Raw genomic sequence first — 142,929 nt, 5'->3', positions numbered from 1 at the left:
AAGTAGCACCTAAGCATGGTTTGCCTATTCATATTGATCAAAGGAAATCACTTCACGCCCACTAGGCATAGCAAGCCTCTAGAGGCAATTCTCCAATTACCATGAAAATCAGTGAGGAATAAAGTCCTCTAGTAGAATGATTCAATTTTTTACCCCACCCATATACTAATCATAATTAAGCATGCTCTATTCTGCCCAATACAAACAAACAATCACATATCATAAATTTTATCATGACATGACATCATAATTAAGCATGCTCCTTTATGTTCCATACAAACAATTAATCCACCCCTTTTTTCTAAAAAGAAAAATAGTTAGAACTATCAAGAACTTTTGATTACCTGTAAGAAACGTCTGAGAGGTCTTGGTGGGCCTCGAGAGGCATGAGAATGATGCCAAGGGGTTTGCCTCCATGCCACTTTACCATCACTCCCGGCAGTGATCTTGTAGCCAGAAACCACAAGCTCTAAACACCACAACTCTGGCCTCTTCTGCCACACCACAAAACCCCCCACCTCCCCCTTCATCTGCAAGTTCTTCACCTTCACCATCTTCTTACTATTCACACTCCCTTCCCCTGCTGAAAACTCTGATGCTGCCATCTTCACCTGCCCCATAGCATACATGCTGTCCACACTATTCAAAGCACGCTCTCCTCCCACCGCTGCCACGTACTGCTTCACTATGTATTTAGCCATTGAAACCTCCTGCACAAGCATACACAACACATAAAACAATCAGTAAACATAACAACATTAGTAACCAAATTTAGCGACGAAATATTATTTTTCCATCGCCAATTCTGGCTCAACAAATTTTAGTGATGAATTTGTAAAAAAATTGCATGTTCCGTTTCTGTCACTAGTTTTAATTTTTCTAATAAAACCAAAGGGTCTCTATTTTTTTATCATTGAATTGAATCATGCACGAAACTTGGGTACAGTTCTAGTTCTACAGGTGTTGTTTGTACTATTCTCTAATCAGAATTGAAGTTTCATTTGATTAATTTACACAATAAATGTTTGCATAAAGTATCATGCAGATTATCAAAATAAAACTCTAATTCTGATTGAAGAACCGTACAAACAACATGCTTAAAGAACTGTAGATAAGTTTTGTCCTTGAATCATTGTCTATTGAAAAAACAAAGTAAAAGAAAAGATCACTGACAATGTGTTGGTCTTTAATGCTGCGAGTGATGGGTTGGTTGTCAGGGGCGATAGGTGAAGGAATTAACGGCGCTCCAACAACGCCTAACAAAAGCTGAATCTCAGTGTTTTTCCCTCCGAAAACTGCTGCCATGGAAGCTGAATTTGATCTCGATTCAGCGTGTGGTTTCATCCAATTCTTCATGTTGTGCCAAGCTTTGGTGGTTCCACTCTTGTGGGTGAGAATCTCCTCCGGGATAGGGACCTCAAGCACGGTTTCGAGCCCATCCTCACGATCAAGATTGGGACACAGCTTCTTCATAGCTGAGAAGAATTTATTAAGTACTTCTGATTCCGGACCCAAGTGAGATACTTTGGAGATAACAGGGTAGATTATAAAGACTAATTAGATAGCTAAGGATATATGAGAAATTAAAGTAACGAGAGAGGCAAGGAAAGCAAGTCTTGGATACAAAGATAGAAGAATGAATGAATGCAAGTTGTAGTATGAAGAGTAGTATTGAGTATGAAACTTTGGAAAATATTGCCAACCATACCAATGGAGGGTCCACCCTTAATATGTAACGTGGTCCGCTATGTCTATGTCGTGTTTGCACGCCTCTATTATTCACTACACTTCATACTAACTTAAATAGGGGACTCATTAATTAAGCTCATTGTTAACTTTTAATTTAATATTGTTGTTGATGGTGACATGTATGTATGGTTTCATTAATTTCATGTTAGTCTTTTTTTTAATAAAGGGAGCATGTTAAGTTAGGTTGTCGATTTTGAACTCTTAAGTAACTGTTTTGTGTTACATTTTAGATATACTGTCACTGTCTTTGTACTGATGATCTTCATTTTCTAGCTGGAGAAAAAATGAAACTCCTCTAATCCATACACTTAGTTTGGTATGTTGGTAGTCTTTCACATCAATGTTTCTACTTAATTACCGTGATTGTTCATGTTAATTTTCGGTTCAAAATTTGTATCTCCGGAAAGGGAGAGTCAATTGGTCAAATCCGTTATCATTTTATTGACTATTGATTGAGTAACAAAATAGGATCAAATATCTGATTCTGGGTAGAATAGGATGGTAATCATGCCACTTTCAAGTTGATAACTTGAGTAACGAGGACTTCATAAAGTTTGAGTGATTCTTGCGAGCCTTCTTAATTACTCAATCAGATGGGCTCGATTTCAACCTGTTATTCCAAATAATTGCTGAGTATTAAATCATACGACAATTTGAGAAGTACTAGAACCATAAAAAAAAATCTACTTTTCTTTTTGTAGTCGTGCTAATTATTGTGCTTATGCTAGATAATAGTTTAATAGTAACAAGGTGGTATCCAGTCTTTTTCACATAACTATATAAGATAGTAACTATATACAAATTGACAATATTAATTTCCAGTATTGTGAGAGAGTAAAATATACACTAAATTGGTTCACCACTAAATGAGATACTTTCTCTTTAGACAAATTTATGCACAAATAATTTATTTTTGAAAGGCTCAGGACTTGTGAAGGTGACCGAAGAAAGCCCATAAATTGTCTTGATGAAATCAAAGGAGGAAATAGGGTAACAAAAGAAAAATTGAGATGAAACTTTTTTTATGGCTTTGAATTCTTTTATTCTGCATCAAAAATCACATGTGTTCTCAAATCATTGGATTAGAAATTAATCTGGTTGAAATATTTGATTTTTAATGTAACATGTAAACAACCTACATCCCAAGTGTGGGGGAAAATAAAACAAACTAAAAAAAGAAGAGGACCTACAAAGAGACTAGATATATTGGAATGTATCTTCCACAAGCATGCATCCCCCAAGTTATATAGAATTATAAACTAGATAAGATGATGGTTATCCACGTACACTACTACAAGCAAAAGAAAATGATACATACACACACGCACACCAATGAGACGCATGTCCGAGAACCACACAAGATTGGTAAAATAAATGGCAGCAACATTCAAAAGTGTAATTGATGAATAGGATGAGATACTGGTAAGGAACAAGTGAATCTAGTTATCCCTGTCGACTCCAATGGGTAGGGGGCACAACCATGTGAGGTGTGCCCTGATCAAATTGATCGAATAAAGTGGTCCAATCCATTTGAGAAGCAACGGTTTAGCTGACGAGGATGTATTAACCGACAAATTAAGTTGTTGTCGTTTCCAATCATGCCATGCACGTTCTGTTACTAATCTTTATTGTCTGTTGGGGCTGGCGACCACGTAACAATCTTCCCGTCACAACTACTAGAATTTTATTTATTTCTTATATATAAACAATGTATTCTTTAATACTAATACATTATTTTCTTAAGGTTATCATGTTCCCTCTCAAATCTCTGTAGATTGCACAACAGCTCACACACGAACCAAATATTATATTATATATAAAATATATATTCCTTAAACTTTTTTTTTCTATACTACATATATCATCTACTAAAGTCAATCTCATTTGAATTAGATAAGATTATTATAATTCTCAAAACTTTTTTTACAAATATTTAATGCATCTACATTCCTAGAACTTGAATTGAAAATCTCTAAATAAATTAAAATAATCTCACATAAATTGATCCACACATGTGTAATGGTATGTATTTGTTAAATTATCATTAAAGTAAATACTCCTTGGATTAGTTAATTATAATTTTGTTTTCCTTGAATTATCATTATTATTTAATTAAACTCAAACAAAAGTAAAACAATGACAATAAATATTGTAACTACATTTGGTTAAGCCGAAACAATCTCACATAAGTTAATCTTGATGGTATATATTTCTTAAATTATTATTAAAGCAAATATTCCTTGGATTAGTTAATTATAATTTTTTTTCTTTAATTATCAATATTATTTAATTAAACTCAAACAAAAGTAAAACAATGACATTAAATATCGTAACTACATTTTGTAAGCTGCAATTGATTTTAAACATTCCCAATAAGGTGTAAATGCCTCAATGGATTGAGTATTTGCAGATTATAATTAACTTGTGAAAAATATCGAGACTGTTCAAATTGGGATAATTTACTTAAACAAATTTATTTTAATTGTTTCAAATATGAAGATTGAACCTATTTTTTTTTTATAATTCATTAAGAAATGATTATTTTTATTTATTGAAATTACCATGGAATTATTTTACTTCTTTATTAATTTATTACTTAATAAATAATTTACAAGAGACCTTTATGAAAAAAAAACGTTAGAGTTACATATTTGCCAGGTAACTAATGATGAATAAAATTATAATTATCTACTTAAAATAAATTCATTAAGTAATACAATAGACAAATTATTATTCTCTATATCATTTCTTGCATAAAATTATAATTTTGTGTATGCTTTTATACATGCATGCGCAAGATATTTATGTGTTTTTAATATTAAGTTGACAAAGTTTGGGTTCAATTTGACTTTTATGTGTTTCGTTAGAAGTTAAGTTAATTAAATATTTATAAAGAACTTAAAATTTATTTACATATTTACTTCACGTAATAATTATTATATTCTTTTTGAAATTTTCTATAATAGACTTTTTTTCGAAGAATTATATAATGGACTTTTATCAATACTTTTTAATCACAATTAAAAAAAGTTATAAATTGAGAGGCACATAGTGCTCATAAAAACACTAAAACTATTAATAAAGTCACGCATAGTTTGGGTATGACTGATCAGAAGAATAGAGTCGTTTGCTCTAATATATTTAGAGAGGCCAATCAAGTAATAGATAGACTTGCTAAACATAGTTTGAGTATACAAGAAGGAGTGTCTATCTTTCATACTCCTCCTCCTTGGATTTAAATCCTTGATTGCAGATCTGTCTATTGTTTCTTTATTTCATAGGGTTCTAGTTTGGGCTTATAACTCACTATTGTACATAAAAGAAAAAAGTTAGACACGGTTGATAAATAGTCAAATTCTTTTAAGTGAGGTTGTGTTGTTGATTATTTCAAACATATTATTCCAAGTTTTTTTTTTATAAAAAAATTAGCCTCAAAACTTTATTTTATCAATCTAGAAATACTAACGGCACTCTAATCAAATTTAAGCATGTTCTACCTGAATGCCATCCATTAATTAATGAAGATTCTCTCATTAATTTGCTTTCCCCAAAATTTTCACAGAATCATACATACTAGCTAGTAAACATTAACGATACATCTTAAATACTCATTAACCTATACTTGACCTTAGCCAAAAGGCCAAGAAAGATATAAATTATGATTGGAAGAAAGCATTATTAATTTTCCATATACATCAAACATTGCACTAAGCCACTAAGTGATTCAGAATATCTTAAGAGATAACTTCAAAAAGAAAAAAGATGTGCTACTTCATATTGTTAAGCAACCGACCAAGCATGATTAAAAATTGATAATTACTTAATTAAGGATAAATAAGTTTATACCCAGCCTCATCCCCCCAACAAAACGAAGTATACATATATAATACTCAAAACAAAAACAAAGTATCAACAGCGAAGGCGCCTCCAATCTTGCTGTGGAAGAATAAATGAATTGAATCTCACTTATGAACATGTCAACAAATTTTTAAATAATGCTTCGTACATATCTCTTATAATCGCGTCGTCTTATATTTACGTATATAGGGACAAAATCAGAGACTAGCTAAATGTTCAAAATAACTAGATGGGATCATAAAGTGATTCGCGTGAAAATGTATACGTTTGACATTACTCAAAAGTATAAACAAAGCCAGCTCAGAAGAAATCATTAAAGATAATTAAAACATTCCATAAATATTTTAAGAATAATATTAAAATTAAAAGGTTTTATGCAAACATTTAATGATGCAATTGTTAACATAATCATGTTAATACAAAATTTAAGTTTATGTAGAGATAAACTGCATCAATGTGGGAACCTTGGTAACATATAGAGTGCATGCAGTGCCATGTGTTTAACTTGATGAATTTGTCCACATGAGACTCAAGCGCTAATTTCGCCGATTAGCGGCAGCAACCGTGCACTATCTAAATTCATTCCGACTAATTATTAATCATATGATTCTTTATCGGTGCTGTTAATCATAGGATTCTAATTGCTCACTTCATACTTATACCCTTTTGTCCTATTACACACTCTTCATATTTAATTTCATTTTTCTGACCCTATTTCCCTTCACCAATAAAAAAAATAGTTGGGGGTGCAAAAATGCTACTATACTAACACTTTATCCATCTTTGTTAGTAGTATTTTTTTTTCCATTGAAATTAAACTTTAGATTTATGACTTGACGTACGCAGCATGGTGAGTGGTGACCGACTTACAGTATCACATGGGAATCATCCACATAATGATGTTTTTACGTTTCCTCGTCGTTTCTTCCTTTTTTGGCACTTTTAGTATTCTCTATTTTTTCTGTTACAGAACTTCCACAAATGACACCATTGCAATAAACTTTCTGCCCATGACGTCTGTCTGGATGAGACTGAATAACACGCAGGAGAAAAAAATGGGAGAAAAGTTATGAAAAAATATGAACATTTTTTTAATGCGACATCTATAATTGTCATTACTAAGAATTATTAAGAGATAGTATATGTAAAAAAGAATGATTAAGAGACATAAACGAGAAGAAAAAAGCCCTACTAAAAGTTAAACTAAACAAACTCATACTTAATGTTTTGTCTAATTGTAAACACGTTTAGTTGGTTTGAGGCTAGTTCTGTTAGTTGTCCCCTCAATAATTTCACATTTTCGTTAATCTCTAAAACCTGCGTGAACTTTAGATTATGTACATTACATACATGTAAGTATTCTTCAACCATAACAAGTATATACTTATAATGTTTCATTTTTTAAAAACTTAAGAGTATGCCTGAATAGCATGAAATAAAATTAATTGCTATTATTTGAACTGTTTAGTATATAATAAAATTAAACTAAATTTAATAGAATATATTTTATTTCATTTAAGAATCTTATTTCTCTCTCTTAAACACACACACACACACACACACACACACACACACACACACACACACACACACACACACACACACACACACACACACACACACACACACACACACACACACACACACACACACACACACACACACACACACACACACACACACACACACACACACACACACACACACACACACACACACACACACACACACACACACACACACACACACACACAAATAAAACAACAACTAATATATTGTCCCGAACACGGCTCCAAGAGGGCCCAATCCAATGGGCTGGAGCTAAAGATAGATCTTACTGAAATTCACATCATAATCGATCCATGATTGTAACGATCCTGAACTGCTAGTGCCACACACACACAAATAAAACAACAACTAATATATTGTCCCGAACACGGCTCCAAGAGGGCCCAATCCAATGGGCTGGAGCTAAAGATAGATCTTACTGAAATTCACATCATAATCGATCCATGATTGTAACGATCCTGAACTGCTAGTGCCACACCACACATCAAGTTCGATTCATGATCGTATGTCCTTTATTATTGTCCAGCTATGTAAATTTAAACTCTATTTGTCAAGTTGATTAATGGGTGTCGAAAAATTCATTTTTTTTGTTGGCAAGATTTATGTTGTATTGATGATGATAATTCATCTTATTTCCACAAGTTATCTAAAAGGGTGAGGAACGAGTCAAACATTTCCTTTGGCATGATTGTTGGATGGGTGAATAAAGCTTTAAAGAGCTTTTTCCAAGGCTGTCCTTATTGTCCGATAATAAGCACGTCTCTATGGGTGAGATGGTTATATAGCTCCTATTTAGCTCTCTTGAGTTTTTTTTTTTTTTTTTTGGAGATGTTGTTCTCCTTACAAGGACCTTGCATTTTCTTAGCATCTAGAGTTGGCTAAACATCCTGCTAGGTTGAACCTTTTCCATAGGAAGGTCATCACTGACTTAAATTCGGCATCTTGTATTTCTCACAAGGTTTGGAGTTTTCATTGTGAACACAGCTCAGTTAATTTATCAATAGTCCTTCCCTCTTATTGTTGGCCATTATTATTGTCTCTAGGCAAATGTTGTGACATTTAATGGTTTAGAGCTTGTTCATGATGTGTAATAATCAGCATGTTTGGTTGTGCAAAGAGCTTCCCAAAATCACGTTAAAAAAATGGAAACACTTATGTAATATCAAATAGTTTTACATTCAAAGTTTAAATGGACACGATTTTCTTTCACCCCACCACTGCATCATCGAACATGCGCAGTTAATAATTTCAATTTTAATAGAACTTATGGATGATGTGTAATGAACATGTTTGGTTGCGTGATAAACCTGCCAATATTATTGCATACAAATAACTTTACATTCCAAGTCAAAATGGATACAATTTTCTTTCATCGCACCGCTACACCGAACATACACAATTATTATAATTTTTAATAGAGGTTGTTGATGATGTGTAATAATGAACATGTTTGGTTGCACAATAAACCCCCAAAAACTGCATAAAAAATTAAGGAAACATTGATGTGATATCAAATAACTTTACATTCAAAGTCAAAATGGACACAATTTGTCATGGATGTGTAAGTTAATTGAGTTAAATACTTGAGTTATTATAAATCTTTTAGTACTATCTTTAATTCTCATCAATAAAAAAAATGTACATAATTTTCTTTCACCGCACCGTTATAGACTGAACATGCGCTATGAATATCATTTTTAGTAGAGTTTGAGATGATGCCTAAAAATCAACACGTTTGGTTGCACAATGAACCTCCCAAAATTGTGTAAAAAACATGAAAACACTAATGTGATACCAAATAATTTTACATTCATAATCAAAATGATCATGATTTTCTTCACACCACTACACAGTAGATATGCAATTAAGATAATTTTTACATTACTAAAAAAATATTTTTTATGATGTGCCAACAACGACGGGTCCTAATAATTTTTTTTCTTATCATACTTGAGTATGTGAAGCTTAAAGAGACTTGTAAAAAAATAATTATGTTATTAGTGCATAGAGAGGTAAGAGTATATGTTGAATTGGAGGATTACATGTAGCAAATTATATTATTAATAATATATTTTAAGAAAATATCTACTTATAATTTGTTAAGATACTAGCATTATAAAACAAATGTGTGTATATTAATAAATTCTATAAATATTTGTTAACATACATATATTTATTTGTTTAAGTATGAGTTTATTGAGTTTGTTAACCAGTTACATCATCAATGTATTTTAAAATAATCTCAGACTTTAAGTTATTTAAATACTCATACTAAAAATTAAAATAATTATGAACAAATTGCATTACTTGTGAATCCAATTTCCTCATTCCTTTGTATGTTTCTTTGTATATTCTTTCAATTAAAAAACAATATATCAGAAAGAAAAACCTAATATATAGTTAAGTGATATTCAAAAGGAGATATATTTAAATGATGCGTTATTTTTCAAGTGAAAGATCCTAAAGTATGATATACAGAGATATTTTTCTTATCCTTTTGGGTACTTTACATATACTTTTATGTTTCAATAATTGAAGTAAACTTGTTCCACTAATTAAGTTATTTTTTATTTTTGTGGAAAAATCTTAAAAAAATACTTATATATTTTGAAATGAAGGAAATAACTTGAAAAAATAAGCCAAATATATATAGCAAAATGGAATTGCTCTAAGGCTTTTCTCGTCTCAGAAATTATTAATAAATTGGAATCATTTGATATGATCATGCTGCTTAGTTTGCTTTCACTGTTGTAAAATATCAATTCAAATTTTACACGTTTAGGACAAAGTAACATAAAGTTGTTTCTAATTTTTCATGATTTCACATTGGTTAATATATATATATATATATATATATATATATATATATATATATATATATATATATATATATATATATATATATATAGTGCTACATGCTCAGAATTAAGCCGAAAATTAAGAGCAATAATTACATAGACTCAGAATCCTGTAATGTATATTCGTTTTCTGCACTACTTTTTCTTTTGTTTTAAAAAAGACCACAAGGTTTGAATCTTAAAAATTGTTAGAAGTTGTAGAATTTGAGATAATTTAGATTGGTATATCACGTAGTTTTTTAATATATTTTTTTATTTGTAAAAAAAGGGGGGGGGGGGGGGGGGGGGGGGTTCGCAACTTATGTGTTGTTCCAGACAGACACTGGGACACAGAATACGAAAATATGCATTGAGTAATCAGGTATATGAGGCTTTAGATCGCTAGTTATTTGTATTACAATATTCGAATTCAATACCCTTCTTTAACCCATCTTATGGTAGATGTTGTCTTTTTTCTAGTGGTCTTCACTTTCTCTCTACACTCTTTCCTCATAGTACCCCTCCCCCAATCCCACATGACATAACCATATCATAGTTATTTGAGTAGGTCAATAAATTTATAAGTTTTCTTCTTATTTATATGATGTTTAATTTTATTTTTTTTACTCGATATGAAACTCCATCTTATATTTATACTCAAACAAAAGGTAATTAAATAAAGATAGTTAATTAAAAGGAAAATAAAGAAAGTTATTTTGGATCATTATCGTCAATGAAGGAGTAAGATGACATGTTTTCAAAAACATATGAGTTTGCTGATAACTGTTAAATATAAGCTATTTTGATGATAAAAATATATTAAAAATATTTATTTAACAGTTATCTTTGGCTTAAATATTAAGATTTGATATTTTTCTTATTTATGGTTTACAGATATGAAAATGAGAGATTGAAAGAGAAAAAGATCAAGAAAATATCCAAAATATGAGAAAGTTTCAGGAAGATATGATTAAAAGCAAAACAAATTCAAAAAAAAAATATCACTAAAAAAGATTTTTAGCATTAGACTCAAGTCCACTCCAACAACTATAAGAAGAGAGTCAAGTCAAGTATGAAACACACCAAAGAACCCCTCTAATAGGAGTTTCATTTACTTTCTTTCACTCCTATTATCCTAGTAGGAGTTTCATTTACTTTCTTTCACCCCTATTATTTTATCAGTTCTTATACCCCATCCATTATAAAGCTCTCAATGGTCATGGGTGGCTAAACTCCTAACTAGGGTTTCACAGACCTACAAGTCAAGCGATATATGATATACTCACTATTTGTCAATGCAAATGTGTTTTATTCTATTATCTTTTCTGTTTTTATCTTGTATTATTCATCTTTATATTCTGTTAGGGATTAGACGTTGGAGAGAGTAACTTCTAGATAAGATTTAAAGAAGGTATGCATGCATTGGTTTTAGGGGTTAGACTCTCGAAATAAGATAATTTATAATAAAACAAAAAGAAAGGATTTCATAAGAAAGTTATTGCTAGACGTAAAATGATTATTTTATGCCCATGCATTCTTGCAAACATCTAGAATTCATCTTTCATGCATTTTGTTTGTTGAGTCTTTGTAAAGAAATTTGAAAGATAGATAAATAAAATAGGCTTGTCATCTTGAGGAATCAGGGGCAAGTAATTGAACAAATGTGGGTAGAATAGAATCATCTAATCTAAATTGATAAGAAAAATCATAAACTCATACATCCTAGGTAAACAAAGCAAGCCAGGTCTCAACATTATCACGTTCTGATTTTATTTCTTTTATCTTCTATTTTTCTTATCTTATTTTTCTTATCTTTATCTTAATCTTTTATTTTTCTTATCTTTTACTTTTATTTTCTTACTTTCTTTATTTTCTATCTTTATCATCTTTTAATTTAAATCTTTTATTTTCATCTTTAAGTCTTTATCTTATTTATTTTATTTTCTTATCTTTATTTTAAATTCTTTATATATTATTTTTAAATTGGGATTGCATTAATCTAACTATAAACAAAGTGTCTCAGGATTCAATACTCGCACTTCCGAATATTTTACTATTTGTAACAATTTGATACCCTTACCAAACCAGTTAACACTTGCTTTACCAATTAAAACAAATTGTAGTGCATGGACCCTATCCAGTGAATTTGCACATTGCAATATCAAGACTGTAGGTGGGTGCACCAGCAGAGTGAGTCTTTCTTTCTTCCCTTTTCAACGCAAAAACAAGTGCTACCACCTGATCTCATTTTTATATATGGTGAATATATATATTAATTTAGGGATTGAAATTCGGTTGTACAAAACAATATCTCATTGACGTGACTAGGACACTGCACAAATGGAGGCTCAGTGAAACACTTTTGAATTACTAGTGCTCCAGCCAGTGCCAAAACGTAATCGATTTTTTTGTACACACCCCATTAAGTTTTATATATTAAGTCAAGATTTAAGATATGCATTAAAAAAAAAAACATGTCCTTAAAACTTATGAACAATCACTTGCTTGAGTCGGTTTCTTAATGGTAACTGATTGTTCGCACACTGTGGGATCGTCTGCACAAACTCATCTCAAAGACAATTTATTACAAAGTATGAAACTTGTTAAAATCGAAGAATTACAGTTTCAGTTAATTAATTGTAAGAAGCATAACTGTTCTAGTTAATTAGTAGAAAAGAAAATGGCTGAATTTCATACTACATTTCAAAGCGCACACGCATAATAACTGTGGTCCATGCATGACTTCAAACATTTTATAAAGATGTGTAAGGGGGATGGGGTTAGCCATCGATGGACCCCATGTGTTAAAGACGATAGCTGGGAAAATGCAAAAGAATGATCAGTAAACGTGAGATAAACGCGATTGTGCTGAACATTGCGGAAGAAATGAAGGTATACACTAAAATAATTAATTATGAGCTATAATATATATATATATATATATATATATATATATATATATATATATATGTGAGAAAATGAGCTATAATATATTTGGAATTTTGATTATTTGATAAACCTTGAGGTTTATATTTTTGTTGTTGAATTGATCTTCGAAGGTTTAGCAATGTCTCAACACGTTATAACTTATTAGAATTCCTTATGTCCAGTTTGGGGTTGGTTATAATTTTTTATTATTTATTTTCAAACTTAAATTTAAAAACAAAACTTGTTAAAATAAAATGGGTGGAAATAGTCTTTAAGTCAATTTTAAGTTCATTTTAACTCATTTTTTAAAAAATAAAGTTTTCTATAGTTTTGGTTTTAAATTTTTTGGAAGTTATATTGTACTTTTTAATACTTTTCTCCACCCATCTTTCTCTTTCTCTGCCTTCTCTCTCTTTCTCTCTGCCTCTTGTTCAGTCTTTTTTTTTTTTGCATCTTATTCAGTTTTATCTGTCCCAATTCAGTCTTCGCCTAATTTATCTCTAAATCTCCACTGCTGGCTGCCACCCACAATGAACCCCCTCCCATATCTTCACTACTTGCATACCCTCTTCCGACGGTGGCAACACCTAGCTTTATAAATAGTTCCTCTACTTGCAAAGAAATTATTAAGTGGTTCATGGTGTTCAACCATCACTTGGTACACGATTCCAACTAATCTTTACAGACTTCTTTAATACAAACACAAATTAATTATCGCCAACAATACCAAAATTATTATACATATAGAAAGAATAGATGATGGTGATATGATTGTTAGTATTTTTTATCATTATTATTCTAGGTAGTAGGAACTAAAAAAATACATGATTTGTGAAATTATTATTAGTAGTAGTAGTATTAATAATTACTATTGTCAACAACATATATTTTTAAAATTTATAAAATTAACAACAACTTTTTAGAACAAAACTAAAACTATACACTAGAATCTGGTTATAATTTTTAAAAATTAATTACAATTAAGACCAAACCCAAACGGGACTTATATATGGTCACGTTTTGTAATACAGAGGCACTAAAATTTTTAAACCTGTCATGTCAAATTGGTACTATTATTTCATGATACACAATTAATTATCATTTTCTTTTTACCATCTGAGACAGATGGGAAGACAAATGCATTACAGCAACTATTTATTGAGGTCTTGTTAAATCGCAATAATGTAAGCCATATAAAGAATTGATGAAGCCAGATTAATTTTAAATTGCTTTCATCTATTGATGTATTTTTATTTACAAGGGAGGTTCACTATCAGAAGCTGGTACAGAAAAAGAGGAAGGTGGAAACTGAAATTCAAATCAGTGATAATTGAAAGCCAATTCCCAATTCTAGATGTCATTTGTGCTATTTGTTGATGTCCTCTTTTTAAATATAATGGAAAAAACATCGTCTGTTACCTCACTCGGAAGTGATAGGTACGTACCATAAAACTTTGTCATACCCCCAATCCTAATTGAACCCTCAAAGTGGAACACATACAAAGAAAAAGATTGAAATGTGAATGGAAGTTGGCACTGAGCGAAAATTGTATGTTAGTGGGAGATGGACACACGAGGAGAACAAAAGAAAATTAAGAGGCAGCAATGAAATAGGGGTGCATGTTTGAAAGCGAAATGTGTACCACTCGATTGCTCACTATTCACAAAGGCATGGTGGAACAAACATTTGTGTCCTTCAAATAACAGACACATATACATAATGTATTCTCCCTCAGAGGTCACGCAGATGAACTAAAACTCTTCCACTTTCAAATCACATGAGACAGTATCGTCCTAAATTTGTGTGTGTGCGTGTGTGTACGTGAGATCGCATAGAGCATTATAAAATGTTCATATAGTGGTAGGGTCTATCAAAACATCATAATGTTTTTTCTGACCCAATTCAATGTGGTCATTGGTCAGTAGTCATTTCTTGCTCATTAGTGTGGACAAGATCTAGCACCATCTATCATAATCTGGAGCCGTCAACTGAAGATTAATGGAAGCATAAGATCACTTATGACGACTATGAGAAGTCTTTGCGCATGGAAAATCTAGCTTTTGGAGACTACTGTTTTCTTCTCGTATGCCAGCACTATACACCTTCTCTCATTCTTGGTACATGATTCTTATTTCCTTCGATGGAAATTGATTACATGTGTAGTACTCACATGCAATGCACATATCCTATTGGTTTGAGGGAGGTTGGATATAGCTCCTTTAATTTATAGCTTTTTTCTATGTGGAAATTTTTGTGTTGTGAATGATCATGTAAGCATGAGATATGGAAGCAGATGGTAAAGGAAAAAAAGGTAAAATTTTATAAATCTTTGATGTATTTAACCTTTTTAAAATACTACTAAGAAATTCGCTTTTTAAGAATAAAATAAAATCAATGCTTAATTCAATCACATACTCACTAATATAATTAAGATCGGACTAGCTAAAGTAGCTAGAAAGAGAGGTTTGATAGTTTATATAAAGTTTTTGATTTAAACCCTACTACTACCATTGTAAGTAAAAAGAAGATATATATCAAACACATAATGAGTTTCATTAATTAATTGGCATTTGTCTCAACTTGATTAGATAATGACAATTAAGGTTACCTTTAGAAAAAAAGGTTAACATTAATTTATAATTAAATTTAATTCATTTTATTTTATGTTTCTAGAACCATCAAAATTGGCTTGGCTCGACTGGTCAGTCTATTGATGCATTGGACCTGGCAAAACTATCAAATTAGAAGCTAAAAAACAAATGAGCTTATTAGGCTTGGTATTATATTTTTAAAAAATTACTTTAATTAAGATTAAAAAATGAGTCAATTTAACTTAGCCATTGGCCAGGTTGAGCCAAGAAAAAGCAGTATGTAAGAAATTCAAGTTGACATACTTGCTTTTCACATTTTGGCTCGTTGGGCCAGACTAGACCTACCCATTTGTTTCATTATTATTGAATAGTGTTGACCTAAGCTATGCACATGTTTTTAATGTTTGACAAAGGATAATTATAGTATTTTCTAAATACTATTTAGATTTAAATATGTATTTAATCTCTTAAATTTTGGTTAAATTTTATTTTGGTCATCTAAATTTTTAAAATTAATTTTTTTAGTCACTGAAATTTGAAAGAAAAAAAAAGTTTATTTAAGTATTTTATTCAAACACAATTAGAGACTTAACTTAGGTGACTAACATGACAACCCACTTTAATTTTACTTTTTTATTATTAAACACCCGGACGCTTGTGTGTTTTTTTTAAAAGTATTTATTCTAACAATGCTTGAGTTTTGGGGCAGAGGGAGTAAATTAATTATTTTAGTTTTGATTATTTAGTACACATATCAAGTCAAATTATTTTCTTTTATTCACTACTTATTTGAAGAAATTTTGAAATTTGAAATTACATTGTACTTAATTATTTGAATCCCAATAGTTAAAAATTTAAAAGAGAATACATAAAAAATATTATTGATCTTGAAACAAATTGAAGTTTTAGTGACCATTGATCTAATTTAATAGTGGTCTTGACTTTCTTTCTTTTTTTCCTAAATCAAAAGTACACGAAGAAATAGTAACAAAAGAAATTAATGTTCTATTAAAAATACTAAAGTGAAGTAAAAATAATAATTCTTTTTTAATATGTTTATATGATATTATTAATAATACTTAATTATAATTATTTTCATTGTCAATAATTTCTTTTTCAAAATTAAAATTTTTCATATTAAATTTGACATAAATGTATAGTAAGATAGAATAAATTAGTATAGAGTGTCATATTGAAATTACTTTATTATTAAGTCTAATTAACAAAATTGCAATTAATTTTTTTTGAAAAATTAATAAAGTATATTAAAATATGATTCAAGTGTGAAATTTGCTTAAGTTTAAACCAACATGTGAACAATATATTGGACATGTAATTAGTTTAGATCAAGTTCCATATATAAAATTCTTCTTCTAAAACACAATTGTATTCATGAAAATTCGAACTTAAAACTTAAAGACAAGCTACAGCATTTCTCTTTAAAAAAAACTTAAATCTTCCTATAATATCAACTTATTAATTCTCCTATTTACTTGTATAATAAGTACTAATATTAAATAATAATAGTATATATGTTTGCAAGACATATTATATATATATATATATATATATATATATAATTTAATGAGAAAAAAATTATACAATAATATAAAAAGTTGTATATTATTATTGAATAACAATAAATTATGATTAAATGATAATGTAGAAGTGTTCCGTACTAACATTCCATAACCATTAAACTCTTATTTAATATTTTATAAAATATAAAGTTCCTCCTGGGCGAGATTCATCTCCACGTTTAATGATAAACAATGCGAAGAATATAATTACAACAGTACATAATTGCAAGGCAACTAGTTGGGAATTTCCAATAATGGATATAGCTGGCCCACTGCCGGGTAAAATTTATTTCCGTGTGTTTGAATTGATAGGGAATGGGGTCTACATTCAACAAAATATCTTAATTTTCTCGGATGATTTGGCAAATCTACATTGACAAGTATAAATAAATTAATTTATGAAAACAAATAAAAAAAATGATAATGGAAACAGTGGTCTTTATTAATATAAGCACTACTAAGCTAGTTTGTTTCTCCTTACGCTAAAAGCCTCAATCTCAAACCTACCCACTTCCCCTCACAAGAGAGAAAGGGGGGTTATAGTGTTATAATACCCTCAACTTCGAACCAATATTCATCAGAAGTAGAGGTGTGGGTTATTCTTCCACTGCAACTGGAGGAGGCATCCAAAGGGATCGCATTGATCCCAAATCCAAGCTTTAATATTTTTCTCTCTTCTCACTCAATAATATTAATTTATTTGGGATCATGCTATCCCTTTGGATTTCTCCTTTAATGGCTTCTATAATGATGGCTCTCTCATGGATTCTGCTTGCTGCACCACAACACAAACACTTCCATATACGCCTCTAATGCTACTACTCACTCATGCATTCTGTGGTTGTGGCTCAAAGAAAATCACATAACTCGATCATTTATGTAAGTCCATATTCTTTTCCTTTTCAAACCCTTTTAGCTGCTCTTAACACTTGCCTTGGCTATTTCCTTAGCGCGCTCTCTCTCTCTCTCTCTCTCTCTCGATATATATATATATATATATATCTTCTTTCTCAATCTAAGAAATTAATAATTTCACAGATGCAAATAGTTTTTCTATGATCAGAATCCAGTAATATATAGTATACTATTCGTAAAAACAGGTCTTTGATTGCGTTATTTCACGTTTCTATATAAGCATTTTTGAAATTCCCATAGACCCACTTCGCACTGCAGCCAGCCAGGGAGGGACTGGATCCGACCCTTGAGGTAGAAAGTAATTATTTTTGGAAGAACTTTTTTCACCTTCTCAGTTCGTTTGCCTTTTTATTTTCTTCATCCAATACTTACTTTATATTAATTTTACCAAATGGACATTAGTCATCAACGAATCCAATTGATATATACTTGATACCAATAACAAGATAACCAAAAAATATATATTAATTTTACGGATGTATAGTTTTCCAAGAATGTTAGTTATGTGTCAGTGACTCAGTGTGTTTGTGAGTGTTATATATATCTTTAAGAAGAATAAATAACCTAGCTTCACCCATTGCAAGTAAATTAATTACTTTCCTGATCTTAATCAATCAGCACCGTATCTTTTACGGGTTTATATTGTTAATTAGAATGGAAGAAAGAAAATTCTAATATCCTGCCGCAAGTGCTACAGATGCGCATATTCTGGCTTTTACAGTTAGAGGGTGCCACTGTTGGCAAAATAGAAATCATGATTAAGTACAATAACAAAGTGGGAGCAAGCTAGTTAGCAATTAGTACTACGAATAAAACAGTACCAAATGATTGATGAGAAGGAAATGATTCTATGCATTTTTGCTTGGTAAAAATCATATCTACCCCATTTTGGAAGCTTTTGATCATTGCCTATGTCCAACAAATTGATTTCACCTTTTGATAAAGTGTCTTTTCTTTAGGTTTTCATTGAAATCAAATCTTTTGGGTATATATAACAGTTAACTTATGGTTTTCTGGTCACATGCACACTTGAGTTGTTTTGTGTTGAGGTGATTATATATATATATATATTCTTCTCATGGCTATATGTAAATGTTGGAATTAATATATAGTATTCATGGTCACGCAGGGCACAGCGTAGTGGTGGCCCTGAGTCAATTATACTCTAAAATCTCTTGCTTTTATGGACTTTAATTTGAATCCAAGGCATTAGAAGTCAATTACACTTTGTAACTTTGGGCCTCACATCGTGTGTTCAAAGGCCAAACCGTGACTGATACATGTGCTAAGAGCTTAAGAATTGAAAATTAAAAAGTCTTACCAATATTATATTATTTGTTTTTTAAATATATAAAAGGGTGTATTTTTCTTTTTCCTTATTGTATGTTGGCACATGAACCCAACATTCTAGCATAAACCCAATTATATATTCTTCATTATCCCTTTAATCACATGGCTCCAACCTTCCTGACTCTCTATATCTCTTCTTCGTCCTTTTTTATATACTTTTTTCCATTTCTGTCAAAAAAATGAATCGTTAAATCTCTATCAGCTTTCCTAAAATGGCAAAAGATTTTTAGACTAATATATTAATGTAGGGAAAGGCAACAATGAAGGGCTTTCCCACTCCCCCTTGCTTCATCATGAACCATCATCTCATATATTCCATGCATTTAGAGTTTAATTTTTATATATTATGGGTATGTAAGACGGATCTTTGGAAAATTGTTTTAGAAAATATACATTTTAAGATGATTATTTAAAAAATTGTTTTAGAATCCTCAAATTTTTTTGATTTTTTTTAAAAAAAATGAGAATTCTAACATGATTTTTGAGAAAACTGTTTTAGAAAATCTATTTTTTTAAGACAATTTTTGAAAAATTATTTTAGAAAGATATTATTTTAAGATGATTATTTGCCTCAAAACCTTCTCAGAATGATAGTTTTTCTAATACGGTTTTTTAGGAATCGTCATGAAAAGTCTTGACTTTTCAGGACTTTTCACGATGTTGACCTCAAAGATCGTTCAAAATCGTCTTTAAATGTCTCAAAAATAGTCTTCCACCAACTGGTATAAGTTCAAACAATGAGATTTTTTATGGGAAAACAAAATTTTCTGTATTTGGCTATTACAATTATTGTAACAATTTATTTTTGTTTCCACAAAATTCGTAAGCATGTAAAGCATAAATTGCATTCAATTACCATACGTAATTAAAGAAATTGACAATGACATTATACTATAAGCCCATTTTTTCTTCAATTGTTACAATAATTTAACGAAGAAAAAACATTTGTTATAAAACCTGTAATCAATGACAAATGTTTAATAAGTACCAAAAAAATGATTAAATCTTCAATAATACCTCACAAATAAGACAGGCACCCTAGTATGTTATAGCAACAGGCCATTTGATATAGAGAAATTCTTGCTAATAATATACTCTCTAGCACACTTTTTCACAAATAAGACATGCACCCTAGTAGGTACTAGCAACAAGCCATTTGATATTGAGAAATGCTTGTTAATAATATACTCTCTAGCACACTTTTTTTAACACATTCACTCTTAATCATTAATTAAAATTTATTAAAAATGACAAAATTTTATAAGTCTCATATTTATTTAATAAATTCCTCCCATGACTTTGTAGTTTTGAAAGAATTTTAACTAATAAGAAACTAGGCTAGGAATGCTTTAAAGAATATGTTGCTAGCATTTATCATACATATGTGAACCATGATTCTATGCATTTATAAAGTAACCACAAGAATCATACACTTATAGTTCTAGGGTCAAATTTTTTTTAGTTATATTATATTTTTTATCGATAAATATTAATTGTTAATTTATTAATTTTTTTGGAAGGATGGAGTCCACAATCTTTTTCTCCTTTCCTTCTTTCTTAATCATTTACTCAATTTTATATCTCTTATTTATAATATATTATATTATTTACTATATATAATTTAATTATTTTGAATGGTTAAGATTTCGTACGATCACTTTTTGATCACTTTTTGTGATAACAAAGAATCCCATGTCCAACTTGATACTTCTAAAAAAACAACAAAATAGTAGAAAAAGTTAAACATGACCTTCATTAATAAACCTGTACAGCAATAAAAAAAATTAGAGGAAAAATTTTGTCACCCACCTAAATAATTGAATATTCAAGGTGATATTTAAATATCAGTATTGTTAGAAAAAAAAAATCAATAAAAACTGAGACGTCTTGGAACAAGACCTGTTCTAAGAAGCTAGAGCATGTGTCATTTTACGGTTAGCCTTTCCTTAAATCATAGAGGTGCATGTAATTCAAATTTCTAATAAAATGACATTTGAATTGAAATTGTATGCAAGGATGGGTCCAAGGTTGACGATTAAGAATTTTTTGAAATAAAGAGTGTACAGATTGTCTTCAAATATGAAATTTGTAGTTCAAATGTCTCCCTCTTGGACTACACAAACTTTATATAGAAGACATAAGCTGACAAAAGAAAAATAGACTAAATGTTTCTTTCAAGAAATAAGGGGAAAAATCATAAGAGAAAGTTAAATAAATTATTTTTTTAGAAGAAAAAAATCGTACACCATCCTTCCTATAATAATTACTTCGTAGGATGAAGTTCTGTGCATGATATGTCTTGTGCAAAAATTAATTAGAGTAATCTCAAAATCTCCTGTGGAGCAGTTAGACTATAATCTCAGTTTAAAATGATATCATTTTTACATCAAAAGTTGTATGCTTTGGAGGAGAGATTGACTGTGGGTAGGCCATGCATTTGGGCCCCAAAAGCCCTTGACCTGTCTCCAAATTCAAACTCCTTTCCCCAATTTCTTCTCATTCTTAGTATTTTTGCACTTTGTGAAGTTGCTGCCACAAATTGAGGATCTAAGGATTTGATTTCTTTTCCTTATGGATGGGATCAGTTGATTGAGATCTGTGTATAAAGTTTAGAGATATGCATTACTTAATTATAATTCTCCTCTCCTTTATTTTTCACCCTCGAGTAAATTAAAAGTAATTGTAACTCTAGAGTAAGACATCACTACTGTTTGTTTTTGTTTTTTTTTTTTTTTGACAAGAAATAACATTCGCGCGGTGGACCAAAATAATTGCATGGAGAACAAAAAGTTGTTTTGCCATTATCATACAGTAACATATGAATTGCCAATTACTGTACGAAATGTATAGAGAATTCTTAACCTTTAATCGTGCATGGATTCTCATATTAATAATGAAGGCACAATAGCTTTATTTTTAAACGATGATATTGGTTGGGCCCGTTTGTTAGAACTTTATTTTTCAATATATATATATATATATATATATATATATATATATATATATATATATATATATATATATATATATATATATATATATATAATGGGGTTTAGTCACTGAAAACAATTGATTTTGTCCACAATTTTAAAACATTGATTTTAATTCGTATATTTTTTGAAATTTCTAGATTTTAATTATTCTATAAGAAAAAAATTAGCTTTAGGGACTAAAGTTTAAGCATTTTGAAAAACAGTGACGAAAATTATTGATTTTAAAAGTTGGGGACAAAAAACAAAATTTAGAAAATTATCAAGAACTAAAAATAATTTTTTTATCATCATAACATTAATACATTAATGTGGAGTATCTAACCATTTTGTTAATGACTAATTTTAATCGATAAACTTAGTTAGTTATCTTTAGTATGTTCCTTTTTTTTAATTATATTTTTTCATCCATAAAATTTAAATATAGAACTTTATTTAAGGAGATCAATTTTAATACCACTTACTCTAATTTGTTGATAGAAGTAGATTTGTTTGTGTTTGAAAAAAAAAATTCATAATAAAAGAAACATTACAGTAATACTTCTTAAATGTTATTTTGTCACCTCTTGTCAGGATGGTGTGCAAACATTAAAAAAGGAAGAATATTGTATGTAATTCAAAGGATGGTGTGCAAACATTAAAAAAGGAAGAATATTGTATGTAATTCAAATAAAATATTAAGAAGTGTTAATGTAATTTGTTCAATTAAAAATAAGTATAAACCCTTTAATTATGATAAAAAAAAAAAATATTTCCCTTATTGATCGGTGCAAGGTTGAAGGAACTTCTGCCATGTTTATATAGTCTACTTTTGAGCTATTTTTATAATAAAAAATAGACGTCAATTTTGGTTTAAGTGTTTGAATTATGAGTTGTTAATCTTTTTCTTTGCTTTCCAACAATATTAAGATCATCTCATTTCAATAAATACAGTTCCAGATATAAGACATTTATATTGTCTCTTCATGTTGTCGTAGCATAAAACGAAAATGAGCTTGTTAACTTCATTTCTTTTTAAAAGTTCTCCATTTCAATTATCTCCATTCTATAATTCAAATATTTTTACATACTCAAACAAAACTGAGTATTTACACTTATTCCTCGAATGATATAAGAAACATTCGCCTATTTAAAGTTCTTGAAATTATAAGATGTTTATTTGTTATACTTTTTATTATTGGAACGAGATATTTTTTATACTAGTCAAATGTCATTTAATAGTTTTTATTTATTTTTTTCTCGCACGTTAACAAAATAATAAAAAAAAAAACAGCTTAGCTAATTAGTTTTTCGATCAACTACACCTAGCTATATTAACAATGGGCAATCCGTATTGGTGGTGATCAGTAGGAGATTTTGTAACTTTGTATGACCAAACTAAAATCCCCGATTTTAGGGGTTTCAACACCCTGGTTGCACAAAGCTTTAGGTAATACTGCATGTATTAGAGAAGCCAAAGCACAAATTTAGATGAAACTGTTACGAATTTTATAATTTTTAATTAATTAATTAATTAATGTGGATGACAATTATATTATAATATTATTAATATAATGAATTTAATTTAGTGAGTCTATTAAACTATTAAAAAAAATTGATATGAGTTTAATGAGTAGAAACCAGTTTAGTTCATTAGGAGATCATGAGAATCCTAATAGATTTAAATCTTGAGACACACTTATAATCCCAATATAATAAATTAAGAAATAATTTTTTCTATCTTCACCTAACGAAAAAATAAAAGTCTCATAAAAAATAAGGATATTTAGTTGAAGAATGTCATTAAAACAATTATTTATAATTATTCTCTAAATTTCATTGTGTTTGTTTGATCAATCAATATGGACTTAGGTATTCTTAAAATTCCTCCATGATTAAGGAATGACATATATGTTGATGTTGTGTGGAAGCATGGAACAAATTCAATATATATATATATATGGGGAGTCCCACATAGGTGTAGCATCATATTGAGCAACTAATGCACCCTAGTTTTTGGTGCAGAAAAAAACAATGAATGCCACTACGCATTCACTATTTGGAGTTATAATGAATTAATTAAAATGATACTAGTATGTATGGTGTAGTGTGATGAGACATAGTCAGCTAGCGACATTGGCTCTTATAGCTAGCGTTATAGGGTTGTGTGCCAAAGTTTGCATTGCATATAGGTAACGACATGGTAATGGTAGCTAGCGTGGTCCTGATCCAGTGCCCTTCTGCACTGCACGTGCGAGTGAGCATTTGCAACCATGGCAGTGCTATCAATAATATTGGCACTATTTGATAGCTAAGCAAGGTGGGAGGACCATATAATATAGTGGAGAAACGTGCGTCATAATTGAACGCCAAATATTTAAGTTATCGAAAATAGTCTAACTTATTGTGCTCTCTCCCTCCCTTGTTCTTGGGGGGATAATGCTATAGATAGATAGATAGGCAGCCTTAACAAAGAGTTGAAATCCAACCTTAGTGTAACTAGAATGTTTTGAATATTAAACACCCCGAGAGGGTTTTGGTGTAAGTGTAACAATAGTTTCAGAATATTAAAACGCACGGCAAGAAAATAAATGGAACAAGGAAGATGATCAACTGACACGTATGCACATAAAATAGGAAAGACACACGAAGATGTAGAAAAGAAAAATACTTATAAATCTGCTTGACAGCATCTTTAATTTTAAAGACTAAAATGACAACAAGAATTAAATTTTATTGTTAGTTTTAAAAAAATTTATAAAAAAATTATTTCACATGTAAATCGTCAATACAACAGAATTTTATATCATTATATCAATCTTTTAAATTTAAAAACGTATTATGAATATATAAATAATTAGTTTTTTTATAGTACTTTTTCATTAAACTATTATAGAGAAAGTTGAGTCTCAAAATAGATTAATCGCAACATATATATCATTTTAAAAAAGGATTTTGAAAAAAAATATGTTTAAAAATAAACCTAATACTAATAAAAAACGGATTACAATTTCATTTTCTACTCTCTAAGTACCGGCTCTGGTAGACTTTCCCATAATTACAAAAGGAAAAATATATACACTAACAATATACTCTTTCTAATACATTTATTAATTACTAATAATGAAAATTTATTAGCAATACATTTATAAACTACAAAATCATAAATGAAATTTATTAGACAAAGAGTTAGATTCAGATAATTTTCTAACTTATAATAAATGAAATTAATAAAACAATAAAAAATATTTAAAAAGTATATTGACGTACGAATGTGTTCTATACTTGTATTTCTCTCCAAAAAAAACATGTGCATGCCCAAATCATTTCAGCTATGGAACTTTGTTTTTGCAGTTAAGCTAGAAATATGAGTCATTGAGTAGTGTGACTGGGCTTGGAGTTCGTCTAACAAGGGTGTTGCTAGGTGCACCCTGCACTATTGCTGGTGCACCCAACACTTTTTCAAAATTCCAATTCTGCTCCTTCATGTTCTTTCTTTAAATTGGCACCGATTATGTGTTTTCTTTTGTGTTTAAAGCTTTGTTTTTTTCATTGCGGTTCGGTTTTCTATCGTTGGTGGTAGTTTTTACAAGTGTTGAGAGAGGTAGTAGTTCTGTGAAGGTGAACAGTAGTGTTTTTATTTCGACGGAGATACACATTTTTTGGCTTTTCTGGGTAACTGGTATTCTAATAGATCTGTTAAATTCGTAAGTTGTAAATGGATGAAGTTCATCCGTAAGTAAGAATTATAACATATGGATTTAGTTAATTCATAAGAATCATACAAAAGTAGTTCATTCGTATGATTTTTACGGATGAACTTCATCCGTATGTAGTAATTTAAAGCTTACGGAAGAACTTCTTCCGTATGACTCATACAGAAGAACTTCTTCCGTAAACTCATACGGAAGAAGTTCTTCCGTAAATGTAACTTCATTCGTATGACACATACGAAAGAAGTTACATTTACGGAAGAACTTCTTCCATATTAACAACACAAATGCAAAAACACATACGGATGAAGTTCATCCGTATGTGTGAACCCTAACGTCATTCCATGGATGCAGTCCTAAGCTCTAAGTCATCTACCCTACAAAAATAATCAACGATAAAAGCCATTAAAGGGTAAGAAAAGGAAACTAACCTCGACGTCAGAGAAGATGCAAGCAAATGTAGGTGGAAATGGCTGCGGAAATGAAGAAAATGAAAAGTGAGAAGCTGTGGAAGAAGAGGAATGGGGAAGAAGAAGTGGAAGAAGGTAGTGGCGCTGGGTGGGTCTCGCTTTTTTATTTAAAATTAACCAAGGACATTTTTGTCCATTCACTAAAAGTGCTGGGTGCACCAGCAATAATGCAGGGTGCACCTAGCAACACCCAGACTTAAACCTTGGGCAGAAAGCTTGAGCCCACATTATAATGGGTCCAACCCAACTATAGTCTATTGAACTCCCTCAACCACGTTTCATCACCCCAAACCCAAAAATAAAAAATCACGTCTCATCTCACCATCACAAAGACACAATTCACAATATTCTCTGAAGTTGAAAAAAAAACTAGAGAGTGTTCAGTTTATAAATCTCACCTTTCAATACACGATTTTCTATCTTTTATATATTAAAATTAAATTAATCAAGGGTTAAGGTTGCATCCAGTTTTCTGAGAGAATCTATTTCCGGAATAGATCAATATAGAATTGCAATTATAAACTTTCATCATAAACTAAGTTAAAAAAACATTAACCATACAGTTTCACAATCGTATTTAAATTTAGACTACCCACGTTTTAAGAGTTAGTGAAATTCCATATAATTTTGTACAGATGAACAAGAGATAAAATGAAAAGGCCCAAAAGGTAAGACTAAGAGTAAGAGAAGCTAGGCTGGTCATCATCTTCCTCATGCTAGGACCAAAAAAAGTATACTTATTATTAGAAAAGTGCCAAATCCTTAATTTCGCACCGACACAAACTCACACACACACATGATACGAGATAAGAAAGTATATTGTTATAAAAATGAGTCAGGTCTCGCTTTGCAAAGTCACATGTTCCTGTTGTTAGTTAGTAGTACAGCAAACTTGCCATAAGATCCACTGGAAGCCAGCTCTTCATTCATCCAATTATTACACTATATCATAGAATAGAAAGGGTATTCTTTAAGACAAAAATAGCTATTAGTCTCATTGTCTCAACAAATTCTAATTACTCTCTCTTATTTTAAGTGCACATTACAAAAGCAAACTAAAAACGAGGTTGATTGAGCGGTGGAGGAAACATTAGTAGCATCAAGCAAGCAGCGGAAGAAAAGAAAAGAAAAGACAACGCAAAAGGTTGTTGTGAGCCATTTCACACCAAAAACAGAAACAGAAACAATGCTTGGAAGAATGAGGGTTGAAGAACAAAGAGACAAAGAAAGAGGCATTGTTCTTCTTCCATCGAAAAAACATAGCGGCATGGTTGCATTCTCCCTCTTCATCCTCTGTTCCTTAATCCTCCTCGTTCAGCCTTCTTCTTCTTCGACCCAACAACCCCCCAATTTAGACCCCGACAGCATCTACCTCCTCGGCGACGCCCACGTTGTCACCGCCGCCGACGCCGACTCCCACGTGCGGCTCACGCGCCCCGCGCCTTCCTCCTCCGGCATCCTCCGCCGCCGGGAGCCACTCGCCTTCGCGGACCCCACGTCGCTCTCCACGGAGTTCTCCTTCTCCGTCACCGGCCACGGCCACGGCCTCCTCCTCGTCCTCGCCGCCGGCGGCAACCTCTCGAATTACGTCGGCGTGGAGTTCGACACGTCCAAGGACGACAACGTCGGAGACCCGAACGCGAACCACGTCGGCATCGACGTCGGAAGCCACGTGTCGGTCGCCGTCGCGAATGTTTCCGACGTGCATTTGGTTCTCAACAACGGGGAAAAGTTGAACGCTTGGGTTGATTACGAAGCCAGTTCTAAGGTTTTGGAAGTTAGGTTAAGCAAATGGGGTGCACAAAAGCCTTCTGATCCCATTGTTTCTCATGACATTGATTTTTCCAAGATTTGGGGTGCGAATCCTGTGATTGCGGGCATAAGCTCTTCCAATGGGGCCCACTCGGTTCAGGTTGTTAGTGTCTATTCATGGAAGCTTAGTTTGAAGAAGGTTTCAGTTTCAAATGGGTTGCATTCTCTACCTGCGGATCCTCATGGTAATAATAATAATAAGTTTGAGGATGAGCATAAGAAGCTGTGTCCCTTGACGGTTCTCGCTGGGGTTATTTTTGGAACTGGGTGTGTTGCGATGGTGACGTTCGTGGTGCTTTTTATGTGGGTGATTTTCTTCCAAAAGGGTGAAGAGGAGTCTCTTGTGAAAATCCCTAATCACCCTTCTTCGGATGTCAGGTATGAGAGAATTGATGTGGCTGTTGACAAGAATGCGCATGGTGATGAGAGTTAGAGTGTAGGTGATCCCTGATGATCAATGTTGTTTTTGTAATGTAACTTTTGTTTTTGTGATGTGGAGGATATATACACTTTTGTAGGAGATTGTGATACTGTAAATTTATTTGTAATCGATTATGTAAAATATATGTGTGCGTGTGCACGCCCTTCTTGGGAACCACTTTGGTTTTAATTTTATTGTAACATTTGATTCTTGACAGCGTATAAAAATGGCCATGCTTGCAGTTGCAGCTGTGATATTCTAGTTATTGTTTACTTCTTCGTTGTCGTGTGTTGGGTTTGAGCGAAATTTCATTAAATATTATTATGGATAGTTTCTTATTGTTGTATTCATGGATATGCGGAAGATGTTTAGAATGTCTGTGAAAGATTGAAAAGATATGTGAGAGATTTGATTGTAATAGAAAACTAAGCTAGGAATGTTATTTAAGGGTGGTTACTTATGAGAAAGAGTGCAAGAGAGATTGTTTTGTAACGAAGCTTATAGGATTGATTGTGTTCTATAGCAAATTTGGCAGTTCTCATCCGTGGATGTAAGCTTATTGTTAAATTGTGTGTAATTTGTTTGAGAGTTGTGAATTGTGATGCCTTTTCCTGTTACTAATATTTATATGTGCATGTGCTGAAGAGAATGTGGCATTTTCCAATTAGAGTGATGGGATGTGGTATCCTCCAACAATATTGAAATGAGGGATGTGGTATTCTCCCCTGACATAAGGGCTACATATATAACATAACCTCTATCTTACCTGAAATCCTATATCCTTGGTCCCTCCAAAGACTTTTTTGGAGAAAAGTCTTTAAAAGTGTGTTTGGATAGAGAATTTTAAGTGAGAAAAGTAATTTATTAGAGAATTTGAATGTCTGTAGTTTAGACTTTATTGTTTGGATACTCTTTAGGAAGAATTTAAAATTTTGGAATTTTAAAACAGAATTTTAAACAACTAAAAATCTGGAATTTCAATTTCCTTTTAAAAGGTGAGAAATTGAAATTCTCTTCTTACAATCTTTTTCAAGAAACATCGTCTGACCTCCTAAAATATCGATCGGGTCTGACCTCCTAAAATATCGATCGGGTGTGAGCATAGAGGAACACGTGTAACTAGCACACCAACCATATCTTCTCTTTTTTTTCATTCAATTTTTTCATCCTCATAATTTTATTTTATTTTTATCCAAACACAATTTTGAAAATAAAAGAATTTCAATTGAAGTATTTAAAATTCTTAGAATTTTAAATTTCTTAGAATTTTAAATTTCTTTATCCAAACATACTATACGTGTGTTTAGAAAAACTTCTTCGTGCCTTCTGAAAATAATTTACAATTTCTATAAATTCTTGTGAGTTTATTTCAATAAGTTTTTAAATCATATTTTAAATTCAAGTTTTATGAATAAATAAAAAAATAGAATTTATTATAATAAGTTAACTAGGTTTTTTTCTTACATTAATTATTAACCAAACTAATACTTCCTATTCGTAATAAAAAGAAAACTTATCTAAATTTCTTTTTCAATTTATTGTAATAAGTTTCATATTGACCTGACAAGATGAACACTTAATTTAGTGGTTTACGTAAACATATCCTTTGTCAATTTCATTTCCACTTATAGTGGCAAATAAAGTGCTTGGTGAATTTTGTGCCCGACCATGTTTTTATTCTTGGTGGCATTCTTCTTAAGAAAGAAATTTACTTTGATGAAACTGAGGTGAGAACAATGCCAGGAAATAAAAGAAGTTTGACATGATGGCAGAGTGATTGTTAGATAGAATAAATTGTCAGTATGATTATGTTTGGGCAGTTATGATTATATTGTACCAGACGTCATGTTCAATTTTTAACTTCTTTTATTAGTTAAAAAATCTGTTTATTATTTGATAAACAAATTTTTGTAAGTAATTTTTAATATTTTTTAAAATGAAATTTCAAGTAATATTTTTTAAAATTATAATATTTCATTTCTAGTTTTTTATTTTTATTTTTAATATATTTATCCAATTTCTTAATTATTATTTTAAATATATAATAATTTTATTATTTTTTTGTCATTTTATATTTAAATGTTTATAATTTAATAAGTTAATTTTTTAATTTTTAGTTATAAATTAACTTTTTAACTTTAAGCTAATTTTTTAATTTTTAATTAACTTTTGAACTAATTTTACCAACATAATTTATATTGCATTTTTCATAGGTTTGAGAGGGGGGGTAATACGTGGGCTTTCGTAAGCTTTTAAACCTTTTTGTAGTTTGGGAGAATAAAACAATAGATAAGATTTTTTTTTTGTGGGCTTCGGTTCTTACATGAATGGCATTAAAAATTTAGGGGGTTGTTATTGGCACGGGCACCAACCAAATTGCTATTGGTTCCTACTATCATTCCAAATTTTCAAATTTACCCTTACCTGTAATACACAATGGAATATGTTTCTGTTACATTGAAAGGTGTAAAAACTATTGTTCAACGGAACCTTGATTTCAATATATTTTTTTGCACTCTCTTACATAATTCTACTACGATGGAATCATTGTATATTATAATTTATAAAAAAGTTGTACAACGAAATTGTATTTTCAAATTAATTATTATAAAAATACAATACAATTGTATTTCTGTTGTGTTCTTCTAGGATTTTTATTAATTATAAATAAAAAATATTTTTTTAAAGTAATCAAATTAATTTTGATATAATTTATTATTTTTAATAGTATTTAGTATTCTTTAATTAAAATTAAATTAATTGAATGCAAATTTTTATTTATAAAGATAATCAAATTAATTATTATAAGAATTACTTTTATTAATAATAACCAAATTAATTCATGATATTAATTTAATTATAGTTAAAAAGAGTAAGTTATGTCATCATTAATTTATATTTATAATTTAATTACTATTAAAAAAAGTAATATGTATCGTAATTAATATAATTGTATCAAAATTAATACAAATAAAAAAGGTAATTTATTTTTACAATTATTTTTTTAAAAAAAATATCTAACAAAATTATGATTTCGTTATATTATATAAAAATATGAAAAAAATGGAATCATAATTTTATTATATTTAAAAAACAGGAAAAAAATACCTTCACGAGCATAATGCAAAGAGTGAAGAGAGGACAAAGAGTAAAAGAGAAAAGAAAGAAACGAACGCAAGAAAGAGAGAGAAAAAATGATAAAAGAAATGAAGAAAGGAAAAAAGAAAAGAATGATGGGTAAGAAAGGGTGGGATGAAGTGTTTAAAAGATATTTAGGTAATTATTGTTAGTTGGGAGCAAGACTAATTTTGTAGGAATCCAAAATCCACCACTATCTCCAAGTTTTGTAGCATCCATTTATAAAGGACAAATTTACTTTCGGGTTATGAACTTGCTATTAAGTGAGTTTTTGCTACTTTTAGAAAATATGTTTTGTTGTTAAAAGAAACTATTTTTCTTTCACTGTTTGCTTCTGACTTACAAAAAAATTTCATTAGATAAAAATATGAAAATTAGGGTGGCTTGCAGATTGTAGGTTGCTCCAAAACCAAAACCAATAGAGAAGCATATCACTTTGGGATGAGAAGTCTTTGGCATCAAGTGGAAAGTGTCGATGCATATTTGGATAAGCATTGCAAACGGAAGTTTGAACCAAACTAAAATTTGTAAAAAAAATTCATCCTTCCTTTTACATTTTTGTGGTGAGCCATTGGATATGATGTGCTGATGACAAATGTAGAGCAAAAGTAAAAATAATTTGATATATATATATATATATATATATATATATATATATATATATATATATATATATATATATATATATATATATTGTTTGGTAAGGCATTTACAAAGCTTATAAGGTCATTTTTTATGCCTGTGAATCAAAAATAGTGTTAGGAAAGTTTATATTGTTTTTTTTAATTGGAAAACTTATAATGTAGAACAAATAAAAATAAAAGTTTTAAGGTTATTTTGGTAAATAAATATAAAATTTATTCAATAATTTTTTGTTACTGAAATAACTTAAAAAAACTTATAAAAGTCATAACTTACTGAAATACGTAAACAGAAACTTACAAAGAGTTGTAACTTACTTTTCTTTAGTATAAATAAGCTTTATATAAACTCTTTCAAACTCAAACTTTATTTGTTTCAAATTTTATATTGCTTTAAAATATTTTAAATAGATTTTATTTTAATTTATCATTAAATATTTCATTTCTAATAAAATCTTTGTCAGTTTAAAGTTTTAATTTGTTTCATATTTTTGTTATTTTATTTTTTAAAATAAAAATGCATTGGTGATTTTTTTTTAATTTCAATTTTTTTCTTACTATTTCAATTAAATATGAGGAAGGAGAATATCAATAAAAATTTAATAATAGATTTATCTTTATAAATATTAAGAGCATTTAATAATTTTTTATCAACAAATATTAGTTTGTTAAAAATATAAGTAGGAGAATTAGGGGTGTTCGCAGCCGCTTCGAACCGATTTTGATCAAATTTAGGATCCAAAATTAAATTTGATCAATTTGATTCGGTTTGATTTTTAGAATTTTTTTAAAATCTAACTCAACCCAATTCATTCATAAATAGATTGATTCAATTCATACCAACAAATTACTCATTTAAATTTGATTTTTTTTTCTTCTTAGAATTACTATTTTATATCATGATTCATCCAAATATCTAATACAATCAACACAATATTATCAAATATGTAAAAATAGTAAAATTGATCCATTTAGTATCATCAACATAATATTCTAAAATAGATTAATACAAATTAAAACAAAATATTCTAAACTCTTGGTTCTAGCATTCAGCCTCAGCGACATCCTCATTCACAACAACCCTAACCCTAACAATAAGCGAAGATCGATCAGAGTGATCGGAATTGGGAACGGAGGAAAAACCCTAGGTTTTGCGATTGAGAATTAGAGTGACGTTGCTTTTGCGATATTCGAAGGAAATTTAAATAGCGGTGGGGTGTGGGGTTGCGTTGCGTTTGTGTGTAGTGGTAGTTGTGGTTTTGGATATCGGATCTCATATTCGAGTCGGGTCCACTCGGGTCAAGACCTGTTGGTTCTCAATAATGAAAGTGTTTCCAATTTTGATTTTTTTTCTGTTTTTTTTAAATGGATCGTACCCATTCCATCACTTAGGATTCCAATATTAGCAATATTTAAAGTCAAATCAAACAACTCTAAAAATTTTAATCGGTTCGATTTGATTTTGATCAGATCTATAAATCTAAACTCATGTTTCAAATCATATATGAATTATTTTGATCGGTTTGATTCGATTTTGACCCAACTATATAAATGATCGATCCAACCTAAACTATTCGAATCAATTTGGATTAATTCGGATTCACAAATGACTCGTACTTGTGAACACCCCTAAGGAGAATTCAAGTCTGCAATCTCCATCTTTCCCCCACTCATCCTTCTCAATTCATCCTTAAACCCTCATTTCCAATGACCAGGTCAATTTTATATTTTTTTTCTAATCATTATATTTGTTAAATAACAATTATTTTAAAATAGTTTGAATTTCAACATAACATAAAGGAAGATAAACATACATATAATGTTGTAGGTGTATTACATTTCTTTTCTTTTATATAATACGTACTAATTATGAAGGTAAAAACTTTAATTTTAATTAGAAAATAATGTTACAAGTAATTAAAATGTTATATATAGTTAAATTTTTATCCTTCTACTTTTAGTTCTTACTTTTCACCAGGAAGTATGAAAAATGACTGGCTTCTATATGTTTTATCAAAACGTGGGTTAGCAAAACATTATTAATTATCCTAATTTATAACTTCGTCGTAATTCCAAGGGCATTCTCGTTTTCTTTGAATTTTAAAACGCTGCTGAAGAAGTCAGTTTTCCTCACGCCAGGTTAGTTCCCCCAACATAATTCCGTTCTTGCCTTTGAATTTAAAACCAGCAGCACTATGTGCTAGTGCTAATTAAAAAGGAGAAAGTTTTTCACACGTCTTGATCAGAGTTATTCTTTGGTTTAGCATCAGTGATAATTGAAAAGCATCTAATTAAAGAAAGTCATTCAACGTGGAAATTAAAAAAGTAAAGATGCACCACGAAGGAGACAACTTCATGCATGATTGTTAAGAAAAGGTTAACAGCACTACTTCGTCCCTATTAACCTTTTTAGAAATCTATCTTTACCTTATAAATTATTATATATAAAGGTTATTTTATCAAAAGTTCATACGCAAAATTATATCACTCTGATCCGGTCCCGAAATTAATTATGATTTGCATTCAAAATTAACCATTTCCACGTATAATTTCATAAAAGGAAAAGCAAAGGAAAGAAAGAAATAATGTTATGAAAACATGAAAGGAATACTAGTATTTTGCTTAAGTTGATTCATGAGTGAAGTGATCAACATAATATTTTGTGTCACTGTGGCACTAATGCGAAGTGTTATCTTTCTTGTTTAATTAAGAATACTAATCTTGCTTAATTATTACTCAAGAACTATTTTTGTTAAAAACATGATTGATATTTTTAGTATAGTCTTTCTTTATAACTTGTAATTTTTAAAACAATAGTAATTTTGATGATGTTTACAAATTTATTCAGCTCCTAAATGACTGATTTTAATTTTGCATTTTTTAATTAAAAAAGAGAGTCAACATTATATCAATTATTAAGATGGTCAAAATGGGAAACGACCCTTTGATTTCCAAACGATATCATATCACTCTCTTTAAAAATCTTTGTCCTCACATTCTTTAAAAAAATCTTGTTAGAATCTTGCCCACTTTAAATTTGCTGTGTAGTGAATATAGTGTCATTTTCATATGAAGAAAATCCAAAAGAAAAAGAATGTCAAGTGTAATAAACAAGGCGTCTTTAGTTTCAAGCGATTTATACAAGTCACCCAAAACCAATACAAAGTTACGAATATATATCTGGTTATCCTTCGATCAAATCATATCCAATAGGAAGAGAAGACCAACCTTTAACTTGGAATCACATAGGACGGGAAAACGCCCACCATCACAGCAGCAACTTTCTTTCTTTTTCTTTTTCTTTTTTTTTGGTATGAACTAATAACAGCTATAATTGATCAATCAATCACTAATAGTGGATTCTCGATCACCTCTTTATTCAAATAATCACGTTTTCACTTTACGAAGATGACAATAGAAATTGACGTGCAAAATTTGTATTAATCATTGATTCATTCAAATATAAACAGAAAAAGGCTTAAGAAAGATAAATGTTAATAATAAATTTTAAGTATGCGTTAAATAATATTCATAAAAAACGTTTTATTAGTCTTATTTGATTCCAACAAAATAACTTTTAGTTAATTTCTTAATTAGCAAGTTGGAAATAGTGGACCCTAACCAAAAGATAATAACAAATGAATGGGAAGGAAAAGTAAAAAAGAGACGAATGAGAGGTTTCATTAGTGCCATTGTCGTTCACCGCACATTTCCTTTGGCAAATCATTTTCTAATGTACGAATAGTTTGTGCTCCTGAAATTCCTTAACTTTTTTTTCAACCGAATGCTTACCATCCAATGAAGTCAAAAAAGTGCTCGTTGCAAATAAAAATAAAATATAAAGATAGAACTTTCTTATCATAAAATAAGTTGATGGATATGATTATTGTTGTTCAAGTGACAAAGGTGACTTTGGAAGATGCTTCACACGGTCACAGTAGAGAGAAAAAAACCAACAGTCATGGTCATTTGTAAATATTTCGATGCATAGCCATAAATTAGTAGTATAAATTTGGGTACTAGTGTGAAGAGAAACATACTTTTTTTTTTAAGAAGTGAAGAGAACATACTTAAAAGGGGTATTTGTGTAGAGTATTTACATGAAAAATGAAAGCAATGTCAGCAAATAGCCAAATAGATCATTTAGATATTTTGTCACACTTTTGGTTGTTTGCACAGTAGTCCTTCCTAAGCTTAAAGTAATTTTATGACCTGCGACGTAAAATTCGGCATAAATTCACTAATTTTGAGAATACAAAGTCCAATGATATACTTTGGTCACTTATATTTAATAAATAAGTCAGTGTTATAAAAAGTTAATCTTACACTCAACTCATTTTCATCCCTAATGACATTGATTAAATGCATACAATATAAGAGCTACTATTAAAACATATAATTTAGTTTTTAGTGTTTAATTTGATTGTTAATGTTTTAAAATAAATATTTTTTATATAGTTTTAATTTAGGAAATTTTCTTATTTTATATAATTAAGTACTAATCTCTGTACCCGTGTGATGTATGAAATTTTTATATTTCGTGTAGATTATAATAAGTAACTAAACTATAATTTATATCTTTTCTAGAAATATATATTTTATTTTTTAGATAAAATATTATAATTCCTTAATTAAATAATTTCTATGATATATATATATATATATATATATATATATATATATATATATATATATATGCATATGCATATATAATAATTAATCTGAGATAATTTCATTTGATTATATAAAAATATTATTTTACATTATTTAGGAAGTAAAAAAATTAAAATTGTTGTTTAAGTTCATTTGAATTCATAGTGAAAATATATTTATAAATTGTTTTATACATAATTATCACTCTTCATCAAATTCACTTTATTTGAACAATCTCATCAATAATCAAAATCACCTTTTCTATTAGAATTTCAACACAATTAAACTTCTTCAAAGTATACACATTTAATTTATTTATTTTTAGCTTTTCACTTATTCAAATCTTTAAAAACATTATCAAACCTTTCAAGATTTTCACTGAATTTATCACCATCTTTTGCAAATATAAGAATGATAAAAGAATAATACTTCTTGCATCCCAAAGTGATTGTAATTTTAGTCTTTTGAAGGAAAAAAATCAAATTAAATGATATTTTCACTTTTAAATAATATTCAAACATTTCTTCTAATTTTTTCATATAACAAATGTTGTTGTCATAAAATATTTAATAATATATTTATTAAAATTAAGAAAGATAATAAGGATATTGTAGTAAAATTGTTTCCTAATAAATTCTCTTATTTTAAACCTCTAACACTGTCTTTATTCATACGGGGGAAAAATTCTCTTCTAAAATGAATCAAATTCTTAAGTTGAAAATTTAAAATAAACCTTTCAATAAATGTCCTCAAAATTAAAATTTCAGTTAAACTTTTAAAAGGACAATTATTTTATTAAATCAATCCTTTGAATATATAAAACAATTAATTAATTACTAAACATGACTTTATGCATCATTAATTTAGTCTTCCATAAAAATTAAATGTGAAGATATTTCTTTTACCTATTATAGTTTTTTTTTTACAGAAGCAAATACAATAATGTTATAATTTTTTAAAAACCAATTAGGAATTTAGACACAAATTAGTAGTGTTAGGATGATTCATCTTCATCCAAGTCCAAGGAGTGAAGCCCTTGAATGTGAGGATGATGATGGATGGAGCGGTGGGTCCCCACAAGTCTGGACACACTGAATAAATGTGAAGCCAGCCAAGTTATCTACGCGATCTATGATATCTACGCTACGTCGGTACCGCATTAAAAAAAAGTTTAAATATATTTTTTAATAGAATAAAAATAAAAAATAAAAAATATAAAAATGACTGAAGTGGAAAATGAAAAAAAGAACAAAATTCAATACCTTTTGATGCCTTTTTTTTGTAACAACATCTGCATTCTAGTTTATGATTTTTCTTTGAATTTCAATTATTACAAAGTCAAAGATTAAACTATTTATTTGTTAATATAATTATTTTTATTGTTGACTATTAAAACAATAAACAATTAGGCTCTGTACCAATTTCATCCAAGCAAGAGAGTAAATATTTTTTATTTTGTAACATTTTAAATTTTATTTTATAAAATATATAATTATTTTTATTGTTATAATAACATTTTTTTTCTTCATCTATTATTGTCATTAAAAATTGATTTTATACTTTATTATTTATTTTAAAATTATGTACTTAACAATATGATAATTTAAATTAGTTTTATTTTTTTTATCATAGACATCCGAAGGATCATTTAGGAGAGACAACCATAATCGACATCATTTTATTTAATATTATGAAAAAAAAAACTCATTTTAACACATTTACAAAAAGGGATGAAGACACTCCTTCACACCACTAGGATCATTAAAAGTGACAAGATTTTTCTTTAAGTATTTAACGTTATTGCATGTGAAAAACTTAAACTCAAGAAGTTGGCTTAAATTGGAATAATTCTATGTGAATTGATTCATACACTTGGTAGTATGTTTATTTTTTTATTTGAAATTCCACAAAATCATTGCTTACTTATAAATCGAATAAAATAATACTTGTAATAATTTCATAAAAAAATTGTTGAACAGTATTTATATTATATTGGGTGAATTTTTTTATAATAAGAATTAGTTCAAATTTAATTAATTAAGTAAAAAAAGGGATGAAATGATGAGTTTGGTGGAAAACATGAGAAATTGGTACTTAGTATATTTACCTTATATTTTTGGTCTATAAAAGGAAGTGCAATTGGCCGGTTCTTGTTGGTAGTGTTTGAATAGACAAACAACAGAGTTTATTTCTTTTTGGTTCCTTGGTTCACGCTGGCTGCAAGGCTTGTGTTTGGTGGGAGCAGCTTCTCACCGTGACGCTGCTCTACGAAGACGACGACAACCTCGTGTGACAACATCAAATAATGGGAAAAGGAAACATGGAACTCGAGACAAACAAGGTCTATGACTACGAGGATGCACGAGGGGACGTTGAAGTCCCAGATACCGCTCATCAGATAAGCACTGGTTTGTAATTTTGTTGCTTTTCACTTTTACATTCATTCATTCATTACATTTACTAAATTCATATGTTTACGGAATCCGCAGAGTCCAAGGTTGAGAAGCTGAATCTATGGAAATGGTAGGAAGTAGGAAGAACGCAATTAACCCATGCTTTTTCTTTAACAACAAAAAACATGTAGAGGTCACGGGCAAATAATTGAATTTTCAAAACTACCCTTTTGTTTTTACCTATTGATTGTCTACGAGCTGAGTCAAAGTTTCGACTTGTGTGATACATTTATGTCTGAATTTTGACTTTATTCAACCGCCTCTTACCTATGTTCAATGTGTTCTTTTCTTTTGATTATGATTGAATCGTGCTTATGTTACAATTTTATTGTACTACTATTTAAATATTGAAATTGTAAACTGAGGGAAATATACAATTTGTATCTGAACATTAGTATAAATTAAGAGCATGTTTGGAATTCTAAACATGCACTAAAGTTGGAGGTGGAAAACAATTAACGAGATTTTTTGTAGCAAGGAATTATGTGCCATTAAGTGTTTGACCCTTCTTCCCCTTTAATGCCTTTTTTTTATGTTCTTTTTTGGTGTGTGCAGATTCATGGTTTCAAGTGGCTTTTATCCTCACAACCGGAATCAACAGTGCCTTTGTTCTTGGATATCCAGGGACCGTCATGGTTCCCCTGGGTTGGATCGGGGGTGTGATTGGTCTAATTCTTGCTACCATGGTGTCACTCTATGCAAATGCTCTAATTGCTTATCTCCATGAATTAGGAGGCCAAAGGCACATTAGGTATAGAGATCTTGCTGGATTTATATACGGTAGGACACATAAGCTACTTTCATCATCTCTTCACTTTGCTATGTTATTTCCATGCAGCTTATGTTCATTTCATTCTCATTTCAGGTAAGAAAGCGTATAATCTCACATGGGTTCTGCAGTATATCAATCTTTTCATGATAAATACTGGCTACATCATTTTGGCCGGTTCAGCCTTGAAAGTAAGAGAGATTTAGGACACAAAAGTATATCTTTTCTTCATGCCATTCAATTCAAACTAAAATTGAATCTCTCAAATACATGTCTATTGAAGTTTTTTTTTTTTTTTTCTAAACCAATTTTTTGTTCATTGTGATTGCAGGCTACTTATGTTCTATTCAGGGATGATGGGCTGCTGAAACTTCCATATTGTATTGCCATAGGTGGATTTGTGTGTGCAATGTTTGCCATCTGCATTCCTCATCTTTCAGCTCTGGGAATTTGGCTAGGATTTTCAACAGTCTTCAGCCTGGCATATATTGTTATATCATTTGTGTTGTCGCTTAAAGATGGTAATCTCTTATATCTGTTCCTGCTTATCTTACAATAACTTGTTAATAAATCTGTTTGATTTAGCGTTGTCTAAAAAGTAATGCACGTCACTTGAAGCACATACAAATAGCTTATGCATGTGTTTTTTTAACGCAAAAGCAAACACACTAATAGTTTGATTTTTCAAGTCAAAACGAGTAACAAGTAGTTTAAGCTTTCACGTCTATGAAGAGAATTGACATGACTTTTCTTATTAAAACGGGTATCCAAACACACATTAAGTATATGTTTGATTTTGCATCATGTCAATACTAAAAATTGACTTGCAATATGGTTTCGTATGTTTACTTTGTTATGTTGAATATATTATGAAAGACATGCCCAGTGTGTCTGCGTACTAACCAGTAGAACGTTATCAGGATTACAATCACCGCCTCGAGATTACGAGATTCCAGGAGATGGTGTAAGCAAAATCTTTACAATAATTGGAGCATCTGCTAACCTTGTGTTTGCATTTAATACCGGCATGCTTCCTGAGATACAGGTAAGACAGAAGCTTGTAAATCTTCATATATTGTGTTGTTCGTTGATACACAATTTTCTTTGGTTTCATATGTGCTCTAGAAATTGAGTTTTATTTGTTTGCATAACTTGCAGGCAACAATTAGGCAACCAGTTGTTAAGAACATGATGAAAGCCTTGTACTTTCAGTTTACCGTTGGAGTTCTACCATTGTACCTGGTTGCCTTTACAGGATACTGGGCTTATGGATCTTCCACAGAAGTGTATTTGCTGAATAGTGTGAATGGTCCAGTTTGGGTGAAGGCTTCTGCCAACATCACAGCCTTTCTTCAATCAGTCATTGCATTGCATGTACGTACATTTAAACTACAATTCTCCCTACTCTTGAATGTGTTACTTGAATTATTTCCCTGGCTTAACAATTCTCCCTGTTCTGCTTCTACAAGATTTTTGCAAGTCCAATGTACGAGTTTTTGGATACTAAATATGGGATCAAAGGAAGTGCACTGAATGCTAAAAACTTGTCATTCCGAGTCGTGGTAAGAGGTGGCTACCTAGCCTTTAACACATTTGTGGCGGCTTTCCTGCCATTCCTTGGAGATTTCATGAGCCTCACAGGGGCGATCAGCACATTTCCCCTTACGTTTATTCTTGCAAACCACATGTACCTTAAGGCAAAGAAGGACAAACTAAACAGCTCACAAAAGCTCTGGCACCGGTTCAATATTGGTTTCTTTGCCATTATGTCTCTGGCAGCAACAATTTCAGCCATACGGCTCATTTCTGTAGACTCCAAAACATACCATGTTTTTGCTGATTTGTGATTAAATTCATTGTATTCTTTCAGCAATTGTAGCACCAGAGGCTTTAGTGTTTCAGATGCTTTCATTTTAAAATAAAAATTAGTATAGAATTTCCTAGAAGAACATTGTGTCGTGTTGTATCAATGCATTAATGTATCCTGTTGCGTAAACCTTGCACTTTTGGTCAACAATGGTTTTTCAGATCAGTAAATACACATATTTGGTACTAGTTAAGAAATTGATCATATCGGGAGTTACTCTATCAGCATCAATTCGGTCAAGCAAAGCTAGAATCAAGTAGAACAAAAAAAAATGAGAAATGATAATTGATACTCAATAAATTGAATACAACTCTGAATTGAAAATCATGATGCCCTTCCTATGTTACTATTGTAAAGAAGAACACTATTTTGTGGCAATAAATAAAGTCACAAAAAACAGGACAAATATTTCAATTGATATGTCTCCAGTGGAATTTGGCAAACCTACTATCTTAAAGACCTTCGTGAAATCATCTGACAAAAACTCCTGAACATGCAATACTTAAGAAGTAAACATCTGTATCAATAAATAAATGGATAAATTAATAAATAATTCAAGAAACAAATGTAATGTAAATGACCATGTACGTCGAAATGTACACATACGTATTGCAATACTTAAGAAGTAAATGACCAATCACTAAAATTGTGAGCACATTACAGCCCATGTACACATACGTATAAAGTCAATACGTAGCATACAATGGAGTAGTATGATACTATGATGCCAGAAAAATATAAGTCGAAATGGCTCAAACATCACTTTCAGGAAAATACATATTTCATCTTTAAAAAAAAAACATATATGTCCATTTTCACATATTTTCTTTCATTATTAAAATAGATGAAGAGCTCAAGGCACTCCAATAACAACAAATGTTTGTTTGAATTATTAAAATATATAATGAATAATCGTATATAAAATGAATAAAATGCTTGAAGTAGACATCTCAGTCTAACCTTGTCAAGCATCAGCCAGACACCAACTTCAGAAAAATGCAGATGGAATTGAGAAGTATGAGAGGAACTCTGAGGTACTGAGTTGCATAAATGAGGCCTATAAGCTGGCCTTTGAACGACTTAGTCCTTCCACCTGAGAAATCTTGGAAGCCCCATCCTCTAGGTGCAAGAAAGCGGTCCTCATTTAATATTGCTAGCGCATTTGCAAGAAGAAGAAACCCCTCAAGTAAAGTCCAAAGACCCATTTCCCTGCATTGCAAAGAAATCCAACCCTGTGGCCATCACATAACTAATCCAATAGGAAACAATCACCTTAGTCATTGACAGTTACAGGGCAAATGAGTATGCTTCCATCTTCAGGGAGCTTAAAAGAGAGCTTATTATCAAAGAGTTTCATGATTCATCACTTTTCATGAACTGAAGGTTGGTGGTTCATAACAACATCTCACTCACAAGTTACAATTTTGCAATCAGTTGTTGGCTTGGAACACCTCAAATTCACTCATATACGCTAATTAAATTACTTTTTCTAATTAAATTTAAAGAAATATGAGTGCACTGCACCTACTAAAAATTCAAAAACCATATTTCAAATTAAAAAAAATTAACAGAAACAGGTGCAAACATTTTACGACGTGACAGACAAAAAAATAAAGGAATCGTGTTCAAATAACAAAATCACAACATTCAGCCAATGCCACAAAACTAAGGATTGAGAATGATGCGGAATCCTAGATCTTCATAAAAAAAAAAAAAAGCAACGAGGAAAAAGTATGATGATCTTTTTTTTTTTTCAATAAAAGTGGAACAAAGTTAAGATAGAAATGAGTTAGTTTTGAAAAGAAGATTTGTAAAAATCTGAAAACGGAACGGTGGGATGAGACGAAACACAATCAGATCATGCTGATGCTGAACGAAGAAGTGCGAGCGAGGAAGGAGAAAACCAACCTGACAAAAACGCACCGTTTTTCTTGTTTCTTTGAATGAAGCCAAGAGTTTACTAGGAATCATATATTTATGTTGGACCCGTAAGCCCAATAATGAGAGAACATAACCGAAAGCAAACCCAAAACACTCAGCTAAAAAAAAAAACCCAAAACAAAGACGAGCGTGTCACTGTCGGGTTTTTGGTTTCTCATGGAATTAAAGCCAACTTAAAAATATATTTCTACATTCTATAATTGTTTATACCACATAAGGACCTAAACATAAAATTTTAAGATTTTAGACCAATTTTAATTTTTATAGAACTAGATTTCAAATTAAAATTCCAGTTCCATGTATGGACTCTAATAGATCAAATTGTTAAATTATTAAAACCAATTTTAAATAATTATAATGTATACTGACTTTAACAAATGAATTTATATTTGACGACAGCAAAACTGGAAAAAAAAATAATTTAATTTTTTTAGTTTGAAAAAATATTTTTTATTTTTATTTTTTTTTTCAATTAGAAAAAAATGTTGGTTATCAAAAATGATCTCGAACTTAATGAGTTGGATAGAAGTATGGTACTTGATAGAACATCATGACGGAAGTTGTTCTATGTAGCCGACTCCACCTAGTGGGATAAGGCGTTGTTGTTGTACAAAAAAATGTTACCTTATTTTTGTTGTTTTCTAAACAAACTTTTAAAAAAATAAATACAACGTGACAAGTGTAAAATTATTCATAAAAATAAGAAATGAAATGTTAGAAAACTTCTGGCAAGTGTTTGAAAATGGAATTTTGGAAAGAAAAAAGAGAGAGTAAACATTTTAATTATATATTAAGAGAATTACAAAATATTTATAAAAATAATAATAAGTATGATATTAAATTTATATACATATATATAAAAATTTTCAAATCTTTAATTTTTTTAAGAGAAACAGATCCTGTGAAAAGAATAGTCCACATAAATTAATATCTACAAAATTTAATTGAAAAACTAGTTTATTCCACATAGTAATAGGTAGATTGAAAAGGCAAAGTACATAGAAACACAAGCTACCTATATCAACAATCTTACAAAGCAACTAATCTAAAAACAATTAATCATGTAATTCTAAGCTCTTGCATGATATAATCGGGTAGATTGAAAGACACTTCAATGTGTCGTCTAGGAAATCAACAATTTTAGAATCTCAAGACTCATAATAAAATTTAGAAAACTACAAAGGTCACCCTAATACAATTGCCAAGGTCACCACAATATATTGATTGATCAATAAGAGTAAACAATCAGAAGTTCACTTATAATATTTAGAAGATTAAAAAGAGGTACGTAAATTATTTATGCATGAACATGATACTTCGCAAACTCTTGCACAACACAATTCAAAATACTAACTAAATTCACAACACACTGCAAAAGAATTCAGATTAACAATTCTATCCATATTTCCTGTGATCAAATCCATATTCAATGCAGTGGAGGCGGCGACGATGACGGTGGAGATGGAGGTGGCAGTGATGGTGGTGATGGAGACAATGAAGGCGGTGGTGGTGGAGGCAGATGTAGTTGAGGTCTGTGGGTATACTCACAACAACGTTTACCTCCCCTCATCCTACTCATCCTCCTCCTCCTCCGGCGACGAAAACTCTTATGAATTCAAGTCCAGTACTTATTCACCCTCCTACACTTTCACGTGGTCTTCCTTTACTTTCAACGACAACAAGAGGTTGTGGCTACTTAGTGTGTGTTGTGTGCTCCCTCTTCCACTTCCACGTGGCCTTTCTGACCTTCTCGCAACAGTAGGAGGTTGCAGCTGATCCTGTGTACCAGGTTACCTCTTCCACTTCCATGTGGTTGATAAACCAAGATTTAATAGTATTTTTGAGTTTTGAGTGAGTTTTCATTTCAATTTAATGCATATTTGACATTTTTCATCAGTAAAACTCTCGGTTTGGTCTATGTTTGTGAAAGATAAACTTCACGGGTGGAAAAGAGTTGAAAATCATGCAAACTTATATAAGAAAACCATGAGAATGATAATTTTATAAGCGCGCAGTAATTCTTTACTGTCGCCTTAAATCCTAATTGATAAGATTAAGATATAATATTTTTTAATTAAAAAAAGATATTTGGGTTACAATTACAAAACTAAGTTTAAGAATGATTAACAAACTCTGAACACGCATCTTGCCAATTTTGTGTCACAGCTTCTTCTTTTTCTGAATGGTGGCCTTCTTCGGCAACAACAAACTGTAAATGTCAAACAAACCTGTATATCAAAGATTTTTTATTCAAGAATTTTTTTTTCTTCAAGGTACTCATCAAATTAATCAGAGTTTAGATCATTTTACAATATTTGATTTGTCTAATCATGAAGTCCAGGTTAGATGGGTAGCTCCGAATCATGGGTGGGTTTGTCTAAATTTTGATGGAGCTACAAGGAGTTCCCAAAATATGACAGGTTGTGGTGCCTTGCTAAGAGATCATAATGGGAATTGGTTGGTAAGCTTATATAGCAGAGCTTTGGAGTGTTTTTGAAGGGCTTTTGCTGGCTAGATCTAAGAGCTTTGGTGTTGCAAGTGGATTCAACTGTCTGCTAATGCAACAGGATGGTGTGTGTTTTGTGAAATCAAGAAGTTACTTCTCTTTGACTGGCAAGTCCAGATTGTGCACATCTTCATGGAAGGAAATAGATGCGATGATGCTCTAGCGAATTTGGCCTTTGAAACTTCTTTTTCTTCATGTTTTATGTTTGTACATATAACAACTTTAATTATCTTTTTCATACCGTGGATATTTATATACGTGTATTTGTAAATGTGATCCACTCTTTATTTATTTATGAATAGAGTTAATAAATTAATAAAAAAAATATTATTTAAAAAATTATAACTACTAAATTAAAAATTTATTTTTAAATAATTTAAACATAACATTAAAAAATAACCTAACATAACTTTGAGTCGTTTAAACTTAACCCATAAACTAAAGAGCATTGCAAGCATAATCGTTATTAATTAAACTCAGTTTTCTAATTGTTTTACAGAATCATTAAAATCTTGACATTAAGTGATAACAGTGCAGTCGATAATAATTTTTTCTTCCACAATTTGTTTAACATAGTTGTTCCATTTATCTTGCTATGCTAGCAACTAAGGTGAATGGGTGAATTAACAATTTGAGACTAAAATAATATTTAATTACTTTAGAAAGTTGAATGTAATATTTAAGTAAAAATAAATAAATATTACGTGAATTAATCCTAAAGTTTATTAAGATTAAAATATGTAATTTTTTTTATCTTTAACTCTTTTGTTCATTAAAGAAAAGAGACATTGATTAATTCGAAGTTCGATTAAAATTTAAGTAAAGTTTGATAAAAAAAAATTATTTAATTTTAATTTTAACACATTAATCATTTATATCAAATCACTTAGTTTAATCTTCTTTAAATATAAATTTAAAAAGACAGAAAAACCTTTTATATGAATTAGAAATGATTGCTAAAACATTCAATATTTGATTATAAGTAAATTAAATTCAAGAGAAGAATCGGTGCTTAACAGTGCAAACAAAGAGATTGAATTAATGGATTGACATTGAGCCTTAGTCGTATACAGTATAAAACTATAAAAGAAAAGTCTCGGTATCAAGGATTATTGGATATATTACGTACAGTAACACAGAAGGCAAATCTCTATTAGTTGGTAAAATTAGAGGGGTTGTTCCACGTGCCAGGAGTAAACAAATTTAGTGACAAATATCAAAGGGCCAATTCTATTACTTTTCTTTTAACTGTAAACATTAAGAAGTAGACAAATTTAGTATGCCAAAAATTGTTTGTTGCTTTGTTGGATCTAAATTAAGATTTGTTGTACTAAGTAGCCAAAAAATATGTTACTGTGTTAGTCATTAAGTTAAAATTAGTAAAATATTTAATTTTGTTTATGCATATATATATATATATATATATATATATATAATATGTTACTGTGTTAATTACTGTGTCACTCATGAATCGGTACTCAATCCAAGCTCATATTTAGTTTCTTGTTGTTTTGCTATCAACTCAAACCTCTTTCATTTTTCCTTTCTATATTCTCTTCTCTCCCTCCTATGTCTCAGTTAGCTGGCTAGATTAGTGTAGTTGCTTCTTCAATGGCTCAAATTGCGCTTATTGCTCCAGCAACTGTTATACCTATTACTGGCATGTACTACTTACTCTTATGTTATCAAATTCACCATCCACTATTCTCTTTTCCTATTTTGTTTCTCACTTCACATGTATTCTCCTAGGAAGTAGGAAGCAAGCAAAATCACATGATCAGAGAGATATATAGTTCGATTGTGTCATGTGATTTGAGGAATTGATGTGTGTTGGTGGGTTAATTAATTTCAGGTAGGGGGAAACAACAACAAAAACTGTCGTATGCAAGAAAGAAAGTGGGTTTAGCATCACTGGTTCGTAGTTGGAGGATCCAAAGGGTTCCAACGTTTGCGTTTGCTTCATCAAATAATAATGATTCAGGCGATGATAGAAGGACAAGTGTCGTGGTGAAGGTATCTGATGGAGGAGCTATCTCTCTCCCTCAAGGTTGGCCAGCACAAACTAACTTTTCATATTATTACTTTTGTGTCTCTATAGCAAAAACACGTCATTGGTTAAGAAATAAAAAGTAAGAAACTTTTTTATTGAAAACTTATATACTTTTTCATGATTCATAATAAAAAAATTTCTATTTATTCATTCTGTAAATATGCCCTTAAGTCTCGTTTTTTAATTATTAATCATTCATAATAAAAATATTAATTACATTTTATTTATTTTAGTAAATAAACTATTATTATAAATTAGAAAAAATATTTTAAATTACAGTATCTGTGTATGAATTATAAGTGTTAAAGAATGATAAATAAATGCATTACGAAGTGATATGCCGCAGGAAAAGTTTTTATTCAGTAGTTTGTTTGTTTTCTTCCCTCGTAACAAAATTTTTTTTTAACTTTTCTTGAAATACTCGTAAAAGCTAAAGAAAGCATATATCATTTTGTCTTTAATATACTGTAAATTTTTTTTAATACAGTTGATTGATATTTTCACTATCTTTACTTTTATTTAAATCCTAAAGTGACGCCAATTAATCAGCTTCCATTTTGTAACGAAAAGTGAAGAAACTTAATTGATTAACCATAATGTTCTTGCAAAAAAAGAAGGCTCAAAACCGGACTGAATGGGCCCAAAGGCCCACATTAAATATGATCCACAAAGGATTGGATTGTCTTATGGTCCCAAAAAGAAAAGAAGGATTTGATAATTATTTCTAATACTCTTCTTCGAAACGAATATGCATTGAAGGACCCAATATATCTTTCGCGTACTATATTAAATTATTAATTAACTCCTAAACCTATATTTCTAGTGTTCACATTTTGCAACCTTTTATTTATTAAATACACCAGGTCCCCCTATTCTGCACACAAGTGACAAGACTATGAATGAATTCAATGGTTAGTTCAGTTGGTCACTTTGGCGAGGACATGGTTCTTCTTATGAAATATGCTTTCTGTTTTCAGTTCCAATTTGCAAGCATAACATACATGTCAGAGTCTACTAAACTAGGATGCTTCTATATGCAAAGAAGATCCGAAGACAACAGCTACATGTATAACTCTGCCATTTCTTCCCTCCCTTCCATTTGTTCTGTCTAATTACCTGCCTCATTAAAATTAATGTCCTAAACAAAAGGTGAGGATACCCTAAATGTGTCTAAGTGTCTTTATCAACCAGCAGATCAATTTACCAACAAAGATTTTCTCTTGGGTTGAAGATACAAAAGGGCTTTAATGAGTTCTCACAGCATAATAATATATGGTTAATAGTGTTCGGTGTTGTGAATGTGATTTTTTTTACATTTAACCAGAAGCTAATTGTTATAAGTTTAACGTTTTTGGATAAAAAAAAAATGCACTTAAAGGAAAACATGACTCCCCCGGGAACATAATTGTGTTTTCTGCGTGAACCAAATTTGAGCAAAGAAACAGGAGAGAATACTAAACAAACTGGTCCTCACGATCACATGCCAAACCCCTTGTGTTGTGAGTTAGTAATGTTTCTTATTTTCACAAAAAAGTTACAAAAGAAGAAAATAAACAAGGCGGCGTTTGGACGGCCTTTCCTGGCACCTCCCTAAGCCAAACTTTTTTGGTCAACTCGCTGTGCCTAACTTGAAGCACCTAGCATTGGAAGCGCGTTGAGTTCAGCAATAATAATTAATAGTCCAATTTTTGCGCCTAAGTTGGACTAATTCTACACTACTAATAAATATTTTCCCCTTCCATCGAAAGCCACACGTAACGCACGCTTCATCGTGGGTGGATCATGGATCATGCATTCATTCATCCTCCCAAATACATATACAATTCCCTTCCTTTATTTGTTTCCTACGAAACTATTACTCATCTTTTTACATAATAATAATAATAATAATATATTTTTTGGCTTCTTTTTATTTCGTAACACTTACCCTATTATCATCTTTTTTATATATACAAACAATACAGAGAACCTTTTAAATTTTTCCATCAAACCGTTAACTAGGCAATAAGTACGTTATTTTTTCTATTACTCCTTATTTTTATTTTTTATATTTTATAATAACAATCCTATAAAAATATTTAAAGAGATTTGTCTATTTTTCCTCCGCCACACAAATTATATTTTTTAAGATCTCATGTGTATTTTTTATAAAAAGAATCAATCCTATCAAGTTCAATAAAAATTTATTTTGAATATTGAACGCAATTAGCTCTAATTCAACATTATTGTTTAAGATAAGATAACAAAATTACTTTTGTACCGATTGTTTTACGTACTCAGTTTGAATTAAAAATTAAAAAATAAATTACTATCAACTGCTATCAAACTTATTCCTAAGTTTACTGTTCCTCTTTATACTTTTCTTGCAGCGTACATTTTATCATAATTGCAAACGAAACGAGTAAATGGTGCAAATCAGCCCAAATCAAATCACTTTAAGGAGTAGTAACTGATAGGGGTCTTTCTTCAATTCGCTATAACAGGTATTAATATTAATACTAATAAAACATAGCAAATCAAAAGAATTATGAACAGTAATAATTTTTTTCATCCCAATAAAAATATTTTTTTAAGTTTTTTTTAATTCCTTACCATTTAGCAACAATAATTAATATTACTGTACCTTAGATCTTGTGCTGTGCAGCTTTAAATGCTGTATTTTTGTTTCTTCTTTTTTCCTGTTTCCGTAGTTTGGGTCTGTTTTTGCGTTGCAGACATCCCACACACAACACATTCACAACACAACATTTGATTTCTCTCTTTTGTCATCCTCAAAATCCACAATCTTTCCTCCTTAATATCTCCGACCCCAACAAAAAGAAACAAGCAAGCCATGGATTCCCAGATCCATGGCTTGTCCTCGTAAAGTCAACCCCTTTACCAGTCAAACTTAACCCCCCTTCTCTCCCCCTCTGAAACCGCAGGAAGAAGATCAAATCGAAGAAGGCTTAAAAAAAATGAAGGGTTCGAACAACCGGTTCTTCACGGTGGCGCTGGTGGCGGCGTGGTACTCCTCAAACATTGGGGTGCTTCTCCTGAACAAGTACTTGCTCAGCAACTACGGCTTCAAGTACCCAATCTTCCTCACCATGTGCCACATGACGGCGTGCTCCTTGCTCAGTTACGTCGCCATAGCGTGGATGAAGGTCGTGCCTTTGCAGAGCATTCGATCCAGGGTGCAATTCTTCAAGATCTCTGCTCTCAGCCTCGTTTTCTGCGTCTCCGTCGTGTTCGGGAACATTTCCTTGCGCTACCTCCCCGTGTCGTTTAACCAGGCTATTGGCGCCACCACGCCCTTCTTCACCGCCGTTTTCGCTTACCTTATGACCTTCAAGAGGGAGGCTTGGCTCACTTACCTCACCCTTGTTCCTGTTGTTACTGGAGTCATCATTGCCAGTGGGGTATGTATGTCACACAACATAACACCCTTTTGATTCTTTTAAATGTTTTTGTTAATTTGGGTTTGTTTCTGATGTGATTTCAGATTGGTTTAACGTAAAAATAACATTTTTTTTTAATGGCTTCTGATATGGATGTTTTGTGTGTGTGCGTGTCTTCTTCTATATGGCCATTAGGGGGAACCGAGTTTCCATCTGTTTGGATTTATTATATGTGTTGCGGCTACAGCTGCAAGGGCTCTGAAATCAGTGCTACAAGGGATTTTGCTTTCTTCTGAAGGGTAAGGATTAAGATACTCCAGATACATTTGTTAAATTATTCATTTGATCCTCTTATTGTTGTCCCCTTTTTAATATCTGTCCCTATACAAGAAAACGGTAAGTTTTAGTCCTTGCACAGTTTTTTTTAGCGGAAAATGATTTTACACCGCGAGAAAGTTTCATATGATGTTAACGCGTGGGACTAAATGGGACTAAAACTTGCAATTTTCTCCTATTGGGACTAAAAATTAAGCAGAGGACAATTATAGAGACTAATCAAGTGAATAGTTCAAGTGATTAAATTATTTCTATGTTTGTCTTTGGTTTTCGAGTTACATGTTCAAATGGGTACTGACAGTTCTTGTGTGGCAGAGAGAAGCTGAATTCTATGAACCTTCTCCTTTACATGTCTCCAATGGCTGTGGTTTTCCTTCTTCCTGCAACACTTATAATGGAAGAGAATGTGGTTGGCATCACGTTGGCTCTTGCCAGAGATGATTCCAAGATCATTTGGTATCTGCTGTTTAATTCAGCACTTGCATATTTTGTCAACCTGACCAACTTTTTGGTCACGAAACATACCAGTGCTCTAACCCTTCAGGTAAGTCCTGATTATTTATTCAAATTGGCATTCATTCCTTTTTGTTTTTTTAAATGTACTTTTCACTCCAACAAACTGTCTGTTGTCTCATCTGTTGGTAGTTGGGACATCAGATTTTGGTGGTTGTCAAATCACAAGATATGTATCACATTATCAGCATTGTCTTGGTCACTTTTTTGTTTTTTTGTTAGTTCTGTTGCAATGTGACCGGTAGTTGAGTTATTTTGTTCCCTCATTATTCTTTTTTTGTTTGAGAATGGAATTCTTTTAAAACAAATTACCTCAGGTCATGTGAAGTTTTACATTGCCTAGTATTTTGCATTTGCAATCTAGTTTCTCAAAATTCATAAATATGTATTGTTTTTCTCTAGTTTCTACGGAAGGGGGGAATTTAGATCATGTGATTACCATATATTTCAAAATTAGTTCTTGCCAACTATATTCAAACATTCTGCTGGATCTCTAAAGCTAATGCTAGGCCATTATATTCAAACATTGCTACTGATAGTTCATAAGCATATAAAACTAATGTGGTTGAATAGTTTAGTGAAATTTTGTCTGTAAGGTTCAATTATTCAAGTTTGGTGCTCCCAGTCTTCAAGTTAGTTGCTAAGCAGTATTTGTTACCAATTGTTCGAGATGACTTGTGATCAGAACTTGCTGATGAGTAAATTATTGTCCACCCAGTAGGGTGACTGTTATAACTGTTAACCTAATTTGTTGAACTCCCATTTTACTATGATCCTATTTGATACTTTATGCCATGTAAATCCCTGATCAAGTTAGCAATGGATTTAGGATGATAAATTAATGTGTAAATTTGCAAAAATTATACAAATTAGTGTTTAGGCTATCTGTCATGAAAACATACATTCAAAAATGAAATCTACACATGTTTCTAATTTCTCTTTGATTTTTGTTTTTCCTCTTCGCATGGTGGGATATACAGCTTTTGTTGATGTTTGTTTTGTTTTTCTTCTCGTGAGAGTTTGTATATCACAATATGCTTTTGGATTGATTACTGAAAGCTGTGTGATTCAAATGATGGCATAAGTAGAAAAATTGGTGGAAAGATGTCATTTTATTTAAGTCTGATTTTTGCCCTTGCTCAAGTAATCCATTTTTCTATTTAATTTCTGATCATTATTCTTAAATTGATTTCAATTGATAATCTAAGTAAGAGTTGGCTCATGCAGGTACTAGGAAATGCTAAAGGGGCGGTAGCAGTAGTAGTTTCTATTCTAATATTCAGAAACCCAGTGTCAGTCACTGGAATGATGGGTTACTCACTCACAGTCTTTGGAGTTATACTCTACAGTGAAGCCAAAAAGAGAAGCAAGTGATACTATAATGCATCATCATTCATGCTCTCGGCTGCAGTGAAAGGACAACCTTTAGTTATACCCTACAATTACAACATTTAGTTTTCGTTACTGCACAGTCAACCTCAAGATTTCTGAAGGAAAATTTGTTTAGCATGCTAGTGATCAGAATCCAGAGTTTTCTGACTATAATATACATTTTTTTTACCCACACGCCAGACCTCATTGAACGAGTTTCTCGTTGTATTAGCAATGATCGATGCAGAAATAGCCCACAGAACAAAATTGCTATAAATGATGTCTCTCTACTTTACCTGTGTTGGGATAATTGAGTACTTTTTGTCATTTATTCTTGGAGGAAAGAGTTGTAAAATTGGATATCTACACATCTATTGTTCAACTCTATTTACATTCGTTTATTAATGATAGAATTCATACTTTTGCCCATCGTCCAATTTCTATAATATCATTTGAGAACTGAGATATTTTTAACTAGTGAATAGTAATAAATGAATTCAAAGAATATAAAATAAAACGAAAATCAAGCTTTACATATTTGTTATTCATGCTCCATGATTTTTTTAACTTATAAGTACTCTGTACTCATACTGTAATTTCTTAACTCGCCTTGCAACATCTAGTGAGTTCCTTATCCACGTCAGTCAATTATACAAGCACATTTTAGAACCTGGAGAATAACAAACATTTCATAAAGTTAATAAGAAATCACTTTTTTTTCTTTAAACCAAATACTAAAAGAACAAAGTTGCATAAATGTCATCAATGTCAAAACCATATAAAGAGAAAGAAAAGTCAATGCTTTCCAACTTAAAACAATTGCTAATTTCAACATTGAAGGTTACAGCCATTGGTCATCAAATTTGTGAGGTAACTTGTAACTTGGAAGTTATGGATGGTTGTGGTAACTTTGAAGATAAAAATAGTATCTTATGATTACTTCATTTGCTTCCTAGTCTTTTATGTGTGCCCTTGGTTGGTTTTGTTTTGCTGAGTCATGTGCTGGGATATTCCATTCTACAACAGCTATTTGCTCTTATAATCAGGATGCAGAGCTTTGTAGGTGGTAGTGAAATATCGCGGTAAGGTGTTCTCATTGTTTATCTATAACTTAACATCTGTCCTGTATTCAGTGGTGTTCATTTTTTCACAATTCATTCTACAGTTTGTAGTCAATTTTGCCCTTAATGTTTGGAGCTTTTTTCTTTGTTTTGGTTTTTTGCGGATTGTGTTTGATCTTTGAGTCTCTTTTGTTTTTTAGTTTTTGTGGATTGTGTTCGTGTTGACACAATATAATTCATGGTTTTTTCTTATACAAATGCTAATATATTGTGGCATGGTGCTCCCATTGTTTATCTATAACTTAATATTTGTCCCGTATTTAGTGGTTCACTTTTCACTGTTAATTCTACAGTGTAGTCAGTTTTGCCCTTAATGTTTATAGTTCTTTTTCTTTTTCTATTGTTTTCTTTTTTCAGATTGTGTCTAATCTTTGAGCCTCTTGTTTTTTGATTTTTTTGGATTGTGTTTGTGTAAACACAGTACCATTCATGGTTTTTTTCTTATACAAATACTAATATATTGCGGCATGGTGTTTACAGTTTGCAGTCAATTTTGCCTTTAATGTTTGAAGCTCTTTTTTTGCTTTGATTTTTGCGTGTCTAATCTTTGAGCATTTTGTATTTTGGTTTTTTCGAATTGTGTCCGTGTTGACACAATATATTCATGATTTTTTTCTTATACAAGTACTAATATATTGCAACATGGTGCTCGCATTGTTTATCAATAACTTTACATTTGTTCCTTTTCGGTGGTTGACTTTTCACTGTTCATTCTATAGTGTGTTTGCCCTTAACGTTTGAAGCTCTTTTTTTTTCTTTGCAAATTGTGTTTAATCTTTGAGCCTTTTGTTTTTTGGTTTTTTCGAATTATGTGCGTGTTTACACAAAATCATTCATGATTTTTTCTTATACAAATACTAATATAACTTTACATTTGTCTTGTATTCAGCGATTCACTTTTTACTGTTTATTCTACAGTGTATGTTAGTTTTGCCCTTAATGTTTGAAGGTTTTTCTTTTTTTTATTATTGTATTCCATACACTAAGAACCAGACGCCCTCATTTTAAAATGTTGAATTTGGGTTATATTGTTTTCATTGGTGTGTCTTCACTAATCGTTAGCTAAGTTCTAATTGAATTAGCAACGATGCAGAAATAGCCCACAGTCCAAAAGTTGCATTAAGTGACTGATGTCTCTCCAGCTTACCTATGTTGCAAAAAATTGAATTCTTATTGCCATTTATTCTTGGAGGAAAAAGAGTTGTAAAATTGGATATCTACACATCTACTGTTTAACATTTGTTTGTTGATAATGATAAAATTTAGTATCGCGAATTTCTTTAATATCTCTTTTGAGATATTTTGAAGTAGAGAATCGTAACAAATTCAAAGAATACAAAACAAATTCAAACTTTGCATATTGTTATTCTCGTTCCAACAATTCTACTTTTTAATTACATTAACCTATATCAACTCAAAATTGTGGTACATTGAAATAATCAGAAATGCAATTAACTTATCATTGAACGGGTACTAAACCCTGCTGAGGACAATCCTCTGAAGGCACAGTATTAGTATTACTTCTTCCACTTAATGAAAAATCAAGAGTGGTCAAGTCTGGATCGGATCGATGCTTGTCCCAGGCTGCATTAAAATACAGTCCTTTGCTTCTGGGTACATAGAAAAGAGATGGACTATATGAGGGAATGAATATATCACTTGTAGAAATTAATCCAAAAACAAAGCCTTACTCTTGAAGTAGGATCAGTATCTGACATATATTTGCTCTAATCTCTTCCCGAGCTGTTCTTAATGCAGCCTCCTTATACACAAGAGCAAGTTTATCTACCAATCTGAAGTCAAATCATGTGCTTCAAATGAATTATATCAACCAGGCAAATACAGAATAGGAAATAAAGATGTTTATATCCACAGACCCAGGATTCGGCCACGTAAGTGGGAAACCAAGATTAATTTCTGTAACTTTGGAATTTTCCTAAATCTCTATTATATCAATGGATGCCTACAGTGAAATTAACTTCTAAGGCATCCCTTCTCTAGAGTTGGAGACCAAGATGATCACCGTTGAAAAATATAAGAACAACACCATTCCTTGATGGAACACCAATGCCACATTTATCTGAAATAAAAATTTCATAGGGTAATATTTTAACTTACTTTGCAACAAATGGTGAGTTCCTTATCCACGTCAGTCTCAAAATTACATATGTACATTTTAGAACCTGCAGAATAAAAACATATCCAAGAGTTAATCATAAATAACTTTTTTTTTACCAAATACTAAAGGAACAAAGTAGCATATATGTTCATCAATGTCAAAAAAGGAAAGCCAATGTCAAAACTTTTTCCAAGTTAAAATAATTGCAACTATTTTGAATGTACATCTATTTCGACATTGCAGGTTACAACCAATGATTTTGGTTCAGTAAGATAAACTTTAAAAAGTGTCATTCAAAGTTTCAATACATATTTAAAATTAAAGGTACTCACCAAAATAATAGTCTCATTGTCGTCAGCATGCATCCACTGAAAAAATAATGGGAAAATGCGCCTGAAGTGAGCTAAAAGCATGATACCAACTCCATTAAATAGTGAATCAGCAGATTTAAGCCATGCGATGCGGCGCTCTTTGTTTCTAGGCTGGCGCTCCAAGTGACTTAACATCTCATTTAGCATTCTTTCAAACCTATTCAAGATAATGATGGAAGATATGGATGGCCCATTATTCCAACACCTTAGATATTGAGGAAACTTTCGGACATATATGAGTATGGCTTATGGGGAAGTTATATAACTTTTTTCAAACTAAATAACACCCTCTCAAGTAGTAAATAAAAATTCTTCACTTGCAACATATAATCAAAATCTGCCCCAATAGCATTATATCTTCACTCTCAACTTGATGAGATTGAGATCAATTAATCATAGTAAAAGTTTGTAAAAAAATTTTAAGTTTATGCTCCCCTGGCCAAAACTTCCTTTGCTATAAAAACAAACCTATGTAATTTGTTACTCCCTTCTAATTAAATGAAAAAAATCAATACTAATGGACTAATCAATGGGTACTACAATATTCCATATTTCTGAAAAGAGAAAACTATGTTTCAAGTTTAAGTATGAACAACAGTCAAGAACCAATTGCATGAAGATGCAGGAATTCATAGCTAAATGATACCCACTTTCCTACTTATTCAGTTAGCTAATCATTCCAATGCCAGAATTCCCTATGGTATTCAACATGCAAAAATCATAAAAAAATTCCCTTGAAGCAATAACATCTACAATTGAAAGAAAATAGAATGGAAATGGATGAATATACCATGGACTACGTGGATTACTTCTCTGAGTAAGAGTCACAAGCACTACAGATGCCTCAACAACATGGTGCCATATCTCATCATCAGAAGCCGTGTTCTGGCAGCAGGCATCCAGAATCACATCCACATACCCACCAAGCTGAGCAGCATCCACATTTTTTCCAACATGCATAAGGCTAATCATGCCCTGTCCCTGAAATCACACAAGGGAAAGAAAAAAACTCACCACCGACTGAATTATAACACTATTTCGAGACTCCAGTTCCTTCCATACATACAGTTGGAATGATTCCTAAGTTTCAATACAATCACAAATCACACAAACACTAGATTACTTTCGAGCTTCATATTTTAGTAGCAATTACAGCCCAGCACATACCTTAACTACCGGAGACCAATGATCAACAGCAGTCAGTGCACAAGGAATCACCAATCCACACAACTTGCCCAAATGAGGATAATCAACCTATCATAAATCCAATTATCATCTCAATGTCTCATCATGGACAAATAACTAAACCATACCATAAATCCGATTATTATCTTAATGTATGCACTGATAGTATAATTTTTTGATACACCAATATCTAATCACAGCTTGATAAGTTTGCTGACTTTTACAATAACTAATTAACTACTTGAAAGTCATTCCTTCCAACGATGACTTTTAATTAGTTAACAGTATAAAATATTTTATACCTACATAGAAATTAAACTCTTAAATTATAATCTTCATTTTTATTTTCCTTAAAGACAACCAAAGTACCAAACCCATAGTATCTTACTTGCGTAACAAACCATCTAAACTGAAAAGCAGCGAGAATGGCGAACCCAACGGGGACTCTCGCCGTCGCCGCGGAGAACTCGTCGGTCTCATCCGACACATCAATCGAGCTCTCCTTAATCCTCTCTTTCAGAAAAGGCAAAACCTCTGGCATCAATTCCAGCACGAGCCTCTTCTCCGGCGGAACAGCGAGGTCGCGATTTCCGAGGTAAGCGCGGGAGAGGTCGGAGAAGGACGAGGTTGCGAGAGAGGAGAGGTTGCTGGGGATCCATGAGAGAATGCCGGAGGAGTCGACGGCGGTGGAAGAGGAAATGAGAGCGCACGCGAGAGCGAAGTCTCTGACGGTGGCGGTGGGAACGAGGAGGGGTTCGAGAAAGGCTTTGACGGAGACGTTGGAGGATTGGTGTGGAGTGTAGGGAACGGTGGCCAGAGACTCCGCGATTCCGGTCGATAAACGGAGAAGAAGGTCTCGGAACGGGGAAGGTGGTGACGGTGATTCCATCGTTTGGCACTGATTAGGGTTTTGGCTGCGTCGCTAACGGCAATACTGCCGGTTTTCTTAAAAACGACACCGTAATAGGCTTGACGACATTTTGCGCTGCGGCCATTTTAAAAAGATGTACTAATATGGATTTAATCTCAACATATTTTTAATTATTAATTAAAAACTACTAAAATTCATTAAATATGAAGTAAATTCTATATTTTTTTCTATTAAATTTTAAGTAATGATAAACAGATCGTTAAAAGCTAAGACTATTCAAGGGATATTGAACTAGAATATAATTAAAAGAAATTTTTTTTACTAAAAAAGTGATAATATTAATATATATTTTATATCAATAATATGATTTTAAAAAAATAAAAAAAATCATTAAAATTTTACATTTAAAATTATCCAAATGTCTTTGGCGAAGAGTGTTGTTGGATTATGCATTACATTTAAAACAACAATTTTCAAACTTTAAATCAAACATAATCTTAATAATAATAAATAGTATTAAGTAAATACGGTGTTTTTACACTATTTCCAATTTAATTTTGTGATAGATCCTAAAATTAAATGAGGGGAAAAAAATAACTCTGAAATTGCATATCATCTTTTATGTTAATTTAAAATAAATATTTATTAGGACTTAACACCATAAATAGTAATGATGTGCACTTCTTATGCCACTTAAGTGTCCAATTAGTGGTATCTACTGTCTAGTAGAAGTGTCCAATTAGTGGTATCTACTGTCTAGTAGAGTATGTACATCAATTGAGAGTAAAGTAAATTTCTTTAAGTGTTCTTTTTTTTTTTTTAAATCAATTTTTGTTCTCTTTTTCTTTCTTCATCAAGATAAGATAATGTATATTTATTGAAATATATTATGAATTAAGTAGGTAAAAACTAAATAAATTTCATATTATTTAATAGGATACTTATGAATCTGAATTTATATGTGACTTAATCCAATTCAATTATATGAAATTGGATTTTCTAAATGTTCATATCCAATTTGATCTAATTCAATTAAAATCTAATCATAAACAAATTAGATAACAGATTTTATTTGTTTGAACTCAACTAATATCATATAATTAAATTTATTATTATATGTAATTTAATTATTAAATGTAAAATACATTAATTTATAGCTCATATAATTTATTAAATTAAATTAATCATAATTTTTTAAGTTGTTTTTATCTCTATTTTGATTTTGTTTATATTTTCTTATACTAATATAATATTTTATTTCTATCTAAAATAAAAATATCGTATTAACATTGAAATCATTAATTCTATTGGTCAAATATTATCACAATTTAATTACATTTAATCATTATATACTTACTAAATTTTAGATAAAAACAAATTATTATTCTAATTTTATTTTACAAAATAATTTTTTTAAAAGTATTTAGTTCCAATTAACCTAACTCATTTTATGATCGAATTGTGTAAGATCGAATTTGTAAAAAAAAGATTTAGGCAAATCTCATCCAACTCATAGAATTTCGATCAGATTAAATGATGGATATAGCCAAACCCAACAGGTATGTTATTCAAATATATATATTTTTTCCATTAAAACATGTTTGAATTTTAAATCATAATAGAATTCATAACTAAGTTAATAAAATGCTTGGTTATATTTTATTAAAATATAATCTCTCATAGTTATGATCAATATATTAATAGAACATATTTAAATTATTTAGTAAGAATTAACACATTTTTTATTTCTATTTATTTTAAAAAGGCATCAAAAATAAAATGTGAAATGCTAAAAGTATAACATTATGTGTATTTATTGACATGCATTACTAATTATGGAAAAAATAAATTAAATTTTCAAGAAAACTTATAAGAATGAGATTAAAAGAAAACAAAATTTATCAATAAGATAATATAATATTTACTTATCATACTAAAAAATTCTCGATTATAATCAATATAAAAAATAAAATATATTTCTAATGATTTATGAACAATTAATATGCTTTTAATTTGTATTATTTTGCAAAATTAGAAAAGTAGCTACAAAAAATTAAAAGTGTAAAGGTATAAAATACAGTATGTATAATTTTTAAAATTTAGATTATTCTACACAATAAAATCTGTATGTATTTTCTATTTTATTAAAAAATACCCAATGATAATTTTTTATGAAGGAACTTTTATACATATACTCAAGTATTCTTACCAATATATTTCCATTTTAAGTTTTTTTTTAATAAAAATATTTCCTTTTTAAGTTGAATATTACTTGGGTACCTGTTGCTAAATGTTTCTAATTTATTAAAACCATGGTCATTATTATTGACCATTTTTTTCCTAATTATTGACCATGTATACATAATTAAAATCATTTAAATAATTTCAAGTTGCAAATATATGAGGATATGTGTACCTTATTATTTATTTCAAATAATGATTTTGGAGAGACTCTAATTAAAAATCACTTTCCAGACGCCCAGGAAACTAAAGGCAGCAAGATACCCAAACCCTCCAATATTTCTCAATCTTCTAAAAATTGCATAAGATGATAAGAATATAAAATATAGGATAGCATTTGGTAGAAAATGCTATGGGAGGCAATGTCATCAACCTGGAATGATATATCTTGCAAATCACGCTCTCATTAGTCTCGTCTTTACTAAATGTCCATTATATGAATAAACCACACAAGATTTGCACGCCACGCATGTGTAAGTAAAAATATCAGAAATGATCAAAGTCACGAGAGAACAATCAAAAACCAAAAAGGCCACACATACAAACACCTGCTTCACAAACCAAAATGTATTTGAAAAAGAAAAGGCAATTGAAGGAACCAACATTCAAGATTCTGGAACAGAGGCAGCTGTTGTTGCTGCTGCTGTGGCTGCGGCTGCCCGTTTGACTGATGCAGACTTAGTAAGATGATTATAGCTCCCTTTCTCCTTAAAAAGCTGGGAGAAGTGGTGCTTGCAATACAAAATGCCCTCAAGGGCTGCATAATTCGATGGCGTTATGGGACATCCACCATGTGAACACTTGAAACATGATTTGTGATAGGCCTGCCCTTCCACTGTTACCTACACTCAAAGAACAGATATACATATTTACATATAGTAACAAGAAAACCAAGATGAAATTCTATTTCAGGTTAACTGCAACACAGAAGACTTATAATAATTAGAATTGCATTTACTCATTCATGCAATTACTGACAAATAAAATCAGTAGATTCTTCAGTTTGATTATATACTATCTACTTTTATTTTAGCAGAGCTAGCTCTCTCAAATCAAAAACACTCTCATTTTTTCTTCTTATATAAGTTTTTATGGAGAAGTTTATCTAAACAGGGCTAAATGGTCAACGAGACACCAGGTTTCTTAAGAGAGTTACCACTCAGCAATCAATTTATCATTCAAAATCTATTAAGTTTTGAAAATTGTTTCCAAAACAATTTCTATTTGCCAATCTACTCTTCCCTTCTAGTGACAAAAAAATAGAATAAACTGATACAAGAACTTGGTATTACCACAAACACAAGTTGTCAGGCATATGTCACTATCAGCATGGATTTCATTTTGTGGAATTTTTATTATAATTATTTGTGGGTGGAGAAAGAAATTACAGAATTATTCAAAAGCAAATGCAATTTTGTTTACTTGATTAGTGAGAATTATGAACTAAGTCAGAATATAGTTTTCATCGTCTTAAGAACAGAAACTGAATACGATTTTTTTTTTATCTTGGCACATGTATCTTCCAAATTAAAAAAAAAAGGTTCAAACTCCTATTACTTTGCAGTTTGCACAAAGATATTTTGGGAGGCAGTAACACATGTTGCTTGATTTCACAGAACCATGAGTACCTTAACTAATACATGTGCTTTAATGCTGGTAATTTAAGCCAAAACTTACCAATATTTCCTGAAAATGACATAAAGAGAGACTTTACACCAACTATCCCCTTACAACTTCAGAGAAAGACATGCCAATGTTCAATAAGGTAACTCACATATATACAGGTAGAGAAGAAGGATACTCTAGTAATCTACAGGATCTAGATAGGAATAATAACAAATTTCCTTGCTTAAGGCATGAACATCCATATACCCAAATTGTAACAGACATTTTGTAACCTTATAATGAATATCATCAACTAATTTGTTTCAAAGATTTTTGAATCCTACCTTCTCTAATGGATAAGCAGTTTTGCCACATGTGGCACACTTTTCTTGTGTGCCAGAAAACATGCTCGCAGCTTTACTAGGAGACCTTGTCTGGAATAAACAAAAGATGCCAATAGTTATTCAATAAGATCGAATGCTGTAGACCTACTTATCACAATGAAGTTTGAAGATTGCAAAATTAAGCATTTTACCAGCTCAGGAGTTGTCTTATCAGCTAGCTTTGCAGCTGTTCAAAATGAAAATATGGCCAATTAAAGAGGCATATGATTCAAAAACCACACAAACACAACTTCATCCTCAAAGAAGAAAAAGAACACATACGTGACTGGAAGTTCTTGCTGAAGGAGCCACTCTCCTTGAAGAGCTGCTCATAGTGAGGCTTACAGTAAAGAACACCTTCCATTGAGGAATAGTTACTCAGCTGAAACATAAAGATCATCAACTTTAATCCGTGTAAAACTTTAAGCTCATACACACAAATGCTAAGTCAATTACTGTCCAACATTATTAAGGTCCTGTCTGAATAAACTTCATATGTACTAATAAAAGAAGAAAATAAGAAAGTAAATGAATCAAAATTCTCCCATAAGCTAAAATCAATTTAAGCACTTAACTTTTATAGAAGCACTATCATAGAAGTTAAGATGCACATAAGTTGATTTTAGCTTATGAGAGAAGTTCAATGCATTTTGCCTTCTTATTTTCTTTTCCAATTTATCCAAACATGACATGAAAGGAGCCGATCTGTGTCATAGCAGGAATAAAGTGAAGATTTTACACTTAAAAAATTCTTAGTTTCATCAGACTCAAAAAGAAGGAGAGTGGTGTCTACATTCATTTTCTGATCAAATCATGAACTTCTCATGGAAATTTTACATGGATGCAAGGCAGCGTCAAACAAAAGCAAGGATCTTTAGCAGTATTGAACAAATAAAAATAAGAAGAATATTTATATGCTATCAAATAAAATAATAAATAATGCAGCTAACAAAACAGGCAAAAAACAAAAAAATACAATAATAAAAAAAGGCACCTTTAATGTTCCTTTGCAGTGAGAGCATCTGAAGCAAGCTTTGTGATAAGCAGTACCATCAGCAGAAAGCTGATCAACGGGATAAACCGTTTTCTCACAAGCCTTGCACTTTTGCTGGGTACCGATAAAAGACATTGCTATGGCTTTTAGATCTAAATTCACCACCAATTCCAAATTCACAAGGCACTGGATCGACTTCAGAGACTACTTTTCTTGTTAGATTTGCCTGTCAGTAACTTGAGCTACTCATATGAACAAAAAACATAAAACAACAATGAGCAGAAAGCAGTTTCAGCAAACGGTTAAAAAAGGGTCAAATTTTGAAAGCTTGAAAAAAAAAAAAAACATACTCGTAAAAAATGAATCTGTTTTGTTTTGTTTGGTTCAGAGAAATGAAATAGTATAAAGTTGACATAGTCAAAGTGGGTATTTCATTTTCAGCATACCTTGTGAAGAGAAAGTGGTGAATGGTGGATCGGTTGTGATCTGAAGCTTTAAACTGAAAAGGTGAAGATAAAGAGAGAGTGAGAAAATTTGGAGGGTGAAAGAGAAGAAGAAGAAGAGCAAGTTGAGACACAACTCAGGTTAGGACTCGGGACTGTGAATGTCATTGAATATATATTGATAACAGATCATATCTTGGTCACCATAATGAAAATGTAATAAAGAGAGAAAAATGAAGAGATTTTAATTGCAAATAATAACTACTACTATTAGGAACCAGGATACAAATATCCTTGCTGTCTCCATTAACACTTTTTTATTCGTTTGGTAGAATCCACTAACGCTGTTTTTTTTTTCTGTCTCAATGTCGTGGTCCATCGTGGGCAACAACCCAATTAGAGCACGAAAATTAGAACTGGTTTTTTCTTATAAAAATACCAATTAATTAAAGTCTTTTTTTTTCTTTCTAAAATGATATACTTTTTTAAGAAAAAATTGTAAGTACAATAATTCCCGCGCCAAAATTTATAAATATAAAATATGGAGTAAATAATATTTATAATTTGTTTATAAATAAAATTAACTAAATACACGTATAATCATAATCACTAATCACAATTAAACAACCTACATTTTATTTGCACAAAATTGTTATTAAAACATCAAATAGGTGAAAAATAAATAAATAAAAGTGAGAAAAATTAGATGAATGGGAAAAAGATGTAAAAAAGTGACAGAAAATTATTCAAATAAAAGGAAATAAATTAATACAAATGAATGAAGAAAATCATGCAAATAAAAAGAAGAAAATAACGATAAAAACAAATGAAATTATCGGGGAAAATTGGGCAAAGGAATAATGCAAATGAGTGGAACAATTCTGAAAAATATATATTTAAATGAACAAAAAAAATAAACTTTAAAAATAGGAAAGAGAAATCATTCAGACGAAAAAAAAAACTACACAACAAAAAAAAGGTAAAAAAATATATATAATGATGCACGGAGAAATAATTTAAATTGATGAAAAAATGTCCAAATAGGCATAAAAATAAAAATAAAAAGACCGAGAAAATATCATTTACAATTTTACATCAATAGAAAAAGAAGGAAAAAAATGCAAATGAATGGAAAAAGTTGACAAAAAAAGTCGTGAAATGATTCCTCGATTTTAATACATAAACAGTAATAAAATATTTATGTATAAATAATAATAACAACAATAATAATAATAAAACATTTGTTGTTAATTTTTTTCCATGTCATAAACAATTTAATGATAATGTTATTAATGTAATAATGTATAATACATGATTTGATAGTTTTGAAAGAAAAAAAATGAAATAGAAAGAAGTAAAACCGATAAAGAACTCAATTATAATAAATACATAAAATATTGATTAGAGAAATAGTCAAACAGAATTATTTCTATTAATTTGTCAAAACAAAGAAGTAATGCAAGACAAAGTTAAACTGTAGTTTTCACATTCTACCAAAAAAACAACTGCAAATATCTGTCGATGAATTTCTGACACGCCATGCGGCTTGCCTCTTGAACCTTGAAGCCTTCAACAGACCCGCGAATGTATTACGATCTTAATTATAAAAAATAAAAAAAATAATTTGATTTTAAGAGTTTATAACTTCTTTTTTTTGTAAATTTTCAAATAATTACGATAAAAACTAACAAAGTTATCATGTAAATATTTTGATTTATAATTGAATATAATGTAAGAAAATCGTTGCACTTCATGTATATATTATTTATTCTAATTTAAATATATTGATCATTATCAAATTACAGACTGTTACTATATAACAAGATTATTTTTATAATTATTTTTATAATAATTATTTTAAAATTTTTATATAAAAATAATTATAATAGTACACTATAAAAATTAAACTCTTAAAAAAGTCTCATAAAAATAAATTTTCCCAAATCTCAACAATCAATTCAATTTAACGTTGACCCAATAAACCAATTGAAATTTTGATAACTAAAACTTTGATACAAATATCTAGAATTTTAATATCAAAAATATTTTATTGATTGTATTTAAAATTATTCGATAACTAATATTTTAGTAAGTGTATTATATAAAATAAATATTTTTTTATCATCTACCGTTTTGCAGATGATTTGATTCTTTTTGCCAAAACAGATCTGGGACACGAGGACTTCATCAAAACTATCATAATTTTATTCTGCTCTATCTAGCTCGAAACAAAAGGTTAATACAAATAAAACTTGTATTTATTTTATTTTTCTAAAAATATTTCTTGAAACCACTCTACTCTGTCTTTTCTAATTTGTGAAACTGATTGAAAATAATTATAAGTGATAAAATATATTTAGTTAAGAAAATTTAATAATAAATATGTATAATTTTTGTGTCTAATTTTCATTGTTTCAGTAAGATTTTTCACTAAAATTTGAGAGTATATTGTAAGCTAACAATATAAGATTATACTATGAAATTAAGCAAATAGTTATGAAACTGTGGGAATTAATTATGATTACTTGTTATTAATGTTAACACTGTCTATTAAAATTACTTTATTCTAATTAGGTATCTGGTACTCAAGGGAGAATAAAAGTTGATTTGAAACCTTGAAACTATTCTTAATTACTTAAATTGATTTTAAAGTCTCATTGACGTATCAGAGAAAGTGATTAGCATAGATATTAAAGTTAATTATACTTTAATTACCTAATTTTCCTATATTTTTATTATTTAATTTGATAATCCTACTGGCCAATTTAGATAAGCAAAATTTGAAAATTTCCACCCATTTTTTTATACCTATTTGGACGTTCTACTCTACATCATCTGAAGCCTTCATTGACAAGTTGATTGAAGTGTAAAAAGCCCTAGACCATATGTAATGCACGCATGCAACATCTCTTTTTGGGTTCTTAGGTGGATCTTGTTTATAATATACTTATTTTTACCTTTTTCAAATAACCCTAAGAGTGTATTTGGAGGTAAGAATTTCAAATATTTCAATTGAAATTCTTTTATTTTTAAAATTTTGTGTTTGGATAAAAAAAATTTAAAATTGTGAGGGTGAAAGAAAATAAATACAAAGAGAATAGAATATATGTTTGGTGTGCTTCCAAAGAGAAGAATACTGATGCGGCATGGGAAGTCACAGGGAAACCAGGGTCTGGCAGTTCTACATGTCCCCTTATGCCCACACTCGATCAATATTCCACGAGCTCAAACGGTATTTCTTGAAGAAGAGGATCATCGGCGTGAGGGAAGAGTTGTGAGTTTGAGAACGAGATCTCAAGACCTTTCAGGTAGAAGAGATGATGAATGTTATAAAGAAAATACACGAACGTTTTAGAAGATTCTTCTATTAAAAGAGAATTTCAATTTCTCACCTTTTAGAAGTATATTGAAATTTTACATTTTTAGTTGCTTAAAATTCTAAAAATTTAAATTCTTCATAAAAAATCCAAACAATAAATTTTAGATTGCAACAATTTAAATTCTCTAATAAATTACTTTTTTCAATTAAAATTTTCTATCCAAACGCACTCTAAGTCTTTATATTTCATCAAACTATTATTTTTTAATTAAAAAAGTTACATAGTGTCCCCACCATTTCGTATGTAAGCATTACTCTTTATTTAGGAATAAGATTATGTGAAATTTGGATACAACATTCCAACATGCAGTTTCTTCAATGAGAACCAATACTCTTTTATGAAAAATTGTGCACAATACTTGTGATGGACTTGCTTTTACATCAACCAAATAACTTAACCTCCTTTTACTATTGGTTATTATCTTGTCTTTTTTATTATTCATAAGAATTAAAGACATATACTATATAATTTACAACAACTCATGTATCTTGTTAAATCAATTGAGTTAAATTCATTTGTGATTTTTTTTATCAACAAATATTATTTTGATAGTTTTATTAGAATTATCAATAGAGATATTCAAACTCACGACTTCTTTTTTTTCTTTTTTCCTTCATCTTAAGTCCCTTCTTTTTAACCAATAGGTCAATTTTATATCTTCTCCATTAGTTACTATTATATTGTGTACCTCCATTATTAACACCATAAAAGATTCCATTTGATTTGTGTACCTTCATCTTAATTTTATATCTTCTTCATTGATCCCTTTTTTATTCTTTTTTTCCTTTTTTCTCTATTGGTCGAACCTATAGAAAGCAAGTTCTCTTCCATTTTACTTTCTTTTCATCCATAGAAACCTTTCATAAAAAATTCCTATGTCAAAGCTTTTTTAGTTTTTTTATAAGCAAAAGAAGTTTATTAAGATAAAAGGTCTTGAGATGAGTACAAGTTGTACCCTAAACAAGAAAATGATAAGGGCAAAGACTTGTAGTAGCTACACTACAACTCCACCGAGAACATGAAATATGCCAATGTGTACCTTTCCAACAAAAGTTAATGAGCCAACAATAACATAGACTCTAAAAATTGTAAAGAGCATAATTACTTATGCATATGTTACTGCCTAGTTATACTACACGCATGACCCAAAGAATGCTCCTCTTCTTAAATATGTCAAAGCTTAAGTGGTTGTGCGTCGATTTGTCTCTTAAGGCGCCAGTGAAGGTTCATTTAAGGTAAGTTCTTCATGATTTCTTTGTCACCCCTTCTAACACTTTTTTCTTGAAACCTCAAAACCTCCTCTTAAGGCCTATTTTGGGTGGTTGTGAGTTTTTGATTTTTGATTTTTAAATGTAATTTTCAAAACAAAATGTGTTTGACAATAATAGAATTGAAATTGTTTAAAATCATTTTCAAAATACTTTTACACTCATTTTCAAAACTAAGAAAAAAGGTTTTGTAAAATTGATTTAGTTAAAAAAAAACACATTTCCCACATTTGAAAATGATACTTTTTACTATTGCTATCATTGCCACTACCATTATCACCGTCAATGCCATTATCATCGCCATAAATCAATACTACATTCATCACCGTCACCAATGTCTTTCCAATCACCAACATCACTATCACCATCACCATCATCGACATTACTACTACTACCATCACCACTACCAATACCACCTCTGCATTGTCACCACCATCATTACCGCCAACATTGGTTGTCACCATCAATGTCATTGCCACCACTGCTAGCACCACCACCTATCACAGTCATCATCTGTTACTGCCATCACCACCATTAACATTGTTGTCACAACCACCATCAATGTTATTATCACCACAACCATTACCGCATCAATCGCCTTTACTACTATTACTATCACTATTGATATCACCACCATCTCTATCACCATTGTTACCGCAATCATCACTAGTATCTTTATCGCTGATGTTGACATCATCTCTATTGTAGTCACCCCACACAAAAACATTATAAAACTAAATATAATATAAAACTTTCATAATAAATTTATTTTGAAATTAATCATATTTTAAAATTATTTAAAACTAAAATTAGTTGTTATTTTTCAAAATTTTGTAACTCAAACCCCAAAATCACCCCAAATAGAGCTTAACATCTTGTTCTTTGGTTCATTTCATAAAACGTCTGGATTGTTGATATTTTTGGTTTTTAAAAGGTCAAAGCACGGATATCAATTTTTTCCATCCAAAGCTTCGTTGATTGATACACTAAAACAAAAGGGAGCTTATTTATCCTTTTATTTCCACGGAATATTTTGTTGAAAAATATGGTGTCACTTTGTTTGAAGTTTATTGATGATTGGTTGTTGTTTAGGCTTCAAAAAGTCATTTTGGCTTAGTTATGTTAAAACCCTTCCTAAGATTTTTATTCCATGTTTTGCTTGTTTCATTTTTTTTATATGAAATTTGCTTCTTTGATTCAAACCACAAATATGTAACGTTTACTAGAGATCGATTTAAGAAGTTTTTAGTATATAGGTTAAATTCTCTTAAAAAAAGTATATAGGTTACATTTAAAATTTGTAACACATGTAAAAATTAAATTATATATTGAATTAAAGAATTAAATATTTTTTAAATAATTTTTATTTTTAGTTCATCATAATATTAATCTGAAAACAATTCAAATTCAATTTCACTTACCAACAAATTGGTATAAAGTTAAAGTAAATTTCTTTACAAAATAAAGTCATTATTATTAATAAAAATATAAATCACAACCATGCCAATAAAGAAAAAAATATATTTGTGACGTGAGAAAGATATAAATTCATTATTTCTGTAATTTTTTTACATTATCAATATACTGTATTTAAATTAATTTGTTAAGGGTACATGAAAAAGAAATTTCAATGTAATAATAAATAAATAACCCTTGGTTTTTGTCAATTTTTAAAATCCTGAATATAGCATAGGAAAAATGATCAGGTAGCCAATTCACCGTTAACCTAAGAAAGAGAAGTAGCTGTAGTAATAGGAAGAGGATGATCGGCGTCGGAAAGATCAAGCAGTACAGTAACGTCCTCGACAAGCCCCTCACCAAGGGCAAGCAAGAGGTCCTCTCTCTCTCTCTCTCTCTCTCTCTTCTTATTTTTCTTCTCCTCTTTTATTTCCATTCAGATCTCGCGTAATTCATCACTTCGATTCCGTGTTTCGAATTTGATGTGTTGGTGCAGGTTAGTTTGAGTGCATTCGCGTTCTTGTTCTCGGAGCTTGTTCAGTACAACCAAACGCAGGTCGACAACATTGGCGAGCTCGAACGAAGGTTATTATCCTCTTAAACCTCTTTTATTATTCGTTGCCTTCTCAAATTAAGAGAAACGCTGATTTTGGTTTTAAATTGGGAGATCATATGATAATAAGTAGGTATTTGATTGTTAAGGATGATTTGTTTCCCTGGATCCAGGACTGTAAACACTTGATCTAACATTTTAGTTACAATTCAATAGTGCCTTTGTACTTTGTTTGAAACTTAAGAAGCTTGAAGATATATAAATTCTAGATTGGTTTGGCTTGAAAACACTATTTTCCTGATGCTTTATTGTTGTAATGTATATATTATATTCAAATTAACAATGTAAATCCACCAGACTGGAGGATGCTGGATATGCGGTTGGGGCTCGAGTTCTTGAGCTGCTTTGCCACAGAGATAAGGTATGCCGGCTGTCACTAGTTCTTGTAAAATTTTTCATTGTTTTGCATAATCAAGATTAAATATCAAGGAAATCAAATTCGAATCTGGCAATCCTGGACCCTGATAAGATGGGATATTTAGACTTGGACTATAGTTTAATTTACCCAGCAGTTTCCTCTCTTTGAAGGATTTATCATTTTGAATGGTATAATTAGTTCTACATTCATACACCCATGATATACAACTATGCATCAATGTTATAGTTTGATCCATTAGCTTGTGCTTGGAGTCTTGGACTTGTAAGCAATTTTTTCTATCAAGATTGCAGTATCACTTAGGCTATGTTTGGATTGACGGTGAATAATAGAGCAGAACGGATTGGAAAATAATGGAGTGGAACGGATTGGAATGGAATGGATTAAAAATATCATTCCATTGTTTAGGTAATTTATAAAAGAACAAGACAAATATTTGGTTCCATCGTTTGGAAAGAGAATGGAATGGAATAAATTATAACTTTTCATTTTCTGTATTACCCTTATTTTAAAGTGACTTTATTTTGTTTTTCTTTTATTATCATGGCTGCCTGAAGTGTGTATTGACATTTTATTTCATTTTTTTAAGTCCATTATATTCTACAATTCGTCAAGCAGAGAGTTGGCTGGTTGCTCCACTCGTAAAAAGAGCAATTGAAATTCTACATTTTCCCTTTTAACAACAATTGAAAAACTTGACAGCAATATAAATATGGAATTCTATAATTTATAACACTGTAACTTATCAAGAAGAGAAAGATGGAGGTTCAGTTAAAAAAAATAAAGCACGTAACAAAAATATATGAGGAAGAGATGCTAATAGTTACAGGGTTAAATTAGACATTTTATAACTTGGCAATAACCGTTCCGTCCCTTGTACCCCAATTTGGGAGGAGAAGAAGATGGGATTAAATAGTGGAATGGGATCCATCATGTGCCATCCTCTCTCATTATCTCCCATCTTCATTTTTGCAAACCAAACGAGGGAACATCTTTCCCCTCCACTCCACTCCCTTCCATCAATCCAAACAGACCCTTAGGTTCAATACTTTTATCAAAGAAATGAAGGGGGGAAGGGGAGAAAAATCACTTGAGTTCAGATCATCCAATTCTATCTCTAAAGTGAGAGAATCCATGCACATCCTGTGCACTGTCAATTTTGTTTTGTCCATTTGATATTATCGTTCAAAGATGGACTTGCAAATTCATTGTGTCAGCAAGTTGATTGCTTGTGTATATTGAAAATTGACATGTACTGATTTGAGTATGGTCACGAGGGTGGAAGATCTATGTATTTTTGCATGTGGTTAGCATGATTGATTTAGAGTTATTTTGAAATTACAGGGAAACAGAAGAGAGACACGGCTGTTGAATATTCTTTCTTTTGTACACAGTACAGTGTGGAAAGTATTATTTGGAAAGGTGAGCTTCTTTATCAAAATTTGCTTCTATTCCCCCATTACCGTGATTTTTTCAATATTTGGAAAGCTGATATAATGACATAAAATACCTTTGCTTAGAGACATGGTATTTCTTAGTCTTGAGAACCTTTGTCATCCTGTTATGGTATGGCCTTTCCAGACTGGCAAAAAGGTTCTGTGATGTTTCTGTCTGTGAGAGAAGAAATATTCACATTACTATCCTGAAAAGAAGATTATCTTGGCTGTGATGCATGCATAAGATGACAAGATAGACTATTTTATAAAAGCTGTTTTGATTGTTCATTCTTGAAAGTTATGATGATCAGCTTTAGCAAGCTTGTGGGAGTAATTTAACCAGTGATTCTTAAGGTTCAACTTGATGTGGTCCTGTAAATGTTGAACATTTAAGTATATAGTGTTTTTATCTTACATTCTATTGGTCAAAGTGTTATATTCCACTACTCATGAACAGACCATGGCTTTGGTGCTCAAAGGCATATTGGGTTGGGTTGATCATCATTATGTTTACTTATTTATACAAAGAATCATCAATACATTGATACAACCTTGGTTCTTGATCTACCGGTATATTTTTGTCATGTGTGTTCTGTATGCATGGTTCACTTTGCAGATCTGGTGTTAGAGACCTGAAACACATACAGAATGCATTAGCTGTGAAAATTATTCAATACCCAGGCATGTATCTAGTAGTTATAATCATAATCAATGGTGTAAGAGATGTGACTTGAACCCAATGGAGCATTAGTACCAATTTTTTGTAACAACCAAGGACTATTTTTTCTGTTCTGGTTGTATCATATACTCGTTTTTCTTGGAATGTGTAAAGTTGTCAGCTATCTTAATATTTTAGCAGCTCCCTAAGTTTCAATGTATTGTTTTTTATTTGTCTTATATTAGGTAGCTGATTCACTGGAGAAAGGAACTGAACATGAAGATGAATACATGATCAGTGAAAAGGAGCTCCTAGTAAACAAGTAATTTCAGTCTCTACATTTTATTCGACAATTACACATACTGGATTTTTTGTTCATTAAGTAGTGAGCTTATGGATCTCTGCTTTATAGATTCATTTCTATCCCAAAGGACATGGGAACGTTTAACTGTGGAGCATTTGTTGCTGGAATAGTACGGGTAATTGCTTTGCTTTGTTCAGTAACTGTCAACTAGTAATCTGATTCTTAGAGAAAGGTCTAAAGAGTGGTTTTATTTTGTTTCATTCATCAATGAAGGGCGTTTTGGATGGTGCCGGGTTTCCAGCTGTTGTAACAGCTCATTTTGTCCCCATGGAAGGTCAACAACGACCACGGACAACAATTTTGATAAAATTTGCTGAAGAGGTATACTGTCAGTGGTTTTGTTTGTCATGTGTGCACATACTGTTAGCTACATTCTAAACTGATAGTTTCGTTTCTGGGTTTCTATCTTCCAGGTGTTACGAAGAGAAGCAAGATTAGGCTGATGCTTATACCAAGAATTTTCAATTAAAAATATTTTAATGCTGTACACCAATATAGAAAGATTTGGAACTTGCACCTATGGATGTGAAAAAGTAATTTAGGATTTTCACCAGCCTACCCTATTGATTTGTCAATTGAACTCATGCTTTTCATTCTAATGTATGTTCTGCTTTGGAGTCGGGGAGTTGTTCTTTCTGATTTACATTGTACAAAAAATCTCGTGTTGTTAATTTCCATTTGTCTCACTCCTAATATAATTGAGCATCAAACTGAGGAATTGAAAGCTTGATGGAATGAAAATTTCCTGTGGAAGTATGTTTTTAAAATAAAATAAATAGAACAGAACATGAGATTAAAAAAAGGCAAATTTTGAAAATTTGAAGTTATTGAAAAATGAAAGTTGATTAGCTGATTAAATCTGAAAATATGCTCATGTATTGAATTTCAATAATTTTATAAAAAGGTCAATAAATAAAAATAATTTTGTATCACAATACAATTTTTTTTTGTAAATTTAAAATGTATTTGATATATTTAAAAATATTCATTTGATAGAAATTTTATTTATGGCATAATTTTACACATTTAATGAGAAAATAATTTATGTATTAATAATATAAAATAAATTTATATTTTCAGTTAATCATAAATTATTGTTATGATTAATTTATTGAGTTTTATAATAATTATTGATTGGTTGACAATGATAGTGTAGTAGTTTACATCAATAAAATATATAATTATTAATTTGTTTTTAAAATTTATTTTGTGTATTGTCCATACATTGAACGCATAATCTTGGATTGGATCCTTAAATTTGTAGTTGCCTTAAGACTTAAAAGGGAGATTGCCTTTTGTGCCCATAGGGATCAAACCACTACCAAAAATATGGCTAAGAACCCCTCCAATCATAGTCCAACACTCCTGGCCAAAGCTATCCCCCCACCTAGGGCCAAGCACCTCTCTGGCTATCCATGGACAAAGCCACAAAGGCCAAGACATCTACATATGCCTATCATGTTAGGCAGAGAGCCATTGGATTAATGGCAAGAGATTACTTAAAGGTAATATAATCACTGTTAAAACTTCATTAGCATCTAACCACAAATTATATATGTACTTTATAAAAGAAAAATATTACAATATTAATTATATACTTACAATCATTTATGGATTCACTAGTCTGTTGTTAAATTACCAATTTGAAGGATTACTCGAATCAGATGATAAAATCTAAATTCAAAATTTAGAATTTAATAAACAAGAGCAAGGAGTAAGTGCGACCAAATCCTAGATTAAACGATCACAATTCAGAAAGAAATCCAATTAATTAGGGAGGCGTTAGATTGGGTAACCCAAAATCATGCCGCATCACTTTCTTTCACGCATTGCAATTTAGAAGGCTGCACTTCTTTTCTCTTCTTCCCACCGAAAGAAATGCAGGAATCCTTGACCATTCATGTGAACATCCCTATCACGTGATATATATTATGGTTTTTCTGATTGGTTCTGAGGCATTTCTATATTCATTAAAAATGTTCTCATGCAAACCTTTCTACATCCCTACCTCCACCGGTCTCACTCGTGGCCGTCAACTTGGTTGATTTGCCCCTCATGTGACTCTAATTTTGTGTCCGTGACTTGCTTGCTACAGACAAATTACTGTTTTCCATACTGCGCCTTAAATTTTGGCATCCTATATACCCAACTTCTAACAAGTTTCAAGTCCAATTTCCTGGCGTAAGTTACGCCAATTGTAATTACAGTAACATCTATATCTATATTCTAATAAAACGTGCATTTTTTCTTGTGAAAATGGTTTTTTCAGCTCAAGTATCCAATAATAACAAGGATAATAAACAAGTCAGATGTTTGGACTTTCTGCTAGCCCGGTTTGGCGCAGTTGATCCTGTGACCAATCAGCATTAACCTCAAATTATCTAACTTGTGTTCTTTTTTAAAATAGACCAAATTTTACTCTAATAAACTTTTTATTAGTTAAATTTGTAGAAGTTTTTGTATATAATTTTTCTAAAAGATAAAATGACATCTATTAATTAATTAATGATTAACTAATAACTCATTTTAACTTATGAAAAATCTCATTTCATATTTTTTTTCTTATTTGTTTTTCCTAAAAGTACTTTTAGAGAAACTTATTCAAAGAGACCCTAATATAGATGATAAAATTTTCCCTCCAAATACAAATATAACTATATATCTAGAAATTGAACCGGAGACTAGACTATTAATTGAGTATAATTCCACGTGACTTGATCTTGCTTGTTCAAGTTAACTAACCTCCAAACTTACTACTTCTCAAGGTTTATAAATACAATACATTTGGACGTTTTAAACAAACCATCACTGCATTCTCTCTGAAGCCTCTAATTCTGTGTGTCAGTTAAAGAAAGAAGCGCACATGCCAAAAGGGATGGCTTCAGTCACCACATTTTCACTAATGTTACAGTTTCTGTTCTTTATACTATGTTCTTCGTTTGGTCAGCTAAGCTTAGCTTTCACGTCGCAAGAGTACCATGAGGCTCTTGAGAAATCCATTCTCTTCTTCGAGGGACAACGATCTGGGAAATTGCCTTCCAACCAGCAACAAACATGGAGGGGAGATTCTGGATTGTCCGATGGCTCTTCCTATCATGTATATACATATATGTAAAATTGAAAATTAAACTGATTAATTTTGCTCACATACAGTTTAATCATGATTAATATTCTTGTTATTCAGGTGGACTTAGTAGGCGGTTATTATGATGCTGGAGACAACGTCAAGTTTGGGTTGCCAATGGCCTTTACCACTACATTGTTAGCATGGAGTGTGATTGAATTTGGAAGCTCAATGCAGGACCAACTTGAAAATGCCAGAGCTGCTATTCGTTGGAGCACGGATTACCTTCTTAAGGCAGCCACCACCACCCCTGACACATTATATGTCCAAGTGAGCAAACTTAATTTAACTGCCTTACATAAATCATTATCATATCATAGTGCTAGCATGGATAGAACAAGCTAAAATCCTTAAAATTTGAGTTTAAGTTAAACTCAATCCCAAATGATAATATAGACGTTGAGAATTAGACGTATTGAACATAAAAGTTTCATTTACAGGTGGTTTGATAAGTCTAACAATATTATAATTTAAACTCGAGCCTAATTTTACTTAAAAAACTAGTTCATAAGATAAGGGTTGTCTATTTTTATATACTTTATGTTTAGATATATCATTGTTGACGTGAAATCTCTAAGAAAAGTCATGAAAAAAATTTGATAGAAATGAACAAAGAGGTTAATTAATTAATGCAGGTAGGAGAGCCGAACATGGATCATAGGTGCTGGGAAAGGGCTGAAGATATGGACACTCCACGCAACGTGTATAAAGTATCAGCTACAAACCCAGGTTCGGATGTAGCAGCAGAGACGGCAGCTGCATTGGCTGCTTCTTCAATAGTATTCAGAGATTCAGATCCAAGCTATTCCTCCAAATTGCTTCAAGCAGCCATCAAAGTAATACATATATAAATAAATAAACTGTTCCCCCATTTTCATTTCTTGCATTGCTAAGTGTTGTGTACTCTTCATTTTCTAATCATATGAATGTTACTTTGCAGGTATTCAATTTTGCAGACCGTTACAGGGGTTCTTATAGTGATTCTCTTAATTCGGTTGTCTGTCCATTCTACTGCTCTTACTCTGGATACCATGTAAGACATATATACCTTCAACTTAATTATTAATTAAATTATAGTTAGAAACATAGCCCGTTAATATGATTTAGGATCGACCAATGAATAAAATAACTAAAGCTTGAACTTTATGCCTACAAACATTTGGTATTAATTTTTTAAAGTAAAAAAGGTCACGTATGTGAACTAAAAGATCCTATATATTACTCTTTTCTGTTGGGAGGCCTTGATATGCATGGCTTCTAATTAAACATGTTGTAAATAGGATGAGCTTCTGTGGGGTGCATCATGGATTTATAAAGCATCAGGAATTAACACTTATATACAATATATACAATCCAATGGCCACATATTAGGGGCTGATGATGATGGTTACACATTCAGTTGGGATGACAAGCGACCTGGAACAAAAATCCTGCTTTCCAAGGTACCCTTTTGGAAGTTAAAATCGAGTTATATATTATTTCAGTTTTAGCTTTTGAAGAAATTAAATAAAATAACTTGTATAAAAATAAGTTTTGAAGTTAGAAGAGAATCTCAATTCATTTTTTTAGACGCTAAATGCCATCACACATGTATATATGTATCACTTAAAAGGTTTATTTTTGCACGGACACGACGATAGGAATTCCTAGAGGAAAATTCTGAAGAGTTCCAACTATATAAGGCACATGCAGACAATTACATTTGTTCGCTAATGTCGGGAACACCCGGTTTCCAGGCTCAGTACACCCGAGGTCAGCAATTCGAATTATTTATCCTCTTGGTTCAGTTGCAGTTAGACAAAATTTATTGAAAAAGTCAAAGAGAAAAAAATAAGTGTGGTATTCTGCAAAATTTTAAAACAAAAAGTAAAAAAATAAAATAAACATAATTTGTAGAGATAAAAAAAAGTAATTTTACAAAAATAAAAAAATATTAAATTATAAAAGATACTTAATTCTTTATTTTATAACTTAATTGTATAGTTAACCCAACTAAAAAGTATTTGATGATAAATCAATTTAATTATCTCGCTGACTTAATGCTTTTATATGCTATTAGAAGTACTGTTTAAACTTTGAACTTACAAGTTATTATTATTATTATTATTATTATTATTATTATTATTATTATTATTATTATTATTATTATTATTATTATTTTATCTCACTTTTACTCTCAATACTTTCATAAAATATCTCATTCATTGCTTTATTTAATATTATATTATTTATAGTAAAATATTTGAGTTTTGAAGAAAAAAATTACAAGAGTTCGAGCTGTAACTACCCAAAAGTATATTTTTTATATACAAAATATAAAACATATAAAATTTATTTAAACATATTTTTTATTATCTTACTTTACATTTATACGTTTTATAAATTATTTCACCAACATTTTTTTCTCCAAATATTTCTAACTCAATAATTTAACTTAATTAACAACTTTTGACTAAACTTAGTTTTTCATCTTCGAATTAGCGTCAAACACCATAGTAACTTTTATCTTATGAAGAATTTTTGGTTACAATTTATGAGACTAATTTTCCAGAAACTATGAAATGAAATTTTGAAGGGGGGCTTCTGTACAAAGGGAGCGAGAGCAATTTGCAGTACGTAACATCAACTAGCTTCCTTCTCTTGACATACGCCAAATATCTGAACACAAACGGCGGTAATGTAGTTCGATGTGGGACTTCAGCAGTCACGGGCGAAAACCTAGTAACACTAGCTAAAGCACAAGTGGACTACATTCTGGGCAACAATCCAACAAAGATGTCTTATATGGTGGGTTTTGGAGAGAGGTATCCAAAGCATATCCACCACAGGGGTTCCTCTCTGCCTTCCATCCACGCACACACTCAACACATTTCATGCAACGACGGCTTTCAGTTTTTCCATTCTGCCTCGCCCAACCCTAATATCCTTGTTGGAGCCATCGTAGGTGGTCCTGATAACAATGACAACTTCTCTGATGATCGACATAACTATCAGCAGTCTGAGCCAGCAACATACATCAATGCGCCGTTTGTAGGTGCTCTTGCCTATTTCTCTGCCAACCCACCAACAACCTATTAGGATTAGGAATTAATAATCCACCTATAATCAAGTTTTCAATATCGACCAATGCCGTTCCAAATGTGGTTGCAGACACTTAAAAAACCTTGTTGCCTATCATTAATGCTTGTATGCTTGGTGTTAGGCTGTTTGTTAGTTCCTTCATCCTTGATGAATGTTTACGTTTCCATCAAAAGTGATGTTTATTAGTGAAGAATTGTTTGTTTCTTCTCCCATACATCCTTTTTTGTGCGTGTGTGCATGAATCACCTTCTACACGTAACCAATGCTGCCACTGATGCTATGCTTGCTTTGCTAATCTGCAAATGCAGGCCATTTCGAACAACGCATTTGGGTACGTTAAACTTTCAAATAGAAAAATAGTGCAACATTGATTACCCAAGAAGATAAATTTCAACAAATATTATTTATTAATTTGTTAGTTTTTTTGTTAACTAAAAAATTCCAACTCATAATCTCTTTTCACTTTCTTTCTCTTATCACCATCAAAATAACCTTTTATCTCCTTCAAAGAATTTAGTATAGAGAATCATTGAGATTTTTCTCAATCAAAGGATTAAATAAAATAACCTTGGTTATCGTAGGTAACAACATATTAAGTTTTAGTGGCAGTCCCTTAGCCCGTGAATCAACCCCTGGCACTTCCAAACCTTCGGCAGTAAAGTTCACGAGTAGTCTGTAAAATAGAGTTTACCCGCGCGTGAAACGTATCTGTGACTGTTTTTATCAATTTGAATATTTTTATTTTGCTGGGACCTAGAATTTTTGTTACCTAATAGTTTAAATAGAACCCTTACCGTATATTTGGATGATAATATTTAACAAGATAATTCATTTTTTTATGGAATTTAAATTGTTTCATAGAAAAATATATTGTTTGGATACAATATTTAAAAAGGAATTTAAATTCTAATATTTTTACAAAGTATTTCAATTAGTTAAAATGTTAGAATTTTATATTCTCTCAAAATCTAAGGAATTTGAATTTTTTTTCTTGAAAACGCTCGTTGAAGCTCTCACTCACGACTCTGTCTCCCTTGATGTCGCTCTCTGTCTCCCTCTATGTTGTTCTATGTTTAGTTTGATTTTAGTTTCCATGTTCAAAATTAAATCAAATCGCAAGCATATTAAATTTTTATAAATATTCCTATCATATTGCTGAAATAAAATTAACCTAAAGTCATTATAATATTGTTCAATTTATTATGAACATATATTTGCAATTCTAGAGCAAATTGATATATTAATTTTTTGAATATACATTTGACTTTTCATTTAATAAGTATTATTACATAAATGGAAAAGTTGAGTACATTTTTTAATATGTATTTGACCTTTTTTATTTATTGGTGACTTCACTAGCTTGTTTATTTCACTAATTCTCAGAATATATATAGAATATTGTGGTAGGCAATTTTTGTGAGTTTCATTCCAAGCTTGAAGCTACTTAAAAAAAAAATCAAATAGAATTTATTCATGACAAGTAAGTTTGTTGGATTGTTCATGCTGCTTTTGATCAATGTGGTCGTTGCTGAATACGACCATGACCTCGAGTGTACTTCTAAACACAAGGATTATAATATTGTTTAGTCTTCTGAACACAACAACGATAGTCCTACATATCTTTCTAAAGACAATGACAATAGTCCTACATATCCTCCTAAACAAAATGACAATAGTCTTGTATATTTTTCTGAATGAAACGTTGATAGTCCAACATATCCTTCTGAGCATGACAAAGATAGTCTCATGTATCCTCTTGAACACAAGAATGATAGTTCCACATATCCTCCTAAACACGATGATCATAATCCCACGTATCCTCCTGAACACGACGATGATAGTCCTACATATCCTCTCAAACACGATGATGATAATCCTGTGTATTCCCCAAACATGAGGATGATAGTCTTGCATATCCTTTTGAAAAAAATGATGATAGTCCTGCATATTCTCTTAAACGAATCGATGATGATAGTTTTGCATATCTTTTGAACAATAATTAGATGTGAAGGTTCCTATTTCTTCAGAGTTGCAAGGCTCTCACAAAGGTCTGCATCCCTTGTTTGCATGCTATCTTCTCTTCATATGCCTTCGAGGAAGTTGATGTTGATCCCCAAATTGCTAGCTATTTCGCCTACCCTCCCGAGATTTCTCCTATTCCATGAAGGTACCTATCTATTATAAATGCCAAAATACTACTATTATAGTATATAGATATATTTATGAAGAATAATAATTTATTTTCTAAAATAAACTAAGTCATCACGTTTAGCTGCCATAAAGTACCGATGTACCATATGCTTATTCTCATTGTTTTCTGTAATCTAATTGCAGTTGATAAAATGCTGAGAACGTTGACATGAAATTTCTAAAAGGCTTCAAATCTTCACGCTACGCTATAGAGTGTTGTGTTTTGTGTATTTAAGCTCATTAGAGGCTCATAAAAAGTTAAGTTGCAACAACTTTATAATCTAGTATAAAGTAGTTTTGACGTCCTTCTAAAACACAACTTCTTGGTTGTTTTAAATTTAACTTTATTTGAATGAGTATCATAAAGATTAAAGAAGAGATGACGTTGGTTGGTGACAATGCTTTGTTGAATTATTCGAGATATAACTTCCTTGGCCTAGCTGCATAAAACAATCTTGTGCATACACTGATCATTCACAATTAATCAGGATTTTAATTAAAATTCTTGGTTGTATAGTTTACTTGACTTTTTGCTTATTCTGTTGTTTTTCAATGGTTTTTATTCATCTATTTTTTTAAAGAAAAAATTGATATAGTTCTTGAACTAATACAAGCTGAATCAAATTTTTTTATGATTGATTGGATTAAATGATTGTTTACTTTAAAACTGATTTAAACCTAATTATGAAAACTCTTAAATCTTAATATATACTAACCATAAATGAGAGAAAATAATAATAGAGGTAAAGTTAAAAAAATAATACATAAAAAATATATTATGATAAAAGTAACATTGCACACGAATTTAATTGTTTTACTTTTTTTTCAAAACAAGAAATTTAATTATTTTCATGTTCTAGTTTCTTTTAATATTATTGGATTAAAACAATATTTACATTTATTAATTTTATAACCTTTTCAAAAATTTGATTCTAAAGATTAGGTGAATAGGTATTTGTTGTCTTTTTAAATTGTATAACTAATACTGATTTTATAATTACAACTAATTAATGTAATTAATATTTTAATAGTTTTTAAAGAGATTTTTAATAGATTTTTGAAAAATACTAAAACTTAAAATTTTAACTATTTATTACTACGGAAGTTTATTGTACTGTTTGTAATATTTTATAATTATATATGTTTGTAATTAATATTTTTATAAAAGAACTTTCAATAGTATTTTAAACAAAATACATAGTCAATTTTTTATTCGTTAATTTTCACAGTTAATTAAAGTGTGGATAACGAAAGTATGACTTCATTCAACAAAATAAGAAAGAAAGTTTGGCAGTCTTTTTAAACGTTTCTTTCTATTTATCTATGTATTTAAAAGAATAAAAAATTCATATGCATTTTCTTTTTTACTTTTATGAATATTTTAATTTACATACTTACTAGTAGTGTTCAAAAACCAATTTAAACCACTACAAATTTATAAAGTTTCGAAAATTGAATAAATTCTTGTTTTTTGTTAAACAAGAGGCATGCAAAAACACCACAATAATAAATTTTTAATTAGAAAAACTAAAAAATTAAAAGCAATCACATTTGTTTATTTGATTTGATTTTTAGTTTTCATGTTTAAAATTAATCCGAATCGCAAGCATAATAAACTTTTGTCAATTTTCCTATCATATTTCTTAAATAAATTTCATCATAAATCAAAATTTGATCAAAATTATACCACAGGTGAAAAAATGTTCAAATATTAAATTTCATCATAAATCAAATTGGTCAAAATTATATCACAAGTCAAAATAATCTCATTTTTTCTAAAATTTAAAATATTTGTTTATCGTAAATTGAAAATTATAATAATAACGGTAGTTTAGCATTTATTTAAGGAACATGATAGAAAAATTGATAAAAGTTTTATCAAATTTCCTATCATAAATTATAATTTGGTCAAAATTATAGCCCAAGTCAAAGTCGCAAGTATATTCAATATTTGCATTTTTAGAAAACTTGAGATTATTTTGACTGTATAATTTTGACTGAATTGTGATTTTACGATGAAATTTTAGATTTTGAATAATTTTTTATTATCTATTTGACTTTTATTTAATAAGTATTACTTCTCAAGTAAAAAGTTAACAACTAAAGGAAATTTTCATTTTTAGAAAACTTAAGATTATTTTTGTAAACATGAAGATGTTGTTATAAATTTGACTTGTTATAAATTTGACCAAATTGTGATTTACGATGAAATATAATACGTTGGATAAATTTTTATGTTTATTATGTATGTATTTGACTTTTTATTTGATAAGTATTGTTCCTTAAATGAAAATTTAACCACTAAAGATTTAGGACTTGATTCTTATTTAAATTAATGAAAATAATTTGTTTATTGACTAAAAAAATAAGAATCTAAACATGGTTTTTATATTCAAAGAATACAAAATTTATATAGAGTATGGTTGATTGTTTATATATAGAGCATAGTGTTAGACAATTTATGTGAGTTGTATTCCAAGTTTGAACACTTAAAAAATAAAGGAATCAAATTGATTTTAATTATGGTGATTAAGTTTATTGAGTTGGTCCTGCTGCTTTTTACTGTGGTTGTTGCTGAATACGACTATAGACTATAGTCCAGAGTATTGTGAATTTAAACACAAGGACCATAGTAATGTGTATCCTTCTAAACACAATAAGCATGGTCCATGCGGAAAGTTGAGCACACTGGAAAAATTGACAGAAAAGGAGCTTCTTCATTGTAAAGAGGTTGTACAAGATCAAGATGTGAAGACTCTTGTTTCTTTCTTTACAGTGTTACAAAGACCTTGAAAAGGTTAGCATCACTTGCTTGCATGCTATATATATCTTTGCTTCCGATGCCTTTAAGAAATTTGGCGTTGATCCCAAAACTGCAATGGTCATTCCCAATCGTTGTCATTTCGTCAAGCCTCCCATGATTTCTCCCACTCCATGGAGGTACTTATCTATCATAATAAATGTCAACATATTCTTCTACCATGTAGATATATTGTTAAAAAATAATCATTTACTTTTCACAAACTTAATTTATCCAAATAAGCTAATAAATGATTACATTTCTAAACTAAACTAAATTAATTAAACATGTATATAGTCATCACTTTTGGCTGCTATGAAGTACGTACCATATACTTACTGTTTTTTCTAATCTAACTGCAGCTTGCAGAAGGCTGAAAACGTTAGTTACACAAAATGAGATTTTTACTAGTCTTCAAAGCTTCGGACTACACTATTGAGCTCGTTATAAAGACTCATAAATAAGTTACATTGTAACAACTCTGGTATCTAATATATGACTACTCTTATGTCCTTCTAAAAAACAATTTATTGGTTTAAATTTAATTTAATTTGGATGGAAGTATCATAAAGAAGATGACGTTGGCTTGCCACAATGGTTTATCAAATTGTTCGCGATATAGCTTCCTTGGCCTAACAAAGGAAAACAAACTCTTGCATACACTAATCATTCATAACTAATTTATTTTGTAGTACAGCTTAACTTGATAATTTAGATACTTTCTGATGGACAAATATAGAAAAGATTTATAACTTTTTTTTAGCGAAAAAGATTTATAACTTGATGGTATCATATATTAATCACAATGGTTTACATTTTATTTAAATTATTTAATAGATATATAAAATATATCGTAATAATATTGTTATACTAAAATGATAAAAGTTAAAAAAAAACACATAAACAACCACACAATTAATTAATTACAATTAAATAGAAATATATTTTTTAATTTTAAGTCATGTTAAGTTTTTATATTTAATTAATGAGTTTAATGGTGATGCACTCATAGTGTAAAATAACTTTATACTCTCATTCAATCATAATAAACAATGATATAATTTTTAAATTTTTAATATAATTATCATAAAATCAATAAACTTATTATATACAATAATGAAAGTATAAAAACATTTTACTTTCAGTACATAACCTATTTTATCAATAAAGACAACAAAATTTCAGACATGGCCAAGATAAAAACAAAATACTATACTAGTTTAAAACATTCGTAATGTCTAGCTCTTAAAGAAAATATTGGTTTTTTTTTTGTCAATAGAAAGTTGACAAAATACATTGGGCTCTCTTAACTTGGGTTGTGAACAGAGCTGACTTTAGGCCCATTTAATTATGGACTCCGTTTATAATAATAATCATAACCAAACAAAACAATAAATCATAAATGAGAGAAGGTTTCAGAAGCTAATCGCAGGGGAAAAAGAAAGAACAAACATTAATATCTCGAGTATTGAGTTTCGGAAGCGCTTACGACGATCAAATTCACGTTTATTCCTAATGCAGCATTGTCCTTGAACTTCAGGTATAACACTTCGCCTCTTCGCGTCTTCGCTCTAACTCCCTCTTATCCTTTCGACTCTTATACCTCATCGTGCATGCAAAGACAGTACCAATTCAATGCTTTTAATGAATCTTTCTTTAAATTTTAGTCCCATTATTACTGAAACCCCTTTTCCCCCATACTTTGATTCATTCTATAAGCTGAGCATGCACGTGCATGTAGGTATATCTTAGATATCATGGCTCAGAGCCTCCATTTGAGGTTGGAAAATTGTTTTTTTTTTGTCAAATTTGTAAAATTTTTCCTCTTAGGAAAAAAGGGTTTGTACAATTGTACCCACTCAAGAGTTATTTTAGTTTTAATGTCATTTTTTTCATGTGTTAATAGTTATTGCCGTTAGTCTTGGCAAGATATTATTATTGTTTGGGGTGTGATTGGTAGGGATACAAATGGGGGAATTGAAAATAAGGATTACTTACTAGCTAATTGCAGGTAAAAAATAGCAGAACATTTTCATGGTACAAGGATGTCCAATCCAGCTTCAAAAGCCACTTGGACACCTGGGTTCCATAGAGTATTTGTTGATTTATGCCTTGGAGAAATGCTGAAGAATGAGCCCGGGTCAACACGAATTACCAAGGCAGGTTGGAGGAACATTGTTGGATCCTTTTATGCGAAGACTGGTGTGAGATATGACAAGAAGCAGTTTAAGAATCACTATGATTCTACCAGAAAACTATGGAAAGTCTGGGTCAAGTTGACTGAAGATAGCAACATGAAGTGGGATCCAGAAACGGGGGCATTTGGTGCTTCCGAGGAAGACTGGCAAAATTATGTAAAGGTATGGATAGTAATTTTTAATTTATTATTAATGTTCATCCAAGATTGTAATATACATCTTCATGGTTCCATATCAATAATAATGAAGCCATGTTGTCACAGGCAATTCCAGAAGCTGCCCAGTTTCAGTCTAAGGAAATCCAGTTTAAAGACAAACTGGATATCATCTTTGATGGAGGGAATCGAATTGAGGAAGTGAAAAGGTGGGCCAGTCTCAAGTGGCAGAATGATTCTTCAACTACATCTCCCTTGTGTGGAAGAGAGCGAGAGAAGAAACGCAAGAATTTTGATAGGGATTGTGAATTAGATAGTACGATTGTGGTTGACTATTCGCCAACACCAAAAGCTTCTTGGTCACCTGCATACCATAAAATGTTTGTTGACTTATGCATCGAAGAAACATTGAAGGGGAACAAGTCTGCGACGCATTTTACCAAGGAGGGCTGGAGGAATATTGTTGGATCCTTTAATGCAAAGACTGGTATGAGATATGACAAAAAACAAATTAAGAATCACTATGATTCAACCCGGAAACTATGGAAAATCTGGGCTAAGTTGACTGGTGATGACAACATGAAATGGGACCCCCAAACCAATACTTTTGGTGCTTCTGAGGAAGACTGGCACAATTGTATAAAGGTATTCAGGGTAATTATTAATATTCATTCAATGTTGTAATAGATCTTCTTTGATTTAATAGTAATGAAGTCATTTTGTCACAGGCATTCCCAGAAGCTGCACAATTTCGGTTTAAGGAACTCCAGTTTTCTGACAAATTAAACGTCATCTTTGATGGAGCTATGCCAACTGAGGAAATGATAACAAGGCTTAAGAGGCAGAATGATGCTTCAGCTACATTGCGTGGAAAAGAGCGTGAGAAGAAACGCAGGAATGTTGGTCGGGATTGTGGATTAAAGAGTGCCATTATGGTTAATGCCATCCCAATCAGTACAATTCCAAGTGAGCAGAGCATGTCCAGTTCATCATATACCAAGGTCAAAGCCACGTGGACTCCTACACTGCACAAGATCTTTGTTGATCTATGTATGCAAGAGACATTAAAGGGGAATAAGCCTGGGACACATTTTACAAAGGAAGGTTGGAAGAACATTATGGAATCATTTTATGCAAAAACTGGTGTGAATTATGGTAGACTACAACTTAAGAATCACTGGGATTCTACCAAGGAACAATGGAGAACCTGGTGTAAGCTTATTGGCACCAGTTACATGAAATGGGATCCATCTGACCAGAAGTTTGAGGCTAGTGAAGAAGATTGGACCAACTATTTACAGGTATGTTAAATTGCTTAGTGCATCTAATTTGTAGTCCATGCAAGTTTCCAAATCTTAGGGTGTGTTTGGTTTAGAGGATGGAAATAGAAGAGATTTTTTTTAAAGTAGAGTGTAAAAGGTGTGGGTCCCAAAAAAAGTACAAAATTTCTCTTCAAGATTATTTCTCTCCTCTCTACCAAACACACCATTATAGAAGTTCATGATTTCCACTTTAACTCATCTCACATTAGTGGTTTTGGTGCAGGAAAATCCAGAAGCTGCACAATTTCGCTATAAGGAACTAAAATTCACTGACCAATTGGAAACCATCTTTAATGGAACTACTGTTACTGGAGAGACTGAACCTGCTGTGCAACAAAGGAAAAGTGACGATAGTGTTGTTACTTTCCCTTTACACATAAAAGAGCCTGATACAGACAACTTCGACGAGAAAACTGAATGTCATTGTGATGTTGTTGCGTCAAGAAATGGTGTGAGTATTCAGAAGAATGCTAGTGCAGTTTCATCAACTGAAGGTAAACGCAATTATAGTATCGGTGAATGCATTGAATGCCTTGATAGAATGGAAGAAATAGAGCAAGGAAGTGATCTCTACATGTTTGCTTTAGATGTATTCCTTAAGCAGGAATATAGGGAAATTTTTCTGCAGTTGAAAACGCCTAATCTGAGGATCTCGTGGTTGCAGCGGCTTCAGTCTTGTGGTCCACCTCCAGTCTAGGGTTTTGTCATACTTGCATAGTTTTTTTTTTAGTTTGTAGTTCTTCATAGAATGTGGTGTGCTTAGGCAATGGTCTGTTCCTTACAATATGACGATGATATAACTTTTCAGGGGGTGATTTCCCAAACGTGACTGCACTTGGAAGCTTAAAAATGTATATCAATAACTATTGACGCATTAATGTAATGGCTGATAAATAGAAGAGGAATCTCTTAATATTATTTTGACGTTATTTTGTTGCAGTTACTTTTCCATTTGCCTTTGATTTTAAACCAGTCAGATACTATTATTTGCAAATTGCAACCTCATGTCAACTTTTTCTTTTTTTTGTGAAAGAAGAAAAAAAGCCAAATGGTGAAAAAAGTTAAATAGGGAACCACGTTTGTGCAACTTTGAGTTTATAGACATTTGAAGTCTCATTATTATTTTAAGTTGCAGGACCTTGTAGTATGTTTTTCATCATCGAGGTTTAGTTCCATAATTTAAGCGTGATCATTAGACATTCCAAAGGAACATGATTACGAGTATTTCAGTAATTTCCTGAAATTCCAGTAACTTCCAAATATTTTTTATGGCCACTTTGTACGTTGTGTTTGGTAAATCTCACATTGGTTGCATAAAACGCCTCGCACGTCCATGCTTGTATTCAAGCATATTGCGGTGATCATACATTAAAAAAAAAAACTTCATATATGTATGCAACACTGTTTATGTCACACGTCACAGCTTAAAAAAAAGATATTTGATTGTAGTGTGCAAGTATCTACAACTACAAACCAATTACCAAACTCTAAGGTGGAGAGCTATTCTAAGCCTCGAGGTAAGATTAAATTACGTAGTATTGATGTTAAATGAGTAGCAAGAACAAACTTAGATTCAGAGATTAAGAACCTATATAATTGAATGGAACTCTCTTCCTGAAGGATGAATCATGAAACTAACGTTCAGGATCTATGCTCTACCTGCTTCTCAAACTTGTCACATAGATGGCCTGGAAGCAAATAATTTCGCACTTCGGTCTCTGGAACAGTCACTGCATCCATATGGCTACTTATGATACTTTTTATTCTGAAGCCCTTTTTCCTTATCACATTCCTTTGCCTAGAGAAATACTCATACCCTTTGGTAGGATCTGAATCTTCTGCTCTGCAAAAATGCAAATTATTGGCAGCATAAGATTCAGTTATTATAATATACTTTTGGTAAAGCTAAAGCTAAGTTTGTAAAAATGCACCTCTATAATGCTTTTGGAAAAGCTAAAGCTAACTTAAATGGTAGCCCGATAGATAACTAGATAACAAGTCAACTTAAATTCTGAAATTTTTACAGCACTTCTAAAATATGTATGTAAACCTCAATCCGAGATGAGCTATTTAAAGCATAACTGATTGAGAACCCATAAAACTTCTAGCATGTTTGGATAGCTACTATAATAGATTCTAGGACCCAAAATCATGGTGAAAAATTAAAAAAAAGTGGAAGTTTTGTTGCTTTGGCTTTCAACATGGCTTTGAAATTGATTCTGGAAAAATTAAATCTAATCCAAATATTCTATTCATAACAAGGCTTGATCTTGGATATATAAAAGGAACATGATCACTATACCTCATCATCAAGGCAGACCAACTTCTAAGTCCCGCAGAGTCAAGATGATTAATGGTGACGTTTCGGTGTGTTCTAGGCTCTCTCGATAACAAAATTATAGACCATCCACCAGTTTGAAGGTACATGTATAGTCTAGAAACAAACATGAGCTTTACATTTTTTGCCTCTTTAATACAGTTGCTAGTGCTGTCATTGTAAAACCTACACCAAAAGAAACCCCTTGTTAAGTTATGTTATATGCAATACAATAACAGATAATAAAGATCAGCATCAAGTTAGAAAATAACATAAAGGGTGCTAGATTAATAATCAACAGAGCTTTAAAAAGAAAGAAATATAAATTGGTGAACTGATGCAAGTTAGAGTAACAAACCACTAGCAAAAAATTTAGTCACCACAATACTAGTTGTATCTGATGTAATAATCTATATTTTCGATCATCCTGTATTATTAGGAAACATAAATTGCAAGAGACTACCTGTGAAACAAATTGAAAGAGTCAGAGTTCCGAGGAAAAATGTCATCTATGTCCATCAAAACCACATCCAAACCATCCTCTGCAGGTCTAACACTCTTGAAATAATCGTCAATCAAAGACATAGTCAAATCCAAGTCTCTAGCATATTGGCCTACTTTGATATAGTGTACAGCCAGGTCTCTGCAGATTCTAGGAAGATTATATCCTTCTAAGTTATTGAGCTCAGCATGCAGAGAATACACCCTGCAATAACTGTAGTATTCATTTATATTCAGAAGCTCGATAACTCCTCCGGCACTTTTACTTTGACAGGATTGCAGCATAATCACCAAGGAAATCACCAAAGTAATTAGTAGAACTCCAAGAGTGACAAGTGAAGCAACGAAGATTGTTGCAGTAAACGATTTCATGAAGAATCCTGATTCTAATTCATAATGGCCTCCTGTCTCTGCAAACGCGAAAGAAAAAGATTCTTTTGGAAGAAGCAAAAAAGTATAAGATAACCAAGAAATTGTTATCAGCCAACACAAGCATCAAATACAGTTAGTAAGTCATTCTTCAAGGTAAACTAGTCCAACTTGAATCAAATCAATTGAAGAGCCTTTTTTTTTTTTTTTGGTTCTTGGAGGGGGAGAACAAAGTTGGTCCCAAGCCCGGGTAAAAGAAGAGGAGGTTTGTGCTAGATTCTCGCCAGCTAACGTAAAATTCATTAATATACTTAACATGGATCACTCAGTCTTTAACTAAGTTGAATGACACCATGTGATCCATGTAACTGACTTCAGCAAGCGGGATAAGGCTTTTGTTGTCATTGGAGGGGGAGTACAAAGTTGTGATCCCTAAAACACTACTTTTTACAAGTTAATCCATTGATGAATATGATAATTGCATAAAGGTAAGTACATGGAATAATTACTGAACTCTAAACATTAAACTATTTAGGGGTAGGCTCTACAATAGATCATAGTACTTTTATTTATTTTCTAATAATTCTTAGTTAAAGGGTGAGAAAATAGCATTACATACCAGAATCATCCGAGAGACTAGGTGCAGAGTACTGCTGCTCCATTTGATGAGCATATGCAGACATAGCTTCAAGCTGCAAGCTAATATGAACCTATAATCCAGTTCAAGTAGCACCTCCACTTTGCTTCCAGGTGCCAAAGGAATAATAGCCTATATAATTTAACATGAATTCATTTGCTCATCATTCATAACCTCAAATTCAAAAGCATCAACACAAGGGTCTGAGATATGCAATTTTCACTGAGGGGGCACAGAAAAAGAACAAAACTTTATTCTTAAACTAAATATAATTAGCTGTTTTCTTCTTAAAAAAAACTTGTAATTTTATTTTCTTTCAAACTTTCAGAACGAGATGATGAAATTATATTGTGGAATGAGAAAAAGCACCTGAGAAAGACATCACTCTGTGCCAAAACAAAAATCTTGACAAAAGAAAAATAGGATATCTATCTATTTTCGTTAAGAATGCCAAAACAAATGCTTTGCTATGGATATATTTCGCCGCTTCTTTTGCTAGTAACCGTACTGTGATTGTAGGATTCTGCATTCACAATCCAACGGTTTAAATTTTTTCTAGTTTAAATTTTATTAACCTTTTAATATATCAAAAGTGAAATTAACGGTGAGATTCATTCAGTTGCATTTGAGACAGCAGAGAATGCGGACACGGAAGGAAGCTTCCTTTGTTTTTGTGTGTCTTTCCTTTGTTTCTGATTTTGCCTTTTTGCGTGTTGTTTTACTGTTTGTTTCATGTGTGAAATTGAAATTATAGAATGTCTTTTTCATCTATACTTAAAATTAAATTAAAAACAACTAAAAAAATATAAATATATTAAATTATAATGTTTAAATTTAGAAAATACATTATTATATTTTTTAATAGAATACAGGATAAAGTATAATTGAAAGAAGAAAATTATTAATCTATACATATAAATTATTATGGTAAAGTATAAGTATGAATAATTATATTATATAATTAATAAAAAAATTATAATATTGATTATCTTGGAATGAATATTTTGTGATGTGCTGTAATATGAAAATTTATCGTACATTTAAAAATTAGTCATAAATGTGAGAGATTTTCACATTAATGAAAAGTATCATTTCATGAAATTATATATATATATATATATATATATATATATATATATATATATATATATATATATATATATATATTCATAAAAGATATAATCCTTCCATCAGAATGTATATTAAATGTTGTATCATTTTCATAAAAAGTGTGTTCTTTCACAAAAATTTACGAGTGTGAAATGTTATATATAGTTATATTGTTCTTTCATGAAAAGGATGTCTCTTTGAAGACTTAATTATGGGTGTGCAAATCTAATTAAGGGACTCCATTATATCTCGAAAGAAATTCACCATTACTATTATTACATTCAAAATTTATTGAGATATATTGTTAGAGGCAATGTTTGACACGTGTCTTGAAGACTTTTTTTTTCTTTGTTACAGAGCTATTACTACTAATTTTTGTTCTAACAATAGATAAAATACAAGAAATTTTTACTTTGTAAATATTATTATAGAAAAGGTGTGAAATTTTTTTTTATTTGAACAATTCAAAATCAATACTTTTTTGTCTTTGAAATAGTTAAATATAGAAGTGGGTCAAGTTAGTTTAAGCTTTATAAAATCTGAGAATGATTTTATTCATAATTACAAAGTCTAGCCTAACTTATTTATCTGTCATTTTTTTACTTATTTAAAAGTCTAACTTAACTTAAAATCTATTTAAGAGTTTGTTTCGAAATAAGGCCTATAAATAAATCAATAAACATATTAGTATAAGTAGGTTAATAAGTTTATTGAAAAAAGATGGATCAAGTTATTTAAAAAATAACTTTAGATAAGTTATTTCCCATCCTCACAAAATTTTATGGTTCTAACAAGTAACTCACATCTTTAGAGTTACTATTTACTGTCTTTGCAAATAAATAATTTAAACTTTAATTTTGCCTTGTTTAATTGATCTTTAAATTTTATCTCTTTTTGCACATAAAAATCTTAATTTATTTTATTTCAAATAATTTGTAAAACTTACTCCTTTTGTAAATAGTCTCTGAGATTAAATCGGGGATAAACTACTAAAAAAATATCAACCATTTATTTATTTATTTTAAATCCCAATCATTTAGTAATTTTATTTTTATATTTGTTTCAAACATTAAAACATAATAAAATTTAAAATAAAAATAAGAATTTTTAATTGTTTTTAATTGCAGCAAAAAAGATAAATAATTTAGCTCTAACTTAATAGAAAGAACGTTAACTACTTGTAAGAAGAATAGATTTTAAGGATCAATTAGAATGAAACTCAAGTTCAAGATGTATATTTGCAAAAATGATAAAGTTTAAGGATGAATTGAAACAAAACACACTCACTCACTCTAAATCTCAATAAATTCATATTCTTTTTTTTATCCCTTCTTTTGCCGGAAATGTCAATAAGTTCATACTCTTTGATTTGTTTTACGGGAATTTTTTTAAAAAAGGATTAACAACTAAATTAAACTTCTGAGCAACGAACCCCTAACAATCCCCATAAGACAAAAAAAAAAAAACTGAAATCTCTTGAAAGACTAAGACCCCATCCTCAGTCGTGTCTAAATTAGCTAGTTAGCTACTATTTTCATCCCACTTATGTTTGATGTAAGGCAAGTCGAATCAAAGTTGTTATCTTAATTTCATTCTAAAATCCAAAAGCATAATTTGCTAAGAATTTTGTAACAACAACCTCATTAGATTTTTCTAAAATGAATGCCTTCTTCCTTTGCTTAATTACACGTTCTAGGCCACATGAATGATAAAACAGTGTTCGTGGCTTAAGAAAGTTTGGTGAAGATTTTTAGCTTTCTCTACACAGAAAGTGCATTTGATAATTAACTAAACGTTATGGCACTAACAAGTGAAATATTAACGACCACACCACACGTATGCAGAAGAACAGAGTTATATATGCACAAAGTCACTAACTAACTAAAAACAGTGGGGGCTAGCAAGTAGCATCTCCCTACCATATCTCTTTTTATATAGGGCCATAGCACAACCACATAAATACTTGCGATGCTAAATATTTCATACCCAAATGCAGTTTCATTAGCCTATCTACTCAGCACCTGCCACGTGGCACTACACACATAGTTAGCCACATATCTAAAATTGCTATCCCCTCCTCCTCTCCTTTCTTAGTCTCACTATCAAATATCACTGCAATAACATAAGTACAAAACAACATAACATCCTCAAGCCTTTGAACATCGTTTTGCAGCCATGGAAACAGGCATAGCATGCTACACTCGCGGGCCTTTCCTGCCTAGTGTTTCTTCCAAGCACTCTCCACCCTCCATCTCTCCATCTTTTGGCTTGAGGGTATGCAGAATCAGTGTTCTCATTTGCATGATTGAATCTTTTCGATTACACTTTGAAAGTGCTACCATACATAGTTTATTCTTTTTCTTTATGTGACTAACTTCTTCTATGTGAGATATCTAGACACCAAATTGAAGAAAAGAGGATGGATGTTTAATCAAATAAAACTTGTTTGCAATGACAGAGTCTGAAATCGAGCTCTTTATTTGGAGAATCTCTAAGAGTGGCATCCAAATCAACACTAAAGGTTTCAAAGACAAAGAATACTTCACTCGTGACCAGATGTGAAATTGGTGACAGTCTGGTGAGTAGTTACTTGCTCAGTAGAAAGTTCTTGCAGTGTCAAACTAGCCAACATTTTTGGTATTTTGGTTTACATGCACGTGAAATAAAGTGATGTTGGTGTTTGTGTGTTGTAGGAAGAATTCCTCACAAAAGCAACACCAGATAAGGGGTTGATCAGGTTGTTGGTGTCCATGGGAGAAGCATTAAGAACAATTTCCTTCAAAGTGAAGACGGCTTCTTGTGGTGGAACACAATGTGTTAATACTTTTGGGGACGAGCAGCTTGCAGTGGATTTGCTAGCTAATCAGCTTCTTTTTGAGGTTAGGCCAGTGATATTGTAAATAAGTTTCTTCCTAATTAAACAATAAATTAAAATCCTGATTCTCGTGCATCATATTTCTCCACACTTATAGTTTAACTAACCCAATTCATGCAATATTGATTGGTCATAACACGGGACACATAAGTGTGTGGCTTTTGCATAAGATTTTGAAATGAAAAATGACATGCATGAATCATTTCCCTTCAACGGTAGTATTTTTAGCAAGAGAAGTACTTTAGTTTTCAATTATTATTTGACCGTGTTTAAATAAACTTCCTCGTAAGGACTTATGAGAGAATAAAGTAAGAGAAAATTAAAATAAACTTCTCCTATAAGTTTAAATTAGCTTTTCCTATTAAATGAGCTAATATGCAGAAGTCTTCTCAATTTAGCTTTTCCAAAAATTTCACTTAGAATAGGCTAAAAAATGTTCACATCCTCGTAATCACACATTACCATATATTCAAAGAGGTTGTTAAGTTGGGATCTGATGTACCAAACCATTTCCATCTAAAGTTTTATTTCCCCAGAGTTCATTTATGAAAGGGCACTCGGTTATGTTAATGTCAGGACTGATGATGAACTTCTTTGATCTTACATAGAACTGAACTCTTGGTTTTTTTCACAAATATAGAGTTTAATAGACATGCACCCTTAAACACAAACAAACAATCAAAAGTCATCGTTGATATGATTTTTAAGATAATTATTATAAAAATCAACAATCTTATCATATATAACGATTTAGAATTGAAAAATAGTGTAAAAAAAACCATTACACAGTCAATGCATATAAAATATGTGTCATTATATTCAATGTGCAATGAAACTGACGTCTCCAATGTTCTATGCATAGGCCTTAAATTACTCTCATTTCTGCAAGTATGCTTGCTCTGAAGAAAATCCTGAGCTCCTGGACATGGGAGGTCCAGTTGAAGGTCTGCCATAATAGTTATATTAAACTGGCAATTAAATTGAGTCTTGTCTCTAATACAAAAATGTCACTTTTGCATTTGTGTGAATACGCAAAAAAAACAGGTGGATTTAGTGTCGCATTTGATCCCCTTGATGGCTCCAGCATTGTGGACACAAATTTCACAGTAGGCACCATCTTTGGTGTGTGGCCTGGAGATAAGTTGACTGGGATCACCGGAAGAGATCAAGTTGCTGCAGCCATGGGGGTTTTGGGTCCTAGAACAACATATGTGCTTGCTCTAAAAGACTTCCCTGGCACCCATGAATTTCTTCTGCTTGATGAAGGTCAGCTTGATGCCATAAGATTTATAAGAATCTAGTAAAGAAGTAGTGTCACACATTACCATATGTTTATTTAAAATTAAACTTGTCAATGACATGCCAGACCACTCAACATGAAAATTGTTTATGTTCGTTCCTTCATTGTTTTTCATTAGCATAAATCTTTTTTTGAAAAAAAAATAAAGATTCCCCAAGGCGAGCTTGTCTCTGAATTGAACAAGGATGTGTCCACCATTAAATTTTAGTGGGTTAAGATCACAACGAACTTTCAGTTATACATATATCCTTGCTCATTTTAGATAAACTCCCTTTAGATTTAGAGGAGTCTTATTCAAACTTTATCACATGACAAAAATATCTAACATATATTCATATTTCAGGAAAATGGCAGCATGTCAAAGAGACCACAGAAATTGGTGAAGGAAAACTGTTCTCCCCAGGAAATTTGAGAGCCACATCTGACAACCCCGATTATGCTAAGGTCTACCTGTGTTCTTATATCAGTAAAGGAAGATTTTAGTGTAATTATGGTGTGTATAAATGAATACTTACATCTTTCTTTGTCATCCAATAGTTGATCGATTACTATGTCAATGAAAAGTACACATTGAGATACACTGGAGGAATGGTGCCAGACGTCAACCAGGTTCTTTTCTTAACACAATCAAATTACATTTTAATATGATCTAGTTTTTTGTATTATTTCAGAGATATGAATGTTCTGTGAGCTCACTATCAACCTAGGCTAGGATAATAATGTTATATGCTTTCAAAATGTCATCTATCTGCAGATTATTGTAAAAGAAAAAGGAATCTTCACCAACGTGTCATCACCATCAGCCAAAGCCAAACTGAGACTGTTGTTTGAGGTAGCTCCTTTGGGGTTCTTGATTGAAAAAGCTGGAGGTTACAGCAGTGATGGTCATCAGTCTGTGCTAGACAAAGTCATCAGTAACATTGATGACAGAACTCAAGTTGCTTATGGGTCCAAGAATGAGATAATCCGGTTTGAAGAAACCCTGTATGGTAAATCCAGGCTCAAGGGTGGTGTAGCTGTTGGAGCAGCTGCTTAATCTGTTAAACCTGCAATTCATTGTCTATTTTTATCTGCTTTTAGAAAAAGATATATGCTATCTTCAGACAAGTACCTGCAATTTAGTCACATTTCTGTTTATCACTATAATAACAAGGTAAATTATGTTGGTATGGCTGATTGGATCTGGACAAAAATAAAAAAACTGTCCTTAATAGAAAACAACATGGTCATAATATTTAAAGGGTCTATAAATATAGATTACAATTCAATAGTACATACCAGCATAAATGCAAAATGATGAAATCTTCTTTCAAAATTATACTGTGATATAGTATTACCTACATATATTTTATGCATAACAACTAATATATACAACTATTAAGTCAAAGGTCTACGAAACAGTACAAAAACTGGCACGTGTTTTGTCACAAGTTCTAGCAAAAACCAGGCCCGAAACATTAGCCTGAGTCTTGTCACAAGTTCTAGCAAAAGGATATATTATAACATGGGCCTGAGTATTGTAACAAGTTCTAGCAAAAACCAGGCCCGAAACAGTACAAAAAGTGGCAAGTGTTTTGGTTGTTGACCTACATCTCATAAAGCAACATACCACCAAAACAACAACCCTTTCCCAAGTCCCAACTAACCAACCTCCTGATAGCATAATGCATTCCCTCTACTCATCTTGTGATGTATGGTAATTAAATACAAAGAGTGAAAAGTAACAAATACAATTCAGCACGAATCTATATAAATAAACTGCTGTCCCAACGTGTGACCTCCACCCCCACGATCCAGTATTCCACCAATCTACACCTCCAATCAGAATTCTGCTCATAAATCACCTCAATAGTTTTAAACACTCCAAAAGTACCATACAAGGATACAACTATAGTCTATAATACATTAAGACTATTGCAATTGACAGATAAATGAAACTTTAGAAAATGTATTTCATTCACTTACTAAATTCTACTACAATGGTAATATTTATACTGTGCTGAATAGAGAAACTACTAGTTACTATCTAACTACACTCCAATAAAGACCAACAGAATTCCTTAACCGGAGTAGTCTGTTGTGGGAGAGCCGAGTGGGAAAATCATCTTGGCCGTAGGATATACGGGATTACTGTAAGACTGCTTATATAAAAAATATTTATTTTATTTTTTTCCTTAAAACACTTTAAATATCCTTTTGAACAATTGAAAAAAGTATTATTTAGACGGTTTGAAGGACGAAAACAAATTAAACAGAATTTGTAAAGACTAAAAATAAAAGAATAATCTTGCAAGGATGAAAAATAAAAAAATACTAAATTGCTAGAATTAAAAAAATTAAACCTTAAAAATTCATCAGGCGATAGGAGGAGTTTCATTCACGGCGGAGAACACTAATAAAGATTACGAACACTGCAGTGTACACTAAGCAACATGAATTTCAGGATAAGACAATTTTCGACGCTGCATCGATCATTTCTCATGTTCCAATTCCAACAACGTGGCAGCCTCCTTCAACTGGTTTTTTCAAATGCAATGTTGATGCAACCATTTTCAAATGCATTAACAACATTGATGAATTAGCATTAGCGCAAAACTGTTTTTTCAGAAGCCTTTATTTCTCCATTGGAAGCATAAGCATGGGCTCTTTTCAAAGCAATTCAATGGGTTTCTGAACTGGGTATGCAAAATATTATTTTTGAAAGTAATTGTAAAGCAGTAGTTGATGATGTTGCAAGTTCCATAAAGGATACTTAATTCTGTTTGAAATATAAGAAAAAAAAATACATATTTTAAACTATCTCTGGTTGAAACTTCTTATTAAATATAAAAAAGTATTTAAACTTATTAAATGAATAGTATTTTAAAAATAATCTCATTAAATAGGGTCTTAGTTGAGATTTTCATATATATATATATATATATAAAGGGAAATTTTTGTTGATTACATTTGAAACTAAAGGAAGTATTTCTGATTTTAATTAATGTATATTAGCCAAATGTAGGGCAACTCTATCAAATATTCCAAACTTAGTAGTAGTGAGTTTTACTAGGAAACAAGTTATTCTTGTTAGCCATAAATTAATAAGGGTGTCAAGATGTTTAAATGTATCTCATATTCTATTTAGTCTTTAATTATCAATGAAATAATATAATCTTAGTTCTTAAAAAAAACTAAATAAATGCCATGTGTATAACATGTGTACAAAAACTAATTATATATTAATGATCAAGATTTGATTTATTGAGATTTACAAAACAACGTGCATAACTTTTTATTTAACGACTTTTCTTTTACTTTATTTAACAACTTTTATTCACATATTAACATTAAAATATGTGTTAATGTTTTGCAAGTGTTAATTATTTCAGCTATATTTCCTAATGAGGTTACCTGTATCTGGGGCTTAAATATTTCCATGCACATACAATTTTCTTTTTATGTGAGGTTGACCTTTTCTTTTTCTTTTTTAGTATGAGTGATCAGATGTTGAAGGTGTACATAATCATGCTCTAAAATATGATCTGCCACCAAACAAATCATAGGCCTTCCATGAACACTAACCGGTTGCACCATCAAATGGCATTCTTTGTAGAAAATGGAAATTCCCAAGCGCTAGAAAAGCATGAAAAATTGAATTGGGGAGAGATAATTTGAGTGCACACTACATTAAACAGCATGTGATGTCACGAACCCTAAGAGAGACATAAAAGTTTATGATGTTAGCATGATTTAAAGTTTATATGCATAACCAAAAAAGGCGCGCCAGGTAGGGGTCGAACCTACGACCTTCTGCTTAGGAAACAGACGCTCTATCCACTGAGCTACAAGCGCTAGTTAACTTGAAGGGCTTCCTTTATTATTTATATATCAAGGACTGTTAACTTCCTTAGTAGTATGCAACCCAATACATGTTGATTGTGAAAAGGAAGTTTGAAATTTTCAAAGTACCAACATTTGTTTGGTTTGCTTTAGTAAAATGATTTTGATGTAAATTTAAAATTTTATCTTTAAATTGACCCATTCTTATATCATAAATTTTAATAGAAATTTATAGTACAAATTGTATTATTAATATTACATTGGTAAGAAGAAAATTATATTTAGATATCTTAAACAAAGTCTTAGATTTTTATAGTGTGAATAAAAAAATTTAATAAAAAATACTTTATTATAGATAATTATTTTGTTCTTATAACATGATAGAAAAATATTTCTCTCTTTTTAATAAAGTTTAAAATGACGTCATCTATAGTTTAAAAGATTAAGCTCCCTATATATGTTGAAAGATTATTAGTATTATATTTTAACTTATTTTAATATATAAAATATATAAAGATGTTTTTCCTCTTTTTAGCATCATTAGTAATTAGCTTTAAATTCTTACAATCAATTAATTTTGAGATTTTAAAAGATGAAATAAAATTTTGAACAAAGTTTTAAAGTTTATGGTAAAACGTTTAAAACCTAATTCATTTTATCAAGTGAAATGAGTTTAACAAAAGAGAATAGTTTCTTAAAAAATGACAAATCCTATTTCAATTGTTGAGAAAAAATACTCAAATTTATTGTCAAACTTGAATATAATTGCCTTGTACGAAAACTACTCATGGGAAACGAGAAAGACGAAATAACATTCTAAAGTTACAAATTCAACAATAAAGTCTTCCTCATATTATTATTATTATTTTTACATAAAGTCTTCCTCATTTTATGATACCAGATTTTTAAAATTTTATATTAAAACTTTTTTTCATCAATATTAGATATAATGATATTTGTAAGTCGCTAGGAAAATAATCTTTCATCAGTTAAACCAATTTTTAAGATTTTCTAAATTTTAAAAAATCAAATAACTGCAAGTGGCATTTATTTTATATTTTTATCATTAATAAAATAATTTTTTTTATTAAATTAATTTATTGATATATTTTCAGAATAGTTTATTTTTATTTAAAAGTACTCATTTATACAATGTATAGGATATTTATTATTTTATATAATTTAATTACTTTCTAGTCAATTAGATAGCTTTTCACAAAACATTTTCCTTCAAATTAATGTAAATTGGGATGGAGTGGTCTGAAGTTATACACGTTTGGTGTTTCAGCTTTCAATTCTAAACGAAAATCCCAATATTTCTTGAAGATTCAAAGATTATAATGTTACCTTCGTTTTTTTTTCCTTGTGTATTTTTTCTTTATCATTGTCTTGATCAAAATGAAAAACTTCATTCTACCTGTATTTTCCTTACTCTTAAAATTGATAATTTTATTACTTTATTTTAAGTTTATTTATACTTTCATCACACTCTTTCCCCCTCACCATTTTCAATGTTGTCTTTGGCATAAAAAAAATTATCAATTTGGAAATTATTTGAATATATGCATTTAAACCATTTGATCTCTTACTTATTTTTGTATTAATAGTTAGAAAGGTAGAGACTAATTCTTTTTGAAATAGATTGAGGAAATGAATTTTATTTTTGATAAAATTACTTTCATACACACAGCTACTAATTAAACCTTAATTAATATACTTAAGGGATTAATTAAATCACACATTAAAAAAAACTAACTTGTTTCCTAGTTTTTCACTAAATAAAAATATAGTTAAGTATCCTCTAATTGAATACCAGCATATTAAGTTGCTCTAACTAAAGTTTGAGGCAATATTTGACATTAAGAAATTATGGACAAATACTGATCCTCTGTATTAACTCCTTTTTCCTTAGAAGTGTCTTTTTTTTTTTTCTGTTTCAAAAATGTGATTAATTAAATGCTTATAAAACAGAACTGAATTTTGTCACCAGTTCTAACTGCTAGCAACTGATTTTTACATTCATCTCAAGCCATTTCTCTCACATCAATTCCTGCTTCTTCTCTCTTTTGAACACACAACGCAACCAGAGTTACCAACAGATCCAAATCTAATCCTTTGAAATTCATTAACCCCCATTCCTATTATCTCTCAGTTCCAGTTTTTCACTTTGTTAGTGTCATCTGCAATTTGCTTTCACAGTTGCTTCAGCAGGAAGAAATGACAAAAGGAAACACCTTCTTGCTTTTCCTTACCTGATTGTAAAGAATCTCTCTTTTCTCATCATTTGGGATATCACTGTTCACTCTGCATCAACTTGCTATTGGATTTTAACATTTATCACTGCTATCATATTTCTAAGCTCTCACTTCTGGGTACGTCATGATTTTTCCAAGATTCTCCTCGATTCTAAAGGGTAGAAGTTCAACTTTAATTTTTCAGATTCTTTAGTTTGTGCTCTCACTGAAAGTAGATTCTTGACTACAGTTGAAGGATTCTCAATTCCATGCCCCTTGAATCAAAGTTTCATAAGTTCTTAACTGTTGTGCATTTCTTTCTAGTTTCTCATTTCCATCTCTTTAGTGTAGGGCAATTTGTGTTGTAAAGTATGGAATTCGAGACTCCACATCAAACTTGTTTTATGTCAAATTCAAGTTGGTTTTCTCAAGAAAGCCACTACACAGAATGGACAAGAGAAGAGAATAAGAAGTTTGAAAGTGCCCTTGCCATATATGATAAGGATACCCCAGACAGATGGCTGAGGGTTGCAGCCATGCTACCTGGAAAAACTGTCTATGATGTCATCAAACAATACAGAGAATTGGAAGAAGATGTTTGTGAAATAGAAGCAGGGAGGATTCCAGTTCCTGGATACCCTACCTCTTCTTTCACATTGAAGATGGTTGACAACCAATGTTATGATGCATGCAGAAAGAAGCCTGCAACTCTCAGGAGTTCTGATCAGGAGAGGAAGAAAGGGGTTCCTTGGACAGAAGAGGAACACAGGTGACTTTCATCATCTTCCTTTGTCTTTTTTTTTTTTGTTTATGTTTTACATTGGTTTGGGGGGAGTTAATGAAAATATAGCAGGAGTTTAATTTCAATGCACCTCTGGTGTAAAAAAATTTACACTATCAATCAATCAAAAATCACAGTAAGTATAATTTTTAAGATAATTATTATGAAAGTTAACAAACTTCTCATATATGTTAATTGTGAATTTGTAATTAAATGACAAAATAAAAACTTTTTACTGATATAGGATATTGAATCATGATTATATGACACAAGCAACTCAACTTGTACAAACAACTCGTACTGGTTTGTTTTCATACCTGTGGCTTCTATGATATATTTCCTTGTCAATCTAGCTTGGTTACATTCCAATTTGGCAGATGAAAACTACTTGTAAATTAAATTTTAAATCGTGTGCATTCCGAAACTGCTGACATGTTAAACATAATCTTAAGTTAGCTCAATTAGGTACTATTTATGCAGTTTCAATCTCTATTTTTTTTTTTTGGTTCCTGTGCTTGACATGGATTTTGGGGTATTGTGTTTCAGACGTTTTCTGATGGGACTTTTAAAGTATGGTAAAGGGGATTGGAGAAACATTTCTCGTAATTTTGTGGTCACAAAAACTCCCACCCAAGTGGCAAGCCATGCTCAAAAGTATTACATAAGGCAAAAGCTTTCTGGAGGGAAAGACAATAAAAGGAGGCCTAGTATCCATGATATCACCATTGTTAATCTTACATCAGATCAAGAGAAGCCTCTTTTACTCAATGATGAGTCTCACATGACTTTTGAGCAACAGAAGCTAACTAGCATGCCAAAAGTACAACTAGAATGGATTAATCACCACGACAATGGGTCACGTATGGTTGTCAACCCAAATTATGATATGTTCATGTCACCTTCATCTGGCATCTCTTCCAAGACCCTCAAGTTGCAAGGGCAAGATTTCTATGAATGTGCCTTTCATGAGACTTATGCTAAGCTTAAAAATTCGGGTTTCAGGACAACTTCTAGAGACTTCAACAAGGAAGGTATTCATGCACTCTGATCTTGTTATGAACAGCATACCGGTTCTACTACATAGATCATAGACCCAAGGATACTTGTTTTATGTTATGAACATAAATAATGTTTCATTCCTTCAGCTGTTTAATGTACCCTTTTCAAGTTTCCCTGTGTTTACTCCTAGTCAGACAGTTATTTAACATGTCTATTTCTTTGTATAGACTCAATCTGCATCACAGGATGCGCCATTCAGGTATTCTCAGTCTCGGGCAACGAGACAATATTCAGTAATCATTGAATTCCATTAGATCAATCGTGTGTCATAATAATATCAAGGTTTTAAGATGTAATTTACTTTCAATTTGAAGCCTTTCATTCTTGTCCAATAAACTATAAATTAAAGCACATAATGGTACCAATGTTCAGCCATCAATACGTGAGGAGAATCTAAAAGCTGGTGATCGTTTTCAATTCTTACTTCGGGGTTCCAATTCCCAAAATAATAATAAAAAAAAAAAAGTAACCCCAAGCCAAAATAATGGACTTATTAGATAGTTATAACTGTTGCAAAAACTTATTTACGCACACGCTCCTTAAATACTCCCATATAAACAATTTGACATATATACCTTACATAAACATAGCTTGTAATAGTACATATATTTTGGTAGGTAGCCAATTCACTTGCTGATGTGGCTGACTCACATGAGCACTTGAATTGAAATTTTGGGTAGATTCTGATGATATAGTAAGCTTTTTTGTCTTTAGACACTTTCCACCATCATTAATCATATGCTTTTTGAGAGCAATATGGCCAAGTTGACCAGGTTTGATAATCAGCATCTCTTTATTGGTAGTAGAATCTGAGTTTGCATTCCACTTAACTTGAATCTCATGCTCATTGGGTCAGAAAAATAGGCAGATTCACGTAGGAATGCCAATGTGACTCACACTATCATAGCCATCTTTTGTTATTTTCGATTTTTCAGCCAATCCGGTTCTTCCTTTTCTTTGATATTTTTTGCTTCGGCCAAATCTACCTTTTTGTGGGGGCAATACTGTTGTGTCAGCATTGTTGCTTCTTTTGTTGGTCTCTGGAACAATCATGCTTTATTTTGATTCTTTATTTTACTTGAGAACCCAATAACATGTTATAGCCGCATGCATTATGAGGATTTTGTTTTCTCTAAAACTATTAATAGGAATAAATGCAGCGCCAACTTTAGATTATGCGTAGTGTACATTGAACTCCTAAATACTTCTGCTCCTTGGCCTGGTAATAATATATATTTCACTAAACTTTGTGAAGCATATATATCTCTCTTTCCGAGTTTATAATAGAAATGCATCCCAATAGAATTTTTGTGTGTGCTCATTTTAGAAATTAATAGCACAAGTTGTTTGGTAATCTTTTCAGTTTTAAAGGTGTGAAAACATTTTTGTTTGCATAAATATATAAAAGCTTAATTATTTCGAAAAGGAGGGGTGGGAGTGGGGTGGGATTACATGGATTGTCACCATCTCAAAATATGTCGAACAACAATAAGCAATGATGTCACTCGATCGGTTTTTCTTGGAGCTACAATGTGAATTCTATAATAAAACACCATTTTTTGTTCTGTAAAAGATTTGGAATTAGGCATATTAGTCTCTTAAAAAATTGAAAAATATCACTTTTATCTTTGAAAGAGATAAAAAAAGAGTCGATCAATTTAATCCTTTGTAATATTAATTTAGATCCTAGGAATGATTAAATTCATCAACATTTTCATCTTTGAAGGGATGAACTTTTCATTGCCCGTGCTCATGTCTTTAACCAGTCGTACATTTTACAAACTACGCATGACGATATTAGCGCATCAAAGGTCCAACCCAATGCAACGAATGTGATTGTCTTAACTTTTCTTTTGTAAATGACGCAACCTTCGACTTTAGAATTATATATGGCCGAGTATATCTAGAGAAGCTCAGCTTCATGCTGTGGGTTAAAGTAAAATCTCACATTGGATAAAAATGAAAAAATTTAACACCATATAAAAGTGAGAAGAAAACTTATAAATTTAAATCTAAAGATTTTAGATTAAAATGTAGTATCAAGTTTCATTATATGATGTCTTGTATTACACTAATGTAAATTTATCTGGTATTTATTTCCCTCGAATCTTCTCAACACAGCCACATTTTAGTTTAAGTTTGATCGTATCTAGAGAAAATTTATTCCCCTCGAATCTTCTCTACACAGGCCACATTTTATTTTAAGTTTGATCGTATCTAGAGAAAGATAAACCGTACAAGTTGCCTCTCTTTACCCTTTTTTTAACCTCTCAATAGATTTAAGACAAATCTTTACTTGGCAACTTTATTGGGCTAAACTTTACAGCAACGATGCATTTGCCATGCTTATGCAAAAGGATTGCTCCTTCACACTTTTGTTTGGCCCACATATCCATGGATCCTTTTCACACATGATCATACTGTACTATAATGTTGCCGACATAGATATGTATAATCTGAGATAGGTAAAGCCTAGATCAATGGATCCATGGGTACTACTAGGAATGCCTAGATCAATAATTGTTTGAACTTAAGTGAGTGTATAATCTGAGATAGGTAAAGCTCAATTTTGGAGAGGGAAAAAAATGCATGTTTTATAAACATGGATGGGCGAAAAACTTCAAATAAGTTCATCAAATTAAATTCAATCTAGATATGAGATTATGACCTCTGGAGAGAAACATGAACTTGGAGTTTTGTTTTGTTTTTTGGTATCGCAACTAGGAGAAATTGAATATTAATATGGGGTAACTTTGGATTTTTTAAAATAATACTTAAAATATTTTACAAATATTTTTATTTGAAAAAAATATAATCAACAAAAAATCAATAGTGAAAAGTATTTTCTTATATAGTAAAATGTAAACATTATATCAATAAAAAGGGGTGATTGAGATTGGCAACTGCACCTTATGCAGTTTTCGTGAACTCTAGTCCAGAGTCTCTGCTTTAAAGAAGGCACATTTCTTCTCATATTGGAGTTATGTTTAGTTGGGGTGTTGTCAAATTCTGATGTGTACAGTCGTTCAATATATTGTGTGGGAACTTGTCTCTTTTACAAAACAGAAAGCACGAAGGAGAATTTATGTGAATGCATGGTACTGGGCTCTTAGGATTATTTGTTTATGAAAGGAAAATGGTGATTGGCGCTTTTGGTTTTTTCGCAGAGGGAGCTTTATTGCTTTAGAAGTATGTGAAATCAATTGTTTGATCTTTAATAGCGTTTAAGAAACATTAGTGTTCTTTCTTACACTTTGCTAAATTCTTGTCTGGTTGCTTATTAAGATAAAGATACTTGCTTCCTCTGTTTTTCGTGAAATTTGATTTTGGGGCTGATATCTGTGCATAGACTTCAAAAATGAACTCATTAGGTCTTAAAAACTTAGGATTTGATATAAAATTCACCCCATTTGGATGAGTATAGCTCTTAGAATCAAAATTTTAAGTTTTAGCCCTTTTCGATAAATAAACAGTACCCTTTCATGTTGGTTGACTTAATCTATTCTTAATTATTTGGATTTGGGATTAACAATGTTTGAGTTGAAAATTTTGAATTTCTCATTTGAAGATTTGATTCAACCCAGCGGTTATTCATATTGATTGTGGGGATTGATTATGGAGATGGAGGATTATTGGTTTGACCTCTTTGGGATTTAGGAGTTTTAAGTCAAGTTTTTTTTTTAATATTTTTTTATATTCTAACAATTTTTAACCGTTAGAAATCATATTTAAAAAAATTAAATTAAAAACAGAATTTTAGCAGTTAAAAATTACCATAAATCATAACATCGTTTCAGAATTTGGAAGACTAAAACAGACATATTCTGTATTTGAGAAACTAAACATATTTAATTCATATTATCATTGTATTGTACCGCCGGCGCCACCCCTGCATTCCTAACCTATGTTGTGACCCAACAACCTATAAGAGGTGACCCAAGCTCAAAGGGTTGCTTATGCTCTGTTCAAAGGATAGATCCAAAAGGGGGGAAGAATTGCTTTTTATTCACAAAATTGAGAATGTTCAGTTTTTAAGGGAGCCAATAGCGTTAGGGGAAGCGTTTCAGAATTTCAAATGAAAACACAGGCTTATTACAAGACTAATTGTCTAAAATGAACTACAAATAGAGCAGGAACATAGAAACAGCATATGAAAGGGGAGAAGAAAAACAAAAGAAAACTGGTATATATACACAGCTCTGGCCTCTAGGTATCAACGCATGTGGCAGTGTCCAAAGGCACAACAGTATCTGGAAAATCTGATCTCTGCCCTGCAAGAGAATAATATGCAAGAATATGAGCAGGATGCTCAACAACTACAGTCTCATCTGGATTGGTATTCGTAGCCACCTTTCTAGAAGGAATCAACTCAATGTTCCAAAAGGGTCGAGCCATTACCAAAAGATCACGTCCAGATGGAGATACACCATAACCTTGCACCCACAAGTACCTAAGAGAAGTCAATTGTGTTGCAGCCACAGCAAGTGCACGTTCACTGAAAAATAAACACCCTCTCATTTCAAGTTTCTGAAGACTAGGACACCCCTTAGCGAACTCCAAAAGCCCTGCATCAGACTCCCCCACATAACCAAGCAGCATCCATCTCACATTTGGACTGTATTGTCCAATGTAACCAAGGCCTACATCAGTCAACCCGCCACGCCTGAGATATAGAGCAAATCTCCTCAGCTTGTCACAGCCCCTCAGTAGAGCCCTCACCCCATTGTCAAGTGGCAAATCAGTTATCTTCTCTTCATGGTCAAGCAACACAAGGCGAAAATCACAGAGGTTCTTCAAGTGAGTTCCAATATGTTCCAGAGATGCATTTGTAATATCAGACACATAAACAGCCATGTATTCAAGCTCTGAACAGCCCTGTGACAAGGCTATTAGCCCTCTATGGGACACAGTACCTTCTTCATCCTCCATTCCTTGATCATCATCGCCCCTTTCAATCCTAAGCCTTTTTAGCCTCTTACAACAACGACCAAGAACCTCTAACCCTCTATCTCCAATTACATTCCTTGTCTGTCAAGGTATCAGTTCACAATAAACATTTCAAATGCGGTTCTGGTCATTTAAAATATCCAGTAATCTATTTCAATAGACTATGTATATAAGTTGTATTGTAGCTTTTCTAAAAAACAAGTGGGAGTATATTAGTAATTTAGTATTCATTCCACTATTTGACAAATGACTGTTAACAAAATATCCCTCCAACTTGATTTTTTAACTGGAGAATTTTAACAAATTCAAGATCATAATTAGTTAACATACTTGCTTTATAAAACAAATGGGAGTACATTATCAAACCCTTGTATATATATACATATATGTGCAATATAATGCTGATTCATAATTGAAATGCATATATAGAATAGAGAGGTTGACAGGTAAATATGAAAATCTTGATAAGCAAAGTTCTGGAACTTACCTCAAGGACTTCCAGATTTGGACACCTTTGGATTAACATACAATGATCCTCCGTGTCTAGCATTGCATAGAGGAGATCCAATTTTTTTAGTACGGCTGCAAACATGAACACAATGGGCAACTCATTCTTTCCAATATATGTTAAACCCAATCGACATAACTTTGCTGGTAATGATATAGCAGAGTATCTTTCTGGTTCCTCGTTGTAGGTGCCTCCACAAAACTCTTCCAGCGCAGAGGCATGCTTAAAGAAGTTCACAAGATCCAGTATTTCACAGTCAGTAAGTTTCACAGACACTAAGTTGGGGCAATTTTTAGCTAAAAGTTCAAGGTCCTCAATCTTCACAACAGCAATGTCTGTCAAGTAAAAATTGAGAGTCTCAAGAACTGTATTATTCAAAGCAAGCTCGTGTAGCCATTCTCCGTCCTTCTCAAGAATTGAGCTTTCCTCCAAAAACAAGACTCTTAAACTCCTGCCAAAAAGAAAAATTTACTGAGAGCCACAATAATTTAATTAACTGTAGGCATAAATTCTAGCTTCCAAGAAACAAAGTCTCAGATCAATGTACATGAAAGTTCTAATATGTTTAGAATTTTCCCCTACAAATAAACATGCCTATTATCATCATATCATATAAATTTTATTTAAAAAAAATACGATGAAAAATAAAAGTTATGCTACAAGTAACAGAAACTGATCACCACATTTTTAGTCAATAAACATAAGAACTTCATATTCTTTAGACTTACTCAAAGTCAATGAATGATTAATCCCTAGAAAATTCTCTCAATTTGAAGATTTGAAACTTCAGAAGTATGAAATTCAAATCATTTAATCGTTTGGAATTCTGCAAGAGAAAATAGAAAAGCATTGCTGGACGTTGGGACTAAAACAAAATTAAAACAGCTACATCTGCCACCGTATACACCAATAATTAGTAGTCATTATTAATATATCTCTCTACTTTCTCATTCATCTCATTTTACTTCTATTTTTTTAAAAGAATGTTTCTTCATTTTTTATCACATCATTTCGACCTCTTTTTTGCTAGAGACTGGGAGAGATATTTTCGACATTGCTAGCTAGAGAGAGGAGAATTTCTGCGTAGATGGACTTGCCAAGCTAGGGCTTCATATCAACTCGGTACAGTCTTCAGAGATCTACCAGAGTTCATTACTTCTTCACTCTTTTCAGATCTAGTAGGTCTTGTCCTCCCACCTACATCTATTATTTTCTCTATCATTCTTTTTTTTTTGGGGGGGGGAGGGGGGGTGTACGCTCCTCATTAATTTATGATTCCTCAAGAGTCAACGTAACAGATGAAAGCACAATTTATTGCTGAATGCTATATAACAAAAACTTTCTGCCAAACAATTGGAACGGAAACATAGCAATAAAGGCAGGGAGGATAGGCAAAACAGGTAATAACACCTGGCGCTGCTAGTTAACCATTGAAAAATCCAAAAAACAGTAACTAGAACAACCACCATCAGCCAAATTCACAGTATTTAATAAGTATCAACAACAAAGCAGGTTCGAAACACGCAGTCCACGAATCTTAGGTCACATAATCCAACGAATAAGGATACACATATTCAAAGAAAAACTCAAACTATATTAAACCACTTCAATTAATACCCGAACTTTAGAAAATTCGTGACTGAAATTTAGTTACCCCATAGTTAGCTAGAGAAAGTCAACTTTCTATCACTAAATTTGGTGTTTAACTCATTAATTTTTTACAGCAGGCGATGTGGTAGGATATAGGATTAGGAGCATGATTAATTCTGAAAGAAAAAAAAAATTGAAACATAACAATAATTAAGGGCAATTAATTGAGTTAGTTACTTGCAAAAGCGACCGATATGGAAAAGACCATCGGTGGTGAAACCGGAGCACTTGTCAAGCTTGAGAGCGTGAAGCACGTGACCGCGGTCACGAGCGAGATTCTGAAGATCGGAATCCTTGACAATCATGCGGCGGAAGTGGAGGCTCTTGAGGCAATCGAAGTACTGAGAAATCTCTTTGACCCAGGGAGTGACGTGTCCGCCCCAATCCTCGGGTATCAAGTTGAACATTGCGGCTCGGGGCTTGCCCTTGAGCTTGAGCGACTCGAGGTGCGGGAAGCGGCGGCGGAGGCGAGCCGGGGTGGTGGTGTAGCAGAGCGCGATGGTGACGTGCTTGCGGGTGAGCGAGTCGAGCTCGTACCAGCGTCGACACACCTGGGAAACGGCGTCGCGGTCCTTGGGGTCGTCGATGTAAGGGATGACGCAGTCGAGGACCACGTCGACCACACGTGTCTTCCGCACGTTCCGTTCCTCCGTCATATTGGATCGGAGACTGAGAGTGAAAAGAAAAGGTGCAGAGGTTTTGGTTCAAGTGGCAAAAGGGGAATGGGTTATGGGGATGATGAGTGAGGAAATGGTAGGGCCAAACAGATGGGTGTGAAACGACAAAACTTTTTCCGAGCTTATTACCTATATTTACGTGATGTGATGTGATGTACTGATGTAACACGTCACTGCTTCAAACGCCGTTCTGTTATCACAATATTCATCCTAGGAACAGCTACATACACCCTTTCCCATCCGGATTTGTTTCCGGCAACCATAGTCGCCTGTGTGACGTGTGGTGGACCAAAAGATATAAGAATAACAAAAAAAAATAAGATAAGTATAATGGTGTTCAAAGTTAAGATTATCAAGGGTACCATTGATTCACGAAAGTAGAAGAAAAGACAATAAATAAATAAAAATAAAAGTATAATTCAAATATTTTTGTAAAGTTGTTTGATATGAAAGGAAATAAAATTATTTTAGTTTAATGAGTAATCTTCAACTAAAAATGATCATAAAATTTTATTAAATATTTGAGGAAAAATTTCTATTATCTATAAAAATTTAGATAAAACTACATTTTTTATCCTTCGATTTATCTTCAGTTTTGAATTTGGTCCCCAGTACTTTAATTCATAAATTCAGTCTTCTTATTTTGTAAAATCGTGTAATGTTGGTCCCCAATGGCACAATTGGACGTTGACCGTTAACAATTTACTATCACGTGTCACGTTTTTACTGTGAAATACGTTGTTTTCATTGATCAATCAGAACATGACACGTGACAGTCATCATCCAATAAGAGTGTGACACGTAGCAGTCAACATCACTTGCTAGCGGTCAACGTCTAATTATAGCCTGGGGACCAACATTGCACGATCTTATAAAATAGGAGTACCCAATTCGTGAATTAAATTATCGGGGGACCAAATCTAAAACTAAAAATAAATTGGGGAACCAAAAATGCAATTTTGCCAAAAATTTATGTAGTTCGAGTAGGGTTCTCTTTCATGAAAAATAATCGTGGTTTGTCTCATTTTTATCAAAAAATAGTTTCTTTTCCTTTCTACTTTGTCGATAATTGGATGGAACATAATTTTTTCGTGGGACTCATGTGAATTGCATTTCTTCCTTTCTTTTTTTTTGGGAAAAATTTAAATTATATTAAACCCAAAATGATACAACAATAAACGGGGCATACCCCGCAACTAGAGAAAATCAAAAGCTTCCCTAATACAAGAAAGTCTATATCAAGATGCTAAAACAAATGCAATAGGTGCGCTTGTCTATACAAAAGAAACTTAATCTTGCTAATAACCTCTACTACAGAAAATTGATAATCTTCAAAAATCAGCTTGTTCCTAGACAACCAGATGCAGTAGACTGTAATTGCTATAGTCAGGCAACAAAATTTTCCTTGAACATCTGATGTGGATCTGCCCCTAATTAAAAAGTCAGTAATGCACTGCAAAGAAGTGAAACGCCTGCGAAAAGGAGCCAAATCACGAATGTGAGTCCAAACTTAAAGAGATTTCCTGCAAGAAAAGAACAAATGAGCATTTGACTCAGCCTCATTTGAACATAAAGGGCAGAGGGAACCCTTGTTCAAAAAAATAGTTTTGTCAAGAGTAAGCAGCCGGTTCCTTTTGGCAAGCCATAGAATGAAAGACATCTTAGGGGGGATTGTTGGGTTTCATATAACAGAACACCAACTAACAGTAGGCTTGACACCTCTAATGTGTTCATAGACTTTGCCAACAAGCAATTGTTCATTGGTGCTCCAAGATTGAATCCTCTTTTTGGCATCTTCCGTACTTAGCTCTTTTGAGATAATAAAATCCCTTATTTGAATGATTTTTTTTATGAAAACTGAATCTGATGAAGAAGTATTGTAATTCCACATATCGCTCCCTCTGAAATAGTAATGGTGAACTCACCGAACCCATAAAGAATTTTTCTTACAATGAAAGTTCCACAGGATACGGGAAAGAAGCGCAAGGTTTCAGTCCTTGAGATTAAAAAGACCTAAACCCCCTTCTTTTTTCGGAGAACAAACTACTGACCATGCAACCAAGGACTTATTTTTGTCAATATCCGTTTTGCCCCACAAAAAATTACGGCACGAAGCGTTGATCCGATCTAGAACAGATTGAGGCAAAGGAAAAATCCCCATCCAGAAATTCACAATTTCTTGAATAACTGCTCTGATCAACTCTAGCTTACCTGCATAAGATAATCCATCCTTGAATCAGGTCAGTAATCTTGGAAAGCAAGGGAGCATAGTAACATACATTTAATCTAGATGATAAAAGGGGAACACCCAAGTATCTAAAAAGGAAGCCACCCAAACAATAAAATAACTCAGAGATACATTATTTTCTATTTGTCGCTAATTATTTTCCTTCTATTCTCCAACGAAATAAATAGTCTTGATCTCACCTAAATTTCATATGAATGTGAGTTGATCTTTAACCTTGGGATGTTTTGGAGATGACATTTTTCATAATTAAGAAAAAGAGTTATAGAGAGAAGAAAGGCAAGAGTGGGATGAGATCGATAAATGATGCGATAAAAAAATTGTTGTGGAAATAATATTATTTTTTTTATAACCTATATTAACTAAAATATTAAATTAATTTAAAATGTAAAATTTTAAAAATAACAAGCGAAAGTTGCTCCAGATTTTTTTATAAATAAATTATGATATTATATAATATTATTGTGTTTGTTAGAATATACTGTATTAGTTTAAATTAATTAAGAATGGATACAGTCAAAACCTGACTTGTTAAAGGTTAAAATCTCTCGTGCTTATTGGGAGGCAAATTTCATATTAAATAATTTATGATATTATATAAATATTATTGTGTTTGTTAAAAGGTATTAGTTTGAATTGAGAATGAATTCCATCAAAATTTGACTTATCAAGAGTTAAAATCTGACATGCATATCGGGAGGCAAATGTTGTTGTAGATTATATACTCTTATTAGTTTATTTACATAGTTTAGGTTGCATGTTCTCATGTTTGTTAGAAGATATATATTAGTTGAAATTTGGGATAGATTCAGTCAAAACCTGACTTGCTAAGAGTTAAAATCTCACTTACTTATCGAAAGATAAATGTTGTTAGCAAATTATCTGTGTATCTTTATTAGTCCATTTGCATAGTTTATTATTGCATTTTATTATTGCATGTTCTCACTTGTTACTTAGAGAGACAATGGGATTATCTATACCTTGTAAGATTCAATTGTAATTTTCTTTTGGGACATTTAGCCTTCCTTCACACACACACAAAATGCTAATATTATATATATAGAGAGTATGAGTTATTTACACCATATGTGTAAGTTATTAGACTTATATCAAATCTCGGTCACTTAATTTAGATAATCTAAAACCTAAAGTTTACTCAAAAAAATTTAACACTAATTAATGTGTAATGTGACATAATTTGCTATATCTAATTAAACTAATTGATCTAAATCTTATATGATAACACTAGATAATATTTCTCATAATATTTTTTAATCTTCATCAAAACAAGATTTTGAATTTCATAATTTTTTTACCATTTTTGTACTCATTATTTTACGTCCTAATTTCAAAAAAAAAAAATACGTTTTTATTTGCTATTAAAAATAAAAAGTTTGAAATTGTCGACAATTTGACAGTTTTTAGTCAATTGAAATTAGTTTATTATTCACTTTTATTAGCCAAACTATATTCTTGGCATTGATTCAAACCTTATCTAGCAGCACTAATCTGGTAGCATTACTTTGTTTTTGAAATACCAACTTAAAAAATATATGCGCAGAAACCATTTTACAGAATTGATACGATTCAAAAAAAATTATACAACAATCAATTGGCAAATATTTTTTAATATGATTAATAAAATTAAATGATATTAATTAAGTTCTTAATTGGCACAAAAATTTATTAGTTTACTTATATTTGAGTTCGGATGAAATATATTTTAATGTGACGTTATAGTGTTAATAAGAAAAGAAGATTTACGTACTGATATGCATTGGATTAAGAGTATTACTACATCGTCACCAAGCATATCTATCAACTACCTATTAGGGGTGAGCATGAGACAAGTTAAGATAAGTTTATCTTTATTCTTATCTAGTCTGAAACTTTGATAATTTGTTAAGGTTTATTAAAATGTAATGAAACATATATGAATAAAAGAAAGATAAATAACAATATATCATTTTAATATTTATATATTAGGAGCTTTTATATTATTTCGTTTCAGAGCTATAAAATGTCATGTTAGTGATTAGGTCGAATCTTGCTGAGCCCTCTGCCCATTATGGAAGGCAATTAAGTATCAGCCTTATTACATAAATAAATATGCCCAGTCTCTTTTCTCAACAAAGCAGATATAATTGTAACCTAAAAAAAATGTAAGAGTAAATTTAACTAACTCCCTAAAGGGAAGAGTAATACTCAAGCAGAGGTGTAGTGCTAAACTGCCACGCAAGATTTGTCATTATTATTGCCCCGTATTTGTGTAAAAAAAATAAAATATTGCTGCATATTTTTAAAAATGAAACTGAATAAAGATGAAGAATGAACCAACAATAAAAAAAAAAAATAAATGAAGAATGACTGAAGTAGGTCGTAATTAATTAGTTATTAGTGGACACTCACTCTCGTCAACGTGCTGGATTTTTTTTTTCTTTTTTAATTGAAGCTATGACTGAGCACAAAGTGTCTAATATATTTATACTATTTTACCCCCCCTAAATATCAAGACCAACTGCTTTCCTTACCTTTTTTTTTTTAATGATCTAAACAAATTTAATTTCTATTGGATCTAATTGGCTTGCATACGTGAGAGCAATGTTTTAAAAATGTATTAATGAATTATTATTTGTTGTTATATAATTTTTTTATTAACTAAATTAAAATAATTAATAATATAACGTGTTCAAATTCTGATAAATATAAGTATTAAATTTAATAAGTAGTAATTATATAAAAAAAAATAATACATAGTAATTAAGTTGTTAAAGAAATGACCAATTTCAACTAAAGCATACTCAACCATACGGCTGGTTATTATTATATACATGACCTAGCTTCAACCAATAGTGATTGTAAATCTAACCTTAATTTTGATTTTGTTATGATCATATATATATATATATATGTTTTAAATATGTGATGTAATCCTCTCTTTGTAAAAGAAGAAACAAAACAAACTTTTGAATTTTTTTTTCATGCTTAGATGGAAAGAATAATATATAATGGAAAAAAGAAAAGATAGTTGCAAATATTGATTTTTATATAGTAGTCATTACGCAGACTTCAGATGCATGAATTGAAAATTTTAACCCTCATATAAGAGAATTTTTAAGCCACTCTGTGAATGCGTCACGGCTAAATTGTAAAGCTATAATCATCTAGAAGGTGATACTGTTAATTGAAAAGCACGTCAAGTTTCCTTCAACTTTAAGAAGCATGCCGCCGTGCTTGGCAATAATGCAACTTAACCCGTCACACCTAATTGAACGATTATTTTATGAACTCAAAAAATTAATATGGGGGCTGTAACCATTGAAATTTTGCCCCAGAGAAGGATCTATCACCACCAGTAGATCGTACTTTATCTTTAATGAATTAAAACTGTGCATATCAATCAATAATGGAGAATATATTTCTTGTCCAAGAGGCATTTCTAAGTCATCTTTTGACATTTTAAAATCCACTTTATATAAACAATTTTTTTCTTTTAGATTCTAATTTAAAGTATAATCTTTAGTTGCTGCAGTTGCATCCCAGGGTCCACTAGAGAACAGAACCCAGCGGCTTGTCAGGAAGATCCTTTGGAGGCTAAATTTTTGGGATTATTATTTATTAATTGTTTCAAGTCCAAATCTGGATTTTTTTTTCGGTCGAAAAATCCTTGTAATTTAAATAAGGGCAAGTTGCTCTTGACAGATCATGAGAAAAGCTCGACCATATTAATTAGATTTTTTTTATCTGTCATGTAGCTCTTGGTTCTTTTCTTGGTGGTTGGCATCTATTTGCAAGTAGAACTGAAGAAGCTCTAGATAAGACGTGTTCTTCTCATTCTGTGTATTTCTTTATGGTGCTAATGGCACACACAAGTGCAAATTTCCTTTGATTAATTACACATGTAGTTTGTTTAAATTATATTGTATACCATTCTATTATTTTTTTTTAAAAAAAATTCAAAGTTAATTGAGTTTCCTTATTTTTATTTTGTTATATATGGTTTCCTTATTTTTAAAATTAAGTGAATTTATTTCTTGTTAATTTTTATTAAAAATATCAAATTCTTTTGTTTATCTAAAGATGTGGAGGTTTATAATGAAACCAATAAATAAAATAATTTTAAAAGTTTTAAAAAATTACGAAAAACTTAACAAATTTGTAAAAGGTGAAATTAGGGTTTTAAGTTGGAAGTTTTAAATTTTTTTAATTCTGAGTGAATTTTGATATTTTAGCTAAGTTTTAAGTAAAAGACAATTCACTAAATTCGATTTATAAAAAAATATATATATAAAAAAAAGAAAATAAGATTTTTAAATAGAAACTCCTCCTACTACTACTAGCTCCGCAAACAATTACTACTATTAACTTGTCACCCACTACGGAGGTTGTCATTCAATAACCAACACTATCACCCTTTAACTATATCAAACTCATTCCAGAAAGAGCACCTCTAGTTAACCACAATCAAAAACCATAACAATCAATCATTGTCACCCACAACTCCTCATCACAACCAGCCAAGAAAATCTATGCCTATCCCTCGAATCCAACTTGTCCCAATAGGTGAGTATTGTCATAAATCTAATATTTGTGATGCTTAAGCATGAGAAAAGGAGTTTTTATATTTTTAAGAATTAATAGGTTAGGTTATCTTTAAAAGAAAAAAAAGAATTAATAGGTTAACAATCAAATTTTAAAGTAAAAGTCAAACCAGTGTTATGAAAATTGATCGAATCATCAACCTGATTGAGACATTAAGTCACAGATCCAATCAATGGGTTACTTATTAATCCAGTATATATATAAAACATAATGTGATCAATTCATATTTTTATTTTTCAAAATTAAATTTATTATCATGTCAAACTATAAAATATTACATAGTTGCTTATTACTATAAATTACTATTATTTTGTTGGATATTATCATTAAACTACTAAGAAAATTTTTATTTTTTAGGACTAAATACAAAAGTTATTAAATGACCATAAACAAATCTGTTGAAGATGTACATAAATATTGAATCATATCATGATCAATATCATAATAATTAATTATTATATATTGTTATCAAGATATAACAAAATATTACAAAATCATATTATATGGTATTTAATATTAATTATTAACAATTAAATATAGTATAGAAATAGAAAAAAAAAACTGATCGGATTAAATCGGAACAACTCAGTCTGGGTCACTGGATTTGACCAAATCTAACTAAATTATTTCAAGCCGAACCGGATCAAATGCATTTTCGGTCCTTCACCTTAACTGGACCCCCACGATACCGGATCTAGTCCGGCTGGTAAACAGTTTCTTTTTTGTTTTTTAAACGGATCAAGGGTATTTTTCACCGAATGCCATCTTACTTTATCTTAGCCCTACGTTTTCATGGAAAAACAGACAATATATAAACAAAAAATTATATTCACTCATTCCTATTTCACATTTTGCTTAAACAGGATGGTAAAGGACAGATCCTTTATCTTTGGCAACGTTTTTCTTTTTTGTTTAAGAAATAAAATATTTTCAAAAGAAGCTTTTAAAAAAATTAAGCAAAAGTGAATTAATCCTAACACCCCTGATCTATCTCAGTTTATAAAATGGGTCCACAGAACTTCTTCTATGGGTGGGAATCATCTGGGCCTTAAAGATGGAAACGTGGGAATTTTCATTCAGTACATGCAAAATGGATTAAGCAACATGAAAGTGATATTCGTGAATTAAATTTTGATCTAAATCTTTAGCTGCCAATGAAATCAGATAGTGATATTCGTTCGTAAAAAGAATATTTGTTTCAGCAGCATACTTCAAATCTACAACCCTGTCTTGTTCATGAAACAAACCAATGAACCCAGTGTGTAATTTTTGGCATGAATTTCCTCTATGGAAACTAACCTGATGAAAATAATCAAGATACAGTTAAAGCCATATTTCAATATGTTGTTTGAATCACTCTAATTCCCCTACCATTTGAACTAATTTGCTAACTGAAGATGGTACATGAAATCTTGATCAAGCTAGTGGCCTCCAATCACAGATTCTTTGGCTTTACAGCATCCTTGGCAAGCAAGAAACGAACCCCCCTAACTAATTCTTCCTTCATCATGAACAAAACAGCAGCAGCCAGCACACTTTGTACGATTTTTGTGCCCATGCCTTTGTAAAACCCATTAAACCCCTCATAGCGGATCATTTTAATAATAGCATCCCATGTACCTGAATTTAAAGAAAATTGTGCAACTTTAGAGAGGAAAGGAAGAATAGAGTAAAATTTCTAAAACTTCAAACTTAGTTTACTATTAAGTGGTGGATGCGAGAAAGCAACAAACAGATGCACATATCACCAGGGTGAACAAGGGCAATTTTAATAATCACGTGTAAAATTCAACAATGATAACCTCTTGATAAACAAGGTATAACAAAATAGCATCATAACTTAAACCTTTGTAATGGTGTCTCCTGTCTCCAGTTTTATCCTGTCTAGCTTGGAGCCTTGCCTGTGAGAACAACATAACAAGTAAGAAATTGAGAAAAGCATTTTTGACACAGATAATTTTTCCAGTCCTTCCCATTCATTGCATTTAGTGAATTATAGACATCAATGTAACACAGATAAAAAACATGCCAACACAACAATTTTAAAAATAGGACATTCATTATAAATAAATCATCTACCATATTTAAAACTAGTGAATAGAATAATGTGAATGATAAAATTGCCTAATATCTAAATTAAATTTAAAATTTTTTGGTGGCAGATTATTACAATGCCAAACATATTAAACCACCTGAAGTTCATCATTACTAGATATGCAAATCATAAACATAAATGATTCTGCATTTAAAGCTTCATATAATGTAACAAACAAATATAGAATCAGATCTCCAAGTTATTCCACTCTTCAGAGCCATTAAACTAGCATTCGTTGCTCTCAGCTTAAAAGATTCTAACTGGTACAATACCATATTGCCCCCAAGGTCCTAGAAAAATACCAAAGTCAAACATATGCTATATTACACCGTTTTATGATCCCAAATTTCTTTTCAAATCTTCAAATTGATCCTTGCTCTTTTTTGTTTTCTTGTACAGCATAATATAAAATAGGCAATGACCAGCTCAGAATTTTTCTTCTTTATCTTCCACATGTAATGTTAGCAATGCATTTCTATGTTTTTGTTTGATAGGCATCATCAGGGACAGAATCACGCTTATTGGTACGGGGGCAGTCGCCCCCCTGATTTACCCAACGTTCTAAATATATGTACTTTTTCTCCTTTTGGATTTTCAAAACGTGACACTTATCTTTGGAAAGAGAAGGTAATTCTTTCTTCTTTTTTGAAGAAGAAAAATTCAATGGTTTTAATAAATATCTACTTCTAAGTCACAAACTTAAAAAATTCATAAGTTTGTTGTAAACTTGATGAATGACCTTTTGAAAAGATAGAAATCAATTATTTTTATTTATTATTACATTTACTTTAATAAGATATAAGGATATTTACTTTTTTTATTAAACTATTTTGAACAATGATTAATAGTAAAAATTTAGAGTGGAAATCATAGAAGAGTGCAAAAATGATCATGGCCAACACAACTTTTCGCCTCTCAATAAAAACATTTCTACTTTAAGTTCCTGATTTATTATGTATTAAATTTTCACCCCTCTTAATAAATTTTCTTGGTTCCGTCCCTTGGCATCGTCACCTAACAAGAAATGCACATTTTTAATGGTAGTTTTTACTGTTATTCTTCAGCTCTGCAGTATATTATTATTTTTCTTATTAGCTGGTACCCATTTAGCCAATAAAACCAACATCTTAAGAAAGCTAATATAAGCATGCTTGGATATGTGTCCAACAATGCAAACTAAAGTTCACAATTTCCAGAGTATGAAATGGAGAAGCAAATATCTACGTCATGTTAAACATAAGTTTAGTTCATTCCAAGTTTTCAACTTATAACCAAACACACTACTATATCATATATCTTCAGAACCAGGAGATTAAACTAGTATGATATACCTTCACAACTAGGATCGGATAAGTTACAACAGTAGCTCCAAGCTTAGCTAAAGCTCCAATAAGAAATATCTAGTATCGTAAGGAAATATTAATAGGAAAATGTAGTAAACAATTAAAGGCAATATCAGAGAAAACATATAAATAGGGCATCAGTCAAAAGAGATTTTATGTAGATTAGCGAATTGGCATAATACCTCTAAAGCAGTTACCCCGTTGCTACCCTTCTTACTCCAAGCACGTCTTTTTCTTAACTTTGCCAACATGGCTTCATACAGCATGAACTGTATGGAAGGATTGCTTACCTGAGTTAAGGAACAAGCAATTAGTAATACTCCCTCAGGCATGAAAGAGATTCACTTCCAACATACCATGATTAATGTTGGTAATACACCTTTCCAGAAACCCCAAATTCCAGCTTCACCGTAGATTTCTTGAATCTGTAAAATTATATTCAAATATTACACAAACAAAAGGAAACTAGAGGGTTTGAAAAGTAAACATTATCAGGATTAGTACATTTTAGAAGAGGAAAAATCATGATAATCATAAATCATCAATCAATTAGTTGGAATGTTTTCAGACAATCTATTCTAACAGGAATATAAAAACCCAGTATAGTAATCAAGACCATAAGATCAGTTCTCCAAACATTTTATCATATCAGAATAGTCAAGCTAGTGCATCTTCTCTAAATTACTCAAGATCCCCAATATAGACTTTACTTACCACATGACTAGTTCCATAAGGAAGAGGCTCAACTGCAGAAAGAATTGGCTGCTCAGTGGCAACAAACAAACCCTGATCAGCTGGAGTTCTGTTCGACTCTTTTCTATGTGTCTGCACAGAAAATAGTTTTATGACATAAAATAGCAAAATCAGAATCTAAGACTTACTAGCTGAGTCAGGCAGAAGAAAAGCAAAGGAGAGACAGGCAGACAGATTTTGTTTATCATTTATTATTTTATTATTCTAAATTATTAGAGAACACAATTTTGATAACTTTAAGAAACACAATTAGTAAAACAAAATCAATGGCAGATCATGCATCATATATTCTACACTGAAACAACTTAAACCAGCAAAATAAGTTTTTGTGTCTAATTCACAGGTCCCAAACAGTTCCCAAATCCATGAAAGCTCTAAATTTTGTGAAGTCCAAACAAGCATTCAAAGCCATCATCACTTCCCTTCCATGTTTATCTACTCACAAAGTTCAAATACTTTTGAAAATGCTTTAGCTTATAGGAAAGGAAATAAAAATGCTCAGAATAGTCTTAATAATTTCTTTATTCTAAATAATCAGACACAAAAATCAAATCAGGAGAAATGGAAGTTTTCCCATAAGCTAATTCGTATTACTTATTCTCGCTATAATGTTTAATATATACAAGAAACAAGACAAAACAAGGGTTAGGATAAGTGGTGAGAGGAAGGAAAGTAGAAAGAAAGAGAGACACAAGTGATGAATAACAACTAGCCAAATTACCTGCATACGCGTAACAACTACCCATATGGGATTTGTCAAGAGCACGTTAACACACCTACAAAAAGATTTCTCAGTCAATTTGAGTCATACCACTATACATGAGTACTGAGACAGTGACACATAACATAATCGGTAGTTTCTACCAACATGATCGGCAGTTAACAGCTTATGCTTTTATTATACGAAGGTCAATTCAGCAGTTCTTTTACAAAGACAAATTTGAGAAATATAGAAATAGAACCTTTACAACCACATGTATGATGTTAATATGGCAAAATAACTGCCATAGCTGTAAGAAAAACTTCTATTCAAGATCTTATTTTTTCTGGGGCAATAACAGACTAGAACCACATGGGCTTGTACACCAAGACAAAGTAAACTACCCAGATAAAGCAGCAACAACAAGAGAGGAGAGCATCCCAACTGATCCATCACCAACGCCCATTTTCTTTTGTTGTAGTGCAGCTGCTTCAGCTTTGTTCCTGAATATTTGATAGAAATAATAGTAAACTCCCTGTGCCATAAAATTGAGAGATATTAAAACATTGAACAAACAGGTTACCATTGAGTATATCATGCAGGAACCAAGGCTAGTTGAAAAACTTCCATCCATTTTCAAAGATAACAAGCTACACTAGAGACCATCAACATCAATGGGCCCATTTGGTTTACAACAATAATCAATTTCCCATGCAGTGGCTCATGTTTCAATGTAAAATTTATGGCTGAGATTAATTTGGACACACATCTCAATCACTTACAATGGTTTAAAATTAATTTTATCAAAATCAAGTATACCAAAATCTAAAACAAACATGCATGAAGTCTATTAGTCAATAATCATGTCAGATAGTTGAAGAAGTAATTAGTTTTTCCTTGTCTATATTATCAAGCCTCTAAACAATTAAACTGAGTCTTTGACAATAGAGAAATGCTAACAACACACTCTTTCATATGGGTTGAATTTATTGGAAATTACAAAAGTTTACGTTTTATTTAATGAATCTCTGTATTTTGCAGTTTTGCATAAATTTTAAACAATAGTAGAGAGTGTATTGCTAGCACTCCTCTTGACAATAATATGGGGAGCAAGTCTGGAGAATAATAACTACACAAGTATATCCTCTGAAATCCTCTACTGGCATTCCTACATTTTAGTTTTCCCACTAATTCAACAAATCAAATGAAACACATCAAGAAACAAAGCAATCACGACAGGATGTTTAATAATAAAATGAACAAGGAGTGTCAGCTACACAAAATAAGATGAGCTCACCTGAGACGCAGCTGTACCCACTACCGATGGCATCAAGCCTCCATACAACCGTTCCCACCCCTCTTCTTTTACAACCTACAATATTTTCCCATAAACAAAATCAACAACCACTTTCTCTCTTTCCATAACCACAACAAACGAACGAAATATACAATTAATTCAGCTAAACAATCAAGTAATCCTCGTTAAAAAAAACAGAAACCTGGCACATTCGTTCGAGGGCCCCTTGACTCCTCGTGTCTTTCTTCGGATCACGCTCGGTTTGTTGGCGAGTGTTTACCTGCAGATCACATCAGAAAAATTCAATCCCTGCCTCTCTGGCACCTTAAACAAAGACCCAGTTGAAAAAATTTCAAAGAAAAGGCAAAAAGAATAATTTTTTGAAACCATATTCGTACAGTTTGAAGTGGGTATGTGATGAGCTGAGCAATGATCCCTCCTCCAGCTCCGGCCAATCCATTGATCAAAGCATCCGACATGTTTTTTTTTTCCTCGGAGGAATGAAAATCTATCAGTAGTGAGGGGTTTTACTTTTCTCTTTCTCTTAGGAAAGCATGGTAAACGAGGGAATGCACCGCACTAGTCTATGTTGTTGTAGTAATGGCGATCTGGCGCGGTTGGCAAATTAAATATGGTCTTGGATTAGTATCAATCAATGAGAGTGAGTGCGATGTATAATGTATTGTACCCCCACGACACGACTCTCAACTCAACAAGGTGGCTTCACTTTGGTTGTTGCGTTTGGGGAAAGAAAAATGTAAAATTTATGAAATATGCACAGACCATTCTACCCTTGGCTCTGCTTAACTTGTTAGGCTGGAAGATGAACTATGGAGTATTATCTACTGCCTCTTCTTGGGATGTGTACCAAGACTATACATAGTATAAAGTCCAACTCCAACCCGTGCGATTCACGGGCCATTTCTTTTTTATTAGTTTAGGACTGTTTAATCTTTTATATTTTTCTGGACTAACGTGATTCTCAAAACGCAATTTCTATCACACTTATTTCATTTACTAGTAACTAGTATAACATCACTTTTAAATTACAAGCACTAAATTGGTGTTTTTCTCAATGATAAACCATCATCATATAGCTAAAATACAATACGTTTGGTAGAGACAAAAAAAAATAAAAATAAATTAAAATTTAAATTGAAGAGAAAATTAAAGGAAATAAAAGTTTAAATTTTTGTCTCATGAAATCAACTATTTATATTTATCTTATTTTTCTTTCACTTTCTATTTAACCAAACAAAGAAAATATATTGTGATTTGTGTTTTTTTTTTCCTTTCACTTTCTTGTCTTTCAAATGAAGCATGAAAGATCCATTATAGTTAGTGAAAAAGAAATGTAGGACTTTTCATTTGTTATGATGTATGTATTTCGGACAAATAGAAAGTATTATTTTGTCTCTGCTTCGATTTTAACAAAAAATTCTTATTTTACTGATTCCATCCCGTACCATATCCAATATGTTTAATACCTAAATTATTCCTATTTTACTTGATTACCCTATTTATTTTGTGTTTTAGGTTGCTATTTCAGCTTTTATGGATTTTAGGCAACAAATACTTGATTTTATTTGTTTTTTTCTTCTTAAAATTAATTATTTTTTTATGTTTTTTAAATTATAGGACAAATACAAATAAGAGATAGATATACTGAATAGCTGTTTCAGGAATGAAAAACCAAAAAATATACCCATCAGGATGGAATGAGTTTTGGGAGACAAGAACAAGGAATCACATACTCATCCCGTCCCGTCTCCTTCTCATGTGTAGTTCGAAAGTGGGCTTGATTCGTGTTTTATAGTTTCTCCGTCTTTTTTTTTTTTTTAATGGAAATCAAAAGTAAGGGTGTCATTTTTTGCATATTCACATAAATATCCTTATTATACTATGTTTTATTTTCTATTTAAGGCATTTATGTTATTTTATAAAATATATTTTCATTTTTTACATTCTATTTTTTTACTTAACTACCTAAATATCATCTACTTTTTGTTTTCATTAATTTGTTATTAGTTGTTAATTAAAATAAAATTATTATCATCTATAATAATTCTACCTATTTGAATTTTCTCTTAATCCAATAAAAGATACACATAATTTAGAAAAAAAATATTTTATTTATAAATATTTATTGTTGCTAAGCAACAACCAAGTGGATAATATAACAGTGATGGTAAGGAAAACAATAATAATTATATATTTAGTCAAAATTATCATCTGCTCCATTTTGCAGCGTACTGAAAGTTGCAAGCACACAGAAGAGAAGAGAAAGATGACGTCATCGCGTCCCCCTCCGTCGAAATCCGTGGATCTGGACCTAACAATCGTGTCGGCGAAGCACCTGAAGAACGTGAACTGGAAGAACGGCAATCTGAAACCCTACGTGGTTTTCTGGGTGGACCCGGAGCGGCGCCTCGCCACGAAATCCGACGACTCCGGCAACACCTCCCCCGTCTGGAACGAGCGTTTCGCCCTCCCTCTCCCTCTCCCCCTCCACGACTCCTTCCTCACCCTCGAGATCTTTCACTCCAAACCCTCCGACACCCCCAAACCCCTCGTCGCCACCCTCCGCCTCCCCCTCAAAGACCTCCACGACCTCCACGACTCCACGCGCCTCCGCAAGTTCCCCCTCTCTCGCCCCTCTGGCCGCCCCCACGGCAAGATCCACCTCAAACTCGGCCTCCTCGGCCGCCCCCAATTCGATTACGCCTCCCCCAACCCTAACCCTAACCCTAACCCTAGTCCTAATTTCGTCTGCTACAGAGGATACACCCCTTCCCCTTCCCATTCCCATTCTCACTCCCCTTCTCCACCACCTTCTCCTTACACCTCTTACACCGACTCCTATTCTGGTTACTACCCCGGTTACTATTCTGGCGCACCTCCCCCTCCCCCTCCTAGACCCTTCTTCGACCGTTACGCTGGGTCTAGTGGGCCTTCTGCTCCGCTTGATTACTCCTCCACTTATGACTCCAAGCCCAAGGCTCCCAAAATGGGCCTCGGCGCTGGCCTCGCCGTTGGCGCTGTTGCTGGGGCTCTCGGCGGGCTTGCTCTCGAAGAGGGGCTTAATTACGAAGAGGACAAAATCGCGGAGAGGGTTGAGAACGACGTCACTGCTGCTAATGTTGCTGCTGCGCGCGACAATTACAGCGATTACCGAGTGGATTATTGAATTGAACACTTACTACCGGCTTGGTGTTGTCGCAAGGCTTGAAATTCGAAGGGTATTTCCATTCGGATTCACTCTAATGTTATTACAGTATATAGATATATGTCTATGTATATAGTTCGACTTGGTGTTGGATTGATGAATGATGCATCGGTGTTGTTTTACTTGCTGCTTGTGGTGATTTGATACTCTTCTTGCGCTTCTTTATTTAAAGTGAAATAAAGCTGGTTTTGCCTTAATTAAGATAGCTACGGTTATCTTTTTTGTATTGATTCAGATCTTCGACATACGATACGAGTAGTATGTTGCATTTTCATTCATGAATCTGGCTCAGTGATATGGCATTATTTTCCTTTCAAGTGAGTGCGAATTGGTGAATTTGTGGTTTTCTTCTGTCCTTGAGGTTTTCTGAATTCGTATAGGTGTGTCTAATTATGTTGCTTTGTTTGTTGTGTATTTGATCAGATCATATGTTTTACAAGCATTGTCATCCGGCGAAGGATAGCAATATGCTCTTCTTTGATTTTTGTAATTTGAATGTGTTGCTAAATGAGCTTATGGAAAATTAGAAATATGGAGTAAGATAATGAAAAAAGAAGTATAAATGTAATTTATGATGTTGTACTATGTTGAATGGTATATAGGGTGTCATATCATATGAGATGGCTTTTAAGTTTTAACAGTTTGTCATGTCTTATTTCACAAATTCACCCTAGTTGCTTCTGTCGTTTCTGGACCTCAGTCAACAACAGAAACTTAATAGAACTGGAGCTTTATTGCATCTTGGATTGCACAATATGACAGAAGGGCAATTATCAGCTAATTATCCAGCAACAGAGCACTTTTGTTTTGTGCCACTGGATCAATCCTTTTGATTACATGTGAGGTTATCTTTTTATTTTAATGGATGTGATATGGCTCTTTTCATTAATAATAACTTGGTAAGTAAATTTTTCTGATTACATATTTGTTTCTTATGGGCTCTGCTCAATTTTTTTCGTTTTTGGAGTTTGTGGAAAATAACAAATTGGATTTACTTTTGTGAATTGGTATTTTGTGAGGGATGATTACTGATTACTTTATATGCCATTGCCAGAGGTAGTTTGTCGTATTTGGTTACTGATTTTATGCAGTTGCACTGCAGAAAATCTCAGCAGGTGAACAGCTTGTAGATCACTAGTTTCTTTTTTTGTTTCTCACTTGCAGTAAAAGATGGACTTTTTTAAGTGAAGAGTTTTGTCTAGATCAGCATTTTAAAGTAATTTTCTGATTTAGAAAGTTGTTTAATTATTAGTTATTAAAAATTGGTCTTCTATGGAATGGAAGGAGAATTCAACTAGAGTAAGGTGCCAAAGTAGCCTGGCCTTTTCTGAACGACATATTTCCCAATTATGCACCAAGATCTAGCAGAGGGCCACTTGTAATCATCACTTCCAATAAGGGTTAGCTACGTAAAGATAGGGCAGAAACGTACAAGCAATTAAAGAATTAGCTTGTCAATCAGAAGGCCTCTTTGTCACTTGACTGGCCTACTCTAGTTATGTGCATTATTCAAGTAACTAAGTCATAAATATTTAAGTAATTATGTGAAAATAAAAAGTTTTAATCTTGATTATTACTCAGTCAAAATTACTGTCCTCCCTCTCGAGGAAACTATCCTTCAATCTCTCGTGCAATTGTACTCCTTTACTTTCTGTGTTTGTTTCTGCGCCAATACCCGGGTAAAAACGTGAAAAATCAAAAGCTATCTATATTGTTTCTCCTTAGACTTGGGCACCAGACGTAAATCATGATAGAACACAGGACCAAACATGCTATATTGCTACATTGTCATGCACGACACATGATGGTTTGCAAGTAAAGAAGAGAAATGTTATTAACATAATTTTAACACATTTAACACTCTTTCTAATGTATTTTCTATAATTGTTTGAAATTTATTTCAAAGTATAAAATTGTGTAGGTTTTATTCATTATTTAACAAGTCTTATAATTTTATAATTTACAATAAATTTTGATTAATAGAAAAGTGTGTTTTATTAGTATGCTAGAAAGTGTCTTACTAACACTTTTCATGTCAAATACATTTATCCGGTGTAGATGGATTCTGGTTCTGCTATATTATGGCAAGAGGCTTAGTCTAGATGGATTCTGTTTCTGCTATATTTTGGCAAGAGGCTTATTCTGATAACTGGTATTTGACATGAAAAATGGATTGTCTATTTCAACAAGAGGTGAATTTGGAGAATTTGGAGATGTTTGTTGTAAGGTATTGTAATCTTTGTGTAACTCAAGACTATTTTAACATGATTTTCAACTGGCCTTCTATTCCACGTTGCTACCTATAAAGATTCTAGGCAATTAAGTATGTGTTTGGATTGTCGATTTCAATTTTTATTTATATCCAATTTATGTTTCCAAAAGCATCATTTTCCTTACTTCTCTGGTGAAAGTGTGTTGGGCTGTGTCACCCCATTTGAAAGGGAAAAACAAACACACTCTAATTCATTAGGTATAAGAGTCTAGAATCTAGAACTGTATGGTGATTAAATGTGAATATTATGTTTTCTTTTTATAATCAAAATTTCTATCACATAAGGCAGTTTACAAATTTGTTTTTCTTAAAAATAAGTAAAAATATGGAGAGAATAAATATCACACGCCTCCACCTTTTCGAACAATGACTGTAAGACTTAAATCTACAGCTTTTTGCAAACGATATTGTTACTAGTTCAACCTTAGTGAAGTCTTTTGACAAGTTCTATTGGCCAGTGTTTCATTGACTGATTAGAAGAAAACAAAAAATATGTTTAGATGAAGTGATTTTAGCCCTTTCTTTTATACTTAACGAAAATTTTTATAGTTTTGATCACTTTCGGCATGATAACTTTTTCACTGTCAACCAATAAAAAATAATTTAAATATAAATTTTAAAATTATTATTATAAAAGACAACAAGATTAATGTATATGCCAATTTTTGATTAAGTGATAGTATAAAAATATTTAACACCATTGGTATATATATTGTTTACTCATTTTCTAACAGGTACTTTTAATTTGAAAGTGTAATGGAATTTTTATTGTTTAAAAATACAATGAATTCTTGAAATTAGTCTACCATTAAAGCATTGTGGCAATTTGGGAATATCATGAAAAGGTACCCACATGGTGCCAATAGCAATACCCTTTAAAAGCTGATGAAAGGTTTGCATTGGGCCCACCGGGCCCAATGACATGTTATTTTGAAAGACAGACCATCCCTAACAATTGCAAGCTGGAAATTTGGAATTAAAGAATTGTTCAAATCAAGATGATTAAAATTCATTAGAGGGGTCCATAATATGTATGCTACATATGATCTTTATCTACTCTGTCTAGATGCTTCCTGACGAGCTCAATTTTGTTATGCACCAAAAGTCTCACATTATTTAATATGTATATTCTATTTGGATTTTAATTAATAATAGAAAATGTATGAAAATTTTGTTTGCTAGCATTGTTTGTCTTTATTACATTGTAGAAAAAAAAAAACAAATGATTGTTTAAAATGTACCTTAAAATGGAAAAATACTTGGTCAAGGAAGTGACATCTTTTCAATTTCGCTAGTACCTCACCTTTTTGTAATTTGAATTGTTATCATATTGTAATGAGTGTTTCATTCAATGTATGGAAAATTTGGATGTGGAAAACATTGTCCATCCAAAAATTTGAACAGACATTTCTAGTTAAGATGCTATCGTCATATGATTGAATGCTTGATTCTAGAAGTGTATTCTAAACGGAAAATGGAAAAAAAATAGTGTATTTGGTAAAGAAATAAAATGTTAATAACACATTCTCTTGCACGTAAGACAATTATTATTATTAATTAAAATTTATCAAAAATCAGAGAATTTGAATGTGTTAAAAAATATGATAGAGTGTGTTATTTTGTTTTTTGCTATGTATTCTTTGGTCTTGTTTCTTTTTTCTTTCAATCATGTATATAAAAGAAAAGGTCAACATTGAATACAAGTATTAATTATTGAGATAAAAAAAATATAATTTTATGATTAAAAAACATTAAAAATATCTAAAATATTACACTTAAGTTTTTTCTAAAGAATTTAATCATCCTACTTCAATATGATTGTTTTGCATTAAAAAAATGATTATTGTGTTCATTTTGTTTAAAATTTGAAATTAGTTATGGTAACTTTGGTATGATGTGCATTTAGCCAAATCAATTTTTCATGGTAGTGAAGCAACTCTTTATTGCTATGAAATTATCATGGTTTTTTTTTTTCTAGTATGAGTTTGAAGCATAACCAAACACATTGTCGACTTTGTTTGATGGATTTATCCAACATCAAATACCACCCCGATGCTCCAAGAAAATGTCATGGGTGTCCTTTTCCCATTCTTAAAATTTTGTTTTTGTGATGTATTCTTTGGTCTTTGTTTCTTTCTTCTCCTTCAATCATGTATATAAAAGAAAAGGCCAATATTGAATACAAATGTTAGCTATTGAGATGAAAACTTTCATTTTATGATTAAAAAAAAATTAAAATATCTAAAATATTACGCTTAAGTTTTTTGTTCAAAAGTATTGGATCATCCTACTTCAATATGATTAGTGAGCATTAAAAAAAAGGATTATTGTGCTCATTTTATCTAAAATTTGAAATTATCTATGGTTAAATCGATAAGTTTTTCATAGTAGTGAAACAATTCTATGTTACTACAAAATTATCATGTTTTTTTTATGTGCGGTGTGAGTTTCAAACATAACCAAGAACACTATTACCAAGAACACTATTACTTTGACACTTTTTATCATTAACTAAAATTGATTGAAACACAATAATAAATATTCTGAGTTAAAAATATGTTCCTAACATTCTTTTCCATTAAAACTTATATGCAAAGTTTTAAGTGTTTTTTAATATAATTTTTGTGGGGACCAGTTAGCTAGAGAAGAAGATGACTAAGGAGGACGACTTCATATGTTGGACTTCCCCAATACTGGACATCATCTCAGTGTATCAAGCAAATATTATGGATGACCTTTTCACCTATTCTTAGAATTTTGTTTTTTTTGGTATATTTTCTTAGTGCATCTTTTTGCTATGTATTCTTTGGTCTTCTTTGTTTCTTTCTTTTCATTTTATCATGTATAAGAAAAAGGTCTGACACTGAATACAAGTGTTAATTATTGACATAAAAAATTTCATTTTATGATTTTTTTTTACATCCTTTCCTTTTTATGATAAATTAAAAAACACTAAAAATATCTGAAATATAACTTATATTTTGTCTAACGTTAACTTAGTTTTGTCATCTAAAGCTTTATACGAGCGAGATTTAAAACAGTCATTAAATATTATTAATAACATTAAATATTTTTATACTAACTTCTAATTCTATTAATTTTATTTCATTCAACATTATAAAATTAAATAAAATTAAAATTTAACTAATGCCTTTTAAGTAAGAAAAATAATTAAAAAAACAAAAAATTATATATATATATATATATATATATATATATATATATATATATATATATTTTAAAACAAAGAAGTAACTTATCCTAATTTTATCTAAATTAATAAATATACAAGAAAGTGAATAAATAAGTGATGTGATCCATCATTAACTGAGATTAACATATCTAGTTTTATAAATAAAATCTACGATCTTTCGCAACAGATTATAGGAATACAAAATACTTTTTGAACTAAACTATTGATATATATACTAACGGAGTTTGATCTAGTTACATGGATTATTCTTTCATAACATGATAAATTAAAGTTTAAATCTTCATTGAAAGAGGTGCTCGCATTTAATATATGATCGTACTTCAAACATAATTATCTTTAAAGGAAGAGACATATGAAAAACTAAGAAAAAACTTTTCTTATATAAGTTAATGTAAATTTTGCAAATGCTAATCAACATATAAGATATTTCTATTCTCATATATATATATATATATATATATATATATATATATATATATATATATATATATATATTTCTTACTCTTTACAATTAAATGTACTTCGGTATGTATGTTGTCAAATCTTTCTCTTTATTTACATATTTCAATCTATAAGTGAAGTGGTTGGAAAAAACGATGTGAGAATGTCAAAAGAGAATAATGCTAGCACATATACCATCCTTCAAAGTAGTAGATAATATTTTTGTTTTTTTTTTCCTTCATATGTCTAGATGAGTTTAACTTAAAGCAAGTGGAGAGTTTACGAGAATAAAACTGGAGTTTAATTAGAAAAATACCATTACTTGTTTCAATAGTTAGGGGCAAGTAAAGAGTATAAATGACTTTTTACCACGTACCCCGGCCCACGCCCTTATTTCAACAAGAAAAGTCTAATTTAATTAGGTTTCGGGCAAAGACCAAGTTTATCTCAACCTAAAAATAATTGGATGTAATGAAGTTAAAGTAATTATTATATATATCATGTGATTAATAATTGTGTAAAGAATACTACATGTATTATTTATTACATATTCTTAAAATAATGTTATACTTTTTAATAAACTCTGCATGCATGGTGCACCAGTCGGAGTGAAGAGCAACGTGGAATTCCATAGCCTTATAACGCTACCGTACATAAGCTGCGATGCTGTAATCTTTCTCCGATTCGATTTCTTTGCTTTAGGTTTGAATGTACTGCCAACATTGGTGGTGGAGGTTGCACGTCCCTTGATGTTGAGACACAGAATAATGGTCCGCAAGATTTCATTGTTCCCACCACCACAAGACAAGAGGGACTTCATACACTATCCACCTTTGGCAGATTAATTTCTTACGGCTATATATGCTAGGACAGAGGTCATATATATTATTATTGTTGTTTCAAAGATTTTTCATAAAGAAATTAACAAAATAGATACTACGTACTTATAAGGGCTGGAAGTTAATTATCAAAATCAGTGTCTGTCTCTTTTAATTAATAATTTTTTTATACACACAATGAAGTTAGAGAATAATTAATATATTTAAGAGATTTAATTATTTGTTAAATATGTCAAGTTTTATTGGTTCTACTATGCCATAACATTGAAATAACGTGCCATGTCTTTTTCGTGCAGTTTCTTTTATGATATTCTCCTGATAATTAGCATTTTCCTGTTTTAAACACCAGCGAATGCATGCATCCTAACATCTTTTTCTAAAATTTACTATTATGTTTTGTCCTATTTCTTTCTCCAAAGCTTTTATGTCGTGCTTATGCTTGACTAAGAAGTAGCTAGGTAATCCATTCTCACCAACTTCGCATGTTTTTCTCCCAAACCACTATATATGTAAGACCAATGATCCATCTTTTTCTCTTCAATGAGTTTTCACACTTCTTTATTGAACATAATATTCATCCTATAAATTACACACGGACAATCATGGAATTCCTTCACCAACAAACTACCATGCTAGCTTCAAGCTATCCAATTGATACCTATGAACCTCTCTCACTCCCCTTTTTTCAATAATAATAAAAATAATAATAAAGTGGTATTATTAAAAATTTATAATAACTTATACATTATTTAACCAATTGAGCAACTAGACTCCTTGATATATATAGCACCACTTTATAGTTAGAAAAAAACATTTGACTTAGTAAATTTATCAAAGAATACACTATCTACTTTTACTCTGATTCCTTAAAGTATCAATATGACATTTAAGTCTTTTGAAAGTATAATTTATTTATCACTTTAATTTTATTGTTAAAAAAACTTTCATTAAAATTAATATTTTTGCATACATGATACATTAATGTAATAGTTGATTGTACACATGTGAATAATATGTGAATAACAACACATATATCATGTATCATTTATGTGTATATGGTTAACTGTTACGTAAACATAAAAGATATCATATATACATACATAAATATTAACTTTAACCAAAAAAATTAATACATGAACTAAAATGACAAATAAATTAGGATAGATCTAAATAATATTTGATACTTTTAGATACCAAATAACCCCGGATTACATTTTTGGAAAATAAAAAGTGACAGTTCATCCTATATTAAATTGTGCATCGTTGAAATAAATCTTATGCACATATAAAAAACTTTTAAAAGTTAATACACGTGATTTAATAATATAAAAGTGCAGTTATTGAGTTTTAACCTTTTGGCTTTGGGGATGAGACAATCATGATTAGCTAACACAATTACAAATTTGATATTCTAAGGGACCAACCTTTTTGGATGCTAATAATGATACAGCTCATATACAGAACTTTCATACAAAAATTCTCATCCCATCCCATGCACGTTTTTCTTTCTATATAAATATTTTTTATACAGAGCTGGTTGCTCTATTAAGCAATATTTTTAATTAAAATACTTATCTAGCTAGCTAGCACCTAATGCCTTCCGTAGGATATACAAATTCCAATATCGGCAAAGTGTACAATTAGCTTCTTCTTTTTTTCAGAGCAAATAGAGATTTCATTAATAGCTGAATTTGCTCTGTCACAAAATCCATAGACAAACCAGAGAACAGAAATACATGATATGGGTACATATCCTCACATATACCCGTTCAGTTTCTGAGAAGAAAAAAAAAACATACAATATCACAAGCACCTTCCACCATTCAGACAAGAATTCTGTCATCTTGCCTAGCAGTATTGAATTCGCATATGACCAGAACAATTCCCCTGCATCATCAAAATTACCGCAACTGGTTTAGACCCAAAGATGGATCCATACACCACGTATACAGTGATGCATCCTCCATTCCCTTCATCTTTGTTGTTATCCATAGCCATGATCTATATTATCCAAAACTGATCCCACATCACTTGTTTCATAATTAAAATAGAATACCGTTTCTATGTGTCCAAATAACTGATAGCCATATTGATAGAGTGCTCAAAGCTACTCTACTCTAAAACCAAAGCTAAAGAAAAGATAAATAAAAACTTCACATTTTCCATTCATATCAAAAGAATAGAGAAAATACAATTTATAACCTAATTGCTGATGATGACCATACAAGTGTCATCATCCTACCTTGGGAAATTAGAAATAAAAGTTAAATAACATAATAAATAATATCCTAATAATTAATATTTTAACTCCAACCCAAAAAATCTTTTAACCATTTTATTTTGGGTCTGAAGCGCATCCTATCACATATCAACCATGATCCTTGTACCACCTTTCTTCCATTAATTTGTCCCCCGTGTTGCCAAAAATGGGGAATAAATTCCCCTGGAAATGTAGCATCTCCTCCAAACCTCCACAGCAAAGTCACAATTAAACAACAAGTGGGTAGTAGTTTCTAATTGGTTTGGGCAGAAAACACAATTTGAATTATGTTTCTTCTAAGTAAATTATCCTTTGACGAATTCTGTTTAATGCTATACTCTCCAACAAAAAGCTTTGATGGTGCCATATTGTTTGGAAAAACTTTGCTTCAGTCAAATCTCCTTCACAGTGCAACAACTAATGTTTTCTTGACAGTATAAGTGTTATCAGAGCTGCCCCGCCATGCCCATCCATCCATTTTTCCTTTGTTTGGTTTTTTACTCTCAATATCCTCCCATAGTTGTCTCACTAATTCATGCTCCCACAAAAAGTATATAATTAGCTTTGTTTAAGTTTTCCAAGCTTATGGCCATATTACATATGAACCTTTTTTTTTTCGTTTTTAAGTCATAAGTGAGGGATCTCTATTAAGCAATATTTTTTATTGTAATACTTATACACAGTGAAGAACTTGAGATTCTAAGGGACCAACCTTTTTGGATGTTAATAATGATACAGAACTTTCATTCCAAAATTCTCATCACACGCTCTGATGCACGTTTTTCTTTTTATATAAATATTTTTTACATTTAATTACGGGTCCGCTTATGATTTTTTTTATTAGAAAGAAAATTCCAATCAGGTTGCTTTATTCAGCAATATTTTTAATTAAAAAAACTTATCTAGCTAGCACCTAATGCCTTCCCTGGGATATAAAAATTCCAGTATTGGCAAATTTTCCAAGCTTATGGCCATATTACGTATGAACTTTTCTTTTTGAAGTCATAAGTCATAACATGATCATCTCTTGCGCTATGGGTGCAGCACTATCAGATATATATTCGTTGGTAAAAAATATTTCATAATTTTTTAAAGAAACTCATTATTTTTTTTTAAAAAAAAGAAGTATAAGAGATGTTATAAACAAAATACGGAGTCTCTAAATTTGAAACTAAATAAAAATAAAATAACACACTCATCCTAAAATAATAATCTTTCTGGCTTATTGAGATATTGTACTATATATTCCTTTTAATGAAGTGTGCTTCTTTTAAAGCTATGAATAATATTTTCTATACTACAAAAAGTTAATGCCCCAATCATAAAAAGGGAAATATTTTAGACAAAAACCAAGATCCAGAACGTAGTTATATAATGTTTCGCAAAAACTTGTATAACCACTTATGTTGTTATATTATATGGTTTAATTTATTCTCTTGCCGGTTGTTGGGAGATTACTAATTAAAATAGTAATACTATCAGAATTTCAAAAATTTAGATCCTCTCTTTTCTATATTATGACATTTTATTAATTACAACTACATCTATTCTTCACCTTGAAAAAAAAAAAACTAAATCTATACTTGAATGCATAAACTTAGGTCTCATTGAGGCTGGTTATAAGTTTGTGATTTTTGTTTTATGTAATTTTGAAAATAAAACCTGTTGGATAAAATTGGAGTTAAAATGAATTTTATCTTAATTTTGAAACACTTTCTACTTAATTTTTAAAACAGAAAAAAATATTTGTGAATTTGGTTTTTAATGTTAAAAAACACAGTTTCACTATTATAACTGCCATTTCATTATAATTTGTATTCCTTGAACAAAAGTTTAACCAATCAAGAATCTTAAACTTTTTCAAAATTTAATTCCTAAAATCTATTAAAAAAATAAAAATAATAGGATTTAAATTTTTGTTCAAAGACTAAAAATTAGATTTTTAAAAAATTTAAGAACCTTGAGTGGATAAATTTTTGTTCAAATACTAAAAATCACAATAAAAAAATTGAAAACTTTGACTAGTTAAACTTTTATTCAGATACTTAAAAATTGAATTTTAAAAAAGTTTAGAGAATAAAATTTAATTAACCCGACATATTAATATGTCTTTCAAATTATTTAATTATACGATTAGAAATTATTTTATTTTTAGTTTCCTTAATTTTTTTAGATGGAATGCTAGATGATACGATATACTTAGTAATATTTATAAATATCAATCATTTGCGTGCAATACTTGCTAATTATATTATGATTAAAACGTATATTGTATTTGATTTAGCAGTATTTTTGCACACTAGATTTATTGTCTTTATTCCATTGGTGGCTGCTGTGGATTATTTAGATTTAATTTTCCCCCTCCCAAAAAGATATAGTAGCATATAAATGGATTGGTATAGTTGTAATGCCTTAAAGAGATGCGCAACCAGGAGACAAATCGTATCGCCAACTGCACTTTCTGTCAATCAGATCAGTGGCTACCACCAAACAAACGCCTGTCACAGGATCAAATAAGTAAAATCTCACATTTTATTCATTTTATCAATCAATATTGTAAAAATTTAACAAACCTTTGCCAAGAATAACACGATAAACTATGGTGACAAATATATTTCTGTTTCAATTTAATTTTAAAAAATAAGGGGTGATATAAACTAAGAAATAAGAATAAGATACATTTTTAATTTTTATTATTTAAAAAATTATGAGATAACT

General features: G+C 31.2%; 16 protein-coding genes, 2 non-coding genes and 1 pseudogene across 32 annotated transcripts in view; 11 read left to right on the top strand and 8 right to left on the bottom strand.

The window, feature by feature from the left end:
• Window positions 1-1,768, bottom strand: part of LOC100782214 (uncharacterized) — a 4,458-nt gene extending 2,690 nt beyond the window's left edge. Inside the window, exons 1-2 of the mRNA XM_003552549.5 lie at window positions 1,174-1,768; window positions 345-710 (exon numbers count right to left, since the gene is read on the bottom strand). Of these exons, the coding sequence (XP_003552597.1) occupies window positions 345-710; window positions 1,174-1,473 (666 nt within the window). The 5' untranslated portion in view covers window positions 1,474-1,768. The remainder of the gene's footprint in view (window positions 1-344; window positions 711-1,173) is intronic.
• Window positions 1,769-17,728: 15,960 nt separating this feature from the next.
• Window positions 17,729-17,846, top strand: MIR393F (microRNA MIR393f). The gene has a single exon (NR_126737.1). It is a non-coding gene; the product is annotated as a microRNA MIR393f (primary transcript).
• A 9,526-nt stretch (window positions 17,847-27,372) lies between these two features.
• On the top strand, window positions 27,373-28,977 carry LOC102669260 (lectin-like protein). The gene has a single exon (XM_006601908.4). The coding sequence runs from the start codon at window positions 27,717-27,719 to the stop codon at window positions 28,773-28,775; it is 1,059 nt and encodes a 352-aa protein (XP_006601971.1). The 5' UTR covers window positions 27,373-27,716; the 3' UTR covers window positions 28,776-28,977.
• A 10,352-nt stretch (window positions 28,978-39,329) lies between these two features.
• On the top strand, window positions 39,330-42,413 carry LOC100778997 (proline transporter 1). Of its 2 annotated transcripts, none has more exons than XM_003552545.5 (7): window positions 39,330-39,603; window positions 40,204-40,428; window positions 40,514-40,608; window positions 40,749-40,938; window positions 41,338-41,462; window positions 41,576-41,791; window positions 41,887-42,413. In XM_003552545.5, exons 1-7 carry the CDS (start codon window positions 39,501-39,503, stop codon window positions 42,262-42,264), a joined length of 1,332 nt encoding a protein of 443 aa, XP_003552593.1. In that variant the 5' UTR covers window positions 39,330-39,500; the 3' UTR covers window positions 42,265-42,413. The 2 variants fall into 2 exon arrangements, with proteins under 2 accessions (XP_003552593.1, XP_040867952.1); XM_041012018.1 differs by lacking the exon at window positions 39,330-39,603 and adding an exon at window positions 39,702-39,718.
• A 143-nt stretch (window positions 42,414-42,556) lies between these two features.
• On the bottom strand, window positions 42,557-44,293 carry LOC100777404 (immediate early response 3-interacting protein 1). Of its 2 annotated transcripts, none has more exons than XM_006601906.4 (3): window positions 44,193-44,293; window positions 43,245-43,493; window positions 42,557-42,801 (listed from the first exon to the last, which is right to left on the bottom strand). In XM_006601906.4, the coding sequence occupies exon 2, from the start codon at window positions 43,487-43,489 to the stop codon at window positions 43,256-43,258; it is 234 nt and encodes a 77-aa protein (XP_006601969.1). In that variant the 5' UTR covers window positions 43,490-43,493; window positions 44,193-44,293; the 3' UTR covers window positions 42,557-42,801; window positions 43,245-43,255. The 2 variants fall into 2 exon arrangements, with proteins under 2 accessions (XP_006601969.1, XP_003552591.1); XM_003552543.5 differs by having other exon boundaries at window positions 42,557-42,771.
• Window positions 44,294-51,305: 7,012 nt separating this feature from the next.
• LOC100819087 (probable sugar phosphate/phosphate translocator At3g11320) lies at window positions 51,306-54,808 on the top strand. Its single transcript, XM_003552539.5, has 4 exons — window positions 51,306-52,182; window positions 52,357-52,460; window positions 52,813-53,041; window positions 54,238-54,808. Exons 1-4 carry the CDS (start codon window positions 51,739-51,741, stop codon window positions 54,382-54,384), a joined length of 924 nt encoding a protein of 307 aa, XP_003552587.1. The 5' UTR covers window positions 51,306-51,738; the 3' UTR covers window positions 54,385-54,808.
• Window positions 54,809-56,833: 2,025 nt separating this feature from the next.
• LOC100814295 (uncharacterized protein At2g39910) lies at window positions 56,834-60,170 on the bottom strand. Its single transcript, XM_003552531.4, has 7 exons — window positions 59,566-60,170; window positions 59,160-59,246; window positions 58,783-58,973; window positions 57,954-58,149; window positions 57,621-57,685; window positions 57,194-57,295; window positions 56,834-57,112 (listed from the first exon to the last, which is right to left on the bottom strand). The coding sequence occupies exons 1-7, from the start codon at window positions 60,064-60,066 to the stop codon at window positions 56,962-56,964; spliced, it is 1,293 nt and encodes a 430-aa protein (XP_003552579.1). The 5' UTR covers window positions 60,067-60,170; the 3' UTR covers window positions 56,834-56,961.
• Window positions 60,171-62,654: 2,484 nt separating this feature from the next.
• LOC100809121 (LIM domain-containing protein WLIM2b-like) lies at window positions 62,655-65,964 on the bottom strand. Of its 3 annotated transcripts, XM_006601770.4 has the most exons (7): window positions 65,852-65,951; window positions 65,718-65,770; window positions 65,272-65,513; window positions 64,560-64,659; window positions 64,430-64,464; window positions 64,239-64,328; window positions 62,655-63,131 (listed from the first exon to the last, which is right to left on the bottom strand). In XM_006601770.4, exons 3-7 carry the CDS (start codon window positions 65,404-65,406, stop codon window positions 62,895-62,897), a joined length of 597 nt encoding a protein of 198 aa, XP_006601833.1. In that variant the 5' UTR covers window positions 65,407-65,513; window positions 65,718-65,770; window positions 65,852-65,951; the 3' UTR covers window positions 62,655-62,894. The 3 variants fall into 3 exon arrangements, with proteins under 3 accessions (XP_006601833.1, XP_006601834.1, NP_001241110.1); XM_006601771.4 differs by having other exon boundaries at window positions 65,272-65,497; window positions 65,718-65,964; NM_001254181.3 differs by having other exon boundaries at window positions 62,674-63,131; window positions 65,718-65,950.
• A 6,011-nt stretch (window positions 65,965-71,975) lies between these two features.
• On the top strand, window positions 71,976-76,003 carry LOC100500147 (putative TRAPP complex subunit Trs31). The gene is made up of 8 exons (NM_001250582.2): window positions 71,976-72,196; window positions 72,317-72,405; window positions 72,731-72,794; window positions 74,154-74,231; window positions 75,149-75,225; window positions 75,316-75,382; window positions 75,481-75,588; window positions 75,681-76,003. Exons 1-8 carry the CDS (start codon window positions 72,125-72,127, stop codon window positions 75,708-75,710), a joined length of 585 nt encoding a protein of 194 aa, NP_001237511.2. The 5' UTR covers window positions 71,976-72,124; the 3' UTR covers window positions 75,711-76,003.
• A 2,048-nt stretch (window positions 76,004-78,051) lies between these two features.
• Window positions 78,052-81,648, top strand: LOC732658 (endoglucanase 1). Its single transcript, XM_003552509.5, has 7 exons — window positions 78,052-78,364; window positions 78,452-78,661; window positions 79,027-79,227; window positions 79,332-79,424; window positions 79,672-79,833; window positions 80,032-80,143; window positions 80,967-81,648. Exons 1-7 carry the CDS (start codon window positions 78,131-78,133, stop codon window positions 81,467-81,469), a joined length of 1,515 nt encoding a protein of 504 aa, XP_003552557.1. The 5' UTR covers window positions 78,052-78,130; the 3' UTR covers window positions 81,470-81,648.
• Window positions 81,649-81,771: 123 nt separating this feature from the next.
• LOC100794051 (uncharacterized) lies at window positions 81,772-86,861 on the top strand (annotated as a pseudogene).
• Window positions 86,862-87,855: 994 nt separating this feature from the next.
• Window positions 87,856-91,061, top strand: LOC100793529 (L10-interacting MYB domain-containing protein). 2 transcript variants are annotated; one of them, XM_006601905.3, is made up of 5 exons: window positions 87,856-88,002; window positions 88,474-88,822; window positions 88,924-89,460; window positions 89,544-90,116; window positions 90,361-91,061. In XM_006601905.3, exons 2-5 carry the CDS (start codon window positions 88,508-88,510, stop codon window positions 90,832-90,834), a joined length of 1,899 nt encoding a protein of 632 aa, XP_006601968.1. In that variant the 5' UTR covers window positions 87,856-88,002; window positions 88,474-88,507; the 3' UTR covers window positions 90,835-91,061. The 2 variants fall into 2 exon arrangements, with proteins under 2 accessions (XP_006601968.1, XP_040867951.1); XM_041012017.1 differs by having other exon boundaries at window positions 87,874-88,002; window positions 88,488-88,822.
• A 440-nt stretch (window positions 91,062-91,501) lies between these two features.
• On the bottom strand, window positions 91,502-94,454 carry LOC100793007 (uncharacterized protein At2g39920). Its single transcript, XM_006601904.4, has 5 exons — window positions 94,331-94,454; window positions 93,944-94,093; window positions 92,918-93,365; window positions 92,440-92,640; window positions 91,502-91,980 (listed from the first exon to the last, which is right to left on the bottom strand). The coding sequence occupies exons 2-5, from the start codon at window positions 94,005-94,007 to the stop codon at window positions 91,779-91,781; spliced, it is 915 nt and encodes a 304-aa protein (XP_006601967.1). The 5' UTR covers window positions 94,008-94,093; window positions 94,331-94,454; the 3' UTR covers window positions 91,502-91,778.
• A 2,513-nt stretch (window positions 94,455-96,967) lies between these two features.
• LOC100786122 (sedoheptulose-1,7-bisphosphatase, chloroplastic) lies at window positions 96,968-100,420 on the top strand. Its single transcript, XM_003552476.5, has 8 exons — window positions 96,968-97,345; window positions 97,530-97,649; window positions 97,765-97,950; window positions 98,809-98,890; window positions 98,991-99,212; window positions 99,590-99,690; window positions 99,784-99,855; window positions 100,001-100,420. The coding sequence occupies exons 1-8, from the start codon at window positions 97,247-97,249 to the stop codon at window positions 100,280-100,282; spliced, it is 1,164 nt and encodes a 387-aa protein (XP_003552524.1). The 5' UTR covers window positions 96,968-97,246; the 3' UTR covers window positions 100,283-100,420.
• A 2,587-nt stretch (window positions 100,421-103,007) lies between these two features.
• TRNAR-CCU (transfer RNA arginine (anticodon CCU)) lies at window positions 103,008-103,080 on the bottom strand. The gene has a single exon. It is a non-coding gene; the product is annotated as a tRNA-Arg (tRNA).
• Window positions 103,081-105,034: 1,954 nt separating this feature from the next.
• Window positions 105,035-107,449, top strand: LOC100783469 (transcription factor DIVARICATA). 4 transcript variants are annotated; one of them, XM_006601901.4, is made up of 3 exons: window positions 105,035-105,481; window positions 105,649-106,071; window positions 106,630-107,449. In XM_006601901.4, the coding sequence occupies exons 2-3, from the start codon at window positions 105,674-105,676 to the stop codon at window positions 107,129-107,131; spliced, it is 900 nt and encodes a 299-aa protein (XP_006601964.1). In that variant the 5' UTR covers window positions 105,035-105,481; window positions 105,649-105,673; the 3' UTR covers window positions 107,132-107,449. The 4 variants fall into 4 exon arrangements, with proteins under 4 accessions (XP_006601964.1, XP_006601965.1, XP_006601966.1 ...); XM_006601902.4 differs by having other exon boundaries at window positions 105,036-105,440; window positions 105,654-106,071; XM_006601903.4 differs by having other exon boundaries at window positions 105,036-105,440.
• A 3,668-nt stretch (window positions 107,450-111,117) lies between these two features.
• Window positions 111,118-115,258, bottom strand: LOC100779171 (coronatine-insensitive protein 1). Its single transcript, XM_003552463.5, has 3 exons — window positions 114,425-115,258; window positions 112,577-113,048; window positions 111,118-112,170 (listed from the first exon to the last, which is right to left on the bottom strand). Exons 1-3 carry the CDS (start codon window positions 114,901-114,903, stop codon window positions 111,349-111,351), a joined length of 1,773 nt encoding a protein of 590 aa, XP_003552511.1. The 5' UTR covers window positions 114,904-115,258; the 3' UTR covers window positions 111,118-111,348.
• Window positions 115,259-122,920: 7,662 nt separating this feature from the next.
• Window positions 122,921-128,863, bottom strand: LOC100775784 (peroxisomal nicotinamide adenine dinucleotide carrier). 2 transcript variants are annotated; one of them, XM_003552456.5, is made up of 11 exons: window positions 128,358-128,863; window positions 128,162-128,239; window positions 127,960-128,034; window positions 127,067-127,197; window positions 126,684-126,738; window positions 125,924-126,034; window positions 125,566-125,634; window positions 125,392-125,499; window positions 125,198-125,266; window positions 123,618-123,672; window positions 122,921-123,391 (listed from the first exon to the last, which is right to left on the bottom strand). In XM_003552456.5, the coding sequence occupies exons 1-11, from the start codon at window positions 128,436-128,438 to the stop codon at window positions 123,207-123,209; spliced, it is 1,017 nt and encodes a 338-aa protein (XP_003552504.1). In that variant the 5' UTR covers window positions 128,439-128,863; the 3' UTR covers window positions 122,921-123,206. The 2 variants fall into 2 exon arrangements, with proteins under 2 accessions (XP_003552504.1, XP_006601961.1); XM_006601898.4 differs by lacking the exon at window positions 125,198-125,266 and having other exon boundaries at window positions 128,358-128,749.
• A 1,327-nt stretch (window positions 128,864-130,190) lies between these two features.
• Window positions 130,191-133,511, top strand: LOC102666594 (protein SRC2 homolog). Of its 6 annotated transcripts, XM_006601895.4 has the most exons (3): window positions 130,191-131,198; window positions 131,421-131,502; window positions 131,609-132,105. In XM_006601895.4, exon 1 carries the CDS (start codon window positions 130,247-130,249, stop codon window positions 131,144-131,146), a length of 900 nt encoding a protein of 299 aa, XP_006601958.2. In that variant the 5' UTR covers window positions 130,191-130,246; the 3' UTR covers window positions 131,147-131,198; window positions 131,421-131,502; window positions 131,609-132,105. The 6 variants fall into 6 exon arrangements, with proteins under 6 accessions (XP_006601958.2, XP_006601960.2, XP_040867949.1 ...); XM_006601897.4 differs by lacking the exons at window positions 131,421-131,502; window positions 131,609-132,105 and adding an exon at window positions 133,244-133,511; XM_041012015.1 differs by lacking the exons at window positions 131,421-131,502; window positions 131,609-132,105 and adding an exon at window positions 132,288-132,753.
• The last annotated feature ends 9,418 nt before the right edge of the window (window positions 133,512-142,929 follow it).

Source organism: Glycine max, chromosome 18 (genome assembly GCF_000004515.6).
Source record: "Glycine max cultivar Williams 82 chromosome 18, Glycine_max_v4.0, whole genome shotgun sequence".
NCBI classification, from domain to species: Eukaryota; Viridiplantae; Streptophyta; class Magnoliopsida; order Fabales; family Fabaceae; genus Glycine; species Glycine max.
The sequence above is the reverse complement of the archived record's forward strand: the minus strand, read 5'-3'. Positions and strand labels throughout refer to the sequence as shown.

Coding starts and splice junctions, on each gene's coding strand:
- LOC102669260 (XM_006601908.4), top strand. CDS start 27,717: ATGCTTGGAAGAATGAGGGTTGAAGAACAAAGAGACAAAGAAAGAGGC.
- LOC100778997 (XM_003552545.5), top strand. CDS start 39,501: ATGGGAAAAGGAAACATGGAACTCGAGACAAACAAGGTCTATGACTAC. Junction 40,609..40,748: donor TGGCCGGTTCAGCCTTGAAA/GTAAGAGAGATT, acceptor TTGTGATTGCAG/GCTACTTATGTTCTATTCAG. Junction 40,939..41,337: donor TGTGTTGTCGCTTAAAGATG/GTAATCTCTTAT, acceptor GAACGTTATCAG/GATTACAATCACCGCCTCGA.
- LOC100777404 (XM_006601906.4), bottom strand. CDS start 43,489: ATGGGTCTTTGGACTTTACTTGAGGGGTTTCTTCTTCTTGCAAATGCG.
- LOC100819087 (XM_003552539.5), top strand. CDS start 51,739: ATGAAGGGTTCGAACAACCGGTTCTTCACGGTGGCGCTGGTGGCGGCG. Junction 52,461..52,812: donor ATTTTGCTTTCTTCTGAAGG/GTAAGGATTAAG, acceptor CTTGTGTGGCAG/AGAGAAGCTGAATTCTATGA. Junction 53,042..54,237: donor CCAGTGCTCTAACCCTTCAG/GTAAGTCCTGAT, acceptor TGGCTCATGCAG/GTACTAGGAAATGCTAAAGG.
- LOC100814295 (XM_003552531.4), bottom strand. CDS start 60,066: ATGGAATCACCGTCACCACCTTCCCCGTTCCGAGACCTTCTTCTCCGT. Junction 58,150..58,782: donor AGTAATCCACGTAGTCCATG/GTATATTCATCC, acceptor TATCTTGAATAG/GTTTGAAAGAATGCTAAATG. Junction 57,113..57,193: donor ATACTGATCCTACTTCAAGA/GTAAGGCTTTGT, acceptor CTATGTACCCAG/AAGCAAAGGACTGTATTTTA.
- LOC100809121 (XM_006601771.4), bottom strand. CDS start 65,406: ATGTCTTTTATCGGTACCCAGCAAAAGTGCAAGGCTTGTGAGAAAACG. Junction 64,465..64,559: donor CAGCAAGAACTTCCAGTCAC/GTATGTGTTCTT, acceptor CATTTTGAACAG/CTGCAAAGCTAGCTGATAAG. Junction 64,329..64,429: donor ATAAGACAACTCCTGAGCTG/GTAAAATGCTTA, acceptor TGTTTATTCCAG/ACAAGGTCTCCTAGTAAAGC.
- LOC100500147 (NM_001250582.2), top strand. CDS start 72,125: ATGATCGGCGTCGGAAAGATCAAGCAGTACAGTAACGTCCTCGACAAG. Junction 72,795..74,153: donor TGCTTTGCCACAGAGATAAG/GTATGCCGGCTG, acceptor TTGAAATTACAG/GGAAACAGAAGAGAGACACG. Junction 75,383..75,480: donor TTGTTGCTGGAATAGTACGG/GTAATTGCTTTG, acceptor TCATCAATGAAG/GGCGTTTTGGATGGTGCCGG.
- LOC732658 (XM_003552509.5), top strand. CDS start 78,131: ATGCCAAAAGGGATGGCTTCAGTCACCACATTTTCACTAATGTTACAG. Junction 78,365..78,451: donor CCGATGGCTCTTCCTATCAT/GTATATACATAT, acceptor CTTGTTATTCAG/GTGGACTTAGTAGGCGGTTA. Junction 79,425..79,671: donor GCTCTTACTCTGGATACCAT/GTAAGACATATA, acceptor TGTTGTAAATAG/GATGAGCTTCTGTGGGGTGC.
- LOC100793529 (XM_006601905.3), top strand. CDS start 88,508: ATGTCCAATCCAGCTTCAAAAGCCACTTGGACACCTGGGTTCCATAGA. Junction 89,461..89,543: donor ACTGGCACAATTGTATAAAG/GTATTCAGGGTA, acceptor ATTTTGTCACAG/GCATTCCCAGAAGCTGCACA. Junction 90,117..90,360: donor ATTGGACCAACTATTTACAG/GTATGTTAAATT, acceptor GTTTTGGTGCAG/GAAAATCCAGAAGCTGCACA.
- LOC100793007 (XM_006601904.4), bottom strand. CDS start 94,007: ATGTCTGCATATGCTCATCAAATGGAGCAGCAGTACTCTGCACCTAGT. Junction 92,641..92,917: donor TCTTTCAATTTGTTTCACAG/GTAGTCTCTTGC, acceptor CTTTTGGTGTAG/GTTTTACAATGACAGCACTA. Junction 91,981..92,439: donor TGGTCTGCCTTGATGATGAG/GTATAGTGATCA, acceptor GCATTTTTGCAG/AGCAGAAGATTCAGATCCTA.
- LOC100786122 (XM_003552476.5), top strand. CDS start 97,247: ATGGAAACAGGCATAGCATGCTACACTCGCGGGCCTTTCCTGCCTAGT. Junction 97,346..97,529: donor CTCCATCTTTTGGCTTGAGG/GTATGCAGAATC, acceptor TTGCAATGACAG/AGTCTGAAATCGAGCTCTTT. Junction 99,213..99,589: donor ATTTCTTCTGCTTGATGAAG/GTCAGCTTGATG, acceptor TTCATATTTCAG/GAAAATGGCAGCATGTCAAA.
- LOC100783469 (XM_006601901.4), top strand. CDS start 105,674: ATGGAATTCGAGACTCCACATCAAACTTGTTTTATGTCAAATTCAAGT. Junction 106,072..106,629: donor TGGACAGAAGAGGAACACAG/GTGACTTTCATC, acceptor ATTGTGTTTCAG/ACGTTTTCTGATGGGACTTT.
- LOC100779171 (XM_003552463.5), bottom strand. CDS start 114,903: ATGACGGAGGAACGGAACGTGCGGAAGACACGTGTGGTCGACGTGGTC. Junction 113,049..114,424: donor CATATCGGTCGCTTTTGCAA/GTAACTAACTCA, acceptor TCTTTTTGGCAG/GAGTTTAAGAGTCTTGTTTT. Junction 112,171..112,576: donor CAAATCTGGAAGTCCTTGAG/GTAAGTTCCAGA, acceptor ATACCTTGACAG/ACAAGGAATGTAATTGGAGA.
- LOC100775784 (XM_003552456.5), bottom strand. CDS start 128,438: ATGTCGGATGCTTTGATCAATGGATTGGCCGGAGCTGGAGGAGGGATC. Junction 126,739..127,066: donor GTTGTTGCTGCTTTATCTGG/GTAGTTTACTTT, acceptor ATCTTTTTGTAG/GTGTGTTAACGTGCTCTTGA. Junction 123,392..123,617: donor CAGGAGACACCATTACAAAG/GTTTAAGTTATG, acceptor CTTTAAATTCAG/GTACATGGGATGCTATTATT.
- LOC102666594 (XM_006601897.4), top strand. CDS start 130,247: ATGACGTCATCGCGTCCCCCTCCGTCGAAATCCGTGGATCTGGACCTA.